Source organism: Marmota flaviventris, chromosome 10 (genome assembly GCF_047511675.1).
Source record: "Marmota flaviventris isolate mMarFla1 chromosome 10, mMarFla1.hap1, whole genome shotgun sequence".
NCBI lineage: Eukaryota > Metazoa > Chordata > Mammalia > Rodentia > Sciuridae > Marmota > Marmota flaviventris.
The window spans coordinates 31,319,067-31,461,784 of NC_092507.1; the positions used below are offsets into that span (position 1 = coordinate 31,319,067).

The 142,718-nt window shown below is 50.9% G+C and overlaps 1 protein-coding gene and 1 long non-coding RNA gene across 3 annotated transcripts; both read left to right on the forward strand.

Moving 5' to 3' along the window:
- Positions 1–7,389: 7,389 nt before the first annotated feature.
- Positions 7,390–66,539, forward strand: LOC139707246 (uncharacterized). 2 transcript variants are annotated; one of them, XR_011708819.1, is made up of 4 exons: positions 7,390–7,525; positions 16,498–16,620; positions 42,500–42,669; positions 66,292–66,539. It is a non-coding gene; the product is annotated as an uncharacterized lncRNA (long non-coding RNA). The 2 variants fall into 2 exon arrangements; XR_011708820.1 differs by lacking the exon at positions 16,498–16,620.
- A 4,846-nt stretch (positions 66,540–71,385) lies between these two features.
- Foxo6 (forkhead box O6) lies at positions 71,386–92,359 on the forward strand. The gene is made up of 2 exons (XM_027936938.2): positions 71,386–72,067; positions 90,278–92,359. Exons 1-2 carry the CDS (start codon positions 71,654–71,656, stop codon positions 91,547–91,549), a joined length of 1,686 nt encoding a protein of 561 aa, XP_027792739.2. The 5' UTR covers positions 71,386–71,653; the 3' UTR covers positions 91,550–92,359.
- The last annotated feature ends 50,359 nt before the right edge of the window (positions 92,360–142,718 follow it).

Below are 142,718 nucleotides of genomic sequence, written 5' to 3' on the forward strand. Positions count from 1 at the left end.
TGGCATAGGAGTTCAGCACATGCAAACCTGGCTGTGCAAGGTCAGGGTCCCTTGGTTTAGAATCAATGGAAATGGGCAGACCTGAGTTGGAGGCCCAGCTTCATCACTTGGAATCTCCGAGAGTTCTTCAGTTTCCTTCTCTGTGAAATGGAGACAATATTCCCTAACTGGGAGGTGGATGCAAGGGATAAGTGTTACCATTGACAGCATAGCACCTAGTACTCCAGCCCTCAGCAAAGAGCTACTTAGCTGCCTATTATTATTAACCATAGTTATTTGGATATTCACAATCTCACGTACTGTGGCAAGCTTGTAGGAGGTTTTTGTTTGTTTTGTTTGGGGAGGGGGGTAGTTATTGCTGCTGTTAAATCCAGCACAGGATGAGGCAGGAGTATCATCTGGAAGGAGAGAGAGGTGGGTGGAGTATCAAACTCGACAATGCACCCCACAACCTCAGCCCTTCCTCCCCTTTCAAGGCTGAGCGCTGTCTGTGTCTGAGAATCTGCTCCCTTGTAAATGACAGCATCTCCTTCCAGGGCTGAGCCCAGAGGGCAGGGGTCCCGCCAAGGACAGGCTGAGGGGCTGAGGGGAGAGACGCAGAGTTGGGGAGTGAGTAGGAGGAGATAGGGGAAAGAAAAGCGCTTTCAGGGACTGACAGTCACTCACAAAGGCAGAGAAAGGTGTGCGTGCGTGTGTGTCCACATGGGAGGGTGACTGTGTAGCCACATGCCTGCAGTGTGCATGTGTGGGTGTGACAGTGTATGAATAAGTGTGCAAACCTGTCAGTGCACGACTCTGCACGTGAGTGGCTGGTGTGTATGTAGGAAGTCCATATGCACATGTGCCTTGGGTAAGCCTGGGCGTGCTGGGCTCCAGTGTGGGGCTGACTGTGTGACTCGCTGAGTGACAGTGGAAGGAGGTCTGTCTTGTGAGTGGTCAGTGCTTGGGGCCTATGTGTACCTTGATGCATGGGATATCTAACAGGAGGGACCTTCTGAAGCTTCCTTGGGGAACCTGACTTCCTACCCACCCCCACTGGTTATGTCTCCCTTCCCAGTTCATTCCAGCCCCACCAGCTCCATGACCAACACCTACTGGCTGCTGGGCCTTGTCAGGGGGGAAGAAAGGGGAGACAGAAGGAGAGGGAGAAGTGACCGGCCTCCTAGCCCCAACCCTTGGTGCTGCCAGGGAAACGTCCTCCTCCCACCCCCCACCCCCAATCACCGTGATTCCTGCTGTGAGGGAGAGAGGAGCCCTCGTTTCCATGGCAACATAGCAGCCCTGCTTCTCAGCCTGAGCCCAGGCTCCTCTGAGCCATGGAAGGAGTGGGAAGAAAGCCCCCCCCCCAAGTACCCTCACCTCCAGATTCCCCACTCCAGAGACCCCCAGGCTCCTCTGTTGCTCAGGACCCCATTAGGATGCCCCAGCACACACACACACCACTGTTGATGGGGGGGGGGGCAGGGACCTGTCTTGTTCACATAGGAATGGCCAGATCTGAGCATGACCCTTGGAGAGAGGCAGGATGGGGTTGAATTCCAGTCTTCACCTGTAAAAAGTACCCGTGCTACTACTTCTCAGGGATCTTATGAGGAGTGCTTATAGAAGTGCTTTGTAAGTTCAGGCAGGATCAGTGTGTCATACTGCCACCAGCAGTATGTAAATTGGCTCAGCTTCTTTGAAGGGGACAGTCTTCCTCCTGTGACTCCACTATTTTTTCATTTTCTTTCTTTCTTTCTATTTTTTCCATTTGCAGGGCTGGGAATTGAACCCAGGACTTTGCACATGCTAGGCAAACACTCTACTAGTGAGCTACGGCCCCAGCCCTGAGTCTCCACTTTTAATTTTCTCTCTGGGAGACACACATGTGCTCACAGACGTACACTTGAGATTGTTAGCTGCAGGGTTCTCTCTGATAGTGGAAAACTGGAAACCACCCCAATGTCCACCAATAGAGAAGTGATTGAATGAATCGCAGCACATCCGTAGTCTTACAGCTCTTAAAAGCGAGTCTATGTGTGCTGGCAGGGCACATCTCAAAAACATATTGCTAAGTGAAAAAAAAAAGGGGGGGTCAAGTTGAAGCATTAGTACAGCATGATCCCATCCATGAACCGGTGTAGGTACGTCAACGGGTAGAAGGGCCTACAAGAAGCCAGGCCAGGCTGTGGGCACTGGTTATCTGAGGGGGAGTGGGACAGGAGCAGGGAGGTGGGGAAGAGAAACTTGGACTTTTTTTCCATACATCTTGGAGGTGCCTGCGTATATAGCAAATGCAATTTAAGAATTATGTGTCACTATTGTTAGATGAGCAAAAACGCACAGGAGACAATCAGCAAGCAGGGCGAGAGAGTCCAGAGTCAAGGAGCAGAGCTGTTCAGAGAGAGAAGTCAGGAGGGCTTTCAGGAGGAGGAGGCGGCGGCACTGGAGATGAGTGTGCAAGTAGGACTCGGAGACTGAGCCGGGGAGGGCAATCCAGCACAGGTGAGAGCTGGGAAGGAGGAAGTGCTGCAGGGGGCCGGGTCCTGAGGTTGGGGGGAAGAACAGAGAGGACCGCGTCAGAGGATGAGGGACTGATTGCCATCTTGGCCCCACCCTGGGCACGCCACTCACTGCCATCATTCTCCACTGTCCACGGTGAGATGTGCAGACCTCGCTGGGTGGCTGAGAACTTTGGTGTCAGTTGAGAGGAAGCTGCAGAGTATCATACAGATGTGAGTGTATTGTGGTCGTGCTTTTTCCCTGGGGACAATGACAAGACAGATCTGACCACAGTCAGGCTATTTGCTAACCCTTGGCAGACCCTGGTCAACCCCAGACCAGCTCACGGCTCACATGCAGGGTGGTGGCAGATGGACAGGGCACGGCTTCTGAAGCAAGGGAAGGGAGGGAGGCAAGAGCACAAAGTGACAAAAACCTTCATTTGTTCTCCACAATAATGCCAGTCGCACGCTATGTATTTTAACATGTTTACTTGCCAGGTACGTTAGGAGAGAGCATGCCTATTTTTACAGGTGAGGAAAGAGAAGTTCAAAGAAATTCATCCATCTATCCATTTCTTCATTCATTCATTCCATTGACTGGATTAGAAAATATAGACAACACCATGCTAGTTGCTGAGTGATTGAAAAGTTCCTGCCCCACAGTGGAGTTTACTGTCTGGAAGGGGAGATAGACAAGATCTGATAAACCTATGGTGCAATGGCAGGTGATAATGAATGCTATGCAGAAAACAAACTGAGTAAAGAGCATCACGAGATGGTAGGACAGGTAGCTCTGACTTTTAGGCAAAGAACTGAATTCTGCCATTGTGTGACTCCTCCCAGCAGAGACAATAGCCTGTGCAAAGGCCCTGGGGTGGGAGTGCACTTTATGATCAAGGGGTGCCAAGAAGGCAGGTGTGATTCGAATGTGGATGAGGTGGGAGAGAAGTAAAGGATGCGGGGGTGCAGGTTATGTGGGGGTTTACAGGTCAAAGAAAGGGCTATGGTTTTAATTCTATGTGTGTTGGGAAGCCACTAGAGGGGTTTGAATCCTCTCAGTTGTAGGTTTTCAAAGGATGGCTTTGGAGATAGAATGTGGGGAGCAGGAGTGGGAGCCGAGGGGTTAAGTAGAAAGCTACTGTACAAGTCCAGGTGAGAAGAGACAGTTTGGAGAGCAGTGGCAGCGTGGAGGTGGTAAACAGCAGTCAGCTCTGAAATATATTTCAAAAATAGCAGCAGCAGGGGTTCCTGTTGGTTGAACGTGGGCTATGAGATAAAGAGAGGAGTAAAGATGACTCCAGGACTTTGGGCCCAAGCAACCGGGTAAACGCTGATGCTGCTTACTGAGATGGGGGGGGGGTGGTGGTGGCAGGTTTGGGGACAGTGTGGGTTCACTTTAATTTTGAGATGGCTTTAGACATCTAAGTGGAGATGTCAACTAGGTAGCGGGATGTATGAGATGGGAGTTCAGGGGAGATGTCAGGGCTGGAGATATAAATTGGGAAGCTGTCAGCAGAGAAATGTTGTTGAAAGCCATGGGATGAGATGATCTCACCAGAGGGAGGGTGTAGACAGAGAAGAGAAGAGGTCCCCAGGAGCTTTGGCATTTGCAGGTCTGAAGAGCAGCTGGACTCAGAGGACTTGTCCTGCTTTCCCTGGAAGGCCTCCCGCTGCCCGGGGAGAGGAGCCCCCCCATGTTGGGCAGTGGGTCTCAATCAACCAGGCTTGTTAAGCCAGATGGCAGGGCCCACCCTGTGGCCTGGGTGGCACCCAAGAAAGGCATTTCTAACAAGTTGCCAGTTGCCGCTGGTCTGGAGGCCACACTCTGAAGGAGGAGTTGCAGTTGGGGGCCTAGATTTTGGAGCTGGCCAAAACTTTTCAGATCCAGGCTCTACTTCCTGCATGATCTTGGGCAAGACAGCGTCTGTTCCTGAGCCTCAGTGTCCTTATCTGTAAAGTGGGAACGAAGTCACTGATCACCCAGGTTATTATGAGGGACAAACTAGTTAGCCTGTCTTCATGAAGAGCCTGGTCGGGCTTGGGGCGAGGAGACGACTCTGGAGGAGCGTGGAGGCAGGCAGCTCTGGCTGGTCGGCGGGGCGGCAGGCAGCTCCAGCGATGCCTGCCCCAGGAAGCCCTGAGACCGGGCCTGCAAGAGGGGCAGAGCATGCAAGGGAGCCTTGACCCGGCCCCTGCTGTCCTCTGAGCACTTCTGCGGGCCCACTCTTTCTCCAAGTCCATCTTACCACCAAAGCGTTCTCTGGGTCCTGGTTCTTGGAGAGCTCCTCTTGTCCCTTCATCTCCAGTGACCAGTGGCTGCTTTCCCTCATGGCCTCCCCTTGCACCCTCCCCTCCCTGGACCTTGTCACTCAGCTTGCCCTAGAAGGGAGTATGGCCTGACAGAAAGAACCTGGCCTGGCATCAGACAGAGGGGACAGCAGCCAGGGACAGGGGTAACCCAGTGTGATGGGGGTAATGATGCTGCCCACCTAAGCTATACAGGCATGCGACAAAGCCCTGGCTCTCCTCCTGTGCTCCTGCTCTCCTGCCTCTGGCCAGGAGCCTCCCTCTCCTGCGGCTGCCCAGCCTGGGTGCACTGAGAGAGGGCCGCCTCCCCCACCTCCCCCCGTTGCTATTTAATGCTGTTAACAATGGATTCATTAACTGGGATTAATCTCATATACCAGCTCTCTATCCCCCTGGCTATTAATCACTCACTTCATTAACAGGACAGCATTAGTCAACCTGGGAGCCAGGACATGGTGCCCATACCAAGTACCTGTGTCTGCCGGCCTTCCCTCCTGGCCGGTCCATCTTCTGCGTGCCTTTCTGCCTCTGCGTCTCTCTATGGCCCTCAGGCAGATGTGTGTATCTTTCCCCGTGTTTCCCACGGTGGCCTGGTCTCTGCCCCAGTGCCTCCTGGTGTCCTTTTCTCTCCGTGTCCTCCCCACTCCTGGGCCTCACACATAGTAGGCAGGCATCTGCACTGCTTGAACAAAGCACTGAGAGATATGAGCAAGGAGACGCCAATTCAAGGAGGCTCATTTTTAAAAATTGCCTTTTCTGTTTACAAAGATAATATATGCTCACTGTACAAAATTTGAACAACACAAGAAAGGAAGAAAGCAGAAAATAAAAATTCCCTGAAATCCCCGCCATCTCCAGATAATAACCTTTAGCGTGTTGGTGAGCATCCTCTCAGATCTTGAGTGATATATATATAATTTTACCTAAATGGGATCATACTATGCATGCTGTTTTGCAACCTGCTTTTCCACTCAACAATATGTTGTCGAAATCTTTCCATATCATTGAATATAAATATACATCATACTTTTTTAATGGTTGCATAGCATTCTGTCTTATGGAAGTAACACGATTTAGTCAATGGATCTCCTATTGATGAACATTTATATTGTCTCCCATTTTTTTCACTGCCAAATTTGACACAGAAAGCAACGTTCTAATGTATATATCTCTGTGCACTTGCCTAATTAACTCCTTAAGATTAATTCCCCGGCAGTGAAATTTCTAGGACAAAGGGTTTGCACAATTAACATTTGGGAACAGAATGGCATAGTGGAGCCAGGTGCCCAGGATTCAACACTACTTTTGCCATTTCTTAGCAAAGGTGCCTCCGATGAACTACATAAGCTCTCTGGGCTTCAGTTTTCCCATCTGTGAAATGGGAATAATAGTAGGATTTGCTTCATGAGGTTACTATCTAGATTAAATAAACCATTACCTGCAAAGCACTTAGGCTGAGGCCTGGGTGTGCAGTAAGGGCTATTTATTAGCTACTGCCATGGCCACAGTGGCCCACTGGCCTCCAGGAACACTGAACCTGTTCACATCTCTCCCACTAGCAGCATGGGAGAGAGAGAGACCCTTTCTTTACACCATTATCAACAGCAAATACCCTTGTCCATTTAAACAAACTTTAGCCCTCCTGAGAGGTGACAGTTGACACCTCTTCCCAATTCGCATTTCTTTGGTGAGTATTGGGCCAGCACTTATACTTCCTTCTTAATGGACATTCACATTGCATCCCTGAGTTGTCTGATCAAGTTCTTGGCCTGCTTCTTGTCTGTGGGAGCGATTTGTAGTATATTAGCTATTTTGTATATTAGTAACCCCAATATTTTTTTCTACTTCATCTTACTTTCAACAATATTTATTTTTGTCTTTCATTGGTAGTTGATTTTTATGTGGTTAAGTCTACTGGGCTTGTTCCTTTACAGCTTTTATATTTCCCATCATGCTTAGAAAGGCCTTTTTTTCCCTTTAAACAATACAAACATTTATACTTTTAGTACTTGCCCACACTTTTTACATTTTATGTTCTTATCCCTTTGATTTATTCTATGTAAAGAATGAAGCATGACACTAGTTTTATTGTTTTCCAAAAGACTGATCAGTTATCCCAACAGCATCTGAGTATTCCAATGAGGACCAGAGAGGGGGACAAGGGTAAAACAAAAAAATTACTGTTCCGAAACAGAAAGGAGGGCATTAGGTCAAAAGAGTGGTTCGGGATGGGATTCCCCAGGGTCTGCTTGTGGCTAGTTGTGAGTAATCAATCCCTGGGGATTCCCTCCTCACTGTGGTCCTCAAAGGGCAGAGGCGGACTATTAGGGGGACTGAGTCAGACCTGGTATTTTATTGAAGCCCCTTCCAGCAAGCTCTGCAGGCTCTTGACACCCTTGTTCCTGGCTGTCAGCAATTAAGAAGAAAGTCTGTCCTTCTTGTTTAGGAGTCCAGAGCAAGTGGCCTTGTGAGTTTGGATCTCTGTCCTAAGCTCACTCATCGTCACTCCAGGCTCCCCACTCACTGGGACTCCGCATCCTGCCACAGCAGCGTAGGAGCAACCCATCCTGTCTTCCTCAAGACGCTGCTGCACCTTCACAATGAGCCCAGGAGGGCTTGGGAACCTTCCTTCCTCAGGAAGGAGCCCGGGAGCCACCGCGGCCTGTGTGCCTGGTGGCGATGGGGAGGGAACAAAGCCTCTGTGGTGGTGCAGGAGGAAGCCTGAGTTCTCACCGGTAAGGTCTATCCCCAGGCTCAGGCCGCAGGGTCCTCTTGGCTGCTGTGTTTAAGGCAGTTTGGGTTAACTGTGGTCCAGACACAGGGGGGGTTCCGCCTGGTGTTCCCTGGCCAAGTGTCAGTACGGGGGTCCTGGAAGATTGTGGGGTGGTGGGGCATCTCAGGTTCTCTCTACAGTCTTGCATGTGGACGGTCCTTATGCAAGGACTCCAGGGCCACTGCCATCCTCAGCTCCCGGACACAGCTTGGTTCTGGGACCAGAAGGACAGGCCTGGAGTCTGAGGCAGGCAAAATGCCAGGCTGGGCATTCAGACCACGGGCACTGAGGGTGAATTATGGCACGAGGGCCCACGGAGCAGCCACAAATCATGGGGCTGTCAAGGACAGGGGAAAGGCAACACCCACCGCCTCCCCGGGCAGGATTGATGGACTGGGGTCCTGGGTCTGGGTTCAGGATGATTGGACTTTATGCTGTTTTATTTCCCCAGAGCGCTGCTGGTGCAAAGCGTGGCGCCCAGGACCGCGTGTGTGTGTGCTCGTGTATCTATCTTCCCGCACGACTCCACGGGAGGGTGGGCTCCGGCTTGCCTTTCCGTGTGGCTCTGATTTCATTTCTATGTGACCAGCCAGGCCTCTGAATTGATCATGGGCTGCGAGCTGTGTGTTTTGTGGCTGGTGTGGCTGTACATGGGTGACGATCTGTGGAGCTGTGGAGTCTATGGGTTTTGTGTGTGGCTGGACAGCAGTTTACATGTGTCTGTTGGGGACAATTTGGGGGCCTTGAGGCCATATGTCTGGGTGGCTGATGTGGTTATAATCCAGAATGGGGACTGAGGAGGAAGAGAAGGTTGGAATGAAGGTTTGGGGCATGATGAATCTGAGGTCTGGGAAGAACATCAAGGGGACATATCTAGAAAAGAGGGACAGGGACTCAGCAGGGAGCCTGGGGCAGGAGGGCCTGGACTCAGCTGCCTTCTACGTTTGTCCAGATGACAATGCACTGGGGAAAGTGGTGTTTGGCAGGAATGAGGCAAACACACACACACACACACACACACACACACACACACACCCCTCTGAAGCCGGAAAGGACACATGCTGTGCTAATCCTAGCTGGACAGAATTCAGTAGGAAATTTCCAAGGGTTGCTGAAATGGCATAAAGTGCACCAATTGGTGAAAGGCAGCAAAAATTCCCTGGCAGAGGTAAAGATTCAGGGAAATCACAAGAAAGGAGACTGTCGAAGGGAGAGAAGAATGCTCTGGTTGTAGCAGTGAGGAATGGGGATAGGGACAGAGTCGGAAGGACTCGGGGCAGGGACAGCAAACTATTTTGATGGCATAATCTTAGAAGCCAAGGCCAGGCGATTCTTCAAGGCATTTCTAGTACCTTGCCCAGGAGTAGGTGTTGAATTGAGCTGATTTGGAGTCAAAATCTAAAGCACTATAACAGGGAGAGTCCAAGGACTTTACTGAAAGAACTTTGAAAACTACAGGAGACCTTGGGCGGGGCTGATGGGAGGGGAAGCGGAGTTGGGAGTCCCCAGCATGTCCCCTCTGCACTGCTCCTCTTCTGCACGCTGGCTTCCTCCCTGGTCGGCCTCCAGGTCTGGGCTCTCAACCAGTCTCTGCTTTCCCTTCTTCATTGCTCTTGATCCCCCCCAGCGCTGACCTGGACTCTGTTTTCTGGTCACAGCCCCCCCCCCTAGTCTCAACAGGGGGGACAGCATCTGTCTGATCTTTTGCTGAATAAGCCAGGTGGCCAGAAAAAGGGTGGTCCAGCTGGAGAGCACCCAGGACTTGGGCAGAGCCTGTTTATCCCCAGTTCCAAGGACCTGAATGCAATGCAAGTCACATTGAGGGATCTGAGGTCCCAGATGTGGTAGAAGACCTAACACTAGAGTGCTAAGGGATGAGGGACAGGGGACTTTGGTGCCACGGCAGAGCACTAACAAGGTTCTGGCAGGTCAGAGGAGTGCTGTCTCAGAAATCTCAGACTGTGGTCTACACAGGTGTACAAGGATGGGGACAGCCTCAGGGGCACAGGTGGTGAGCAGGGAGCACCTGAGGGACATATGTCATGTTTTAGATACTAGTAGCAGAAGAGCTCCAATTCAGTGGCCTTAGTGATAAGAAAAGGCATTATCTCACATGACAGGAACTCCCTCAAGAGGAAGGAAGAGCCTCTATACAGTGGCTCAATGCTGTCATCAAAGAGCAATGTTCTTGCTGTCTTTTGCTGCTAAACTGAGTGAGTTGACTTTGTCATTAGGCTGGCCTCCTTCCTAGTCACAAAAGGGCTGCCCAGATCCAGATATCCCACTCAGATACCACAATGTCCAGTAGAAGAAAAGATATTCTCCTTCTAGCTGTCTCTGAGTGAGGTGTCTTTCTCAGAAGTCCCTCTCCCATCAGGCTCCTCCCCACATGCCTGTACCTAAACCAATCACTGGCAAGGGGAATGGGATGACAATACTGCCTCATGCATTTAGGATCCGTCCATGGAGCTGGGGTTTTGGGTGGGCCTGTGGCCAGCTGCCCTGAAGCACAGGTCCCGTATAGGAGCGGATCCTGGGTCGACAGTGAATTATCTCCACTCCGTCAGACCTCCCCCAGTGCCAGAGGGGAGCAGAGGTAGCATGGAGCTGCTGTAGGACAGAATGCTGGCAAGCATTGTGCTCTGGGAGACCAAATCTAGGATCTAGTCATCCAAGGTGAAGCCTGGTATCCACATGGAGTCAGCAGACAGGTCAAATTACCAATAAAAAGTTCTCATTGCTGTTCCTGTCCCAACACCTCCCATGCCCACTTCAGGACCAAAATCCCTCATTAGACCTGAAAAGCCCCACATGATCTAGTCTCTGCTTCTCAAGCTTCATCTGGAGCTCCTCCGTCTGCTGCACGTGCACTTGTCCTTTCTGCCTCAGGGCCCTTGCTCATGCTGCCTTCCCCCTCCCTCAGTGTTCCCCCATCATTCCCTACCTCCTTTCATTCATTCTGCATTATATTCCCATAGCTCTCCACAAATCTCTTTAGTCGTCTGTAGGGAACTTATAATTACTTGTTGTCTATATACCCTGCTGGACTCCAGGCTGTTAGACAGCTTTATATCACTGTGGCCAAAATACCGAACAAAAACAACTCAGGGAGGAAAAGTTTATCTGGGTTCATGGTTCATAGGCCTCAGTCCATGGTCAGCTAGCTCTGTCCCTTTGGTTCTGAGGTGAGGCAGAGCATCCCGGTGAAGGGTGTGGCAGAGAGAGCTGTACTCATGAAAGCTGCCAGGAGCAGAGAGAACAAAAGGACCCACAGGGCCTGCAGGAGAAGGCCATGCCTCCAGGGGTGCCCCAGTGGCCTGCTTCCTGCCGCTTCCTGCCGCTAGGCCCCACCTCCCAGCAGTCCCTCCGGCCAGAACCCTGATCATCCATCCCTTCCCCAAGCCCCACCTCTGGTCATTGCTGCACTGGGGACACGTGAGACTGGGGGACACTCCAGACCCACAGCAGGCTCCTTGAGGTCAAGAAGAATGTCTATCATCTGGACACTGTGCTGACACCCCAAACAGTGCTTGGCACACAATCGGCATTTAATGAATATCCACTGAATGTGTGAATGAATGAATCCCCACAACGAGGGTCAGCTGGGTCCTAAGCTTTGGGCAGGGACTGTGGCTGGGGGACTGATGAAGAGTGTGGCCTGTCAGAGGCCCCTGGGGATTTCTGAGCACAGAAACAGCATGACTATTACGGGCTCAAGGGCAGCAAGGGTAGCTGTGTGCCCAGGAAGGGTAAGGAGGCCAGCCAGGACCCTGCGCTCTCCTGCAGGCACTAGGTTCCAGCCATGGGAGCCGTGTCCAGGAGATCAGTAATGACACCCTGAAGACAGGTGGGCTGGTGTGGTTCAGCACTGGGGCCAGAGATCTGGAGCAAAATAAGGGTGCTAAGAGCATCCGCCTTACGGGGTCACAGGAAGAGTCAAGGGGACGAGGCGTGTAAGAAGCAGTCTTTTGTCTGTAGATCCGCAGTACAAAGCCTGGGCTTTGCCTTTGCTCCAGTCCCCATCCCAGGCCAGGTCCGAATCTGTCCTATTCCTCTCTTTCCTCCCAACCTGAGGCACACCAGGACTATGCTCTCCACAAAACCAAACTTCCCTCAGCCGGTTTCTTTTTCCAGTTAAGTGGGTGCAGCAATGTCCCCCTCACCTGGCTGATACGAGGTGACATTAGAGAACACATTTTGGGGTGCTTTAGAAACTGTAAAGCACTGTGAACATGAAGGAATTACTGTTCCTATTTTGCTAGAGTTGGGCTCATTCCTGGGCCTGGCATCTGCTTTGACTTTCCCAGTTCCTGTTTCTTGCCAGTCTCCGTTTTCTTGTAGCCACCCACGATTCTGGCACTGACAGCATAAGGATGGGGAGTTTGAATGTAGAAGGAAAAAAGGAGGAACGTGACAACAACCAGCAGCCCCCTGCCTCGTTTCCAGTCTCAAGGATGATCCTCCACCTCTCCAAGGCAGCATCCCCCAAGCCTGGGCATCCTCCATGTTCCAGTGACCTATCGCCGCATAACAAACCCCTCCCAAACCTAGTGACTTGGAACAACACTGTATTATTAACTCCTAGGAGGTCAACTCCGACGGGCAGTTTCCCACCTCATGGACTCTGGTTGGGTTGCAGTCAGAAGTGGCTGGGACCATCTGAAGGCTGGACTGGACAGACATTCCCCATTCACATGCCTGCTGCCTGGGTGGAATGGTTGGCACATCTGGGCCTGGATCTCCATGCAGCCTCTGTCCAGGGCCACCTACAGGGCTTAGTTGAACTTACACAAGACAGCTGACTTCTCCGGAGCAAGCCTGCTAAAGAACCAACAGAGAATTTCTTTGGCTTCTTCTGACTTAGCCTCAGAAGTCATGGGTTTCACTTCTAATGCATTTTCTTGGTTACATAGGGTCAGCCCAGATGCAGTAGGGGAGAGGATTCCCAAGGGCCTGGATACTGGAAGGCATGGCTTGTCGGGGAGCCATCTTTGGAGACTGTCCAGCCAGATCTTGGTCTGGTGATTGGAACACTGCCCTGTGGAGTGCTCTTGCCATGTTTGGGTATGTGGAATGTGTCTCCCAAAGATTCATGTGTTGGAGGCTTTGTCCCCGAGAGGCAGTCCTGGGAGATGGGGTGGAACCTTTGAGAGGTAAGGCCTAATGAGAGCTCTTAAGGTTAATTGGGGGCGTGTTCGCAGACAGGGGTGGTTATCAAAAGAGGGTTGTTATCGAGCCTGAGCCTGGCTCCACCCAGCCTCTCTTGCTTCCTGTTTTGAGTTGTGGATTTTTCTCTTGCTCACATTCCTGCAGTTGAGATACAATATTCCATGAAGCCCTCACCAGAGCCAAGTTGATACTGGTGTGATGCCTTCGAACTTCCAGGATTGTGAGTTAAATAGACCCCTTTTCTTTATAAAGTTAGTCTGCCTCAGATATTTTGTTATAGCAACAAAAAAAGGACTAATATGCCTCTCAAAGTTCAGGACTTGGGAAGGAGACAAAGGAGACAGCATAAAGGGCACTGAGCAGCTAGGACTCCTGGGCCCCAACTTTAAACAACATTCACTTAATATTTTGGAGTTTTACAAATAACTTAATGTGAAATTAAAAGTTCTGAAGTTCACTTTGCTAGAGTGATTTAGAGAGTAAATAAACTTAAAGAAATATTCTTAACATTAATCATTTGGGGAATGCAAAATAAAGTTTCAATGAGATATTACTACACACATCCTAATAAGAATGATTAAAGTGATAATTTTTAAAACTATCAAGCACTGGTGAGAATGGGAACAACTAGAATTCACACACATTAATGGTAGAAATGCAATACTGAACAGCCACCTTGGAAAACAGTTTCTTATGAAGTTATACATACACTTCACATAGGATTCAACCATTCCAACTCTCAGGTATTGACTCTGGAGAAATGCAATGATATGTACACACAGAGACCTGTAAATGTCCCTAGCAGCTTTCCTAATAGTCCCAAACCAGAGAAACCAGTCAACCAAAGAAAGAAATCCAAATGCCCATTGGATAAAGTAATTCTGGTGCATCCAGACAGTGATAGACTTCTTAGCAATAAGATCCGAATAGGTAGCGTTTGCATGGATGAATCTCAAAAGCATTATTCTGAGTAAAAGAAACCAGTCAACAAAGCTCTAGACTTTATGACGATCCATTATGATGATCTCTTCAAGAGGCAAAACTGGTCATGGAAAGCAGATCCATGGTTGCAACTGTACCCCTGTCCTACAGCCAGCCTCGGGCCTTGGCTGGCTCTGCTCCCTCTTTGTGGACTCTTTCCTGCTCATCATTTGGATAACTCTCTTTATCCTTCAGTCTTCAGCCCTCACTTTTCCAAAGAGGCCTCTGCCCCTCCGATCTAAATTAGGTAGCTCTTTTCACTTGCAGGTGACACACTTGCTTTTTCTTCTCTAATAGAGAGCAAGATCTCCACACATCTTTGGCACACAATTAGCACTTAGCTTGTTTCATGAATTAATAAATGTGGGAAAGATGTACAGTCTTCCTTTGTATAGTTATGTATTGCATGAATTTGTTTATTCACAAACATGCGCTACTTTTTTTCATTTTCATGTATTATTAAACCACTTGTTGGAGAATTGAAATAATTTAAAAAATATGTAAAGTCAAAAGTGAACATTTTTCATACCCACAGATTTTTGAAAAGTAAGGTTCTACCTTTGCCTATTAGTGTCCAGAAATCTCACTTATTCTTTATAATAGATATTTACATATCCCACAGTATGTTTATACCATTTTAAACATTAATTAGTCACTGCTGAGAATTTTGGGATACCCCACCACTAAAGTTTCAATGTTTTCTTATTTAGAATGCTGCAGTATATATTAGCACATATTGTGCAAGTATTATAAAAGGAGAGATTCCTAGAAAATTGAACTGTTAGAAAATAGGGAATTTGTATTTTAGATGTAGAGTGTATCTATCTACGCTATTCCAAAAATAGGTGTGCAAACACCTATTGCCACTTCTGTTTAGGAGACAGCCCATCTCATATGTCCATACCCTAACCAACTTGGGATAGCACCAATCCTTGCCAAGTTTCCTCACTCAGGTTAAAATACAATCTCATCATTTTAACTTCCATCCCCAGCATTTTTACTGAGGTTGTGTGTATTTTCATAAGATTTTTAGTTATTTGTATGTCTTGAACTGTGAATTCCTGCTTATATCCTTTGCCCATTTTTATGTTTTTTGCCTTATTGATTTGTAGGAACTCCTTATGTATGTATGATATGGAAATAGTTTGCAGGTTATAAATAACTTTTAGGGGGTGATGGATATGTTCATTCTTGATTGTGGTGATGGGTGCACAGGTGTATACTTATGTCAAAACTCATCAAATTTTACACTTTAAATGTGTGCAGTATATTGTATGTCAATCATACCTTAATAAAGCTGTTTAAAAAAGAAAGTTATATAATTTATAATATAAATAGTTCTCTCAGTTGTCCTTTCTCTTTAAACTTTATTTATTTATTTATTTATTGGGTCATGTGGAAGTTACATATTTATGGGCCCGTTGTTTAGATTCTGTTCCGGAGTTAGCTTTGTTCCTGAGAAAAATCACCTAACCTCCCTATGCCCCAGTTTTCCTATGTAGAATGAGGATAAGAGTACTTACTGCATAGGGTTAAATGAATGAATACACATTAAAAGCTCCTAGAGTGGTAACCACATAGCACACCATGCAGTAAGAATTAACTGTTACCGTTGTTTGTGATCTCATATCTTACTTAGAAAAGTTTCCCATCCCAGTATTATAAGAATATCCTTTTTACTTTTCTTTTAGTAATTATACGGTTTTTAATGGTGTGTGCTTTTAGTCCATTTGAGAATTTATCTTGTAGCATGGAACTGTAGACAGAAAAAGGAAAAAAAGAATAAAATTAATCTTGTAGATGGTATAAAGCATGGGTACAATTTTATCATTTCCCTTCTGGAGATGCAGTTGTTCCAACACTATTTATGGCATAATCCATCCTTTCTGCCCTATTTAGAAATATCAACTTATTTAAACAGTGAATTCCCAGGTATAAATGGTGTGTTTCTCAACTCTGTTGGATCCTTCGCTCTATATGTTTGTTTCTCTGCTAATACTTTTTACCGGTAAATGATAATACCTTCTCTCCAACCCTAAGCCAGTCATAATTCTTGGTGATTTCAGTATTCAAATAGAACATCTTCCTGATTCCTTGACACTGTGATTTGAAAGTTGGTGTCCTCTTCAAAATTCGTAGGTTGAAACCTTTAATCCCCAGTGTGATCGTGTTGGTAGGTAACCTTTTTAAGAGGCATTTATTGATTAATGCCATTATAAAAAAGGCTTGTAGAAGTGGGTTTATTTTCTTTTGCCCTCTTATCTTCTGCCATGTGATGACAAAGCAAGAAGGCCCTTACCAGATTCCAGCCCCTTGATCTTGGACTTCATAGGCTCCAAAGCAGTAACCAATAAATTTCTATTCTTCATAAATTACCCAGGCTCAGTTATTGTGTTATAGAAGCACAATATTGGCTAATAGATTTGCTCTCTTGGTCCTTGACTTCCTCTTCTGCTATAATCTAGGTCTCCACCCACCTTATTCACTCAGAGCTGTCACCACACCATAGACTTGATCACCATCAACTGCTCTGACATCTCTACAATCTCAATTTAAGCAATTCACCTCTTAGATCACCACATCCAATCTTTTTAGCTCCTTCCTCTTTTTCTTCTACTCTGACAATTCTTCAACCCACCAGGACCTATGATTAAATGACACTGCGCTTATTTTTCACCCTATCCAGTTTAAATTCTATGGTTCGTCATCAAACTTCCTTGTCCCCTGTTCCCCTCACCTACTTCATCTACTTATTTGGGTAACTCTCAGCCTTGTCAATTCCAGTTGTCCGTAGATCCCCGTTTCTTCCCTGCAACTGAATGAGTCTGGAGGAAAACACACGATGGGCTGAGCAGTCTCATCTTAAATCCATGTCCACTAAGCTCAAGAGGCCCCGTGGCATTCCAGGTAAGGGGAATGTCCCTAATTCATTTCCTGCTCTCCCATTAAGCACCTCCTCAGCCTTCCTCAAGAAGCTTAGACCACTTCATACAAGAGAGTATTCAAATGGCCATTAAATGTATGAAAAGGTGTTCAACGTCAATAGTCATCAAGGAATGAAACTAAAACCACAGTGGGGCACCATGACACACCCATCAGAAGAATTAAAATTAAAAAGGTCTATGGCAGTATCAAGGAGGTGTGGAACAACAGGATGGCTCTGCAGGTGGGTGTGTAAATTGGGACAGCAATTTGGAAAACTGTTTGTCAAAATCTACTAAATTCAAACATTCACCTACCCTGTAATCTGGCAATTCCATGACTAGGTCTATACCAAACAGAAATGTATGCATTTGTATACAAAAAGACACGTTTAAGCGTATTCATGGCAACATTGAATATAAGAGCATAAATAATAAAAAAATCCAAATGTCAATCCATTAAAATAGAATGGATATGTAAATTGTGGAATAGTCATATCAAGGCACACTCGATGGCAATGAATGGACTGTTGGTATTGTCATCTCACAAACAATGTTGAGAATGAGAAGTCATGTCGTATAATTCCACTGTATAAGTTTTAAAAATAGATAAAACTAACATATGGTTTGAATGTTGGCTACCTTTGGCCGGGGAAGGAGTGAATAATGATTAGGAGTGGGCATGAGGGGCCCTGGGGTTCTGGCAATGTTCTTTCCCAATCTAGGTATTGGTAACATTGATATGTGAACTTGTAAAAATTTACTGACTTGCACACTTACAATTTGTGCATCTCTTTGATAGTATGTTACACCTTACCAAAAAGCTATTATACATGTGTGCATGCATATGTGTGTATTTATGTATAGATGCATTTTTATAATCCTTTCTTGACCCTACTGTCATTTCCAGCTATTATATCATTTTGCTCCTTCATTTTATAACCAAATTCCAAAATATTGTTTATATTCAGTCTTCTGGATTTTAAACCCTAAACATTCTCCTGAGATTGCCCTTGTCAGGGTCACCGATGACCAACATATTACAAAAACCAGTGGCCAATCTGAGATTTTATTGTTCTTGATCTGTCACCAGAACTTGACACATGACCTCTGTGGATACCTACCAGGCTCCTCTGCCAGCTCTCCTCATCCTCCTGACCTCTCAACATCTGTTTACTCCAGGGTTCCACTTGTAGATGTCTTCCCTCCCTGTGTTCAGCCCATTGGTATCCACCAATGTTCAGAGGATTTCTACCCATACCCTGATAACTCCAAAATTTATATCTGCATCTCGAACCTCCTCCCCAAGAGGTGTCATATGCCCAACTGCCAACTTGATATCTTCCCTCAGATGTATAATAGGCATCTCAAATACATATGTCCCCAAACCCGTTCCTGGTCTCCTCCCATCCCCTAGAAGGTGCACCTCCTCACTACATGGTGACTGTGTTCCTCAGGAACTCAGGTCAAATGCCCTGTGGTAATCTCGGGGTCTTCTCTTTCTTACTCCTCACATTCAATCAATCAGCAAATCATTTGTCTCCATCACTTCTCATCATCTTCAAAGCTATTACCTTGGAGCATGCCACCTTCATTTTTAACCTGGATGATCATGTTATCTCTTAACAAAGTCTCTCTGTTTCTGCCCTTACTTCTTCATTTCAGTCAGAATCCACCCCAGGGAAACAGACACCATTTGGTGAAGGAATGTAAGACTGTGTGATCCTGATCTTTACACAGGGGATGGAAGAGGGAGCAGCCAAACGGGATGGAAGGGCAGCCTCATGGCCTCCCACTGTAGAAAGCTGCCACCACTGTTGGGCTGTAGATGTGACAGGAAAAGATGGCATCACCCACATTTCCAGTCAGGGTTCCTCTGAAGGAAGCTGGGACCAATGCCATCTGCCTGGCCATTGGCAGGAGGTGGAGGCAGAAAGCAGAGGCCAGTGATGCCTCCCACGAGGCCGAGGGGAGGAGCAGCTGGCTACTCCTTTCAACTGACCTGCTAGTCTCCCACCGGGTCTCACTAGCCAGGTCCTGGGAGAAGACTGCTGCAATACGGTCCCTGGAACAGGCTGCAGGGTCACTTCTCTATTGGAGAGAATAGAACAGGGCAAGAGTCATCAAGGGATCTGAAAAAAGGTGCCCAGGGCTAGCACAGGACCCCTGCCCATTCTCTACTCTTTCCCAGGACAGTTATGTCTTGTGGGGTCCAGAGCATATGCAATTTTGAAGACCCTCATTAAGAAAAAATAAAAAGACAAAAAACTCTGATAAAAGCACATATTTATATAGGATGAAAAAAATAGGAAGTGACAAAAATTGAAAAGCAGATAAAACCACAAACATCTGACATAATCCAGGAAAAAATTATTATTTTTTTATTATTGGTCTGGTCTATTGCTTTTATTAGTTTTCCCCCTATGTATTTGGGGCTTCATTTTCTTTGATCATTGGTTCATATGTTCGGATTTGTACTGTTTTTTAAGTAGAAGGAATGTAAAATCTTCCCAACTATGGTTGATTAAAGCTTTTTTATTATCAATTGTTTAGAAAAGTTTCTACCACATTTACAACTTATTGGTTAATTTATTGGTAAAGGTGGGTAAAATTTTTAGAGTTGTTGAATTCAGGAAAGCTTTATCAAGTTTCTTTTATACACGAGCTGTGAGATGTCTGGGCTTTTCAAGTTTTCTTGTGTGGTGACTAATTTTAAAAATTTCTGTGAGCTGACAACACTCAATTAAATCTCTCACATCAAGATCTCGGGTTTGGCAGCGGAGTGGGCGGGAGGAGGATTCCTGGAAGCCATTCTTGCTCCAGGACAGCTGGCAATAACTTCCAATAATGTGGATAGCACTGTAAACTGCTCAAATATATCCCACTAAACTCAAACTAAAGGTATCCCCAACTCAGTTCTTCTTAATAGGATCCTCAAAGTGCTTGGGATCACTCCAGCACTGAGAGAAGACGCAGAAAAATCAAGAAAGAGACCAAGGGGTCTTTACTAATTATGGTTAAAATGCCTTACTTTGGCAAATTTTACAAAAAAATTCAACTTATGTGAATGTGTGGCTGGGGTCTTCCAAGGAGCCTGTGCCAGGGTAGAATTTAAGGTTAGAGCTTTGGGAATTTTATGATAAATTTGTCCCTGGTCACCTATAGCAGACAGAAAGTTCCTTTTAAAAGAAAAGGTGAGGTAGGTACCTCTCTGCTCTAGGCTCTCAAAAGGCTTTATTTATATCTCCTTCAAAGGAAAAGCAAAGGCCTGACAATCAAGGGCCTCTGGGTTGGCTTCACCCCATCACTCCTCCAGGACCCCTCCCCTGGGACCTGCTGCTCAGTACCTCCCGATCTTTTGTATTCCTCTAGAATTCCCACCAAGGGTCTTTGCTCTTACTTTCCCCTCTGTCTGATGCTCTATTCTCCCTGATAACTGATTGTTTTGCACCTTCTCTTCCCTCAAGTCTTTCTTCAAATATTACCCTCTGTGTTCATTTCCTATTATGACTGTAACCAATTACGTGGCTTAAAACAACACAAATTTATTATCTTGTCAATCTGGAGATCAGAAGTCTGACACGGGTTGGCACGGCTGCTTTCCTTCTGGAGGCTTTAGGGGAACATCTAGTTCCTTGCCTTTTCCAGTTTCCAGAGGCTGTCCACGTTCTGTGGCTTGTGGTCACATCACTTCTTTGACTCTACTCCTTCTTTTCCCTTATGAGGACCCTTGTGATTGCATTGGGACCACCTGGTTGTTCCAAGATCCTCTCTCCCATCTAGATTCTTAATTCAATCTCACCAGCAATCTCTTTTGCCATCTGAGGAAAATACTCATAGGTCTTGGGACAAGAACATGGACATCTAGGGGGAGAGGCATTATTCATCCTACTGCAACTTTGCTATAAAACCCTCTCTGACCATCCCTTTAAAATGTTGGTCATAGTGTCCATTTTATCTTGTCCCTGGATAAAAAGGAATATTTCTGAGAGGCCACAGATATGCACAATGCACATATGCACAATGTTTGCTGCAGTTAGAGACTTGTATCAGCCACAGTTCTATAAGAACTACCAGGAGATAGATAGTAAGAGATCAATTGCAAGGAATTGGTATGTGACTCTGGGTGCTGGCTAGGCATGTTGAGAACCTGTAGGGCAGGTTGCTAGGGAGGGCTAGAGCGGAAGCTGTAGTCCAGGGGTGGGATTTCTTCTTCTGGACAGCCTCTTTTTCTGCTTATAAAGCCTTTGAACTGATTGAATCAGGCCCACCTACAATATTGAAAATAAGCTCCCTTAATCAAAGTCACCTGATTATGAACTTTTTTTTTTGGCGGGGACCCTGGGGATTGAGCTCAGGGACACTCAACCACTGAGCCACATCCCCAACCCTGTTTTGTGTTTTATTTAGAGACAGGGTCTCACTGAGTTGCTTAGTGCCTTGCTGTTGCTGAGGCTGGCTTTGAACTCCTGTCTCAGCCTCCTGAGTCCCTGGGATTACAGGGATGGGCTACAATGCCCGGCCTGATTAGGGAAATAATCACAGCTACCAAAACCCCACCCCCAGCAATATATACATTATTAGTATTTGACTGAATAACTGAGATTGTTGTTTAGCCAAGTTAGACCTGTGAAATTGACAATTCCAGGACCCTTTCCTGGTAAAGACAGAATTTTATAAAATTTTTATCACCTCTAAAATTGACAACTTTGTTTTCTCTCTTTAATGCATCTCTATAGTGAATTAAAAAGTAAAGTTGAGTTTTTGACATTAAAAATCAATGCTTGAGGAGCTGGGGTTGTGGCTCAGTGGTAGAGCGCTTGCCTGGCATGTGTGAGGCACTGGGTTCAATTCTCAGCACTGCAAATAAATAAATGAACAAAATAAAGGCCCATTTTAAAAAATAAAGGAATCTCTTTTAAAAAACAATCAATGCTTGACTCTTAGGATAAAACCCATTTGGTCATGATTTATCAGTTTTATACTGTATAGGTGGGTTGAGTTGGCTACTATTTTATTTGTGGGTCATTGAGCTGTGCCATGCGATTGGGCTATATGTCCTTGTGTGTATCTTTGTCCAGCTTTGGTACATCAGGGTTAGTGGCTTCAGTCAAAAATGACAACCTTAGTTGTCATTGGTGAACTGAAGGGCATGGGGAAGAGCATACTTCAGGAAAATGTTATAGCCAGTGCTCATCTTCTCTTCATGTTGGGGTTCTGCATTTCCCCTGTGTCAGCTTTGGCCTCAGACTCCTCAGACATGGCCACTCCTGGATCTGTAACCTTAGTTTCACAAGCAACTTCTTTCTAGACGTCTCTGAAAAAAAAAAAATTGCTTGCATTTCATTGTCATATGCCCATGGCTGAATCATTTGCAGCCAGTGGGGTAAAGCAAAGCTTGCTGAGGCTTTTGAGCCCAACCTTGGAACTGGGGATGGTGTCAACTTTCCTGGAAATACGTGGCCACAGAGTGGGATGGAGAGGGCTCCCTCTGAGGAAAGTTGGGGTGTGGTTACTAGAGGAATGAATGAGCACTGAAGAGCAAAAACAACAGATGCCTACTATAGCTGAGCTAGCCCAACAGAATGCATTGGGAAGTTTTCCATCTTTGTTGTACACTCTATAACAATTTAAATAACAGAAGTTATTTGTTCCTTGAAAGTTTGATATAACTCACCCCTAAATCCTTTCTGGGCCTGGTGCCATTTTTAGAAGCAGATCTTTGATGATCTGATTTCTTCTGTGTATATTAGCATTTTTACCTCTGCTTGAGCCATTAAGGGAATGAATAAATGAAAAAAAAAACCAGCATTTGGTTTTATTTACCAAGTCTACATTTGTTTCCCATTTTATTAATTTCTGCTTTTATCTCTATTAATTCCTTATTTCCATAAAGGATTTTTTTCTGCTAGTTTTCTCTTTCCCAGCTGCTTATATTCAGTTCCCTTTCCTCTTTATAATAAATGTGTTCAAGGTTATCCATTTTTCTCTAAGTACAGCATTGGCTTTGACAATTGATTTCATTATATGATGCTCTCCATGTCATTTATAAAACAATCTATCATTTCAATTTTGAGTTTCTCTTTAACTTGAGTGTTATATAGAATAGTGTTTTAAAATTTCCAACTTGTTGAGTTTTTGTCATGTCATTTTGCTACATTTTTGTCATTGATTCTAGTTCTTTTTACATTGTAGTCAGAAAATGTGGTCTAAATGTTTTCCATTTCCTGGAATACTACAGACTGGGTAATTTATACTAAAAAAAATTTTATTTGGCTCGTAATTCTGAGGCTGGGAAATTCAAAATTGAGGGTTTTATCTGGTGAAGGCCTTCTGGTGGGAGGTATCACATGGTGGGGAGGAAGGCAGTTGAACTCACGCTTTCATCAGGAAACTACTCCTGAAATAACTAACTAAATCCTAAGATAAAGGCATTAATCCATGAATGGCTCTGCCCTTATCACTTCTTAAAGGTCCTACCACTCAAACTTTTGCATTGGGGATTCAACTCCCCACATATGAACTTTGGGGACATATACAAACCATAACAATATGTATCATTATTTCAGTAAATTTTCCTATACACATCTCAAATAAAACTTAAACTATTATTCAAATTCTCCTATAGCTTTGCTTATTTTTCTTTACTCCATTTATCAATTTCTGGATAGGTATATAAAAAATCAAATATCTTTGTAAGTTTGACACTCTGTAATTCTAAAACCAATTCTTTCTGTATTTTAATACTCTGTTGTTTGATACAAAATTCACTTCATTATTGTATCTGCTTGGTAGATTGTGCCTTTTACAAAGTATCTGTTTTTGTTCCCTGGAGTACTATTATGTTGAATTCTTTTTTAACCTGATATTAATACTCCTATACCTTCATTTGTTTTGTTAGCATACATTCATTTTCCATTTTTTTATTTTTAGCCTTTTTGTGTTTTATTGTTTCAATGTGACTCTTTAAAATAATTACATTGGGTATGGACATGAATATACACACATATACTTGTGTAGGTTGTTGAGAGTTCTTTCATCTACTCTACAGAGAGTCTCTGTAGTTTAATAGATGGGTTTAGCCCATTCACATTTATTATGATTTCTGATATGTTTATATTCCCCCCCCTGCTTTTTATTTGATTGATTGATTTTTTCTTTATTCCCTTTTTCTCTATTGGCAAGTTATATGTTTCTTCCAGCAGTGTCTTAAACTTCCTCCTACTTCTCATATTTTGTTGAAACCTAAGTCCCAAATGTTATTATTTTGCATTATTTCTATACTTTTAAAGAAATCATTTCTTAAAAACTGTATGAAGTCTTATAAATTCATTTTTACTTATTATTTAGAATTTTAGATATGTGCTAGTTTCTTTTTAAAAATTTGTAATCCTATGACATTCTTTTTATTGAGTTCCTTTTTTGTCTTGCTGAAGTACATAATTATTTTTTCAGAAGGAATGAATGGATAGTAAATTTTCTTTGTCCTTTATTATCTGAAAATATCTTGGACTTGTTTTCATGCTTGATAGTTTGGCTGATATAGAGTTTCAGGTTAAAAAAAATTCAGAAGCATTGAAAATTTTGTTTTTATTTTGTAACTTAGAAATGTCACAGGATGTGTGTCTTTTTAGTATTTTGTGCTTAGCATTTGGTGAGTCTTTTTATAATTTGAGAGCTCAGATCTTTCTCTAGCTTTGGAAAATATTTTAAAATTAAATTTTAAATTGTTTCATCACCTCTAGTCTCTGTTATTTCAGGCTAGAACTTCTGTAAGGTAAATATTAGGTCTTGTATTTTTCTCATATTCTGTATCTTTGTATTTTCCCTGTACCTTTTAGGGGATTTCCTCAACTTTTGTCTTCTGGCTCTTAATTTTCAAGGATGATTTCTTCTTTGTCTCTTCTCCATAGCAATCTATTCTTGTTTAAAAAGCAAATATCTTTTGGATCTCTTTGAGTATACAACCTAGAATTCTTTTAAAGTTCCCCTCTGCTACATTATTGCCATTTGCTTTAGGATGAATCATATTGGATTTTTCATCTTGTTCTTTCTCATACTATAGATTTGCTTCAAATATCTAGCTCTATGATGGTTGTCAGTCTTATAAGTTAATAACTAGGTTGATTTGTCTATATAGGAGACTGATGTGAGTTTCTTTCACAGGTGTGTACTCATTTCCAAGATGGGCCTTTTCCTCAAATGAAAGCTGTCACCTCTGTGTGAGTGAGTGGGTAGGAGGCTTTCCTTTAGGACCAGTGAGAAGACTCCACACAGGGTGACTGGGGGCCCCTCACAATTGCCAAGGTAGCGGAGACTGTTTTCTGTGTGTGAAGTCCTGAGCAGAAAGAACTGCCTCACTGTCTTTGCCTTTTCCCTCCTTCCCAAGCCTATTGTGGAAATTTAGCCCTGTTCTACTTCTCTGGCTTCAAAGCATACACTAGTCATCCTTCCTGTGTCGGTTATCTAGTGCCACATAACAAAATACAACTTAGTGCCTTACAACAACAAAGCTTTATTATCTCTCACGGCTCTGTGGACTTCCTGGAGTTATTATTCTGCTCGGCATGGCGCTGGGCTAGATTCACTGTTGCTTTGTCAGTTGGAAGGACCAAGGGAGAAGGCTTCAGTTACACCTGTGGGGCTTTGATGCTGCCAGTTGGCTGAGGCACCTCGTTTCTCCACCAGGTGGCCTCTCCTTCATGTCACTTTTTATCTTCCAGAGGCTCTTCCTTTGGGAGACATTGTGGACTTCTTCCAGAATGAGATTGAGTTCCACGGGGACAAGCCTCAGTGTGTTAAGTGCTTATCTGGCCTCTGCTTCCATCATGCTAGCTGATGTCCCTTTGGCCAAAGTGAGTTATATTGCTGAGTGGCATGTCAATATGTGAGGGGCTTCACAAGGATGTGAATACTGAAGAGATGTGGCTCAATGCCACATCTAAGGTGATTTTTCAACTTGTTTAGAAAGCAGGCACCAAGTTTCAACATCAGGGACAAAAGCCACAGCCGCCACCCCGCAGATGCTGAGAGGAAGAGGCTGCTGGACCATTTGTTTATGCAGCAGTTCTTTACCTGATCGTTGGGCTATCACCTGCTCCCTCCCCCTGGTTCTTGGAGTTTCTCCAAGGTTCTTTTGGAAAAGACAGTTTACATCTCTTTTGCCAATTTCCTCTGTGCTGATGTCACCACTCCAGTTTTATCCATAAATCTATCTGCTCTTTATCTTCCAGAGGGTCCTCAGATTTGTTTGATCTACTCATGCCATGATTTCTAGATTTCTTGGGCTCAAGTGAATGCATTCTTTTTTTGGTCTCTTTCTATTCTTCCAATGAAATTTATTTTTCAAAAAGGAAAAGAAAGCAGGGAGACAGGAAGGCCAAAGAGATATGGTGGTTACACTAGATGACATTTTTGCTTTGTGCCACTTCTGAGATGTTAAGGTGCAGGGGCTCCAGCCACTACTTGATCAGGAGTCCAGGCTGATGGGGTTGAATCTGGTCTGGTGTGGAATAGAACTGGAATGTTTGGAGCTGACTCCCTACATATGCAGACTCCTCATTTTGCCATTAATAGACGAGGCTTAGAGATGGGAACAAGGTCACCTACTAAATCAGCTGCAGACCTGGGGTTCAGACATGAGCCCCCTGCCTTTTAATCCTATGATATTTCCACCCCATACTTCCTTGCATTTTACCCCAATTTACACCTTGGGGCACCCCTCAGATGAGCCTAGATTCTACTCTCCTCTGTGGGGCTAGGCAAGACCTCCATCCCAGGACACAAGGCTTGAGAATTGAGGCTAGAGTTGCCCCAAATGAGACAGATGTCTGTCTGGCCCCTCCTCTTGAAAGGCGATTATTTGAGCTGGAGATGACAGCCGTGTTTGGATCACAGATTCTCTTTCTCCCTCCAGCGCCCTCTTTCTCCTACTCGGTTATCTATTTACCTATCTATTTACGTGAGCTCCCCCCCACACCCAATGAATTACGTCTGCAAGGCAGTAAAATGTTATGTATTTGCAAGGCCCATAATCTTTAAAAGCCCAGTGATGCCAGCTCCAGACAGCAGTGAGCTCCCTCCAGTATGTTAATAGATAGTATTAGGGCAATAATGAAAACACTTGAGACAAGTAAGCTCCTATCAAAAGCTGAGTAATAGGGCTTCGCAGAGTGAATCACAATGCAGAAGAGATTAAGACGTCTGCCGTTGTGCAGTGTCTATTCAGACTAACAGCTGCTCCGTTTCTGATTAAAATGGGGTTGGGGAGACCTTTCTGAGCGAGTCCCCTTTTTATCCTGCACCGTCCTCACCCTTCCCACCTCCACCTCCACACGTAGGCACCTTCGTTTGCACTCAGCCACAGCCACTCATGCATGCACACATGCACACACACACATACACACACACAGTGGTCACAAACATGCGTTGCATCATCACAGACATTCAGAACCACCATTGCACACACAGCCACTGGCACCCATGATACCCAGCTACACCAGCACACCCAAGCACACACACACACACCCCACTGCATCGGCACGCACAGGTGCACAGTCACACATGAATCAGTCTCTCACACACTCACGGCCTCAGCCAGTCTCACACACACATTAAATTACAATCTGTCATGAACACAGTCTCACATATGCATTAAACTGCAATCTGTCACACATACATGCTCTTCACACACAGTCACAACCAGACACACAGAGTCAACCTAACCACAGTCACGAGCCTGCACGTATCTGGCTGGTAGTGTTCATGTACAGCACTAGCAAATTTGTGTGCAGAATCACACTTGCACACTCACACTTGTGATTGTAGATTGTCATATACACACATCCCTTCATTCGCAGGCTGTCACAAGTTCTCCTACCCACATCCAGCCATGGTAGTAAATACTTACACTTGGCCATGTGCTCACCAGAGACAACAGCCCAGTCACATAGGAAGCCATGCTCTTCCATACCAACAGAGACAGAGCTAGTCTGTACACCTGCAAACCCCAATCACAAGTGCACACGTGACATAAACCACAGATAGATCTGTGCACACATACAGGCACAGACACTGCTCTGTACACCTCCTCAATTGATGACTCAAGATATAAGACTTCCAAGTCAGAAGGATGGCCCCAAAGCTATTTTAGTGGGTTCAAAATTCTCAGGGCAGGTATATTGAGATTACCATTCTCTACTCCCTGCAAGGCTGTAGCTTGTGGAGAGAAACAGAATCATACTGTAGAGGATAAAAGCATAGAATCTGGGCTTGAATGGACTGCAGATGTAGACTTAGGAGAACTCCTAGCTGTTCAAGGATAAAATGGTCTACCTCAGGAGGCAGGGAGCACCCAGTTGGTGGAGGTGTGCACTCAGAGGCTGGGCAGCTAATTGGTGAGAATAAGGACGGGGAAGAACTGCACAGGGTTGACCAGATGCTCTGAAGATCTATCCCAGTACTGAACCTTTGTATGCAGAATCACACTTGCACATTCACACTTGAACCTGTGCTCTGAGGTTCTGCGTGTCCTCTCCCAGCCCAGGTCTCCAGAGAGAAGTCAAGCACCCTGACCTTCTGCTTCTCTCCCTTTATATGATTTCTATTCCAAGATCATCTTTATGTTGATGATTGCAGCTAGACTTTCAAGGCCCTGGCTCTAGGCTCAGGGGTAGGGGTGGTACAGGCCACAGTAAGCTGTGGATTGTTCAGACACCCTCCATCTTAATCCAAGGGAACTTCCCTTCAGAAGCCAATTTAGTTGTCCAGAATGGAAGGCACTGGATCATGAATCCAGAAACACCAGACCTGGGCATCTGGAAGAATCATTACTAGGCAGCTGGTTAGCTCACATCAGGCTGTGGAAGTGGGAGTAGATGGGGACTTCCTGCTCTCAGCCACACTTGGCCACTTCCAGGCTTTAGCTGGTGGCTGTTGCCCACGCCCCTTCCAGCCTCCACTTCCTGGGCCCCATCTTCACCCTGAGGGGCATATCACTATTCCTTTACCAAGCAGAGGACTCCCTCACACCTGAGGCTTTGTCCAAGCTCACCCCTTCTCTGGGGTGTCCTCTCAACCCACGCAATGAAATCTGCACTTGTCCAACCCCCTCCCAGCCTGAACCACCGTGTCCAGGAAGCAGCATCAGACCCCCTGGGCTAGAATCAATCCTTCCCCCTTCTGTACTCCTACAGCCATTGTTTTTCCCCTGCTAGAGCACAGACCATCTGTCTTCCACCGGAGGGGCTAGGTCAGGCAGGGTGGGTGTGCTGCTGGTGGGTGGGGGCTGCCCAGAGCTGAGCAGAGGCCAAGTGGCCAGGATAGAGAACCAGCTTCTTGTACAGCAGCCCCAAGGGCATACTTGGAAAAATTAGTCTCACATTCAATTGTGGTGCAAATTCAGGGACTGAGGATTGAGCCTGAAGGGGCTGGCCTGAGTGGGGCCCATTGACTGGCGTTGCCTAGAATGGGGGAGCTTGTTCTGTGGCCCTGAAAGTCAGGACTCAGAGAAAAAGATACAGGACTGGGGCAGGACTGGTGTGGGAGCAGATTCAGTCCTTAAAGGGTCAGGGCAAAGGGCACCCCAAGAGATGTATTCAGTGGGTCAGACCCAAAACAGGAGAAAATTAAAACATGAGATCAGAAACCAGAGACTCAACCCTAAATGGGCCAAAGAACCCTTCAGAATCAAGATGTTCTTTCCATGGGGCCTAGTGGGATCTAGGTTCTGGGAGCTGGTCTGGGCACTTGAGGGAGCTGGCACTTACCATTACCTATCAGGCACTAGGGGTCTCCATCACTTGGTTTTCTCCCTCATTAGACAGTGTTGTCTCTAGGAAAGACTTTATGTTGTGCCTTTGGGTTCTGCACAGTGCATGGCCCATATCACAGCTCAATAGGCTTTTTAAAAAATATATTTCATTTTTTTTAGTTGTAGTCGGACACAATACCTTTATTTATTTATTTATTTATATGTGGTGCTGAGGATCAAACCCAAGGCCTTGCATGTGCTAAGCAAGCACTCTACCTCTGAGCCAGAACCCAGCCCCTCAATAGGCTTTTATGGCATTTAAATTCTGCCTCTGACCTTGAATCTATGTTCTACCCTCTGAAACCCACCGCCCCCACAGCTGCCATCACTGGACCACTGCAGTAAGTCTCCTCCCCAGTTCCTAGGACCCATCCTGCCTGACCTGCAGCTGGAGGACTTTAGGGGCTCCAAGGCTGCATGGCTGTTGCTAATCTGGATCACCTAGTTATTAATCCATGAGGCTGGGTCCTGTCCCAATTCCCATCTGATGGAATTTCAATATGTTTCCTGTTTATTTAACAGATATTTACGCCACAATGTCACAAGCCAGTTCTCAATCTTCACGTTACTTCCACTGTTATGACCCTTCACTCAGACAATCACCTCTCTTACCACACCGGTCTGGCTTTTCCCTTCCTCCCGGCCCTTCCCCTTTCAGCCTCTGTTATTGGTTCTGCCTCATCTCCTGACCGTCTTAAATGTTGTAGTCAGCACAATGGGGTCAGTCCCTGCCTCTCTTCTTTTTGCCCACCTCACTTCCAGAGAGATCTCCTCCAAGTTCATGGCTTTAGACTACCTGATATTGACTCTGGAGCCTCAACTGCATTTCCCCAGCACAGACTCCATCCTGAATTCATGTGTGGATCCCCTCAGAGATTTACATTTTCACCCTGTGTCACTTAGGATCACAAACGTTAACTCCTAATTACCATCGCCAGGCTTCTTCTACCGCAGAATATTCTAACTTGATCAATGGTAGCGCCATACATGGTAACTCTTCCAGTTGACCTTGGAGTCATCCCTCAGCTCCTCCTCAGACTCATCCAAACTACTACCATCCTTGCTCAGGTCACTGCAATGGCCTCAGCCTGGTTTCTCTGCCTTTGCTTCTACATCCCACAGCCTCCTATTGGAGGCTCTGGCCACCTTCCTAATTTTTACTTATCCCTCTCTGGGCATGTCAATCAAACACTGATGGTCTTGACCTGTTGGTGCTTCTCTTTCTGTCCTGTGTTATCCCTGACTCTTTTTTCCCTTTAGCCTGGTTCCTGTACCCACTGTATTGGACCTCCTTGGTGACATCATCCGAGAAGTAGCACAGGCAACCCTTCTGTCTCTGCCTGCTCCATCTCTTCTGTCAGCCTTCTGTCTCTGCAGACCCAACATTTTGTGTCCACACTTAGCAGTCCTAGGTAAAGAAGAACAGGCCTAAATCCAAGCCCTGACAACGTCTGAGGAGAAGGAGGCCGCCAGGAACCCAGGGCACAGGGATGGATGGGGTCCTGAGAGGTTGGGAAATTTTCTTTATGTAAGGCTGGTACACTCCCATCTTTAACTCTCACAGGAGGCATACGTCATCCTCTTCCTGCAGGAGCAGGGAGGGGAAGGAGACCTCACATGACCACAGCTGCACAGTTGGTTAATACTGGAACCCAAGTCATCTGGCACCATACTCATGTGCCTTCTACCTCTGTGGTCCTTAAAGATCAAGTCACCTTCCTCCCCACCTACAGAGGAGGGCACCAAACCCCAGTAGGGGGAAGGGTCTTTACCAAGGTCACAGAATGACTTGTGACTGAGTCTGAAGGAATCCCCAGGTCTACAGGCTCTGCCGATCCCCAGTGGACGCAGAGCAAAAGGGGTACGGACCCCAAGGCCAGCCCTCCCCCTACATGGCTCAGCTCCTGGCACCCAGGCTAGGGCCTGGAGCCCCAAACTGAATGAGCAATGCCATCTCCCTTCTCGAGGAGGAAAAGGCAGCTGTGATGGTTGTGGCGGGCGGAGCGAAATTTCCCCTTTCTGTAGATTGGATCAGTCACTCTCAGAATTGATGGCAACGGCTTCATCACGAAGATCTAATGCTTTAATTATGTTGTGACATGACCTGACATGGGGGTGGCATTTGATGGATTCTCTGGTGTCATCAGCGTGGCCCTGACATAGGAAAGTGGCAGAAGGCAGGGGGAGGGGGAAGAGAAAGGGCTTTTGGTGGGAGATGTGTCCTCCCAGGACCCCCTCCACCTTTCTCTGCTTCTTGTGTTCCAGGGCAGTTCAAGCATCCACGAGGACCCAGGAGAGGAGGGGAGAAGCTCATGCACAGGAGAGGGTGAAGTTGCCCTCCCAGGATGAGTGCATGTACCTATGCAAATGTATGCACGTGCCTAGACACACTGGGGCATGCCCAAGCAGGTGAGAGAATGCAGACCCATTGACAGAAGCTACAGTTTCTCTGCTGTCTAACCTGCAGAGGAGGCCCAGGAGGTGAAGGGTAGGGACAGTGCACCCAGTCGGTCTGCATATCCTGAGGCTGTCATGGGCAGAAGGAGCAGATACATTTAGGCAGCCTAGAGGGCAGAACTGGGACAAACACAGACTATCGGGGGAGGTAGGCTTAGCTCAGCAGAGTGAGGGCTGCCCAGCCACAGGACAGGCAGCCTGGAAGGCAAGGAGCAGCCTGTCTTTGGAAAGGGCTTCCCTGGCTGATACAGAGGGGCTGTCTCTCCTCAGCGGACACGGTCAGACTGATGACTTATGGCGCTAGGATCCATGTATCCATTGGTGAGTGCAGGAGAGTATTTATCCTCCATTTGGATCCCCATGGAAGTCCGAGCTGCTTGCCAGGAGGCTGTGTGTGCAGCCCCTCCTCTGTCAACTCACTTCATCCTGTACCTGGGGCCAGTTTTTCCTCTCCAAGCTCACAGACTCTAGGGAGCCCCACTAGGGGACCAGCAGAGAGAGAGTCCCACCTTCCCTTGCAGTCTTGAAGGAGCCTCATGAGGACCTGTAGCCAGGGGTGAGCTGATATCTCCATCTTGCAGTGGAGACAGTGAGGCTCAGAGACAACCAGTTGCCTGCCCAAGGCTACATGGCTGAGAGGGAGTGAATTGGATTCAACTTAGCTAACGTCTGTGAGGAGACTCCTGTACTCAGGCCCTGCCGAAGAAGCTGGGGATCCAGACCGTGAGATCCAGAACTTCTAGATGCCAATATGTGCACATGGCTCCCTCTGACTTAGATGTTGCTGCTCTTTGCACTGCTGCACTCTACCTTTGCTGGGTTGGCAGTCCAGAGCAGGGGAAGGACAGCAGAGCAGATGTCTGGAGTTGAGGGTCTGGTTTTGGATGCCACTGTCCTTGGGGAAAGCACAACCTAAAAAAATATGGGGCTGAAGGATCTTGCAAGCTATATTCAACACTATCCTCTTCATTCCATTCCACCCCTCCCCATGATGCAGGAGAGACTGAGGTCCAGAGAGAATAATGGATGGACCCAGGCTCACTTAGCAAGTTAGAACAGGAACCAGGCTTGACCGTGTCTGTACCCAGGATGCAGTGCTGCTAGCCATGGTCATGAAAGAATTCTGGAGAGACTTGAGCTTCTTCTATAAAAATGAGTTAAAGGAAAACCAGCCAGAGAGGAAACTCCCAATTCCCAGAAGGATTTTCATAGCCTGGAGAAAGCCCCGAAAGTCCCTTCCTAGCTCTAACCACCCCAATCCCAGCCTCAGTGAAGGATGTGGAAGGCTGACTGGCCAGGAGTGAGATTGCTTGTGGCCTTGGCTATGTCTTAGAGAGGTCAGGGTGAGGATAAGGTAGAGGATGTGCCTGGGCTTTTCTCTCCAATCCCCTGCATGACTGGATGCTCCAAAGTGATGCTTGAGCAGGAGAGCAAGAGGGCTTTGCGGGTACAGGTGCAGAGCTCCATGGGTCTGGCCACGTGTGGAAGCAGTTGCTTGCTTTGGGCAGCTACTGTCCTGGTGGTGTAGCCCATCAGTGTGGATTCAAGGGTCTGTACAGCTGAAGCTTTGTGAACAAGAGCTGGGTTGGTGAGGTCTGTGTCTGGGTGTAACCAAGTATTCCCATGTGTCTGTGGTGTATCCCCACTGGGTGGCCACCAGTCCCAAGGTGTTACCAGATAATCATATCTGGACAGACCAGTATGAATACTAGTTTCTGTCTACACATTCCATGGGTGTAGCTGTGTGTGCCAACCAGAGGGTATGTCTGGATGTGGATGCATTTCTGGTGGCTGTAGCCACCAGTATTAGCCATGTCCCCAAAGTAGCACTATATCCCAGTGTGGCAACTTTGTGTGGAATTATATGACCTGTTTGGGACTGCCTCTGGAGTATCCTGGGCTCTGGGCTGCTGGGGCTCTGTAGCAGGTGGACCCATCACAAGGGGGCACTTTCAACCTTCCTAAGCCATCCCCATCAGCTGGTTTCTAGTATGTGGTTGGAGTAGGCTGGGAACCAGCCTCCTCTGCCTTTAGGCTCCTGGGCAGTTTCAGATCTCTTCTCAGAGTTTTTGTCCTGGAGGAAGGAAAAGGATATCATGCAATCCTACCTTGTAAGTCTCATGGTAAGGTTCCATAGAGCTCTCTCCCCCAACTGCCTCACTTGAATGAATGGGAGAAACTGAGGTTCAGATGGGAAGTAACTTGTTCCAGATCCCAGCCCAGGATCACATCTCAACCCTGAGATAAATCTGACCATATCAAATGTACAAAAAATGCACTTTCTAATTTCCAGTCCAGGCCTTAACATGACCTATCTGATGATGGGTACTGATGGCATGTGCTGGAGCAGCCCTGATGTAGGACTCTGCTCCTGGCTCCTTCACTTACCAGTTGTGTGACCCTAAGTCACTGACGCCTTTCTCTGGGGTCCTTTTCCCCTTCTAAACTGAGAGGACTGATATTTTTGCTTTTCAGGTGCCCCTTCCAGCATGGGCCTCCTTGCTCCCAGAGATTAGAGGTCAGTGCATCATGGAGAAATGTGGTCATGTGCACCGGCTGGTGACTGTTACCCAGGACTTACTAGTGATGGGTATTAACCAGAGCCCAGAGGGTATTAACCAGAGCCCAGAGTTACAGTGAATTGTTGGCATAGCCAGGATGAGAAGGAAACGACGCCTCCTGCCTGCTCACCATTGCCCCCTGCCGACCCCAGCAGCTGCCCCACCTTCTCTCGGAGCCTGTAGACATTAATGCTTCCTTCATATAATCTGCAGTCCTCCTCAGGGCCATCTTGCTATTTTCTGAAGTCATTTGCCCCCAATGTCCATGCCAGGCAGATACCATACCGGAGATTGTCCTCTCTCTTCCCTTATTTAGTCCTAGTAGGAGCCCTACTTTACAGATGAGGAAACTGAGGCTCAATGGAGTTAAGACATTATAATGGCTACTATTTTGAGCCTTCTCTGACTGAATGCAAGACCCTGTGCTGGACACTCACAGAGGTGAATGGAGAGTGACTAGTCCAGCCTCCAAAAAAAATCCCCCCAACTAGTGCCGAGATCTGCACAGGATCTGCCAGCCTGATTTAGACAGCAATTTGCATACAATTTACCCAGAAAGCTGCACTGTGAAAAATATAATTACTTTTTTAATATTCTCGCTCTGATGTGAATGCTTACCGCCCGTAATGAATTACTTGCTTAATGAAGATAAACCTGAATTGGAGATGCACTTGGAGGGCTGCTGGGGAGCAGGTTTGATGCCATCATCTACAGCTGTTAATCTCTGAAATTGATGCCCTCGTTGGTGGGATCATAAATCCAGGGGAAAATCTATGAACTCCAGCACTTTCAGCTATTTTAGTCTGTGGCATGGGTAGAACTACTTAGCCTAGCTGTGCCTCTGTTTCCTCACCTATAACAGGGGTATTTGGGCTAAGTTAGAACCATAGAAATGTGGGGATGATTGAGTGTATACAATGTACCAGGTGAGAGCCAGAGAGGGGAAGGGCTGAGGGGCTTCTCAAGTAAAACTCGTAGCCACAGTTTTGCTCCCAGGTACTACACTGGTCCCTTCTCCTCAGTAGCCTTGGAGTTGCCTATTGCCTCTTAGTTGCTAATGATAAGAGGGAGCCAGGCTGGAGTCTGACCCTAGTAGGAGAAAACCTATGGGCAGGTGTAGCCACTGGAATTGCCCCTTCTTTTTTATCTGATGCTGGCCATTTCTGGGGGAACCAATCAAAGCAATTAGGTAACGGCTGGGGGCCCAGGGCAACAAGTCAACAATTTAGTGAATAATTATTCTATGACTTTTTTTTGTGGGGGAGGGTACTAGGGATTGAACCCAAGGCGGGGCTTTACCACTGAGCTACATTCCAAGTCCTTTTTATTTTGAGACAGGTTCTCGCTAAGTTGCTTAGGACCTCACCAAGTGCTGAGGCTGGCCTCAAACTTGTGATCCTCCTGCCTTAGACTCCCTACTTGCTGAGAGTACAGGTGTGCCATATTCTATGGGCTTTGATGACAGTTTATTTTAGGCTACAGGGATATATACATGAATGCCTACAGAAACCTGAAATTCTAAAAAGTTACTGTGATTATGTAAAAGATAAGTGAGTTAACTAAGAAAGGAGATGATGTCAGAGAGTGATAGATGATGTATAATTTTTAAAGTTGGTAATATGATATAGAGTGATTGACAAGGGGGGAGTTTTGACTTGTTGATCTTCCCTAAGGAGGTAACACCTGAGCTGAAACCTAAGCACTATAAAGTAGTCAGCCCTGTAAATCAGGATTGCAGCTCCAGGTGAGATGAGAAAGGCAGGTAGCAGCTAGATCATAAAGGGCTTTCTAGGTTGTGGAGGGACTTTTATTATATTCTTAGTGCAAGGGGAAGCCATTGAGGGTTTTCATAAGGGAAGTGATATAATTTATGGACATTTAAAAGATCATTCTAGAAAAAGTAAAACGTCTTGATAACTATCTATTAAAAACTTAAATTTATAACAAAAATTTTCCACCCAGTTGGTTTCACTGGTACATTCTATCAAACATTTAAGGAATATATAATATCCATCTTACACAAGCTCGCAGACAGAGGAGAAGGAACATACTCCAACTCTTTTTATGAACCTAGCATAATCCTTCTGCTGGTCATTTCTGTACAACTAATCATCCTAAAGGTAGCAGTTTAAAACACAATTTATTCTTATGCCATCTCATGATTCTGGGGTCAGGAATTTGGACATACCACAGTAGAGGTGGCTCATCTATCCTCCACAACGGGGCCTCAACTGGTATGGCTCAAATGGCTGGGGTATGTAAAAATTGAAGGCTGGCTGGGCATCTTTCTCTCCTCTCCACATGGCTTCTTGGTTAGCTTAAGTTCTCCTGTGGCATCAGGGAGTTGGGTCTTTAAATGTAAGTGTTGCAGGAAGACTGGGAAGAAACTGCAAAACTGCCTGTGACCTGGTTTTGAAAGTACAATTCCATGGTCAAGCAAGTCATTAAGCCAGCCCAGATATAAAAGGAAGGAAATTAGACTCTCCTTCTTGATAGGGAAGCAGCATAAACAAACAAACAAACAAACAAATTGCAGCAATCTTTAATCTGACATAGCTCTGATGCAAAAACCTGTCAAAGATATTACAAGGAAGGAAAGCTATAAGTCAATATCACTCATGAACAAAGAGGCAAAAATCTTTAACAAGATATTATCAAATCAGGTCTATCAATAAATGAAAAGGATGATACATTATTACTAAGTATGGTTTACTCTAGGAATGCAAAGTTTAACATTTTAAAAACTATCAATATAATTTACCACATTAACAGAATAAAAGAAAAGAATAAAATCGTCTTAATCAATGCAGAAAAAGAGCACTTGACAAAATTTAATACCCATTCATAATGTGAAAAAACAAAAACCCTGCTGGGTGTGGTGGTGCATGCCTGTAATCTCAGCAACTCAGGAGGCTAGAGCAGGAGGATCACAAGTTTGAGGCCTGCTTCAACAACTCAGCAAGACCCTGCCTCAAAATAAAAAATAAAATGGGCTGGGGAGTGACTCAGTGGTAAAGCACCCCTGGGTTCAATCCCCACTGCTAAAACAAACAAACAAAAAACCTCTCAGTAAACTAGGAGTAGAAGGGAACTCCAACCTTTTAAATAGTATCTTTGAAAAATAAACTGGTAATGCCAAACCTTCTGGTGAAGGAATTAATGCTTTTCTCCTCTTTAGAAATAAAGTTAAAATGCTTGCTTTCATTACTTCCAGTCAGTATTATCCTGGAAGCCCTAGATAATGTAATAAGACAAGAAAATAAAATAAAATAAAAGGTATAAAGCCTGGAAGGGGAGAAACAAAACTGCTTTTATTTGTAGACAACATAATTATTTATGTAGAAAATCCTAAGGAGTCTTCAAAAGCTCCCAGAATTAATAATGGAATTTAACATTTTTATAAGGTAAAAAGTCAATATATAAAAATCAATTGTATTTATATATATGTTAGCAATAGACAATTAGAAAAGTAAAATGTAAAAATTATTAAAATAACATAAAAACATTAAGTATGTAGAAATAGATTTAGCAAAACACATATAATACTGAACATATTTACATTAAAAATTATAAACCACTGTTGAAACAAAGACTCAATAAATAAACCAATATATATGTTCTTGGGTTGGAAGACTCAATATTGTTAAGATATCTGGTATGCCTACACTGATTGATAGATTTGGAGCGATCTCAATCAATACCCCTGTAAGTTTTTTTGTTGTTAAAAATCACAAGTTCATTTTAAAATTTAAACAAAACATACAAAAAGCCATTAAAATATCCAACACAATTTTGTAAAAAGAACAAAACTGAAGGTCTTGCACTGCCTGATTTGAAAATGGTCTTTAAAAGTAGTATTTTTAAGGAGTAAAAGTACGTGCAGACACCAGTTAGGATGTTGTTGGTGTGAACCAGATGAGAGAAGTTGGAAGCTCAGACTCAGGTAACATTGGTGAGATGAAAAGAAATGAAGGGTTTTCGTTAATTTTTTGGAGATGAACTGGTGAAATTTGCTGATTGCAGATGATGGGTGGGAGAAAGAGAAGAGTGGAATGTGATTTTGACTTGAGTAACTGGGCAAGATGTTGTGACTTACTGAGATGGGAAAACTGGTAGAAGAATGGATTGGAGTGAGAAGAATCAAGTGTCAGTTTGATAGTATTTTTAAAAATTTATATGGAGACTCCTGAGGCCATATGGAGAGGTGTCCAGTAGGAAGTTCATTATATGGGTTTGGATTCTGGGAAGAGATCAGGACTGGAGAGTTATATTTTGGAGTCAGTGTATAGATGATGTTGAGAGTCATGAGACGGGATGCGCTCAGCTGGTGAGGGAGCCTAGATAGAATAGGACCAAGGATTTTCTCCTGATTCACCCCACTTTTGAAGAGGAGGAAAGCAATAGGGTTTAACACAGAAGCCATGGAAAGACAGCTAGAAAGACAATCAGTAGAATGTAGTATACGAAAGCCACAGGGGTTGGGAAATGTGGGAGACGAAGTAACTCACGCTGTCCAGTCTCTTCTGTGTGCCAGGCACCGTCTCAGGAGATTGACATGTACTTCCTCAGAACATAGTGAGGTAGGCGTTATAGTTTTTAGTTCATGGAGACTCAGACTAGTGAAGTGACTTGCCCAAATCCTACAGCTAGGAAGGGGCAAACCTACGTTGGCAGCTGGTCCTGTCTTTGTAATTCTTTCCACTACTCCCTCCAGCAAGGGGTTTCAGGATCGGGGAAGCCACTTAACAGTGTCCCATCTGTAAATGTTCACCTTTCAGGGTTATGAGGATAAAATGGGATAATCCGTGTTAAGCACCTGGCAGTGCTTAACTGGGTGGGCCCTTGAGAAACAATAACGATCATGGGTGTATGTGCAGAGTACACACGAGACCAGTGCTAGGGGAGCGCGGATGAGGGCCTGAGTGGGTGAGATGGGCTTCCAGGAGGAGATGCAGTGTGAGCCAAGGACACGGTGGTCCCCAATACTGATTTGTGACGAAGTTTTCATTGGCTCAGGGGGTGAAATGAGAAAAAGGACAACACAGTGGGTTTTACATAAAGCTAAATGTGTTCAACATAAAGGATTACTCTTTATCCTGAGATTATGCCTTTCCTACTTTGTTGGTATTAAATTGTCCTTTTTATCAAATGGTCATGGATAGAGAATGGTTGCTCGATTTTAAATATCCTTACTAACAAAATGAAAACTTGGTAACCTCCTGTCATTCCCCAAACTTTCTCTTGAGTTTTCACTGGCCCATGAAATTCTCTGATTCCTGAAAACTCTGAGAGTCCCTGACAGCTAGAGAAGAGGGGCCTTCTAGGCAGAGGGAGCTAGAATTTGGGGGACAGCACAGTATGCTCTGAAACTGCAAATAAGCAACAGATGCACGTGGGGGTGGGGCTGAACAAGGAACCTGGAATCCACATCCTGTGGTGGGCGATTATGCTGCGGAGTCCCTACCTTCTGCCTTCTGGCTGACTCATGGAGCAGGGAAATGCCCTATGGGCTAAGATTGCTTCCCAGGGCTTCCCCATGACCTTGAGCAGTGTGTATACTTGTGTGAGCATGTGTTGCGAGTATGATGTCAATGGACATGAATCCCTGGTGAAGGAGAAGATCAGGAGTGGGGAAGTACTAAGGACTGACAGATTCTGGCCTGATAAGTCTTGAAAAGTCACGTGGGATAGACACAGACACCAGGAAAGGCAATGGGGAGAAAAGCAAAGAAAACCCAGGACTATCTGAGGAGGGGGAGCAGTATCTGCATGCCGGGACACATATGTGCATGTGTGCACACGTGGGTCCCTGAAAGCACTGTGCCTGTTTCTGGGCTTATCTGCGTGGATGAGGAGAAGCTCTGCTGGCTGTGTTGGGCTTTGGCTGGGCATGCATTCAGTGTGTGCTGTGCTTTGTGTGCTGCTGTTGGGAGTGTGGCACTGCCGTGCGTACTATGCATGTGCGGACACGAGAGGTGAGACGTGTCCATGCCATGTAGCTTGGTGTGTGTCTGCTGAGTCTATCAAGCTGGGTTATGTCTCTGTGCTCAGTGTGTCTATGGGCTGCATGGGGCATCTGTGTTGGGTGTGTGCTCATGGCATTGAGCCTGTGTGGGAGCTCAGCCTTAGCCCCTCTCCTCCTCTGCTCTTCTGAGGACCAGACCACAGTTCCTGTTCATTTTCATATGATGTCTTTTTGTTCTCTGCCTGTCTACTATGACTCTGACCAAGAGTCAGGGCTTTTATGCATGACCCTTGGGTGGAATTTGGAAGGAGGCAAAGTCCTTGATCCCTTCCCTCGATCCCTCCCATTCTTTAGTCAGTTTTAAACCACTCAGGATTAGGGTCCTGGTTTTGACCTGAGGCGGGAAGGCTTTGTGGGTCAGGATAACCCTTGCAGAGCCCTGCTCCTAGCTTGGTTCAGTTCTGTAGAGTCTCAGGACACCTCACCCCACCCTCTCTGTTGGAGGCTTGTCCCAGGCTGGTGCCTTCTCATCGGCCCTATGAGTGGGCTGGGGGCATCACTGTGGCTCCCTTTCATGGGCTTCGCCAGATTCAGGCCTCTGTGGCAGGGCTGACTCGTGGATAGCAAGCTTTTCTCACTGCCCTGTCCCTGTCGCCTGGCCTTTTGTCCCGGAGGATTTGCCATGGGTGTTTGCAGATGGAAAATAATGGGGCATGGTATGAGTGAGGTGCCCTGTGAGTGTGTGCTTGAGAGTCCCTGCAAACTGGAGTGCGGACAGGTATGTCAGGGAGTGGTATTCCGGTGTCAGAGTGACCGCCAGGGCTGACATATGCAGTGGGTACAGACAGACTGTGTGGAAGTGGGAGGGGTGGCTGCAAGCTCACATTTATCAAGTGCTCGCTGTAGCCAAGCAGGATGCTAAGTGCTTTACTTAGATTATCTCATTTAATGAGTGTGACAGTGTGTGAAAGGGTGAGAGATGGGGCCCAGAAGAACAGGTAGTAGGGGGTCGCAGCTGGAAGACTCTGGCAGAGTATTCCCTCACCCCCATCCTGATAGTGCTGCCCTGGGGGTTCTGAGCCAGGCTTCAGACTGGGGAGCAGCCTCAAAGCCCTTCCCATGTGGACTCTGGTGGAGGAAGGAGGGCTATGCCCTGGTTTCTGGGCCACCTCACTGCCCTTAGCCTTGGGGATGGGCTGTCCCCTTCCTGGGAACCAGGGCTGCCCATTTCTTCCTTTCTCCCGGGTATTCTCAGAACAGGTCCTGGCACACAGGAGGTGCTCAACCAATCCTTGTTCCTTGGCAAAGGTGGGACAGACTCTAGGAAATGTCTGCATTGTTTGGCCTGGTCCTCACTCTGCAAACCACACGTGGAGAGACTAAGAACTTTGACGACTCCGAGGCCAGCCTCAGAGATGAAGGTGGCGAGGGCCCATTGGGTCTGAGCTGGACTCTAAATCCTCTCTGGCTTGCGGGTTGCCACCTCCTCATTGTGTCCTCACCTGGTCTCCCCCCTGCACACAGTGCTGGTGTCTCTTGTGAGTCTGCATTTCTTTTCATAAGGATATGAGTCAGATTGGATGAGGGCCTGTTCTTTGGGGTCACATTGTAACTTAATTATCTCTTTATGTACAATCACATTCTGAGGTCCTGGGGGTTAGGGCTTCGACATATAAATTTGGGGGGACATAATGTAGCCCATATGCTTCCTTCCTTGTTGGGTCATTGCTCACGCCACTGTTCTCACCGCCTGCAGCCAGGCACAGCTCTTCCCCTTCCATAGAAGACCACCTACTCATCTCCTAAAACTCCTCTCCAGAGCCTCACCGCCTCCAAGAAGCCTTCCTGACCGGACCACTGCCTCCTCTGGGCTCCTACAGACAGCACACTGTGCTGATCCACATCGTGGCATATGCCACACTCTAAGAATTGTCACCTGCCTTCCCCACTGGGATGGATTTTTGACCTGTACTCTGTTACTACTCCCCTTTCGTAGTGGTATTTTCCTCCTTTTGAAACCTCCACCCCTGTGGTTCTGATGGTAAATTGCCGTTGCTGCATCTTAACACAGGGACGAGCACGTGACTCGAGAAGAGCTAATCAGAGTCCTCCCATAAGATTTTTCATCTGTGAATGCTGGTGAGAAGAAGATGCTTCTCTTTCCTCTGGAGTCCAGAATGATGCAAGCCTGGAACTTGGTGTGGCCATGACATCTATCTTCAGGGAACAGAAAGATCTTGGGTAAGTCACTGAACCTCTCTGCTGTACCAAGGGGATAATAACAGGACAAGTCAATGCATGGAAAGGTGCACCAAGAGGAAACATCCACAAAGGGCCAGTCGTCTCACCTAGAATTCAAGCTTTTTTCATATTTAAATGTTTTGTGTTTGGGCAACCATATTTAAGTGGTTCAAAAATCAAAATAATGCACAGAGTGATGCAATGAAAAGTCCCAGTTTTATCCTGTTCCTGTCAACCCACTCCCACCACTTGGGTAATCAGTTTAAAAATTTTCTTGTGAATTCTTCCATTGGTTCTTAAGGAAAACATAGCAAATAATATATATATTCTTTTTTCTCTCTCTTCTGAAAAAAAAAAGTAAGACTATCTACTGTTCTAGACCTTGCTTATTTTTATTTAGCAATATATTCTCAGGTACTTTCTAGAAAGTACTTTGTGACCTTGTACTTTCTTTCTTACTAGTGCATAGTATTCCATTGTATGGATGCATTTTTATAAACAAGGCTACAATGAATGAGCTTTGCATATATCATTTCATAGGAGTACAAAAGTATACATAAGCTTAATTTTTTTAAAAAAAAGTTTACCCAATTAATAAGCTGGACAAATATTTGAACAGACATTTCTCTGAAGAAGATAAACAAATGGCTGATAAGCAAATGAAAAGATTCTCACTATCACTAGTTGTTATGGAAATGCAAATCAACCACAATGAGATACCACTTCAAACCCACTTGGAGAAATATGATCAAAAAGACAGTGTCAATGTCTTCGTCTCCCCAGGCTGCTATAACGAAATACCACAGACTGGGTTGCTTAAACAATAGACATTTATTGCTCACAGTTCTCTAGGCTATGAGTCCCAGTTCAAGGTGCTGACTGATATGCTTTCTGGTGAGGGCTCTCTTCCTGGCTTGTAGACATGTGCATTTCGTGAAGAACTCAGATGACCTTTTCCTTATTTGCACGTGGAGAGAGAGAGAACTTATGTTTATTTCTTTCTCCTTTTCTTCTTCTTTTTAAAATCATTCTAATTTAATTTTATGAAATATTTTAGGAATATGGAAAAGTAAAGACAAATATAATTGACCTCCATATAACCCATTCATTTGATTTAACAAAGGTGTAAATTTTGCCAACTTTATTTCATTGTAGGAAATAAAATGCTAAAAGCACAGCTGAAGCCTGGTACCCTCATCCCTTCCCACTTCCTCTCCTTGGTTTAACCACTAACCTGAAATTGCATGTTTTTATAATTTTATTACATATATGAATGTGAGTATAAAAATTGTTTTCCAATTTTTTTATTATTTTTTCCAAATATTTTATTGTGGTAAATACAACATAAAATTTACCATCAAAACCACTTTAAGCATATAGTTCAGTGGAGTTAAATACAGTCATAATGTTGTGTAACCATCATTGATATCCATCTCCATAATTCTTTCATCTTGTAAAACGGAAACTCTGTACCTATTAAACAATAACTCCTCATTCCCTTCTTTTCCCAAGCCCTGACAACCACCATCTATGTTTTGTCTTTATAATTTTGACTACTCTAAGAACTTCACATGAGTAGAGTCATACATTGTCTTTCGTGACTATCTTATTTCACTTAGCACAATGTCCTCAAGATTCATGCATATTACATGTGACAAGGTTTCCTTCCTTTTTAAGGCTGAATAATGTCCTATCATAAGTATATATACCACAGTTTTATCTATTCATCTGTCAATTGACACTTGGAATGCATGTTTTAGCTATCATGAATAAGGACCTTTATCACTTCTTCTCAAGCCCAGTCTCTAAACATAGTTGCATAGAGCTTCAATGTATGAATTTTGAAGGGACACAAACATTTAGCAAATAACAATTTAGTGAGAATGTGGAGAGATTAGAACTCTAATATATTGCTAGTGGGAATGTAAAATGGTGGTGGCAGCCAATTTGGAAAATATTTGGAAATTCTTCAAAATGTTAAATGTGAATTATCATGTGGTCCAGAAATTCTGCTCATAGGTGTATATGTAAGAGAAACAAAAATAGATCCACATAAAGATGTATATCTGAATGTTCAGAGCAACATTATTCATAATAGCCAAGAAATAGAAATAATCCAAATGTTATCAACTGATTAATGGGTAAGTATGTAGCACTGTCATACAATGGACTGTTACTCAGCCCTCCAAAGTGATGAAGTACTGACACATGCTACAATATAGATGAACTTAGAAAGCATCTTGCTAGATAAAAGGCATATGGTGCAATTCCATTTATATGAAATGTCCAGAATAAGCAAATCTATACAGAGAGTAGACCAGTGCTTGTCTAGTGCTGAGAAAATTGGTAGAAAATGATAGTGATTCTAATGAATATGGAATCTGGGGGTGGGAGATGAAAATATTTTAAAATAGATTGTGATAAAAGTTGCACAACTCTGAGAATAAATGAAAAGTTGTTAAGTTGTACACTTTGGTGAATTGTGTGGCATGAGAACAACTATGCCTCCAAATAGTTGTTAAAGAACAAAGGGCATGTTGTAGATAGGAAAAAATTTCAGAAGTGGAACTATTGGATCAAAGGGGAAATGCATTTAAAATTTTGACAAAATGGACAAATTGGAGGTCCATAGAGTTTTTAGCATTTTTTTCTCCTATCAGGAATGTATGAAAATACAAGGCAGATTTTTTTTTAATCTCTATTTTATGTGTAAGGAAACTGAGGCATGGAAAATACAAGATCACATAGTTGATAACATCCAAGCTGTAAGTGAAACAGGACCAGTGGTTTTGTAAAACCTGTACTCCAAGTTAGACAAATGAAAGGAATTAAAGGGATATGGATAGGAAAAGAAGAACTCAAATTAGCACTATTTGCCCATGATATGATTTTATACATAGAAGACTCAAAGAATTCCACCAGAAAACTTCTAGAACTAGTGAATGAATTTGGCAAGGGAGCAGGATATAAAATCAACACCCATAAATCAAAGGCATTTCTATGTATCAGTGACAAATCCTCTGAAAGGGAAACAAGGAAAACTACCCCATTTACAATAGCCTCAAAAAAATAAATAAATAAATAAAATACTTAACGAAAGAAGTGAAATATCTGTACAGTGAAAACTACAGAATGCTAAAGAAAGAAATTAAAGAAGACCTTAGAAGATGGAGAGATCTCCCTTGTTCTTGGATAGGCAAAATTAATGTTGTCAAAATGATCATACTACCAAAAGCACTATACAGATTTAATGCAATTCCAATCAAAATCCCAATGACATTCCTTATAGAAATAGAAAAAGCAGTCATGAAGTTTATCTGGAAAAATAAGAGACCCAGAATAGCTAAAGCAATCCTTAGCAAGAAGAGTGAAGCAGGTGGCATCACTATACCAGACCTTAAACTATACTACAGAGCTGGTATTGGCACCAAAATAGACTCGTAGACCAGAATAGAGGATACAGAGACAAACCCACATAAGTACAGTTAACTTATATTAGACAAAGGTGCCAAAAACATATATTGGCGAAAAGATATCCTCTTAGGTGCTAGGGAAACTGGAAATCCATATGCAACAAAATGAAATTAAACCCCTATCTCTCACCATGTACAAAACTTAACTCAAAGTGGATCAAGGACCTAGGAATTAAACCAGAGACACTGCACCTAATAGAAGAAAAAGTAGGCCCTCATCTCCATCATGTTGGATTAGGCCCTTACTTCTTAATAAGACTCCTATAGCACAAGAATTAAAATCAAGAACCAATAAATGGGATGGATTCAAACTCAATAGCTTCTTCTCAGCAAAAGAAATAACAGTGAGGTTAATAGAGAGCCTACAGAATGGGAGTAAATTTTTACCACACACAATCAGATAGAGCATTAATCTCTATGATATATAAAGAACTCAAAAATCTTAACACACACACACACACACACACAAATAATCCAGTCAATAAATGGGCCAAGGAATTGAGCAGACACTTCTCAGAAGAGGATATATAATCAATCAACAAATATATGAAAAAATGTTCAATATCTCTAGCAATTAGAGAAATGCAAATCAAAAGAACTCTAAGATTTCATCTCACTCCAGTCAGAATGGCAGCTATTAAGAAAACAAACAACAATAAATGTTGACGAGGATGTGTTGAAAAAGGCACACTCTTACGTAGCTGGTGAGACTGCAAATTGGTACAACATATTTGGAAAGCAGTATGGAGATTCCTTGGAAAACTGGGAATGGAACCACCATTTGACCCAGCTATCCTGCTCCTCCTTATAACCCAAAGGACTTAAAAATGGTATGCTATGGAGACACAACCACATCGATATTTATAGCAGCACAATTCACAATAGCTAAATTGTGGATCCAACCTAGATGCCCTTCAGTAGACGAATGGATAAAGAAAATGTGGTATATATACACCATGAAATATTACTCAGCATCAAAAGAGAATAAAATCATGGCATTTGCAGGTAAATGGATAGAGTTGGAGAATATCATGCTAAGTGAAGTAAGCCAATCCCAAAAACCAAATGCCAAATGTCTTCTCTGATATAAGGATATTGATTCATAATGGGGATGGGGGATAGTCATGGAAGAAATAGATGAACTTTAGATAGGGCAAAGGGGGAATGGGGAGGGAAGGGGGAATGGGGGTAGGAAAGATGATGGAATGGAGACAGACACCATTACCTTAAGTACATGTATGAAAACAAGAATGATGTGACTATTTTGTGTTCAACCAGAGACATGAAAAATCGTGCTCTATTTGAGTAATATGAATTGAATTTCATTCTGCTGTCATATATAACTAATTAGAATAAGCAAAATTTTAAAAAAATCTAAAAACCTATTCTCCATTGACTTAGTGTTTTTCTTACGGTCACTTTGATCTTTAAAAAAGCATTGGTTTGGTTGCATTGACTTATTTTCCTGTTTCTCTTTAATGTGTTCCTGCCCTGATCTTTATTGTTTCTTTTTTTCTGCTCATTTGGGTTTTATTTACTCTCCTTTTTCTCTTTCTTAGGGTAGAAGCTGAGAACACTATCTGAAACCTTTCTTCTTTTCTAAGAAAAGTGTTTAGTCCTATAAATTCCCCCTAAGCTCTGCTTTAGGGGCCTCCAACAAATTTCGATGTATGGCACTTTCACTTCATGTCAGTTGAAAATAATTTCTCATGTCCCTTTTCTTTTCTTTTTTGACCCTTGAGTATTTCAAAGTGTCTTATTAGTTCCCACATATTTGGGGATTTTCCAGATATCTTTTCGTTACTGATTTATAATTTAATTCCATGTGGTCAGAGCACATACTTTGACTAATTTTAAATATATTAAAATTTGTTTTATACTTGGACTATAACCTTAGTAAATTCTTATGCACATATAAAATATGTCTATTCTACTGTTATTTGGTTGAGTGTTTTATAAATGTCAATTAAGACAAGTAGTTGATAGTGGTGTTCAAGATTGTTATGTACCCTTGCTGATTTTGTGCCTTCTTGTTCTATTGATTATGAAGAGGAATATTGAAATATCTCCAATTGTATTTGAGAATTTGTCCTATTATCCTTTCAGTTCTATCAGTTTTCCATATATATATATATATGTAATATGAATTGAATTGCATTCTGCTGTCATATATAACTAATTAGAATAAGCAAAATTTTTAAAAAATTTGAGTATTTCAAAGTGTCTTATTAGTTTCCACAGTGTGTGTGTGTGTGTGTGTGTGTGTGTGTGTGTATATATTGTTTTTTCACAGATTGAACCCAAGGGTACTTTGCGACTGAGCTACATTCCCTGCCCTTTTTATTTTTTATTTTGAGACAGGGTCTTGCAAAGTTGCTAAGGCTGGCCTTGAACTTTCAATTCTCTTGCCCCAGACTTCCCAATCTCAAGGATTGCAGGTTATATGCCACTAACTATGGTTGTTTACTGTATTTTAAAGAACTACTATTAAGTATATAAATGTTTGGAATTATTATGACTTTTTGATAAATTGACCCCTTTATCATGAAATTGTACTTTTTATCACTGGTAATATTCTTTACTTGAAATATGTTTTATCTTATGCAAACAAGGTCCTCTCAGCTTTCTGTTGATTGCTGTTAGTATGATATACTTTTATTCATCATTTTAATTTTAACCTATTTATTTTGTTATGTTTAAAGTGAGTTTATTACAGGCAATATGGTTGGATCTTGCTCTGTATAAACAATCCAACTATCTTGATCTTTTAGCTGTGGTATTTAGACCATTTACATTTAATGTGCTTATGACTGGGTTTAAATCTATCTTTGTGCTATGTATTTTCTATTTGTTCCATGTATTATTTGCTCCTTTTTCCTTCTTTTTCTGCCTTTTAAAAATTGGGTATTTTTATGACTTTATTTTATTTCTTTTCTGGACTTAAATAGGTATAAAAAAATTTTTAGTGATCATTTTTGGATTAATAGTGTATCTTTTTAATTCATCCAATTCTATCTTCAAATAATTTTATACTAATTCACATATAGAATAAAAAAATTTTCAACAGAGTGCTTCCATTTCCTCCTTCCCAACCTTTGATGTTGTTGATGCTTTACTTCTGTATGAATGAATACTCATCATTATACTTTAACCAATAAATTGTATTTTAGACATATTTTTAAAGATAATAAAAAATTTTGATAGTTATGTGGATCCACGTTTCCATCTGATGTCATTTTTCCTTATTTCTCACAGATTTCCTTTAATCTTTCTTTTAGAGCAGGTCTGCCAGTGATCGATTCTTTCAGCTTTTTTATTTTGCAAAAAGTCTTTTTTTACCTCTGATTTGAAATGTATTTATATTGGGAACAGTAGTCTAGCTTGGTGGATATTTTGTTTTTTGTTTTGTTTTTTCATTTTATACTTTAAAGATATAATTTCAACTGTCTTCTGCCTTGAAATATTTCCAACAAGAAGTCTGCTATCATTCTTTTATTTCTTGGTATATTATGTATGCCTTTTTCTCTACAGCTTTTTTGATTTTTTGTCTTTATTACTTGTTTTAAGCAGTTTTATTATTATGTGCCTTAGTGAAATCTTATTCATACTTATTGTGCTTGATTTTCACTGAGTTTTTTAAATATCTATTTATTTTTTAATAGATATTAAATATTTTTTAATAGATATTGTTGTGGTTGCATACAATACCTCTATTTATATGTGGTGCTGAGGATCGAACCCAGGGCCTTGCACATGCTAGGCAAGCACTCTACCACTGAGCCACAACCCCAGCCCCCCCCCCCCTTTTTTAAAAAAAATTCATGCTTTCTAGTTTTTCCAAACTTGGGAGATTTTTGGTTATTTCTTTGAATATTTATATGTTCTCCTTCTCTGTTAGGGATGGTAATTGCACATATGTTAAGCTTCTTAAAAGTTTACCATAGCTTTTTAATGACCTGTTTATTTTTAAAAAATATTTTCCCTATACTTCATTTTGGATAGTTTCTATCGCCATGTCTTCAAATCTACTAACCTTTTCTTCTGTGTTGTCAAACCCATCTAGCATATCTGTGTCCATACAAGACATTATATTTTTTCATATCTAAAAGTTTGATTTGGGTCTTTTATTTTTCCTTTCTCTATGCTTAGCATAATCAATCATTACTCTGTCTTTCTGAACATATAGAATATAGTCATTATAATTGTTTTAATGACTTGTATACTAATTCTACCTTCTGTGCTATTTTTGGGTCAATTTATTTTGAATAGTTGATCTTCTCATATGGGTTATATTTTCCTATTTCTTTGCATGCCTGATAGTTTCTGGTTGAATGTGAGACATGGTGAATTTTACCTTGGTGTGTGCTGATCATTTTAGTATCCTTATAAATCTTCTTGAGCTTTGATCTGGGTTGCAGCTAAGGTTACTTTAAAAGAGGTTTCTTCCTTTAGGTTTGTTTTGCAGTTTTGTTAGGCAGAACCACTACTCCTCACCCCCCACTATCAAAGAAATAGCCTTCTAAGGAATCTACTTAATGTACCATGATCTGTGAGGTTTCCCACTCTGACATATACACAAAGTTTTCCGGGTCTGTGTAAACTTTGGAAATTGTTTTTTTGCTCAATTTTGGGAAAATCTTTCTTTAGACTTGGGTGGTTTCCTCACACCCTAGTCCTGCTTGACATTCAACTTAAATCCTGAGGGGACTCCTGAAGATCTTTGAAGCTCCTTCTCTCTCTAGGAAGCTTTCTTCTCTCAGTTCTCTAATCATGAACTCTAGTTACATTAGGCTCTCAGACTCCCTGCTCTATCTCCTCGAGTTAGGGAGGTAGCTGGGATCTGCTCCTTGAGCTGCAACCTAGAAACTGTCCCCAGGTGGAAGCTGGCATCTGTAGGGCTCACCTCATTAGTTACTCCTCTCTCAGGGATTACTGTTTTGTGCAGCCTGGGGTTCAGGGTCTGAAAACTGTTGCTTCATGTATTTTATTCAAGGTTTTTAGTTGCTTTAGGGCAGAGGGTAAATTGACTCCATATTTCATCTTTCCAAAAACCTTATAACTCCAATTGTACACTTACTTATACAATAATCTTGAATATTAAGTATGATCATCCCCATTTTACAGATAAACAAAATTGTGAGATTAAGTTGTAGTAGAGTAGGTAAAAAGGTGGGTTGTGCAGCCAAAAAATCTGGGTTTGATTCTCTGATCCCCCATTTATTAACTTTGTGACCCTGGGAACATTTCTTGACCTCTGTGCCTCAGTTTGCCCTCTTATAAGAATTGGAATGATAACAATAGAAATGAACTTATAGGATTGTTGGGAGGAATTGAATAAGGAATTAACATATAACTGGCATGCAGTTACCACCTAACTATTAGTTATTATCAGAGTAGAGTAGTTGAAAATCTAGAGTTGGGTGACAGGCATCCCCATGTTGAATTCCAGCTCTGTCACTAACTCACTGTGCAAACTTTGCCATGTCTATTAATCAAGGTTCAATTAGAGAAGCAGAACCACTAGGAGATTCTAACGTGAGACATACAGGAAAGGGGATCCTGAGAGCTATAGTTCAGCTGAGACTGGTTGACACATTACAGCGCCACCACCCCACACTACTCAACTGCTCTGAGAGTCTATTTCCTCATCTCTGAGATGGGATAATGATGCCCCTCATTGGATTAAGTGGCATCATGCACATGAAGCTTTGCACGTTGTCTGGCACGGGGTAAAGTTCCATAAAACTATGGTTTTTACCATAGTTTCCCAGGATCCCACAGATAATAGCTGCCGGAGGAGTGACCTGAACCCACGGCTGCTGTCCCCAAATCCTGTTGCTCTTTCCATTGCACCATGCTGCCCCCCTGTGCTGGGCCTGGGAGTCTGGAAATGAGTAAAATAGTCCCTGCCCACAGGATCCCACTGTTCCCTAGTGGGTTAGCCAGGGACACAAATAAATATAATATAGGTTAGGAAAAGGAAGGCAGTCTCCATTACCCCGAGCCTTCTGGAGACTGGCTCTTGCTGCATACATACTCTGTGCCTGGCACAGTGGTGGGCAGCTTTTGTGGTGACCACAGTTAGTCCTCCCGATTAAAGAATGAGCTACGTATTAATCCCATCCCTGCAATCCAGATAAGGGGACTGAGACCCAGAGAGATTAAGTCACTTGACCTAGGTCACAGAGTGCGCAAATGACAGACCACCCAGGTCCCAGGCCATGGCTAAAATGGCAGTGGACACTGCACTTGGGAATCTGTCCAAGGGTCACTTCTATACGGGGGACACCCTGAGCATGGAAGCCAGGGCCGACTCAGGAGCTCCTCCCAGGTCTGCCCCTGCACCTGAGTCTGCCCGGGGGCAGCGGGCGCATCGGTGGCTGCAGTGCCTTGGTGGTGGTGGCAGCAGCGGCAGCAGGGAGACAGTCACACCTCGCTGTTTTGTAAACTGTTTCTCACAGCTTGTTTGTTCCGGGTTAGGGCTGGAGCGGCACCGTATGGAAGTGTGACTCATTGTTTAATGTGGCAGCTCATTAGCAGAGCTTGTTGCTGCCTCTCATTTCTCTGCTCTTGCTAATTGGAGAGCCCAGTGGGGCCCTGGCTTCCCGGGAAGAACCAGCCCAGCCCCCACAGGGCTCCAGCTGGCCCTTGCCCCTCCTGGCTCCCTAGGGAGACCACTCCAAGCCTGTGGACACTGGTGTCTGTCAGACTGTGTTCAAATCCCAGCTCATCCTGGCTGTGTAACCTCAGACAAGGCATCCCTCCCCTCTGAGCCTCAGTTTCTTTATCCACTTAATGGGGAAATGGTATCCACCTTAACAAGGTAGGTGAAAGGCACAGTATTAATGTGTGACGTCCCCTGGTATGTAGTAGATACTCAATAAGTAGTGTTTTGTAGTGTTGCTATCATTAGGCTAAAGCCGCAGAGAGCCCCCTCAGTCCTGACCTACCTGTGCTAGTCACCCAGCCCCGAGGTGCTCCAGAAGGTCAAGGGACAAGGACAGTTTCCATTTTGTTAACCTAACAACCTTTCTTCCTTTCATGCTTAATCCCTCCTAAGGCAGATACACTCAGAAGAGGCTCCATTTGCTCTCTGTGTCCCCAGGAGAAGCAGCACAGCCCAGCTTTGGACCTCCCTGCCCCCCTAGAGGGAAGGTCCTTTCCCTGCCTCTCCCCCTCGAATCCCTGTTCCCTCTGAGGCCACACAGAAGTGCCTGCTCGGTTGCCCCATGACTGGCCTTTTCTATTTGAAGGCAGTGATCACATCCTCTCTCCAAGTTTTCTGTCCAGGTGGGTCTTGTCCAATTCCATCAACTGTCCCTTATGTGACCTTCTTCCCGGGGTCACTGAATACAGCTCACTGGACGGCGACACGTTAGTGCTGTGGCTTCATTCTGCATGCCTGACCCCATGTGGGATCTAGAATTCCATGCAGTCTCCTGCAGAGTGGCAGAAAGTGGGGGGTAGGCAGCCCCAGCTCCTCCTACCAGAGACCTGCACTTTCCAACTGTATGTGAACCACATGTGCAATTTTAAAATATTATTAGTCACCTTAATAAAATTAAACAGAAATGGATAGCATTAACTTAAAAATATTTCTATTTAAACTAAGATATCACTTCAGCATGTAGAAATCATTAACGAGTTGAACACGGTGGCCATGCCTGTAATCTCAGCTCCTCAAGAGGCTGAGGCAGGAGGATTATAAGATTGAGGCTAGCCTTGGCAATTGAGTAAGAACCCAAAAGGGGCTGGGATGTAGCTCAGGGGCAGAGTGCTTGCCATGTATGCATACGACCCTGGGTTCAGTCCCCAGTACTGATACAAACAAAAAAATGTTAATTAGATCCTGTACAGTTTTTGTCCATACAAAATTTTTCAGTTGCATGCTTTCTTCTTCTAGAACACCCCATTACGGACCAGCCATGTTTCAAGTACTTATAACCACTCAAGACTAGAAGCTGTGGTGTGGGATAGTGAAGCTCTAGATGGTGACTCTGGCCTTGACTTTGGGGCTGACACATCACTCTGACTCAGGAGGGAAGGGTGGTCACAAGCTTGAGGGTTGTTGGGGCCTGTTTGGAGGTCTGGGTCTCAATGTTGGTTCTGTCACTAGTTCATGACATATATGGCAGGCTTAGTTTCCAGGCTTAGTTTCCTCATCTGACAAATACCAGGTGACAGGAAAAGAGTAGCCCCTGCTCCGTGCCGTGGACTCTGGTGCTTATTGTGCTGGTGTGAGTCCCGGGAAAGCCCGTGTTGTAGGCTGAACCCCAAGAGTCACTCCAGGGCTTGGGACTTCACATAGCTGGTGGATGGGTGGCTTCTGTCTTCCTGGCCACCACAGGTACCAGTAGGGTTTGGTTTCAAGCACTTAGTCCCACCCCTGTCCTCTTCCTGTTGTGAATCCTCCCTAGTATCAGACAAAGCACAGGTGTTAGCAGCCTTTGAGGTGTTGGCAGGTGGTGATCTGCTAGGTGGAGACACCTCCCTCTGCCCAGGCATCCATCTGTCACTCTACAGCTGTCTGGCCATGGTGGCAGAGGCCAGGTCTTGGTCCCTCCTTGTGCCATTCCTGCTGTGCTAGAGCCCAATAGAGAAAACCTGAGACATCCACTGCCCAAGGCTCCCTCCCCTCATGTGCGCCCTCCCCAACTCCTCTGGGGATGTCTCCTCCCTGACCACAGTCTTCCTTCCTTTCCAAGAGCCACCTGCGTAGCTTTGAGCAAAACATGTCACTTGACAGAATCTTAGTTTCCATGTCTGAGATAGGGAAGAATTCCACCTGCTCCCAAGGCTGGTGGGAGTGGGCGTGGTGATATGTGAAGGCCCTGGCTCAGTATTTTGAGTCAAAATTAATTGTGATTGAATCTTTATAAATCATTTAAGAACAACTCAGCCTTGTTCTCCCACACCAGGTCCTTGCTGGGCTCCTCTGCATGCTCCACACGGCTCACTTCCTAGTTCCCTACCATCCGGGTCCTCTTAACCTGGGTGGGTCTGCCCCCCTCAGACTCCTGTTTGGGGAATTCATCCACAGATAACCATTTTTCTCTAGGAAGAGCCACAGAATGGTGGGGCCAGAGGGGAGCTTGGTGATCCCACCTGGGGTACCCCATCACCAAGACCAGCCATGTTTGAAACAAGACAGAGTGACTAGTATCATGAATCTAAAGTATATTTACTTTAAATATACTTAAAAGTATACACCCTTCCCTGTGTTTCCAAAGAGAGGCTAAGTCACCTGATTTTAACTTTTCACGGAAGATTCGGGACCATTGTTCAGGACAGACATTTCCATGTGACAGTGGAGTGGAAAGAGCTGACCTTTGAATGCCCACTCAGTGCCGGGTGTCCAGTGGGGTCGTCCCAGCCTTACCCAACCCCGACATAAAGTTTGAGTAGCATCCTCTTCACAGAGGAGGAAACTGAGGCTCGGAACTATTTAGACTTGCAGGGCTCTCATGCAGAAGAGCTCGGCCCTCCCCACCTCCACATTGCCCCCTCCAGGGCCTCCGGCTCCTACTTGAGTGTCCCTGGCCAACAAGATTTCTTAAGTGACCTCCATGGGCTGGCCTCATCCTTGCCGGGGCTGGGAGGTCACACTGTGGGCAGCTGCTGCCTCACTCTGGCCTGCTCGGCTCTGAGGAAGCAGTTACTGCAACACATGCTTTTACTTTCTGTAACCACTCTGTCCTCTTGGCTTTCTTGGTGGCCCCTTTCCTAGCTTACCACCGCTCCTCCCAGATAGCCTTTCTGGTCTACCCTTGCTCTGCTCCCCCGAACATTCTGGTGCCCTTCCACAGCCCCCTCTGGCTTTCTCTGCTTTTCCCATCTTGCTCCAATGTCAGTCTCAGGGTCTTCACTGCCCCCCCGCCCCCACTGTGATTTCACCATCTCTGCACCAAGGACTCCCCAACCTCATCTCCTGGGTAGGTTTCTTCCAGAGCCTCAGACTGTCTGCCCACGGCCTGCTGCATGGACCTCACCTCTGGCTGTCACACCAGCATCACAAATTCAGCTCCCCCGACAGACTCCATCCTCTTCCTCTGAACCATCTGCCCCTTCTCCTGCTCTGCCCCAGGGGACATCTCTCCCGCCACACCCACAGCTGATGAAGTAAAGCCTCCGGGCCAAGCGAGTCCAGGGCTCACTGGATTCTCAGTCAACAGAGAGCGCTCGGGGTGACTTGTCATTCTCATTTCACAGATGAAGATAGGGGGACACTGTGCACAAGTTCCTGGTGCATGGCGAGCACTTGGCAAGGGCTGCTTCTCTCTCTGGCTTTTGGTTTTTCAACAGTCTAAATTCATAAATTCAATCAGCTATGTTCAAGCTGAGCCAGAGCGGACAGCAGCTGTTCCCACCTGAGAACACCTACAGGTGTCCGGCCCACTCCGAGCCTCCAGCTTGGCAAACAGATCACCCTGGCTGGTTTCTAGTTCCGAGATATCTCACTCTCAGCTCTCCCCCTCCCGAATTCCAGACTGCCTCAGCAGCCTGTCTAGGAGGAGGCTGTGCAGAGAGTTTTACCGGAGCTCAAAGTGAGACCTGCAGCCCCCACACCTGCCTGTTTCCTGGAGTAACAGCCTAAGGACAGGCCATGGCAATGTTTTGTGGTATATGAGCAGGTGGCAGTGTGCTGGGCCTCCACCTGCCCAGATATGTGGCCTGTCACTCCAGAACTATCCCAACCTGGTTGCTAATTGTGAGGCCAGATCTTCGCCCCTCCTCTGTTCTGTTTACCATCATTGTCATCACCCTTGTGACAATCATGAAAAGTAGGTGTTATCAATGCTGCCTTGCAGCTAAGAAAATTGGGGCTCAGAGAGGCAAAGCAACCTGCCCAAGGTCACAGAGCTCAAGCCAGTTTCTTTCCATGTCAAATTTCAGGGTGACCAGTTGGTTTGAAAGAGTAAAATTAAGTCATTCTTCAAATGACTTGTAAAGTGTAGGCATCAAAAAATAAATAAATAAATAAAAGACTTGCAGAACGAGTTCCAGCAAACACCACCCAAAGACTTGCCTTCTGCCGACTCCGGACCAGGCGCCTTCAGTCCACTGTCTCCATTGTCTTCCCACTGCTGTTTTAGTCAGCTATGTCACTGCTGTGACTAAAAGATCTGAAAAGAACCACTGTAAATGGGGAAAGGTTTATTTGAGGGCTCATGGTTTCAGAAGTCTTCGTCCATAGAAGGTCGACTCCATTCCCCCGGGCTCAGGATCAGGCTGAACATTATGGAGTGGGGAGTGGCAAAGGGAAGCAGCTCACATCATGGTGATCAGGACGGAGAGGGAGAGGGAGAGAGAGGGAGAGGGAGGGAGAGAGGGAGGGAGAGAGAGGGAGAGTGAGAGAGATCTAGTCTTCAGATACAAATATACCCCAAAGCTATGCCCCAATTCCCACCTCCTCCAGCTGCACCCTATCACTCTAGTCACCACTCCGTTAATCCCTACCAGGGGGTTAAATCCCTGATTGGGTGGAATACTCTCACAACCCAATCTCTCTCCTTCTTGCTCTGTCTCACACATGAGTTTTGCGGGGCGGGGGGGGGGGGACGGGACATCTCATATCCAAACAATAATACCGGCCAACCTTGTGTGTGAAGGGGATTTCCCCCTATCCCAGAGGTGACAATGGGGATTCTGTCAAGCACAGTCATTGCTTAAAGTCCCACAGGTGACAGGTGATGCCTTCGAATTGGAAGATGACTTTTGAGACTTCAAACCCAGTGCTCAGTCCTCCTGTGAGACTGTGGTCAAGAATGAGGCCCTGGGTAGGATTTGGGGAGAGAAGCTTGGGCAATGTGACGTCTGGAGTTTCACTCTACTGTGTTCTGGAAGAGCAGAGACAGGCACAAAATCCATTTTGTGGTGGGTGGAGCGGATAAGGACACCGAAGCTTTGAGAAGTATAGTACCATGTCTGAACTTCCACAGTTGGAAAGTGGTGATATGGTATTCCACTAGCATCTGTCTGATTCAGGCCTTTGTCCTCTGCACCAGTCCACACTGTGGTTGCCAAAGCCACACTCCCCCTCCTTCTGACAGTTTCTTCTCCAAGCCAGAGCCTGAGGTCCATTGAGAAATCTGGATCCTTTTCTCTCAGATGGAAAGTACTTGACCCCTCTGCTTTATACCCCCACACAGTGTCAGGTACTGTCACTGTGATTTGCGTGCAGTACTTGCTTAATCCTCATAACAACCCTGGGAGGAAGGAGCAACTATTATCCCCATTTTTATGGCAAAAAATCTGAAGCCTCAAGAGGTCGCACAATTAGAACTGAGGGAACTGGGAACTGAAATTTGCATCAGAGACAGACTCCAGATGTAGATTCTTTTAAGTTGGTTTTTCTTTTTTTTTTTTTGGCCGTACTAGGAATGGAACCCAGGGCCTCGCACATGCTAGGCCTGTGCGCTTCCACTGAGCTAAGTGTGCAGCTTTGCCTGTGGATACTTTTTTTTTTTGGTACTGGGGATTGAACCTAGGGGCACTTAACCACTGAGCCACGTCCCCAGCCCTTTTTATATTTCTTATTTAGAGACAGGTTGCATTGAGTTCTTAGCTCACTAAGTTGCTGAGGCTGGCTTTGAATTCATGATCCTCCTGCCTCAGCCTCCGGAGCCACTGGGCATGCGCCACTGCACCCGGCAGGCTGTGGGTTCTTAACTGCTGCCTCTTCCACTTTTTCTTGTCTGGATATGGTGTAGGTTTCTCCTCTGAGGTATATCATGCCATGAGCCCTAAAGATCAGCGTCCAAATCTCTAGCTACTCTGTCCCTGTCCCTAAGTTCCCTCTCTTTTTAAAGATACCACTTACATTCATCTAACACTATGGATTATGTCTTTCTGTCAGTTGGGGACCTCTTTGACCATTCTTGCACCTAACCTCCAATTGTCACAATTACCTTCATGGTAGGCATTATAAAGTCTCTATTTTCCTGAGGTGTCCGTTGAGTCTCTAGGGTCTCAAAGGATGAGTATCAAGCTCCAAAACCAGCTCTGACTATCTCCAAGACCCATGACCTCTCTCCCCACTGCACTCCTACTGGAAGGCCCTGATCCTGGAAAAGCTGCCATTTGAAAAATGATGTCTGTTCTCTGGCCAGCCTTGCCCACCTTGCCCAGGTGCTCACACCAGCTGAGACTCAGCTCTTGCTCACACAAGGGACAGAAAGGGAAGGTCTCAGTGATGCCTGAGGCTCTCTGGTGATCTGAGAACACGAACTGGGGGTGTGATCCTCATGACTCTATCACAAGGGCCACCCAGAGGGCAGGGCCCAGCTCCAGCAGAGGACCAGACACCTGAGCTTGGGGCTGATATGCATGCATCTCTAGCCACTGGTCACATGCTCCTCAGTGGAGACCTTACTGGCTACCTTCCCTAAGACCCTCCTGAGCACTTCCCAACCCCTGGGAACTCAGCAGACTGAGCAGGGAGCATATATAACACCAAGCCACTGAGCTCTTCAGCTGGACTCCATCGGCACGCTTTCACTGATTCACTAAAGAACTTTCTCGAGGACAGGCGTTCTAGCAGCTCTCTTTATTTGTCTTTCATTATTTTTAATTTGTTGTAAAAATATTCAACCATACAAAATTTATAAAGTAAAAGGGGAGCTTCCCATGACCCCTAATATCATTCTTGATTAGAACTAATTACTCTTCACAATTTGGGGGAATTCTGGAAATTCTTATTCATGTGTGTATAAATATTCTGCATGTGAATTTACGGAACCATACGACGCACAGTGCCTGGCAGGTAGCAGCACTACTATTTTTCTGTCACCTCTTTTTTACTTGGTGTCATCTGACTTCTTTAGGTTAGCACCTAGAAGTCTACCTGGTTCCCTTTAAGAGTTGCTTGGTTTTCCTGTGTGTAATTATGCCATAACATGATCTCCTTCAATGAACTTCCCTCACTTCTTGAGGGCCTGTCATGTGCCTGTCACTGGAGCAGACACTTTGCATACATATTTTTATGCATATGTCATTCTTATACTCACCTACCTCATGCTTGGCATGCTATAGGTGCTCAGAGAATTATTGGAAGATCCAACACAAAGTCTCATATGGGTTCCAATCCCTACCTTTTCCCATTCTCCATTCAGGTCCTGAGCTGGGCTCAAGGAAGAAATGAGTAAGACAAAGATCCTGTGCTTCAACAGGTAGGGAAACAAAATTGCAGCAGAGAATATGGAAAAGAAAAAACACACAAGGACCAGAGGAGGAATGACTGACAGGTCCTGATAGTTAATTTTTTAAATATTTATTTTTCAGTTGTAGTTGGACACAATACCTTTATTTACTTATTTATTTTTTATGTGGTGCTGAGGACCAAACCCAGGGTCCCGCACGTACAAGGTAAACGCTCTACCGCTGAGCCACAACCCCAGCCCCATGACAGTTAATTTAATGGGTCGACTTGACTGGGCCAGTGGGTGCCCAGATTAAATGTTATTTCTGTGTGTTTTTGTGAAGATGTGTCCAGATGAAGTCAGCATTTGAATCAGTGGATTCAGGGAAGGAGATTGTACTCCCAATATGGACAGGCACCATTCAAGTTGCTGAAGGTCTGAATGGAACAAAAAGTGGAGGAAGGGAGGATTTATCCTTTTCCTGCCTGCCCACTTGGGATGGGACCTCCCTGTCTCTGGACAAGGATTTATACACCATGGGTTCCCCTGGTTCCTAGGTCACTGGGCTTGGACTGGAAGTACACCACTGGATCTCCTGGGTTTCCAGCTTATAGCTGTGATGTGGAACTTGTCAATCTCCATAATTGCAGGAGCCAATTCCCCATTATCTATCTATCTATCTATCTATCTATCTATCTATCTATCTATCATCTATCTATCCATCTTCTATTGCTTCTCCTTCTCTGGAGAATTCTGACTAGTACAATACCCAGAGGGGTCCAGACGGCTCAGCTGAGTTTCAAAGGGTACGAAGAGTTCATCAGGCATACGGGGGAACTGCACTGGAGCTGTCTTCACCCTACATGTGACATACTTTCTGCATCTGGGATTTTCTCCCTCATTCATCATTCCCACCACATGTACTCCCTTAAAAGAGGATTTGGGTTAGATTCTAATTTTTATAAAATGACACATACAATAACAATAAGAGCATTAAGCGAGGAAAAGGAGTAAGAGTTTTGTAATAAAACAGAAAAAGAGAATGAGCCAATAAACCTAAACTGAGGATAGTTACTGCAGTTGAATACACGATTTAGCTCTATGCTTCCCAGTAGGCAGAAAGCGCCGTGGTTGTACCTACTGCAATTTATGGACGAAGGGGCCACCAGTAGAGCCCGGGCCCACTTACCCCTCTCTATTGGCCCTTGGTTTATTCACTTGTTCATGGCCCCTTTGTGTATTTAGCTGGTTGTATAGTTTAGATTTTGAATGTCCCACAAAATCCCATGTGTTGAAAGCTTGGTCCCCAACCCACAGCACTGTTGGAGGTTGTGCCCTTTTAAGAGGTGGAGCCTAGTAAAAGGAAGTTAGATCATTTGGGGTGTGTACTGAAAAGAGACAGTAGGACCCTGGCCCCTCTTCTTCCTCTCTTTCACTGCCCAGACAGCATGAGGTAAGAAGCCTTCTCTGACACACGCCCCCTGCCCTTCTGTGCTGCCTTTCCACAGGCCAAAGCCATGTAGGCCAAAAGACCACTGATTGAAACCATGATACAAAATTAACCTTTCCTTCTTATAAGTTGACTATCTCAGGTACTTTGTCACAGTAACAAAAAGCCTCCCAACACAACTAACTGGTCAGCGTTTTGGATTGATCTTGGATTGTTACTAAATTGGATGGTGAGGTCATGGAGACCACAGTTTGGAGCACCTACAACTGCCCCACTCTGTGATATGAACAGAGGATAAAATGAGCCTCAGAAGAGTGAAGCAAAACACTAGCCAGGTTGGCCTAGGGGCCCACATCTTCTGATCCCAGCACAGTCTCTTCTCCAGTTTGGTGGGCTGATATAATAAAACCTCATAGACTGTGACTTTCAAAATCAAGGTGTTGGCAAATCAGAGCTTAGGGTCAGATATCTCAGATCCAGGAACCAGCCTGTGTGATCAGTTTACCAAGCTGGAGCGAGCAGGACCCCTGCAGGTATCTCAGGTGAGAACAGCTGTTACCCTGGCTCAGCTTGAATGTAGCGGATTCATTTATTAATTCAGACTGTTGAAAAATCAAGTCATAGAGAAGCAGCCATTGTAAGTGCCCACTGGGTGCCAGGAACTTATATCATGTCTTCATCTGAAATGGGAATGACAATGAAGTTGTCCCCAGCTCTCCAGGTTGACTAGGTATCCAACAAGCCATGGACTCACTTGGCATGGAGAGTATACTCTATCAGCCCTTGAGAAATGTCACTATTATTACCTTTATCGTTATTATTTTCATCTTCCTCACAACTGTCTCATGAGGTACGAATGGCCAGTGCTTCTCCATTGCTCAGGAGGGTGGCTCAGGGAGATGACACACCCCAGGGCCTGAGTTACAGCCAGGTTTCTCACCAGGCTGGCTCAGCTCAATCCCTGTGCTCACTCCACTCTCAGTGGCAGAGGTCAGGACATAAAATGAAGGTTGAGGACAAGCAGGCAGAAGACAGTCAGGCTTGGGGTGAAGTGTATATGGTGTGAGGGTCCTTTACTGGGTGAAGGGCCTTTGAATGGCAATTGTAGAGGGAACTTGGACACACACGGTGGGCTGCAGCTGAGAGTGTGGTCCTTGTGCTGGGGCCAGGCTCAGGCCACGCCCAGCACCTAGAGGAACAGAAGTGGCCACAGAGCAGGAAGGCTGAACCCAGTGCTCAGGACTCCAGGCAGGGTCGGCCCTCTGAGGGACCGTCTCTCTGCACTTGGGTGTTGGGAACCTAGAAAGGGTAAAGCAGCATTGATGGACCACATTCATGACTCGTCTTCATTCCATTTAACTCCAGTGTTAAATTGCAATGAATCAAGGGTAGAAGTTGAGGGCTGGGGATGTGGCTCAAGCGGTGGCGTGCTTGCCTGGCATGCGTGCAGCCCGGGTTCAATCCTCAGCACCACAAACAAAGATGTTGCATCTGCCGAAAACTAAAAAAAAAAAAAAAAAAAAATATTAAAAAACAAATTCTCTCACTCTCTCTTTTTTTTTTAAAAAAAAAAAAAAGATAGAAGTTGAGGGTGCCATCTGAGCCCGTTTCTTAAAGTGCTCAGAGGAGAAGACAGAGTGTCCCATCCCTGCTACCCTTTCAGCCACCCTTGGCCTGGGCTGTCTATGCCACCCTTCCCTGACATCACCATGTGTGTAGGCAGCAACCAGATGAGAGAGGCAGTTGCAATGGTGGAAGCTCAGGTCCTGCGGTTGGAGCACCCTGGCTTAGAGCCTGGCTCCGTGACCTGAAGAAAGTGTGTTTACATCTCTGAGCCCCTGCTGCCCCTTCTAAAACAATGCCAAGCTCTCAAGGTTAATTAAGGTTCAAGTGAGAACGGTGGAACCACTTAGTGTACAGGCTGCACTTAGTAAGCACTTGATGAATATTATTGTCTATGTCATTGTCTTACTTCATTTGGGCTGATATAATAAAACCTCATAGACTGTGACTTTCAAAATCAAGGTGTTGGCAGATCTGGTGTCTGGTGAGGACCTACTTTCTGGTTCATAGACTTTGACTTCTCACTGCAACATCGCATGGCAAAAAGAAAAAAGAAGTCTCTGAGTCCTCTTTTTTAAATTTAACTTCTCTTTATGTTAGAGTATTATAGTTACACATAGTAGTTGGGTTCATCTCGATAAAATCGTACCTGCATGGAATTCAAACATTTCAATTCACATGCCCCCACTTTTCCTTTCCCTCCTTCCTCCCTTCATTCCCCTACTCTGCTAATCTTACTCAGCCATAAAGAAGAATGGATTATGGCATTTTCTGGTAAATGAATGGAAATGGAGAATATCATGCTAAGCCATTCTCAGAAAATCAAGGATTGAATATTTTCTCTCCTTTATGGAAGTTAGAGCAAAATAGGGGAAAGAAGGAGGGGAGAATTGTATATCATAAAGGTCTAGGAAAAAAACAGTAGAGTAGAAGAAAAAGATCAAAAGAGAAGGAGAGGAGATGGGAAAGGGGATGAAATGTGGAACCAATTTTTAAAATCATGCTATGTGCATATATAGATATACCACAGGGAATTTCACCTTTATGTATAAGTAGAACCAGTCAAAAATAAATAATACTTGAGTGAAAGGGAAGCTCCATTGTGTATATATATCACAATTTACTAAACAATCCATCTATTGACAGGCATCTGGGTTGCTTCCATAATTCGACTGTTGTGAATTGTGCTACTATAAATGTTGAGGTGACTGTATCGCTGTAACATGGTAATTTTAGTTGTTTTGGATAAATACTGAGGAATGGGATAGCTGGGTCATAAGGTGGTTCCATTCCTAGTTTTTTGAGGAGTTTCTATACTGCTTTCCAGAGTGGTTGTACCAGTCTGCAATCCCAACAATGTCCGAGTGAGTGTACCTTTTCCCCCCACAACCTTGCTGGTATTTATTATCATTCATCTTCTTGGTGACCGCCATTCTGTCAGTTCTCTTTTGTAAGGGCACTAATCCTATTCATGAGGGCTTCATTCCAGTGACTTAATCATCTCCCACAGGCCTCATCTTTTAATATCAATCATTGCGGGGGTGAGCGTTTCAACCTAGGGATTCTAGGGAGACTTAAACATTCAGGCCATAGCTGTCATCATCATCATCATCATCCTTACAACAGCAGTGTGAGGTTTCCTCTTAAGATGTCCTTAGTTTCCACATCTGCAAAATGGGAATGGTGCCAACTACTGCAGAGTGTGGCTTTCAGGATTCAGTGAGAGGACCCAGTAGTGTCGTGCTTGGCACAGAACAGGCTTTCCCCCCTCCTCCTCCTGTCAGCCACCTGCATGGGGCTGGTTGTTCCAATGACCTAATTCACTGGAGCCCACAGCCTTTCTGGAGGATTCCCCAGACAATAAGGTCCTAAGACCCAGAGTCAGGCTGAGGAGGCGTTGATACTTTCCATGCACCTCGGGAACGAGGGTAAGGTCAAGTTGTCAGCCAGAGAGAGAAATAACAGGTCACACAGCTCTCTGTGCCACAGGATCTCCCTCTCACTCTTGTACCCACTCTAAAGGCACAGATGGTTTGATTTCCACTTTGCAGATGGGGAAAGTGATGTAAGTGACCAGTCTAGGTCACACAGCACCTCTCCATGGGCTTGGTACTTCCTGCCTCCTTCCATAGCTGCCTATCATCCAGTGCTGGATGGTGATGAGGCAGTGGGGGGAGGGGGAACAATCAGTCCACCTGGGTACCACGGATGGACATCTGGAGGCTCCCCACACACAGAGGCTCACTGGTTTGAGGAAGTCTGCTATGACCATGGTCTGGTGGGCCTGGGGGCCTGGAGAGAAGCAGGCAGTGAGAAGAGCCAACCTTCTTGAAACCTCAGGTTGTTTCCAATGCCTCCTTCTGCTCACAGTCAGGATTGGCTCTTGAGAGTTCCAAACTACTTTAGTATTTTGCAAGTCAGTCTCAGGGCTCTGTGAACATAGGCTTAGATGGGAGCTTTGAGAGGATCTGTTTCAGGCCACCCACCCATTCGATGGAGCCCCAGAAAGAAGTGACTTAGCTAAGGAGGTTGCAGCCAGTGTTCTGATAGCTGCATTAGATCATGGAGATGAGAAGTCTGGGGTCAGGATCACCCAGAGCAGAGGTCACATGAACAGGACGGGCAGGAAATGACAGGGCAGTGAGGCTATGGGGACACGCTAATTCTTATTCTGCTGGCACTGTCAGCAAGCTTTCACGTTGTATTTTCCCTGCAACCACCCTAAGAAGTTGAAGAGACATAAGTCTCAGAGAGGCCCAAAGTCAAGCAGCTTCTTAGTGAAAGAGGCAGAATTCAAATTTGGACCTGAATTCAAACTTGGATCTCTGGTACTGGTACTGGATTCAGCAGCATCCCCTCAAAATTTGCGCTCTTCCTAGAACCTCACCATGTGACCCTTATTTAGAAATGGTCTTTGCAGATGTAATTAGCTAAGTTAATATGAGGACATACTGGGGTAGGGTGAGCTCCTGATCTAATATGGCTGGTGTCATTATAGGAAGAGGAGAACCACCAGGAGACAGGTGTATGAAGACACGGGCAAGGAAGAGCGCCGCGTCACTGAAGATGAAGGCAGAGGCTGGAGTGAGGATCTCAAGGCAAGGCTAGCAACCGGCAGGAGCTGGGAGGGGTGAGGAAGCGCTCTCCTCCAGAGCTTTCAGAGGCAGCATGGCCCTGTCGACACCTTGATTTCAGAGTTCCAGCCTCCAGAGCTGTGAGACAATAAATTCCTGTTGTTTTAAGCCACCTACTTTGTGGCACTTTGTTACCGTAGCCTTAGCAAATGAATACTTCTCCTTTCCTAGGTATAGGAGGAGGAAGGATTTATGGGCATCATGGATCCCAGGTGAGGTCCTGCCAAAATCTAGACTTTGAGGGCAAACTGAAGGCAGAGGTGAAGGCTGAAGGGAACACCCACTTCCTTTTCGTGGGCTCTGCGGGACACCTTACCTGCGGGATCTTGATTACCTGCTGGTTAAGTGTAGCTACTCCCATTTCAGATATGAGGGCATTGAGGTTCAGAGAATGGAAGTCATTTCCCCCAAGTTTGTTTTCCCCTGCCCCTGGGTACTGTACAAGGAGCAAATCCACACCCCAGCTGTAGTCTCAGGGACATAGTTTACTCACTTCCCTTCTCCGAGCCTCACTCCCTTCATCCAGAAAATGGGAATAACAGTATCTGCTTTGCGGTGGTTGTGAGGATGAAATGAGTTCATTCCTTCATTCAACGCCTATTCACGGAAGGCCTCCTCTGTGCCAGACCCTCCTAAACACACAGCAGCAAACAGCATGGACCAAGGTCTTGCTTCCAAGGAGTCAGAGTCTCCATCAGGTGCTCGGCAGTGCCAATATTTGGTAAGTGCTCAGTGGAGCCAAGTAGGATAAGAACCTAGGAATGAGCAGGATGATGCATGGAACAGGTTTGTCCTTTAAGAAGGACACAACATCTCTATCCCTGTCAGTGGTGGGGCAGCCCCTGGCCAAGGAAGGCAAAAAGTCCTTTGGGCCTGGGCCCTATGGTCTTGGGCACCCAGCAGTAGCTGCTCCCAGCTGTCTCCACAAAGCCAGCCAAACTCTATTCCCTAGGCACATCTGTGGAAGCAGCTGGAGGGGCCTTGGATCTTCTCCTGGGGCCCTCCTTGCTACACTGTCCCTTCAGCTCTGCCTCCCCAGCTCAGCCCCACCCGCTTCCTGACACTGTCCCTGCCTGGGCCAGGCCTGGGCCAGGCCTGAGCCACCCTGGAGACACTCCCAGCTGTCCTGATATCCCCTCTGGCTTCTGCAGACACTTTGGGTCCCAGAGGCTTCCTCTGGGGCACTAGCCCCTCCCTGCCTTCCAGAGGTGTCCCCAGACATCACCCCTGTGCTATTCTTTTTTACCCTGACAACTGTGGCATCAAATGTCAACCAAAGTCTGCTCAGCACAGGCAGGACGGGGTCCTTGATAACTGTGTGGTTTGGGGGTGTCTTCCGGAGCCCCCCAAGAGGGCCCGGGAGTGACTGGGTTGGAAAGGTCTGGCTCTGCCCCAGCAAAGCTCTTCTTCCCGAACCTTGGCTTCTCTGAGCCGATGGAAGGGAGGCAACTCTCTGCTTTCACTGGGTGGGGGGTGAGGATCAGGAACACCTCCAAATCTTTTGCAAGTGGTAGCAGCCAACCCTGAGCGTTAACTGTCTTCCAGGTGGGTTACGGAAGTGGGTGGTAGGGTCCACAGCAGCTCCACCCTCAGGCCTCAGAGAAACCTGTCTTCCTGTCCTCACTTGCCCTGGATGAGCTGGGAGAGCTGGCACTGAGCACTGGGGACACGGGCTCTGGCGGGCCCTGACAGCTCAGCAGTGGCAACAACAGTGGTGGCAGGGTCTATTCTGGGAGATGGGAGGGGCCAGGAGCTGAAATGGGAGGAGGAAAAAGAGCTTGGAGGAAACAGTCCTTGAGGGCAAGGGGAGAGGCCCTGTGGCCAGGGTGGGGGTGTCTGCCAAGGCCTGCTTTAGGAGGAGTCCGTAGTCTGGGCTTCTCATGGGTGGGGGTGGACCTGAGGCTAGGATTGCGCTAGGCTAGTTTGGGGGGAGGTGTAAAGCTTTGCAATGTGAGTGAGTCAAGTGGGTCAGGCACACAAAACAAGTGTGCTGAGCGAGTGTGCTGGCACTGGAATGCATGTTTAAGTACTCCAGAAGGTGTGGAAGCAAGCGTGCCTGCGTGTGGAAGGAGGAGGGATGAAAGGGTAAGCAAGTGGGGACTTGTTGGTGACCAGGAATGAATGTGGTAGTGAGTGACAGGGAGGCTACACGGGAGCTGGAGAGCACCCGTGGGGGAAGGGAGTGGGGGCAGGGGGTCCAGAAAAACTTGGGAAGGTGTGGGGTGAGGCTATGGAACTGCACCTGAGTGCAGGACGCGTGATAAGTGTGGAAGTGAGTGTGAGTGGATAAGAGTGTGCATGGTAAGAGCAGGTGGGCATGTGAGTTGAGAAGCAGGAGGGGAGATACAAACAAGGACAGTAAGAAAAACAACTAGCACTTATTGAGAGTTTGGGACTGATAATAGACATCTTATTTCATTTTTCAAATACCCTGGAAGGTAGCTCTATTGTGACACCCACCGATAGAGTAGAAAACGGTGGCTTGGAGCAGTTAGGCAACTTGCCCATACTTCTAATCACTATTAGACTCGTTCAAGATGATTTGTGAGCAGGGGCCAAATTGTGATTGCACACCAGTGGGTGTATTGAGTGTGTGTGTGAGAGAGAGAGGGACAGAGAGAGATGAGTGTGTCAGACATGGCCCCAGAGGAGAGGCCAGGCAACAGCTGTGGACACTGGGCAAGGCAGGGCCCAACAAAGCCTGAGTCAGCCACCAGGACATCTCTGCCAACCTGGCTTCCTAGCACCGCAGTGGCAGCCTATGCCAGGGCCCCCAGCTAAGATTCCTCTCAACCCTGGTATGGCCCCAAGCAAGCTCCCATCTCATGCTTAAAGCTGGGCCAGGGCTGAAGGCTGGCAGGAGGCTTGCCTGGCCTCCAGGTTACCGAAGGGAAAGCCCCTATTGTGGCCCCCCCTAGGCAGGGAGGGTACATAAGAGCTGTGGAAGGGGGTCCAGCAGTGATTTCAGTCCCTTGTGGCCTTAAACAGAACCACCTGGAGGGTGTGTGTGTATATAGGGGGGCAGCCAACAGTTCCCATGCCCACCCTTGCCTTTGGGATGTGACTCAGGCAGATGCCATGCCAGGCATCTGCAAGCTGGGCCTGCTCCCACCCTGGGAGGTGAGGAGGAGCCCCTTCAGCCCCACCCACATCCTCATCCTTAGCCCTACTCTCTGGGCCCTAAACTGCAAGAAAGGAATTCTCCAGAGGACTGTCTGCTATGTTTGAGGCACAGCCCTTCTACCACCCAGAGAACTCTGCACATTCTGCCCCTTCAGGAATCAGGTATTGGCTAGAGAGATTAAGAGCTTGGGATTCTAGACCTGGTCATTCTCTCTGGGAAAGTCATCTTCCCGTTTGGCCTTAGTTTCCTGATTGGCAAAACAGGAATATTGTGCTGAAGGGATCCAGGCATTGCTAACAGAGCAGCAAGCCATCTGGGCAAGCAGGCAACAGAGACATATGAGAGCTGGGGTTAGAGAAGTGTCAGGGTTAAGTTGATGTTTGAACTGAGTTTCGAAGAATGGGAGGGAGGCTTTCTGATGAGGGTCTTGAGAAGGGGAAAGCATTTTCTAAGCAGAGGGCATACCCCAAGAGAAGGATGGTAGGTGGAGTGGTGGCTAGAAACCTAGCCTATCACCCTATGGGATGAGGTCATGGACTGCCCAGCCTCTCAGCTAGCCTCTCCCTTCTGAGGTCATAGTGATGATCTGATTAACATCTGACTCCTCCACTCGTCTGTGTAGTATGGACCTCATTTGTGTCAGTGATTTCTTTTGCTATAGTGCCCTGAACATAACCAGGGGCATCAAAAGTGCTCAATAAGTATAGGTTAAACAAATGAGAAGCTTTTCCCCAAATACTCTGAACTTTGGGGTTAGCTTGTTTCAACAGGCCTTGTGAGAACTTCCCACAGATTCTAAGACAATGGTTTCCAAAGTGTGATCCCTGGTGCATCATCTGAAAGCTTATTAGAAATGCAGTCTCTGCTCAACCCAGATCTGCAGAAACAGAAACTCAGGGGCTGGGGTCTAGCCATCTGTTTTAACAAGCTTTCCAGGATGATTCTGCTTCACGTTGAACTTTGAGAACCAGAGTTCTAAAGCTACCCACAGGCACCATAAGCATCCATGAGAACCCATTTGCAGATGGAGAAGCTAGCATGTGGCAAAAGCTGGCCTAGAACCCAGGTATTCTTGAACGATTCCTTTTCCCCAGTCCAGTTCAAGGCACAAAGAAAAGGACAGGGGCCAAGGTTCTTGGAACCAAGACTTGGAAACATCAAGGGTCTAGATACAGAGGGCGGGGCATTCCTTGTGGGGGGGGGGAGAAGGCGGGGCCAGGGCTCTGAGTCCCGCCCCATCCCGTTGCCCTGGGAAACCCCGGGTTGTAACAATAACCCGCTGACGCGCTTCTGGGAGGGATCCTGTCGAGTCAGTGGGCGGGGCAGTCCTTCCGCGGACCAATGGGCTCAGTCAGGTCCCGCCCCCGCACCACCTCCCGGAGCTCCGAGCAGGGGGCGGGGTCGGACTTGCCTCTTCTCCCCTGCTCCGTAGGCGGCGCTGTGGCGTGCAGGGGCTACGACGGGGTCGCCCTGAGCGGGGAGCTCCGCGCGCCAGCCCCAGCCCGCAGGCGGGGCACACGGGCAGGCCGAGGATTCCGCGGCCGCGGGTGAATACGCCCCGCCCCCTCCCTCGCCGGGCCCGCCCCAACCCCGTCCCCCGCCCGTCCCGAGGTGCAGCCGGCGCTGAGCGCGGCAGGCGCGGGAGCTGGCGCTGGAGCCGGAGCGGCGGCGGCGGCATTCACGGGGCGGCGGCGGCGCGGGCTCCGGCACGGGCTCGGGCTCCGGCATGGTGCAATCTAGACTCGTCCCGGGAGAGCGGGGCCCGTGCGCGGGGCCGGCGCCCGGGGAGTGGCGGCAGCGGCGGTGGCGGTGGTGGCTGCAGGCGCAGGCAGGCGGCAGGTGCTAAAAGCGGGGCTGGGCGAGGTGTGTACCCGCTGGGCTCCCGGGCCGCCGCCCCCTCACTGTCCGGGTTTGTCCTTCTTTTCGTGCTCCCCAGTGTGTCCAGCCCCCTGCCTCCGCGTCCCGGCCCATGGCGCCCCGCGGTTGAGCCGGCGCCGCCAGGGACCCCTCCCGTGGGCCTCCCCGGGGCGCGCAGATCCCGGAGCCGCCCGCCTACCCTCCGCGGAGCCTCCCTCCCCTCTTCGCCCGAGTCGGGCGGGACCATGGCCGCGAAGCTGCGAGCGCATCAGGTGGACGTGGACCCGGACTTCGCGCCGCAGAGCCGGCCGCGCTCCTGTACCTGGCCCCTGCCGCAGCCCGACTTGGCCGGCGACGAGGACAGAGCTCTGGGCGCAGGGGTGGCCGAGGGCGCTGAGGACTGCGGGCCGGAGCGCCGGGCTACGGCCCCGGCAATGGCCCCAGCGCCGCCGCTGGGCGCGGAGGTCGGACCGCTGCGGAAAGCAAAGAGCTCCCGGCGGAACGCGTGGGGGAACCTGTCCTATGCCGACCTCATCACCAAAGCCATCGAGAGCGCCCCGGACAAGCGGCTCACGCTCTCGCAGATCTACGACTGGATGGTCCGCTACGTGCCCTACTTCAAGGATAAAGGCGACAGCAACAGCTCGGCAGGCTGGAAGGTGGGGGCGTCCGGCTGGGGAGGGGGCTGGGGATGCCGATTGGGGCTTCCGTAGGCTGCTAGGTGGGTCTGGTCTCCGGGCGGGCCGTCAGGAGGGGGCTCTGGGGCACCCCCAGGGGTCACGGAGTGTGTGCCCAGGGCGTGGGGCTGGCTAGCGGACAGGCAGGGGCGTGCTGGGAGCAGCTGTGTGTATGCTCCCTCTCAGGGAGGGATGCTGGGTGGGAGGTCTGGTAGGGTGACAAGGGACTGTAGCTTTGAGGCATCCCTGAGGAACATCCCCACCCCATCCTTGGGGCATAGCAGAAGAGCGGATTCCCAGGCCACGGACATTGGGGACTTCCCTTTGCTTCCCTGAGTTTGCTTTGTACTCTTGTTTTACCCTCTCCACTAGGGCACCCTTTTAAAGAGCTAAAATAATGACTTGGGGCCAGTGGCTGCTTTCCCTCCCAAATCTCTCCACTGCCCTTCCTGGAGCCAGTCCTGGGGTGAAGAGTGCAGACCATGGGCCCACAGTTCTGTCTGGCGCCAGGAGTTCACCCTGGGGCACAAACCAGCCTGGGATGAGGAGCTTGGCAGGTGACCTGAGGTGTGAGTTCTCCATAGGGTAAATGCTGCGTGCCCTTTACCTGGGTCAGCATGGGGGACTGGTGATGACCCCTGCTGGTGCCAGGGTAGGGTGTTGAGGGCCAGGGATCTGCCCCTGTCCACCCCCAGGCAGCCTGACTTCCACCTCCCTGGCTCTCTGATTCCAGATGCATTTAGGGGCTGGGGAAGGGTCTAGGGTACCCCAGGGAGGCCCTCTGTGCCAGAGTGGAAAGGGGGGAGCCATCTTGGGAGAGGACAGGGTCGGGGCTTGATTGAATTGTGACTGTAGACCCAGTTCTCCTCTGGCCATCTTGTCTGTGCCTTTGGGTTAAAGGGGTTGGAGGGGGGTTGTGCCTAAGAGGTGAGCTGTCAGACTCTCAGTGGGAGAGGGGCCTTTGTGAGAAGGCATGCCCACATCCAGGAAGGGGGCTGTACTCTGTAGTGGCTGCCAGCAGAGTCCAAGGAAGGAGATATGTTAGTGGACCTGGGCAGTTTTAGGTGCCCATAGCAGTATTGTAGTGATCAGGGTGTCCTGACCTGGGAACTCATGGCTCTCGAGCTTTGTACTGGCAGCTTCTCTGCATCTTGCTAGCCACTATGGGGCAGGAACATGGGCCAGAGGAATAGACCTGAATCTCCTTCCCCATCCCCTCTCTGAAACCCTTAAATTCAATCCCCACCAGAATACATCCTCCCAAGTGCGCCCTGCCCTTCAGCTTTGCTCTTACTTCCCTCCCTGCTCCCCAAGCCTTTGCCCACCTTCCACTTATCCCTGTACCCGATTGATATTCACTATCCTTAAGGCAGAGTTCGGATGCCTCCTCCAGGAAGCCCTCCCTAACTCTTTTTAGCTAACTTGGGACTCCCTCTCCATGCTTGCATTGGGCATCAGTCATTTGTGTTCTGTCTCATTTCCCTTTCCTATCTCACCTTTGGAAGTCAGTGGCAATATCAGCCATTCTGTGCCGACAGCACCCAGCATAGAGCCTGGCACCAAGAAGCCATTAATGAGTGCAATGAAAGAGTGAAGAGAGAAGTGGATGGTGCAGAGGATGTGTATTTGGAGTCAGTGGAAAGTAAGGTGGGCCAGAGTAGGCCAGGAGGGCTTCCTGCAGGAGGTGGAGCTCCAGCTGGGCTTGATGGATGAGGGAGGATGGGGAAAGATGGGCAGAAGGGGACCTGAGGGTGGAAGCCAGGAGAGAGCTGCAGTTCATTGAATGTCTTGGGGCCAAGCTCTGTGCAGCCACTGCATACATCTTTAATGTTCTCAGCAGTCCCTGAGGTGGGTTTTACTCTGACCATTATCAGAGGAGCACTCTTAGACCCAGAGTGGAGGAGTTAACTGCATAAGGTCACACGCTTAGAAGATGGAAAAGCTGGACTGCAACCCAGGTGTATCTCCTTCCAGGGCCCCAACAGAGCCTCTGGAACATTGTCTGCTGGCAGCCTGGGGTGAGGATGGGGGAGGTGCTGAAGGCTTTTGAGCAGGGACTAGTATAAATCCTAAAATGTGGTGGCAGTGTGCTTGAAGATAGTTTAGTCCTGTAAGTTCATTTCTCAGATGGTGAGACTGAGGCCTTGAAAGGGGATAGGACTCTCCTGAGGAGTTCAGTGAGTGGCAGACCGTGGACCGGAGTCCAGGTCTCCCTCCTGCCCATTGGATGTGGTTTCCACCGCACCACACTGCTGGGGGCACACTGGCTTTCCCTGTGCCTGGCTCCTGGGTTGGAGTCCTGGCAGGTCCTGGGTCCTGGGCTGGAAATTAGAGAAGGAGCCTCAGGCTTGGACTCCTGTTTTAGGCCCTGGCAGAGACCACCTAAGTACTGAAGGGGACCTGCCTCAATACTCTTTCTTCAGTGGCTGTCCCCTTCTGCCCCCGCTGCTCCTCAGGAGGCCTCCTTTCCCTCCCATTCTTGGAGCTTTTTGCCCCTGTGCCTCTTCTCCCATTCCCAGTAAATTCCTCCAGAGGACTGATGGAGGAGCTATCCCCAAGTTTCAGCTACTCCCACATTAACAGAGGCTGCAGTACACTTCAGGTGCCCAGATTGGGGCCTAGGCCCATTATTCCTTCCTCCCTTCCCCATCCCAACAAAAGCATTGAACTTGAATCCCTAGGGTGTACCAAACCCTGCATTCCATAGAGTGAGGAAATCTTCAGGGTGCATTAGGCTCAGCCAGTTCCACACCCAGGCCCTGAGTTTTACAGACAGGAAAGGCTGGGGGTGGGGCAGGGGCTCCTGGAAGGTGGGTTAGATATCCTAGGGAGCCAGGCAGGTCCTCACAGAGGAGGTAGCACTTGATCTGAGCTTCCTTCACTGGGGAGGGAAGAATTTGGGTGATAGTCTTTGGCAGGGTGGGGGGTGTTGAGTATACTCAAAGGCAGGGAAGTAGGATCGTACATGTTGGATTTAGGGAACATTTTAGGTGTTCCAGGCTGGAACCTAGAGTCCCCCAGGCATGGCAGGGAGGTAGCATGGTAAAGGTGTGTGTGGGGGGTGGTGGGAGTCAGCTCAGGAAAGGCCGATGTGCTAAGCCTTCACCCTATATGATGTGGAGAGGTAGTCAAGTGTGCTGAGGACAGCAACTGGAGGAGGCAAGACCAGTAGCAGGTTCAGAACACCCAGATTAGGCTGAAGCCTAGAGAAAGGCTGTGCTCAGTGCTGGGAATCTTACCCAAGGGGCTGGTTAAGTTTCCCTTGGGTTGAAGGGTCTCAGGCCTAGGATCTGGGATTGAACAGGATGTCCCCCTCTTTCCAAGGTGCCCCAAGAGTGTGACTATCCAGATAGAGCTTGGCTGTCCCTCCCTCTTGGCTCCTCCAGTCGCACTTTTCCTTAGCTCTTGACTCCTCCGGGAAGCCTTCCAGGCTGTTCTGAGTTCTGGAGCTCCTTTTACTTAGAGCTCCTGAGTTGTTCTGTCTCCTTTTGTGTTTCCTGGCTGCCAGCTCCTTTGGGAGCTCCCAGGCCAGGCCTGGGCACCTCCCATTCCTGTCCCCAGGCCCAGTGGGGAGGAGCACAGTGGATGGGGACTTCCCCTCTCCTTCAGGGAATAGAGCTGCCTGTCTGCTGAGGGGTGGGTTCAGAAGAGCTGGTGCTACCCCAGTCTGGCCCAGCCCTGCCCAGTAAGTTCCAGGTGGGGAAGGGAGGGACTGATCTGAGGGTCCAGGAACAGGGTCCTGCTACAGGCTCTGAGCAGTGGTTGTGAATGTAGGGCGCCCCCTTCCCTCTCCCCTCAAGCCTGCTCCAGCGGGGCTCCCTCCTCCTTTGTCCTCGGGGATCCCCATCCCCAAGGGCTGGTGGGGGTGCAGGAGGAGGCGGTGTGAGCCCCGATTGGGGGGTGTCCTCACCCCCCTCGCTGCACGAGCGAGGGGCTGGCAGCTGCCCGCCTCCTGGGCACGGGCCCGTGCCAGCCGCTCCTGGCACAGTTGTTGGCACGCCCGGCAGACTCCCACGGCCACCTGCTCACACCCACCCACGAGCGCTGGCGCGCTGCGGGCCCTTCCGGCTTCCCGGGCCTCCCGGAGCCCCTCCCCCGCCGCCGGGCCGAGCCGCCACCCCAGTCCCCAGCTCCCCACGGACCCCTCGCTCGCCGCCCGCCGGGTGGCCCCCGCCTTCGCCCCCACCGCGCAACTTGGGGAGCTCGGGAGGCGGGGCTGCTGGGGCCTCCGGGGTAGCCGCGCCGCGGGGGAAGGGGACCGGGAGGCAGGCAGACAGACCGACAGACAGGGTGAGGGCCCCGCCTGCCACCTGGCGCCGCTCCAGCGGGACGATGGCGGGCAGCGCCGTGCCAGGCGGTAATTGCAGACAGACTAATTTAAAGAGATGAGACGGTTATTTTTAACTCGCGTTAAGGTAATGAACAGCGCGGGGGGTTTGCGGGTTCGAAAGTTCAGCGCCCCCAACCCCCACTTTGTGCGGATCGAGGGGCCCCTTCTCTGCACGCCCTGAGGTCTCCAGGCTCGGAACTGACTCGGGATAGGTGGGGAGGGAGGCTGAGAGCAGGAGAAGCCCTCCTGCCAGAGGGCCAGAGGGCCGCGACGTGGCATCCACTAGCCAGGCGCTGCACTATCAGATCCTCCACACCTTGCTTCCAGGTGGGGAAATGACTTACCCTGAGGTCACACACCCAGGAAGTGGCAGACCTAGGAACTGAACCCCATTCTAACAACCCTCAAACTAGAGCTTTTTCTATGCCCATGGGTAGGATTGGGGATGGGTGGGGGCTGGAGAGAAGGCCTTGGGTTTGGACTTTGAAAGGATTGAGGACTTTTTCCATGTAGCCTACCTTGCCCTGTCATTGAGTGGCAGCCAGTGATGGCTACCACCTGGGGTCCTGGGGTCTGTGTCCTGTGAGGGCTGAGTGGGTGGTCATGGACTGTGGCTGCGAGCCTCTGGGATGGGGTGCTTCAGTTGTAGGGGAGCCCCTCCTAGCCTTTCTGCTTCCGTGACCTCCCAGCAGATCCTGGGGTCCTCAACACTCCAGCTGTGGGCTGCCTCTCACTTCTAGGCAGGGTACCTGGGGATCAGGGAGGGTGGAGCATGCTAACCCTCCACCTCCAGATGGGGCTTTGCGTATCTGAAGAGGTGTGTGTGGGGGGGTGACATGGAACCCACAGTGCCTTCTTCTCCAGCTCAGCCCCTTCCAGTGTGCTCCACTGCTTTGCCCCACTGCTGCCCATTCTGTTACTCAAGAGTGTCTTAAAGCTAAAAGAACAAGCTTCTTCTGCACAGCAATGGCCCATCTCCTAGAGCATCACTCATGGTGTCCTGGTGCAACACTTTGGGGTCTCTTGGAGTCATCTGTGGGACCAGGGCTACGTAAGAGTAGACAGAGGCCCTGTGGGGCAACCCAGGCCAGTGTTGGGCTGAAGTGAAGCTCTCTTTCCCGTTCAGGTCCTCAGTGTTGTCCTCATCTGTGTCCAGAGAGCCTTAATTGAGCCTCTGGGTCTTTCAGTGCTGTGACTTATAAACCCTCTGGTTCTAGGAGCCATGAGAGTTCACTGAGCAGAGGGGACATAGTACTGAAAGAACTTCTCATGGTAGACATATGTGAGTATAGGCATGGACGATCTTGAACTTGGGACTTCTGCTTAGAGATGCCTGCCCTGTCCATGACACGTACCGTGGTGGTAAGCATTCTCCCCCAATGAAGGGAGTGTTCATGGCAGTCCCAACTGGCCCCCAAATCGGGCAGATGGGGGGGTTCAGAGTGTTGGGTGAGTATTCGCTCAGGCTCTGGGGCCTGGGTAGGGTGCTTAGGGGGACAGCTGGATCTGGAGTGCCCCCCTTCTCCTGGCACCCTGGTTACCATGGAGACCAACTCCTGTTTAGGAGGGTTTGGCTGTTTGCTGCCTCTCCCCACCCCCCAACCCATATGTGGAGGTGGGAGGGGGTCCAGGTGGCGTGTGGGGGAGGGGCCTCCTACACCCTCCCCCTAGGGCCTCCCTTTTTGCAGAGAGAAACCTTTCTGGTCTCTAAGGGGGGTGCCTCTTGTGGGAAGGGGAATGAAATTAAGAGATTAATGTCTAAGTGCTAGGCAGTCAGTTGAACACTTTGCATACATACATTCTCCTGCCACCACCAAACTGCCAGGTATCCTTAATAGCCCCATTTCACAGTTGAGGAAATTGAGGCAGGAAGAGCCTGGATTTAGATGCAGGCAGATCTTTCTGTTTCTGCCACATTTCTCCACCTCCTAGTGCCAGAGCTATCTCAGTCCCACACACCAGCCAGCCTCCTGCCTCAGGGTCTTTTCCTCCTCTAGCACCCTCCAGGGCTCCTCAGTGACCCTAGGAGCCAACCAAGCCCAAACTTCTCAGTTTGGACCCCTGGGCCCTCTCCTGGCCTGTCCAGCCCTGGCCTCCTTTCCACTTTCCCTCTGCCTCTGATGCAGGTACCCTGCATTGGAGTTCTCATTCCATACCCACTGCCATATGCTCACTGCAGCAGCTCTCCTTGGCTGATCCCTTGGGATACCCCTCAGAAAATAAGTGGGGTGCTTGGGTGGTTTGATTGAAGACCCACCCTCCTGATGATTCTGGAGCCCAACATGTCTCCTTGAAAGTTTCTGCTTTAAATCCTTACTAGTTCACCAACCTGGCTGATGATCAGAGTTGCCTAAAAGCTTTTTAACAACACAGGCTTCCCGTCCCCATCTCAAACCCTCTATGTCAGACTCTTAGTGGCTGGGCTCTAGAATCTATATTTTAATAAGCATGTCTGGTGACAGTTCATTCAGGAATGGTGCCTTAGATGGTGGCTTCCCAGCCTCCTGCTTGTCCCCCCTTTTCCTTATTTCCTTGTGCATGAGCTTCTTCTCTAAGTAGCCTACCCAGGTTGAGCCTGCTCCTCTCCTCACTCCTTTTGGATCCTCTAAAGATTTGAACACCGTGCAGTCAGTTTCAAGGGACTGAGTTACCATCCCAGCATCTGAGCCCACCCCCATGTCCTAGAAGTCATGTTGTATACGACAGGGATGGAAAGAATGGAGGCTTTGCCACAGCCAGGAGGGGAAAAGTGCTAGTAAATACTCAGCAAGCTGCTCTGGGTCTGGAGTGGCAAAGAAACTGATAGTCACAACCCCTATCCTGCTGTCACTAAGTTGTTGAAGAAGAGAAGAGGAGCTTACACGCAGCCCCAGAGCTGCCCCAGACCTCAGGTCTTGTGTGATTCCTCAGGCCTAGCCCCTAGCCCCATCAAGCCTTCCAGTTACCTTCCTGTCTTCTGATCCTTGCTTTAACCACACTGGACTGTCCCAGCTCGGGATTCAGCCTGCCATGTGCTGACACAGACATTCTTTCATTTCATTTTCACAGCTAAACTGGGCATAATGCACATTCCTGTAACGCCAGGAACTCAGGAGGCTGAGGCAGGAGGATCACAAGTTCGAAGCAGGCCAGCGCAGTGAGATCCTGTCTCAAGTAAAAAGTAAAGACATGGGATGTAGCTCAGTGATGGAGAACTCCTGAGTTCAATCCCCAATACCAATAAAATAAAATAAAATCCCAGTCACTCTTTGATGCTGGTATTGTTACTGTCCTCACTTTGTAGATGAGGAATTCATCAGAAAGAGGCTTTAACTGCATCCTACCATGTAGCAGCCGTGGAACTCCCCACGGCTAGTTCTACCCTAGCCCAGTGCCCTGGCCAGCCCATTCTAAGCTCACTTTCCTCTCCTCTGCCTCCTTCCCCACCCCATCATTTTCTCTTTTGTCTTGGGGAATGGTCCTGGGTCCCCAGCTTCCTTTCCCAGAGAGTTTTCTAGGGGGAGGGACAGTCCAACCTGATGTTCATGGGATCTGCCTGCCCAGGGCTGACAGCAGTTCCTCCATTTACTGGGATCTAAGGCTCCACCCAGTGGGCACCTGTTGTGTGGTGCTGCCTGGAGGGAACTAAACCCTGATCTTGCAGGGCCTGCAGGTCAAGCTGGGGAGATAAGATGAGGACATTGACTCTGATTCAGAATAAAACTTTCTCAGGGTCAGAATACAAGGTCAGAAAGTTAGCTGTGGGTGCTTGGAGGTGAGGGGGAGGGGAGCCAGACAAAGGAAGTCAAACCCTAAGAACTCCTGGGGGAGCCCAGCAGGAGTCAGAAGAAGCAACTGGGTTGCCTTTGATGGCTAGCCAAGGAGCCCACTCCAGGCTATGAGGATAGGGATGACAGGGGCAGAACACTCAACTCAAGGGCCATGTGCAGAGAGGACAAGTGGAAGGGAGTCTGGTCACCTGGTGTGAGCCTGGTACTGGGATGCAATGGAGAAGATGAGCCTGAGACAAGGTGGAGGCCAGAAGAGGCCAAGATGCCAACCTGAGACCTCTGCAGCACCTTTTTGGTACTTGAGACTCTCAGGTGAGACAGAACTGGATGGTTAGGAACCTGGGAGGCAAATGGCAAAAGCAGAGCCTAGTTCTACTTACCCTCTGTGGAGCCTGGGGCAGCTGAGCCTCAACTTCCTCCTCTACAGATTGGATAATAATAGGACCCTGTTCAAGCTTTGTTGTGGGGATTACAGGAAAAATACATGTCAAGTCCCTAAGAAGTCTAACCAGATGTCATTACTACTTGCTTCAGGAAAGAAAAGGAACCACCTCCCCATGTGCTATGTAGGATAGCCCTCTCTGGGCTCTGACCCTGAGACACACTGCAAGTCTATGTGTGTGTGCATGCATGTGTGGGAGGAATCCCCTCTCTAACACCCCACTTTCTGGTCCCTGAGCCAGGGATTGGGGATGGCCAAGCTCCCTTCTGCTCTTTGATTCACTGCTTTGGAGCCTCCAGAGCCTCCCCTGCGGCTCAGGAAGGCAAGCAGAGCAGGTTTTAGGTTCCCCATTTTTACAGATGAAAAAATGATTCGTTCAAGGTCACCCTTGAGCCTATGGCTGCCTGTCCCTGGAATTTTGGCTTGTCTTTGCCCCACTGGCAGGCTGTGTGACCTTGGGCACAGCCCTTCCCTCTCTGGCTCCCAGTTCCCCTCCCCCAACACTCTAGGAAGCTGTGAGGCCTCCTCCTACTCCCTCTGTGCCCTCCCCTGTCCTCAGCTGGCCTTGCCACCTCCTCCTTTTGTAACCTGAGCTGAGCTGTGGGGGAAGGGGCTTGCCCTTAGCCAGAGGCACCTGCCAGCTGAGCAGATGTGAGGGGATGGAGGCCCCTAGAGGTGCCTAGTCTGCAAGGCCAAGGCCAGGCTGGGCAGGCTACATGCAGCACACCCAGCGCTGGCCTCTGCCCCTGAACTTGCCCTGAGTACTTGTCCATTTTCAGCAGACCATCATGGCACGCCAACATGTCCTGAAGGACCTCCGAGTCTCCAGAAGAAGACAGATGGCAGATGAGGCTGGTGCTGTGGTCTGGGTGGGCTGCCCTGGGTTCCAGGAGCCCCCCTGGAATGGGGAGAGAGGGCCATGGGCCGCTCCTGGGGGCAAGGCCAATGTCTGTGCGGGTGGCCGTGCCCCTGGGAGAGCAGATGGTTCTTTTGGCACTGTGCCTACTCCTCCTCTTTCCCCTAGGAGCCAGCCTGCAGGGCTGGGACACAGCTGCTGGGCCCTCCCCAGAGCCAGGCCTAAGGCAGGGATGGGTGAGGTCAGCGCAGCTGCTCCCAGGGCCTGGGGCAGGGGAGGGAGGTTCTGCCTGCCCAGGAAGGGTGGGGCTGTGCTTGAGAGGAGCACCCGGGAGAGGTCTAAAGTTTTGGCTTTGCCTTTAGGGGTTCTGGTTTAACCCTGGGTGAGGGATGGTGAAAGGTCTGTAGAGCAGTGCTGAGCCAGTGTGGGCAGTCCCTGCCCCTGGAGTTCCACAGGTCTGCTCACTAGAGGTGTCTCAACATGGGAAGATGAGCAAGGGTCCTGGGTACGATTTCGCAAATTCTTGCACCACCACTCACACTATGTGACGTCGGTTTCTCACCTGTAAAGTGGGGATAATAAACCAATTCAGAGGGTTATTACTCAGTAAGATGGTGGTTGTTGGGTGCCAGTGCAAGATCCATGATAAAGCTTCAATAAATGCTAGTCCTTTCTCCCTTCACCTTGCTGCGGAAAGATAGCGAGGCCCAGGGGAAACTAGGAGACAGAAGGTTCAGGTAGGACCCTGGCAGGGGGGAGGTGGGGGCGGGCAGGGCCTGGAACACTGGCCTGAAATTTCCTGAACAGAACCTGCACAGAAATGCCAGGCCTGAGTGGTTCACGGCTGCTGAGGGCTCCATCCTGTTGACTGCCTGTGAGCCAAGGGTTGCCCCATGAAGTTCAAGCAGGCAGGCCAACTCGTACATAGACTCTGGCTACCAGTTAGATCTGCAGTAGCACTGCAGCGGGGCTTGCAAAGGGATGCAGAACAGAGAGAGAAGGGCAAGAACACTGGGAACAGGGTGTGCAGAAGCACAGAGAGATGGACATCTAGGGTGGCTAGGGCCCAGATGGACCTGAAGGTTTAGGGGTGACAGGGCTGGAGGGCACCAGTGAGCTCTGGAGTGTCTATCTGGAGTTGGAACCAAGGCCAGGAATAACAAGGGACCATGGGCTTTGAGAAGGGGCAAGCTTGGACTCCTGTTGCTGGCTTGCTTGCTGCCCAGGCTAGGTGTTAGGTTTCTGCCCTCGCTGGGGAAGGGGGATTCGCCACAGCATTACCCTTGACCTAATGCCTGCCTTCAACATTGAGTTCCTTATGGACCTGGCTGCCCCCCTGTGTTCTGCTGCTGAACCTCAGCCCACTCACTTGTAGGCACCATGGCGGAATGTCTCCATCTGCCCTTTACCCCTCTTCCACTGCAGACCCTTGTGCCAAGGATTTGCACATGGCCTCAGGACCCTGAGGTCATCCATGTTACCCTTTCTGCTGGAAGTCTGTCTGGACTGAGCAGCTTCACCCGGGCAGCAGGACAAGGGACATTCAGGGAGTTGTGACATTGTCTGACACAGATGTATGTTCCTGGACCAGGCTGGGTTCCCAGAGTGGGATGAAGGGCAAGGAGTGGGATGGATAAGATTCTTGACATGTGAGATTCCCCTGTGGCTACTGGGGTTGTTGTCCCCTATACAGGGGAGGCCCAAGGTCACATAGGTGAATTTAGGATTTCTGCCCCCCACCTTTGACCTCTTTTTTTTTAAATATTTTTTTTCATTGTAGTTGGACACAATACCTTTATTTATTTATTTATCTATCTATCTATTTTTATGTGGTGCTGAGGATCGAACCCAGCTCCTCGCACATGCTAGGTGAGCACTCTACTGCTGAAACACAACCCCAGCCCCTCACCTCTCTTCATGCAGGGAGGGAGGGAAGGAGAGAGAAAGAAGATGGGCATCCTGGAGGGGGGCAGACTTCTCTCACTAGCCCCACGGTGTTTATATTCTGGGGAAGCACTAAAGAGAGGAGCTGAGTCACGGTCCCTATCGGGCAGGCAGGGTTAGCATCCTGAGGGAGGGGCTGGGCAGAGACTTTGTGATTGAACATGGAGAGGCATCTGTACCTGACCTCTCAGACTTGGGCGGTTGGATACAAGACTTAGGTTTGAACTTGGGAGGACCCTAGAAGCCCCCGGGTCCCAGGGAGGCAAGGAGGTAGCACAGGCATGGTGGTGAGTAGGGACATAATGCTTGTATCTGATAAAAGCCAAGACAGCTTGGGCTCCAGAGCCAAGGCAGAGATGGCCACTGGGGTGGGCAGCAGAGCAGAGTGCCCCCTGCCACATTGGGAGATGGGGTGGGAAGAGCCCTGGCTTTGGCACTCAGCAGCCCAGAGATCCAAAGTTGGCTCTGTCACTTTCCAGCTTGAAAGCCTCAGGAGTCATCTAACCCACCCAAGCCTCAGTTTCCCCCTTGTAAAATATCAGTCCCTGCTCGCAGGATGGTTACCAGGATAAAAGAAGCTGGCCTATGTCAGGCATGTGGCAGGTGGTGCCTTTCTACAGCCTCAGTATTGGAAGCACATGCCAGTGGTGTGCCGGAGCTGGCTCACACTGCCTCATGGAGCTGATCGGGCACAGTTCTTCCTGGTTCCACACTTGGCGACATCATGCTGGCAGCTTCCAGTGGGCAAAGATAGTAATATCTACACCACAGAAATCAGCAAAAAGCTACAAATCACATCAGGTGGGTTTCCCCCCTGCCCATGGAGAGCTGTTGTTATATATTTGCCAGCACATTGATAAATGTGCACCCAGGAATGGTAACCTTTCCTGCACCCCGGCCCAGGATCACAGAATCAAAAGATAGCACAGAGAGCATAGGAGTGCATGGGAGTCCATGTCCCAGAATTCTTCCTGTGGGCCCTCTTTAGCTCAACTGGGGACAAAACAGGAGGTAAGACAGTAGTGGGTGCTCTGGCTAGGCCAAGCAACCTAGAACACACTCTATGGTCCCTTCTGGGCCCGGAAAAGTTGGATACAGTTATAGCACCAGACAGCTCCCTACAGGCAGGCAGGGGACAGAGAATGGGGACCTCTTTTCTCTCCACAGCTCCTCCCACCCCCAGAGATCTGGCAAGCCCTGGCTGGAGAAGTGAGATTGGATGAGGTTGAGCTGTCAGAGAATGAAGCTGTGCTGGGAGGAGAAATGAGGCTGTACTGGAAGATAAACGAGGTTGTACTGTGAGGGGCTGAGGTGGTACTTGGAGGCAAGGTGAGGCTGCATTATGAGATAAATGAGGCTGTACTGTCAGGGGATGAAGTGTACTTGTTGGAGAGATGATGTCCTGCTGGATCAGTCGGGTTGCACCATCAGAGAACACAGCCACACCACAGGAGGAAGGCGCGCGTGTGACTTCCAGGATAAATGAGGGTGTCCTGCTGGATAAATGAGGGGGCCCGTCAGGTGAATGGAGTGCTGTTAGCAAATGAGGTTGTACTTGCTGGATAAATGGGACTGGTGTGCTGGATAAATGGGGCTGTGCTGTCAGATGAATGCATTACCGCTCGTGGGCGAAGGGTGTCCTGGGAATAGATGAGGGTGTCCTGCCGGATAGATGAGCTGCCGCCATCAAATGGATCAGACCCTGTCCGTGAGAGAAGTACTGTGGGCAAGGTCGAGGTGGTTCTGTCTTTGCTGGGGCTCCTGGGGTGCCTTCTGGCGCATGTAGAGACCTTGGTGTGAGCACACCTGGGTCAGCATGGGGAGCAGGGTGGGAGCTGGGGAGGGCAGCTGCCTGCGCACCTGCTAGCCCCTCTGGAGCTCTTCTGCCCGAGGCTCCTTCAGTACTATAGTTCATGACCTGCTCCACCTCCCTGCTTGTTCCTCATTTTGTCCTATATTCTCTTCTCAGCCCAGTTTGAAAAAGCCCTACTATGCGCCTGCCAAGGCAGTCTCATTTAATTCCCCTTACAACACAGTATTCCCTCTCTCTCTCTCTCTCTCTCTCTCTCTCTCTCTCTATCCATGCATGCATTCATTCCACAAACATTTAAGTGCTTAAAGTATGTGCCAAACATATGGGGTACAGTTTTTTTTTTTAAAAAAAGGACAAAAACAGTACCCTCATGAAAGTTATATTCCAATATAAGGACAACCAGACAGCTGTCCTTGATTGAAAGAAGATAAATAAATTATGTATAGGTTGAGTATCCCTTATCTGAAATGCTTGGGACCAAAAGTGTTTCAGACTTCAGAGTTTTTCAGCTTTGGGAATATTTACATAGACTTTACCAGTTTGAGTATCCTTAATCCAAAAATCTGAAAGCCAAAAGGCTCCGAAATCTGAAACTTTTTGAGTACCGTGACACTTGAAAAGTTTCAGAATTTGGAGCACTTCAGATTTAGGATGTTTGGATTAGGAATGTTCAACCAAATATTTAGATAGTGATAATTACTTTAGAAAAATTTAGAGTAGGGTAAGGACGCCAAGAAATGGCAGGGGAGAGGAGCAGTATTTGAGTGGTCAAGAGAGACCTCATTTCGGAAGGGCCATCTGAACTTGAAGGAAATGAGAGATCTCTGCAGACATCTGTGGAAAGGTGGGATCCTGTCTGGCCAGCTCAAGGGACAGGAGGAGTGATGGAGCAAGACACTTGAGAGGTCATGGAGGATCTGTGGGTCTGAATAAGATGGAGACAGTGGGGGGGATCTGGGGAGGACTGGACATGATCTCAGTTATGGAAAAGACCATTCCAGCTGCTGCAGGGCAGTGAATGCAGAAGCAGGTGGCTGCTGGAGAGATTAGAGCTTCAGAGCATCTTGCCCCTGGGTTGCACTGTTCATGGGTGTTGGAGCTGAAACTGGCACCCAGATCTGACACCAGATCTCATGCACTTTGCCCTGTACCGGCTTTACCAGCCACCACTGGTGGGTGAGGCTCCTGGGGGCTGTTCTTCCTGGCCCAGGTTCTGAAGGAGAATGGGGTGTGCATGGGATATCATCCTCTGTCCCTTTCCCTCTGCCCCCAGCTGGCCTCCCTGGGTCCTTGAGTGAGGGAGGTCCTATCTCCCATCAGAGCATGGACCAGATCTGGACGTAGGTGTGGGAGATATGAGGCCCCAGAAGCTGGGCCCAGCTCTGGGCACCAGGGGAGCCCGGGCATGCCAGGGCTGTGGCTGTGGTGGTAGGTTGCTAGGCAACTCCAAGAGGGAGCCCTGGTTACTGCTGCCTGGCAGAGGCATCTTCCTCCTCTACCTCCCTCACCTCCTCCATGGCCTCTGGCCTCCCAGGAGGCCTTGTGTGAGAGCCAGAGTTGTGATCAGTGCTTACCACTGGATCTTGGCTGGGAGCTCTGATTGGTACCAGGTAGCTGGGCCCTGAGGAGCCACACTGGGATGCAGGGCCCTGGCTTCTCTCGTGGGGCACAACCCTAGGGCAAAGCCCAGCTCAGCAGTCAGAGGTCTAGATCCTTAACTCACCTCTGAAGCACCTCCCTGCATGACCCCAGTCAGTACAAGGCACCCCTCTAGGCTTCAGCTGCTCCATCCATCTGGGCTGCAGGATCCCTCCCCAAGGGCCTCATTTTCTGAGAGAGAGGGTGCAGAGTGGGCAAGGCTCCAGGCTAACCCTCCCACCCGCATTGGCTTGAGTATGTGACACTTAAGTTTTGCATTAAATTTCACTTACCAAAGAATTCCATTGCTTTAAGAAAAATGTTTGAAAACTTCTGGACTGGATGATACCAAGGATTTTTGGTGTCAAACTGAAATCCCCAGAAAGGTTCCCAGAGTACCACTGGCCTGTGTCATCATTGTGTAGGTAGGAAAACTGAACCCTGGATGGGAGGAGAAATTTGCCCTAAGTCAAGCTTGAAGGAGGGGGAGGAGCACCGAGGTGGGGGTCAGGCTCACGTCCTTATTCTGACAACAGGTCCTGGGCCACTTTGGGCAAGTCCTTTCTTTTCCCTGGGTTGGACCAGCCATGGTGTCAGGCTTGGGCTTGACCTATCAGGTACTTGGCTGGGTAGGGGACCAAGGGGAGAAGGATGCAAATCTTTGTAGGCTTGGAGCATATTTTGAATAATCTGAAATATTTTGATTCTACAGAAAATGGAGGTCTGGGAAATAGCTCAGGGGTAGAGCGCTTGTCTAGCTAGCATTTGTGAGACTCTAGGTTTGAACCCCAGCACTGAGAGAGACAGAGGAACAATAACATGTAGATCTACTGTCCCATACCCCCTGCACTGTTAGGCCCACAGACATGTAGGGATAGTTTACATGGAAAGTTTGAGGAGCACTGGGATACTAGCTTCCTAAGATTCTTTAGGAATTCCCTGACACCACTTCCCTGTCCCGTGCACAAAGTTATATCCTTTAGACTCAGTAATACCAACATGAAATCAAAATCTGGCCTGTGCTTACCAAGCTGTGTGACTTTGGCGGTCACTCAGAGTCTCTGAGCCTACTCTTCTCATGTTGGGCTAGGGATCCCAATCCATGATTCTGGAGTCTTACGTAATAAAGTGAGATAAGTACTCAGAGTGCCTGGGCTGAACAGGCTGGTGCTGCCCATGTGCTGGTACCTGATGGTGTCCTTCCTCTCCCCACCCCCCAGTGTTCTGAGCTGGGCTGGCAAATAATGACATTGATAAAGAGGTGTTACCTGATGGACCTCCAGCTGGAGAAGTGGAGAGGTGGGAGGTGGAGCCTCCAGCAAGCCGACAGTTCTTTGGGGGAAAAGAACTGAGGCCTCCTGAGGACCCTGAACACAGGTGTGGGGGAGGGGCCTGGGAGCCAGGTGTGGGGGCGGGATGGGAAGGGGGTATCTACTTGAGGGAACAGGGATCCCTGGGGTCCAGTTCCCCTCCTCTCCAAGCCCCAGGAGAAGCCAAGCAGGGCAAGCCTGGCAAGCCCCAGCTGTTGTCTCCCAACCCAAAAGTGCTAGAGACAGGGAGCCTGGGGCCCTGAAGAATCAGTCAGGACCTGGAGCTGGGGGAGCAGTGGGTGGAAGGTGCCCTGGCAGCAGGAAGGACCTCCTGGAGACCCCTGGAGAGGAGGCAGGAGGGAGTACCCTCATAGAGCAGTGGCTGTGAGTGTAACTGGGCAGATTAAAGGATTACAAGCAAGTCTGCGACCTGGGCAGAGTCGGGGTACCCAGCATCACTGCCGAGCTGTGTGTGGTATTATGGGCAAGTTAATCATGCCTCTGGGCCTCTGTTGCCTGACAGATGAAATGGGGGAATGTCAGCTTTCTAAGAGTGGTTGGTGCCTAGAACAGCTTCACTCAGGACAGGATGTGAAGGAGATGGAAACAGAGCAGGTCTGTTGAGTGGTCTAAGAGGTCAGATCTTCTGGCCAGAGTGAAAGATTTAATCAACATCTATGAGTACCTGGAGTGTTCACCCGACACTGAACCCCAGATTAGTTCATGTAATGATCTAACAGCCTTATGAGGTTGTTATGACGGTGGCCCTTTTTTTTTTTTTTTTTTTTTTTTTTTTTAGAGTGGCTCAGAGATTGATACATAGCTAAGGTCACACAGCTAGGTGGTCAAAAACCTGGCTTCCCACCCTGCCCTCTGGTAGCCAAGGTCATGCTGTTTCCAAAGCAGTGGCCAAACCCAGGTGGGAGGCCCATGCTACTCCAGATTCCTGTGGGAGCCAGGCCAGTGGAGCTCTGGACTCCACCATCCCAGGACAGGTCTGGCCAAAGCAGGCAGACACCTGGGGAGCACTGTAGACTGGCACAGCAGAAATGAAGAAGAGGATAAGGGCAAGGGCAACAAAGGTGAAGCCACAGAGGTACCCAGGGATGGCAGAAAGGGCTTTGAAGCCTTTAAGTCACTTCACTTCTCTGAGCCCAGGTCTTCTTGACTATAAATGGGGAGTATGTAGGCATCGTGCACAGACCCCACTAGAAAGCGGCTCTGAGGGCAGAGCTGAGGCAGGTGGATCAAGAGGGGTGGGCAGGCAAGTGAACTGGGGTGACCTGAAGAAAGGCACTGAGCAGGAGTAGGGCCTGAGGCTTCCATGGCCAAACGTTGTCCTTTGTAGAACCCAGTCTCTTTGGAGTTCAGAGGAGCTGGGGGAAATCTCTGAAAAGTCTTAGGCCTACATCCTGGTTGGGGACCCCCAGCTATTCTGCTTTGGCTGGCCAGGCCGTCCCAGCAGTCCCAGCAAAGGGTTAACAGTCTTCTCTACCTGCAGTTGCATTTTAAAGACACGAAATTAAAGCAGGTAATTTATTCTCCCCACACACGAAAGAGCAATTAGTTCTAAACAGGGCTTAATCAGTCACCGCGAGATTGATTTCTGGAGCCCTGGGTTTTCGGGCTCCTGGCACCATGCCAGACTTGGAGGGAGGGGGGCGGACAAATGAGCCGCGGCGGCATGAGCCCTTACATAATCTGCTGGAGGTTGGGGTGGGGGGACTGACAGCTTGACTAGCCCCGCGAGGGGCTTGGCTGTGTTGGGGAAGAGGGGGATTCCGCAAGCACCCAGTAACCCTCAGCTCCCGGGAAAAGGCTAGGCCCAGAGCTCCAGCCCCACCCTCTGGGCAGTGTCTGGGGGTGCACGGGTGCGATTAAGGGTAGAGGCTGGGTATTCTGGGTTTGTCCGACCTGGTACTTACACCTGCCCCCTTCTTCTCCCAACCCCTGCACCCCATTATTTCCCCTCCTCTCCCTACTTCTCCATTCTCTCACTTTTCTCTACGCCCCATTCCATCATTCCCTCCTTTTCCCACGGCCTCCTCGCTTCCCATTCCCCTACCCATGCCCTTGTCTCTGGCCACAGAACTCCATCCGGCACAACCTGTCGCTGCACACCCGTTTCATCCGCGTGCAGAACGAGGGCACTGGCAAAAGTTCCTGGTGGATGCTGAATCCTGAGGGTGGAAAGACGGGAAAGACCCCGCGGCGCAGGGCTGTGTCCATGGACAACGGGGCCAAGCTCCTTCGCATCAAGGGCAAGGCAAGCAAGAAGAAGCAGCTGCAGGCGCCCGAGCGAAGCCCCGACGACAGCCCTCCGGGCGCGCCTGTCCCTGGGCCTGTGCCTGTCGCGGCCAAGTGGGCCGCCAGCCCGGCCTCGCACACCAGCGACGACTACGAGGCGTGGGCCGACTTCCGCGGCAGCGGGAGACCCCTGCTTGGGGAGGCTGCCGAGCTGGAGGACGACGAGGCCCTGGAGGCCCTGGCGCCGTCATCGCCGCTCATGTACCCGAGCCCAGCGAGCGCGCTCTCGCCGGCGTTGGGTGCGCGCTGCCCGGGGGAGCTGCCACGCCTGGCAGAGCTGGGAGGCCCGTTAGGCCTGCACGGCGGCGGCGGCGGCGGCGCGGGGCTGCCGGAGGCCCTGCTGGACGGCGCGCAGGACGCGTTCGGGCAGCGAGCCCGCGCCGGGACGCCTGCCTACTTCGGCGGCTGCAAAGGCGGTGCCTATGGCGGGGGAGGGGGCTACGGGCCGCCAGCGCTGGGCGCGCTGCGGCGCCTGCCTATGCAGACCATCCAGGAGAACAAGCAGGCCAGCTTCGCGCCGGCCGCCGCGCCCTTCCGTCCCGGAGCGCTGCCCACCCTGCTGCCGCCGCCGCCGCCCGCACCGAGGCCCAGCCCGGTGCTGGGCGCGCCCGGGGAGATGGCGCTGACAGGTGCGGCAGCCGCCTACCCCGGCAAGGGGGCGGCCCCGTACGCGCCGCCGGCGCCCTCGCGCAGTGCCTTAGCCCACCCCATCAGCCTTATGACGCTGCCCGGAGACGCGGGCGCCACAGGCCTGGCACCACCTGGCCATGCCGCCGCCTTTGGGGGCCCGCCCGGTGGCCTCCTACTGGACGCGCTGCCCGGGCCATATGCGGCCGCAGCCGCCGGGCCGTTGGGTGCTGCGCCGGACCGATTCCCGGCGGACCTGGACCTCGACATGTTCAGCGGGAGTCTTGAGTGTGACGTCGAGTCCATCATCCTCAACGACTTCATGGACAGCGACGAAATGGACTTCAATTTTGATTCAGCCCTGCCTCCACCGCCGCCCGGCCTGGCCGGGGCCCCGCCTCCTAACCAGAGCTGGGTTCCGGGCTGAGGACCGCCTCCTGCGTCCTGGGTGCCCGGGTCCCTTCCCCAGGGGGCCTCTGTCTTCCCATCCTGATCCCCGGGTCCCCAGCCCCAATCCAGCTCCACGGGGAGGATCCAGGAGGCAGCCCCAGCCCTGCTAAGACATCCCTCAGAAGCTGACCACAGAGAGAAGAGAGAGGGAGGGGCTGGGGCACCCCACCTTTCCTGCCCCACCTCCTGAGACCCGCTCCCCCTCCTCCCGGGGCAAAAAGCCTGGGAAAGGAGGCTGAAATCTGGGCCACGTGGGAGTGGGAAGGAACATGGTGGGCCACCTGGTTTGGATGCTGGCGGGAGAGGCCAACTAGGAGATGGGGCAGGGAGCGATTCCGTATCTTCAGTTTCATTTGTGGAGCCCTTGAGGTGACGTGATGCATAGCCCACCCCACACTCTAGTTTGATTCTCAATTGACACTTTTCCCTACTGGTCTTAGCCTCACCACTGGAAGCCAGCAACCCTCTCTTGAAAACTCACTCACACCCACCTATTGCCCCCACCCCAGCAGTCCGAGGTTGCCCTCCGTAGACCCCCATCCCCATGGTTCAGCCGCTCCCTCACATTCTAGCCGCCCCCATTCCCACCCTAACCCAATGGCAGTCTGTCCCTCTCTTCAACCCCCACATCCGCAGTACTGGTCTCAGTCTCTTCAGCAGGCCTCAGCTCTGGATCCACCACCCCACCCCATCTACCACCCCTTTCTCCGTGCCAGTCCTGGCCCCTCTCCCATATTTATAAGTGTCCCGTCGGGGCGGGCGGTGGGGGCGGCGTCCCCGGCGCGTATCGTAGGCAGTGTACTGTGGCCGTGCCGTCAGCGTGTGCGTGTGCGTGTGTGCCGTGTCCAGGCCGTGTAGAGTGCATTGTACAGCATATTTTCATGAATAAAATTGTTTTAAATATTTCCCGCGCCTTGGCTAGCAGAAGGGGCGGTGGTGGTGAAGGATAATTGTAAAGGTTGTGGGGGTAGGGGCAATGAGGGTCCCTGTGCCTGCCCCTACTGTGGCTTTGGTCTGGGTGCACATCAGCATTCTCAGGTGCTGGTCTGCTCAGCACACGTTGATTAAGCGCCTACTGAGTTCCTGATGCCTGTGATATGCCTTGTGAAACTCTGCACCTGTTTCTGAGAACAGGTAGGGGAAGTTTCAGACCTGGGGAGATTACCCTGAATTAAGCCTTTGAGGTTGGGACAGAGGGCACAGGTATTTATTGAGAACCTGTTCTGCCAGGCCCTGTGTTGGGTGCAATTTTTTGTTCTCATAGATGAGAAAACAAGGTCAGAGAGGGCAAATAACTTGGGGAGGTGGGAAGAGAATCCTTTGAAGGTGCAGACTTCTGTTGAAGTCCTCTGATATACCAGCTGTGACACCTTGGGCACAGTTTCAACCTCTGAAGCCTTGTTTTTGTCATTTAAATCATAGCATTCATAGTAGCCCCCATCTCAAGTAAATAAGAAAGGTATATAAAGTACTCAGCACAGGTCTTGCACTCAAAAATTCCTTCAGTGATAATTAGTGAGCTCCTATTAAGTGCCATTTCTTATTTCAGGCATAGGGACTGCCATAGACAGCAGCATTGGCACAGCTCTGCCTTGAGGAACTTAGAGGCTTGTGGAGGACATGGGTAGGTAGACAACTATGGATGCAAGAGCAGGGTCTGCTGTAGGGGGCAGTGATGAGCTGACCCTGGAGCAGGAGCTGTCTCAGCTGAGCCTTGAAAGAAGAGTTGGTTTAGGGAAGGGAAGGGATTCAGATAGAGGGGAAAAGCCAGAGTGGAGAAAGCACGTGGCTTCCATAGGCAAAAACAGTTGAGCGTGGCTAAGGCTCAGAGGTGGAAAAATTGCTGGTGCAGGGAGGCAAATGGGCTAGAATGGGCAGCAGTGAGAGAGGCAAGGGGTGCCAATGGTGGATCGAACCAGGAGATGGGCAAGAGAAGTGGGGATGGGTGGGAAATGATGAGTTCACATGTATTTTGAATGTAGACTCATGGGAATTGGTGGTGATTGGTCCATGGGAGGTCAAGGAGAGGAGGCCATGGTGGTAGAGTACTTGGGCAGACAAGGCCATTCCCTGACATGGGGAACATCAAGGAAGAGAGCCCCCCTGGGATATGGCCTGCTCATCAGCCACAGACATCCTCAATTTAAGTTACATGCTATGGGATTCCTCAGGATTTGGGAGGGAGGATGGGGGCTCAGGGACATTTCTACTGTGCAAATGGAATTATCTGACATTGGGCAACATGTTGGCCTAGAGATGTCCACCTGGTTAGCAGGGACAGAGCCCAGGAAGGCATCTGGACTAGAGAGGGAAGTCATAGAATCGGGAGTATAGAGGTTGTTGTGGGGGTGTTGGGAGTGGAGCATCGCAGAGTGGGGTGAGCAAGGAACCAGCTCTGCTCTGATGAATGCCTTAGGACCCCTTGGTACAGGAAGGAGAACCCATCAGCTGAGAAAGAGGACCCAGGGGAGACGAGAAGGAAAACAGGATACAGTGGGTCCTAGAATTTGTGAAAAGAAAATGGCCCTAGATAGGGTGTCCAGTACTTTTGCCTCCAAGAGCCTCACTTTCTTGGTCTGCAAGATGAGGCAGCAGCACTTGTCTTGAAGATTTGTTCAAGGAGCAAAAATGAATTGGAATCATTGTCTGAGGTCACACTACTAGCAAGGGGCAGACCAGGGCCCTGGCTCTGACTGTATACCTCCAATGCCCAGGTTCTCCTGGGGCGCCTGTGCCCCAGGCAGTGGCTGTAGGCAGGGAGCTAGACCTGCACAGGTTGAAGATCAGATCTGGGGCCTGAGACCTCAATGGTGTGCTATGTGGGTGTCCTTGCAGGGTGGGGAGCACACAGAGACCGACAGGCCCTCGCCTGGGACAGATGCCCCAGCTCCACCCCATAACCAGACTCTGAGATGGCCCAGTTGGGTCTGGACTCCATATGGGCTGTAAAGCTGCCCCCGCCCTAGGCTGATGGAGGGTGGGCTGCTGTGTGCGTGTGCAAGTCTGTGTGTGTCCGTGTGGCCCCATATGCAGCTGTCTGTGTGGGCTCGTGTGTGTGTGTGTGTGTGTGTGTGTGTGTGTGAGAATGATGGTGTGTCCATCTCTGAGTGTGCCCACACGTGTGTCTGGGGCTATGCAGGCCAGGCCTGTGCTAGTGCTCTCCTGATTTCCACATGTGTACCGTGTGGCTTCCTCTGTGGGTGTGCCTGCCTGTCTTGGCACACAGCTCTCTCTCAGGAGCTGGTGTTCTCCTGCTAGGAGTGTCCTCTATGTTGTTTGTTGGAGGGGAGGGGAGGAAAGCAGAGGGACTGTCCAGGCCCTGGGATCCAGCCCAGCTCATGTGTAGGAAGCAAGAGACCCCCTCAGAGTCATGACTGAGCTCTGCCTGACTCAGGTCAGTGATAATTCCAGAGACAGTTTCTGTCCTGCTGGGCCCCAACGGGAGAAAGGGGGCAACACCCCTACAGCTGGGGGTCTGCCACTGGCCCTTTGCCGCCAGCCTTGGAGCCCAGCAGACGCGCCCCCCTCTATGCCCACTCCCTGGGAGGCGTCTGACACATGATTTATTCATAAAAAGCTATTATTTGTGCCAAAGAAGAACTGAGCTGCTCGCTTTTTAAGTGCTGATAATGCTCTCAGCCTCCCTGCTCCCCCTCCCCTCCTCTCTCACCTCCTTCAGACTTCCTATCCTTTCTCCTCCTCCCATCTCTTCCCCATCCCCCCCCTTTCCCCTCTCTTTCTTTATTGTTCTCTCCACATCTCTTCTTTCCCTTCATCCTCCTTCCTTCTCTTCCTGCTCAACTACTCCCAAATCCCCTCTACAATCAGGGCAAGCGAGGGAGTGAGGCAGGGTCTAGGGAGGCTCAGAACCAATTGTCCCTGATTGCAAGAAGGCCTGCACCAGGTCAGGAGCCCCACGGACACCATCCCTCAGCCTTCCTCTCTGTAGTATCATGGGAAGGCTGGGAGGAGGGAGGACAGACCGAGAAGGCAGGATGGTCTTGGAGGCTGTCCTAACCAGCTCCCCCTATGCTAAGAGGTGTGACTTCAGCTTCTCATTCAGTCTTTCAGGATCCCAAATGAACATTCAATCTAAGTAAAAAGAGGACACTTGCATAGCAGATTCAAAGCAAGCTCTCTAGGACCACGTTCCTGGCCAAGAATGCCTCCAAGCTCCCCCAGTGGGCATTCTAGAGCCACCATTATTCAAGTGGTGCTAAGAGAGGCTGGCATCAAGGGAGGCACCTGGGTTCCGTCACAGAGACAGGAGGCAGCAGAAAATGCTCACAGATGGCAGTTCGGACATAGACACACGCCAGGTTCTTAGAAGCAGACATCACAGATCCACGTGTGTGTGCTCTCATGCTCACATGTCTGCATATGTGCACACATGCACGTGCGCACACACACACACACACACACACACACACAGAGGCATGTGCCCAGCCACCACCTACTCAGGCAGATGGAGAACCCTTCCTCACCCCTTTCTGGAATGCCCCTCCCCTGAGCACCTGCAGTGGGGGCTGCAGCTCTTTCCCCATTCAGACACCTGTTCATTCATTCCTGCATTCATTCATTCACTCCATAAACTTAACTTTTGCACCTCATCCACACCAGCCCTTGCTGGATGCTGGGGTGGCAAAGATGGATGTGATTGGCCCCAGAGAGCAGAGCTGGAGCAGAGCGGGTACTGCCGACCCTCCCTTGCAGCCGTGGGCTGGGGGTTGGGGGCCCAGCAGGCGAGGGGTTAAGTCATTTGGCATCCAGAGCTGGAGCCATTAGGCCTCCTAATTATGAAATTATCGAGGTCCTCAGGTGACTGCTAATTTCACACACACTGTTCCTCTCACGGCTAATGAACGCCCGCAGAACCCACGCCTTGTCTTTCCTGCTGAACAGTGACCTGCAGTTAATGAGCTCAGGAAGGCAGACAGGCCGCCGGCTGGGTGGGTGGGGCACCAGGCCTGAGGAGGGGGCTGCTCATCCCTCCTGCCCCTCCCGGCTGCCCTTGCTGGCTGCCAGTCCCAGTGAAGATTTCTGGACCAAAGCCCAGCCCAGAGTTTCTGCAGGACAGGCTAGGCCCAGGGATCTTTGGAGCAAGGGAAGGGTACAGATTTGGGGGCGGCTTTAGGATCCTGGAATAACATGGAGCAGGGTGAGACTGGGGGACAGAAATGAAATGTCGATGGTGGAAAACCATTTCTACTTGATTCTGGGGCCATGTGAGAGACATGTATGGAGGGCGGGGAGAGGGGAACACATTAGCTTGAGGGTTGGGAGTTGGGTGGGGGTTGGAGTACAGTCATACCCTGATGCTGGGGAGGGGGATGACTTTGGGGTCGGTGGTGCTAATGAGTAATGGGAATGTCAGCTGTGAGGTGGTAATGCTATTGCTGCTGATTGTAATTTTTAAAGTCTTATTTTTTAAAATTGTTTTTTAGTTGTAGATGGACACAATATCTTTATTTATTTATTTATTTTTAGATGGTGCTGAGGATCAAACCCAGTGCCGCACATGTGCGAGGCAAGTGCTCTACCACTGAGCTATAGCCCCAGAAATTAACAAGTAACAAAAAAAATTTGCCCTCCAAATTTTATTTTTTTTAAATATTTATTTTTAAGTTTTCGGTGGACACAACATCTTTATTTTATTTGTATGTGGTGTTGAGGATCGAACCCAGCGCCCCGCGCTTGCCAGGCGAGCGCTCTACCGCTTGAGCCACATCCCCAGCCCTCCCTCCAAATTTTAAAGAAAAAAATAAAAAAGACACACTGGTTTCAATCTTGAGTGGGGCAATGCAATCTAGGTCTAAAGGCCACATGTTCCCAAATGGGCACACAGCAGACTCTCTGAGTAGACCACCAGGAGGGCTTGAAGGCCCTGCGACCTGCCCTAGCCATGACTCACTCACCACCCAGGCCGATATCGACTGAGGGCCAGTGGGGTGAATGAGGTGGGCAAGAGGGTGGGAACCATGTTCTGGGGCACAAGAGACCTCTGCTGTTGCTTTTTCCTGACCTGTGAACTTGAGTAACCCATTTCCTTTTCTGGGCCCGTTTCTGGGTGTGTATGTGATAGGGTTAAACCAGAGCTGTGTCTTCACCCTGTGTGGGCAGAGGGGCAGGACAGAGGAGTGGCCCACACCACCTGAGGCCAGGGCCTGGAGAAGGAGCCCTCTGCTCCAAGCCTGGGTATTTATTTGTGGAGTACTTGCAGGTACACATGGCTTGGCCCTCTTGAAGCCACCTTCTCCCTCAGGAATCAGAGGGGTGGCTTGGTTCCCCACCAGCTCAGTTACAGGCTATGTCCTCTGACAGCGAATTCCTGCTCTCTCACCAGCTGGCACCTCCTTCTACACCTCAGTTTCCCACCTGTCAAGGGCAGGAGATAAAAATGGGAGCTCACTTTGGATATGACTCAGAGGTTACAACTGTCACCTTGTGACCCCAGTCCAACCAGACCTTTCCCAGGATTTCTCTGGTTCTCTCCCCAGGTGCCCACAAGGTCTCTTTCAGGCAGCCAGCTATGTGGTGAGGCTGGGGAAAGGCGTCTGGGTGTTCCCGGGGGCGGGGGGGGGGGGGAGCGAGTTGGCCCGGTCTGTGTCCTGCTAGCCCTTCTTGTGTGTTTTCCCTCCTCCCCACATGACAACATGGGGCACGTGCCCTTGTTACTTCCACTTTACAGATGAGAAAACAGAAGATTAGACAGGTTAGGTGATGAGCCCAAAGTCACAGAGCAATGGCAAAGCCAGGCCTCAAACCCACAGCCTGAGGGCCCTTGTTATGTCTGTCCCCTGCATGTCATGCATAAGCCCATGTGCACACACGCCTCTGCGCGCGCACACACACACACACCTAGGTACACACACAGACGGAGACTCACTTGTCTCCACACTGATGCACACCCATGGACTCCTGGTGCCGAGACACACAAACCCGCACACCCACGGGTGCAGCTGGACGTGAACATGAGCCTAAGCACGCCTGTGAACGTTCTCACGCAGGGGCCCCCCGGCAGACATGCGGAACACAGATGCATGTCTAAACACACAAGTACTGTTACCTGCACACACAAATCTATCTACCCAGGAAAGTGTGTGCGCACACAGGTTCACATCCCTGTGTGCTCGGCTGCTAGCATTCACCGCGCACATGCACTGACATACGAACACAGAGGTACACAGGGGATTCCTTCAGAGGAGCAGCTATGCACACGCGTGTGCATAGTCGTGCACACGCTTGTGCACGTGCACAGGGGCACCCGGGCCTGGGAACCCTGGTGCAGCAAGGTGAGCAGCTTCCCTGTACTCTGGGTCTGATAGATGGCCACGTCCTAAATGACTATCAAAGTGTCGTGGCGTGTGAGGCGCAAACACCAATTAGTGGGGCCTTTGAAAGCATCGGCTCGTTAGAGGGGAAGCAGAAGAGGCTGAAATTGGCATAAAACACGGCGCTATTTAACTCTCCCGGGGCGGGGGTGTGCACCGTGGAAAGGCCTCTGGGCAGAACTCCCCCTCCACTCTACACTTGTTACTGGAGAAGGACCCTCACGAGGGGCCTTGGCAAGCGGCTTTGATGCTCCTTGAAAGTTGGGGGTGGGGGACAGCCTCCTGCCAGCGCTAGGCTGGCACCGAGCGAGCGGGGGCCGCGCCAACTGGCGATCAATTTCATGCACATCGTAAACCTAAGTGCTTTCTGGAGAGTCAGGCAGATTGCACATAAAGTCCCCCTTCTGTCCCTAGCACACGGGTGGGCGGGTGAGGCAGAGGCTCACCCTGGCAGACAGACCTCCACCAGGCTGCAGGAGACCTGGGTAACCTGGTCCCCGGTAGGAGGTATCCTTGGGGACCTGGGAAGTTCTTTCAGGAGGGCTGGCACTTCTGGGGGTGGCTGGAGAGGTGAACAGTGCATGAACCTGGGGTCCTCCAGACTCTGCTACTTACTGGCAGAATGACCTTGGGCAATTAGCTTCTCTGACCCCTGGTTTCTTCATCTGTAAAGTAGGTTGCTATGAGAATTAATTGAGCTCTCTTACCTTTGCTGTGAGGTGCATGGAGCTGAGGTCCCTATGTGCACAAGTGAGGTCACATTTACATTTATTGTTATGTGCTGATGATCCAGGGTCAGCTCCCATGCGCTCCCTGCAGAGCCTTGGACTCCGCGGCACAGCATGGTCCCTTCCGGCCAGGCTCTGGGCACTAGGCAGGGTATCTCACAGGGGCTCACAAGCCTGTCTCTCATTACAGGAGCCCACCCAGTCTTCTGTCCTGTTCCACCCAAGCTCCTGTTTTTACAGATCTGCTCTCCTTGAGCCTGTTTGGAGAAGCCTCCACACCCATCTCTCCCACCATGATGCACCCATGCCAGACTAAAGCGGTCGCCTCTGGGTGTTCTCCAAGTCCCCTGTTTGGATGTCAGAGCAATTCTGGAGTCTGAATCAAGGCCAAGGGGAAGGAGTTGGGAGGGTAGAGGGTAGAAGGATCTGTGTTGATGCTTGACTCTGTGCCTCTGTCACCCGGGGCCCTTCCACAGGGCTAAGCTTGTGATCATCTCTCAAACACTCTTATAAAATGAGTTTCTTTATCTTCTGCCCTCACCCTAAGCCTGGGGGCTCAGGTGCTGAAGAAACCCTGAGCTGCCCTTGCTCTAGGAACCCAGATGGTGGACAGTTTCAGAGCAGCTCTGAAGTCGGACTGCCTGAATCCAAATCCTGGCTTTGCTATTTACAAATCACATGATGTTGGGTAACTTACCTTATCTCTGCCTCGACTTCCTCATCTGTAAGATGGGGACGGTTGTGTCTACCATGAGGTTATCATTGTAAGAAATAAATGAGTAAATCTAGGTAATGTGCTTGGAGCAGTATTTGGCAGACAGTAGCCCTATGTGAATGTAATGATTATGACACTAATATTAGGCTATTATGACCATTGTTCCTGCTTCTCCAATGCCCTTTTCAGAGGCTCAATTCTTCTTCATGTAGGGATGCAACCTGAATCTCTACATAGGGCTACTAAAATTCATAGCTCTAGGGAAATGACTGCCACACTTTGCCAGTGCCTAGAATTGTTCAGTGTCCAACTTGAACAGCTGGAACTCCTTTTCTCCTTTTGGAACCCTGCCTAGTTAGAACATCTCATAGTCAGGTATCTTACAATGGGTCTGGCATGTAGCAGGTACTCAGGAACTGAGTGTTGGATCTTTACATAATGAAGCTTCACAACCAACCTGTGAAGTGATAATGATTATTCTTAGACCACAGATGGGAAAAGTAGTGCTCAGAGAGGATTGCATTAGTTAGAATAAGAGAGGCTCTGCTGTGGTAACAAACAACCCCCAAATCTCAATAAATGCACACAACAAAAATTTGTTATTTGTTTATGCCAAGTTTATGCTGTAGTTTATGCTGGTGTCCTTTATGGGGTGACTCAGCTTTCTATGCTGCTTTGATCTTGAGGATCCGTCATCTCAAAAGAAGCTTTCATGGTTGCTGCAGCAGCCAGAAAACCATGTACCAGTTCTTCTGTGGTTTGACCAAGAAGGAACCAAGCCACTTCTGTTTACAGCTCATTGGTCAGGAACAGTCACATGGACCAAAAGGAGTCTAGGACATGGAGGAGACCATGTTAACGGGAGGAAGGTGGAGGTGACTCTGCCAAGTACCCAGGCATGGACCAGAAAAGAAGGACCTAGGAGCTTAGGGTGAGAGGAGGGCAGGGAAGGGAGGTTGGCTTTGAAAAGGGGGAGGGCAAAATGGATTTGGACAGACAAGAGGAGGAAGAGGGCATTCCATGTGGGGACAAAGGGTAAATAAATTCCTGAAGGTAGACAGTATACTTTTCTCCAGGGCACGGCTACCTGGCCTGAGCAGGTCTGTCTAGGACGAATGATGAGCAGGGAGCTCAAGGTCTTTAGAGAAAGAGAAACATCTCAGAGGCAGACTAATTGCAGCCCCTAGACACCCCCATGTGGAGGTGGTGGGAGAAAGGGGCTCTGAGGTGACATCCAGGCTCTGGCTCCAGAGACTGAGAGGTGGCAAGTTCAACCACCATGCTGAGGAACCCAGGAGGAGAGGTTGAGTGTGGGGTCAGAGGGAAGGCCTAGGGGTTTGACGTTGTCATGGAACTTGCAGGGCCACTTAGGAGTCAGAGGACAGGCATGTCCCAAGCTCAGGAGGAAGTGCTGGGCTGGAACTGAAGATAGGAGGCCTTGGGCACAGAAGGCTTGGGCAGGGAGGAAGTCACTCAAGGGGAAGCAGAGAAGAGGGCCTGGGACAGAGCTCTAGAGCAGCCCTACGAGGCAAGGGCAGGGGAGGAGTCCAGAAAGGTACCAACCAGAGGAGCGGAGACAGAGCCAAGAGGCGTCATGGAAGCAGTGGGGAGCCAAGAGGAAAGGCCAGGTCAGCTGCCCAAAGCTGTCCTGTCATCCAGATGAGGCATGGCCAAGGACAGAGTGACAAGAGGGCTGCTGGTGACCTTGGCGAAGATGGTTTCTAGGGAATGGTGGGTGTAGAAGCCAGACGTGAGTGGGCCAAGGAGCAGTGTCCAGCCAGAATACATAGCTCTCCAGAAGCTTCTCTAGAGGGCAAGGAAGGTGCGGGGGTGGGTGGAAGAGGTTGGGCTGTCAAGAGAGCATTTTAAAAAATTATTTTATTTTTATTGTTTTTAAGAAGGGAGAGCCTTGGAGGTGCTGACAGCTGATTGGAAGGAGACAGGAGGAGGGAGACAGAGGAAAGCTGTGGCTGATTCAGGCGGGGGATGTGGGCAGTAGGGGGCAGCAGGGAGGAGACGAGGAGGGTGGGTCCAGCAGAGCAGGGCTGGCCACCACATGAACAGTGGCAGTCATGGAGGAGGATATGGGGGTCTTGGGGAAGCAGCTGAGGCCACGGGGCCCCTGGAGACAGCGCAGGGGTGGGAGGTGCAGGTGCAGGACAGGAAGAGGGCGGCTGGGCAGCAGGCATGATAGGGAGAGGGAAGACGTGCACCTAGGTCATCAGAGACACCAGAGAGAGGCAGAGACAGGAGAAGGGTTAAAAGGCCAAGATGAGGCTCAGGAGTTGGGCTCCCAGGGAGCCGCCATGGGCAGGGCCAGGGAGGGACTGTAAAGAATGTGATTTTCTCAGGGGACCCTGGCTGGGTCCAGAATTGGAATCCTCCCCAAACTCAGCTAGTGCCCAGCCCACGCAGTTTTCTGGTCTCTGCTTTCTGTGGCTTGGCTGGAGGCAGGAGGGGTCTGTGAAGTCCCTCCTCTATGGTGGGGGGCTCCAGACTCCTCCTTCAAAGCAGGGTCCTGGGCAGAGGGGAGCCTGGTTTTCACTGGGCAGTTCGGACCTCGGGTTACCCCTAGGCAGGGGACCACTGAGAGTGGACAGGTCCAGAGAGAGGCCAGGATTGCAGCAAGGCCCCTGATTCCCACCCTTCACAACCCCAGAGTCAGGCCTGGTCGCCCCTGTGGGGCCCAGGCCACCCTGACATTCACCTAATTGTCTTCCCGCTTTGATGAGTGGCTCCGCAGAGGCGCCGCTGCGGATCAAATTAAATGTGAGCCAGGCAGGCGGCCGATGATGAGAAGGAAATACCACATTTACATAGCCCAGGGCGGGGTGGGGAGGGAGACCCGGGCCCAGAGAGGAGAGACCCGGGACCCAAGGAGAGACCTGGGAGAAAGACAGAGAGATGAGGTGGGGGAGAAAGAAAGAGACAGCATCCAGGGTTGGGGGCGGGGGAGCTGCAGGGACGTCACCCACAGCGTCCCTATCACTTGATGAAGGGCAACTGGCAGAGGAATCACTACAGGCAAAGGCACTTATCACCTCCAGGTAGGTGACCTTCTTCCTGCCAAGACCAGCCAGGTGACCTCAGAGGCAGGAGGGTGGTCTAAAGCACAAGATGCAGCGGAGCCCAGCGCCTGCCCGACTCCCAGCTGGGAGTCCAAGCAGAGCCCCTCACCCCACCCCAGTCCTACAGCTGGGCTGCAGCTGCCTCCCTCAGCACAGCCCAGTGGGTGTGGCCATGAGCTTCCCTAGGTTCACTTGGGGACACCCTGGCTGCCCCTTCTGGGGTGTGGGAGGGGGCTGGCCCAGGAGTATGTGTGAGTGTGAGTGTGAGCGTGTGTGAACAGATGTGACAGTGAGTCATCACGGGTGGTACCTGTATGACACCTGTGTGCAGGTGGGTGGGCTGTGACCAGGCTGGGCCCTTGGGAGGACATCTGAGAGCTAGGGTCTGGTGCAGTGCTGGTGTCCCAATCAGAGTGACTATGCCAATAGCCCTGCGTCCTAACACCACACTGCCCCGTGAAGAGCATCGTCACAGCTGTAAACTACTTCAGGAGGTGGCCACTCTTATTCTCCCCGTGGCCAGAGTGGAGAAGTGAAAGTGGCCTGGTTGGCTAGAAATGGCACAGCCCAGTCAGGAACCTAGGCTTGTCCTGCGCAAGCCCTGTGGGTCTTTTTCATGTTGTCTTCTGAGTGTTTGGGCCCCTGATGAAGGTTGAGCCCTTGTGCTTAGCAGGGATTGATAAACACATTCTCATCGCTTCCTTCAGCTTCTTTAACGTATACCCTCCAGAAAGCCCCTGCCTTCCATCTTTAGCCTTGAAGGCCAATGGCTGAACATCTTCGACAGTATTTTCCTGGGTTTTACTGAACATATGCTGTGGGCTGGGTCCAAACCATGCCCTTTACACAGGTGCCATTGTACCCCTGCTTTAGGCACCATGACAGCCTCCTTTGAAGGGTCTGGGTCTGGAAACTGAGGCTCACATGCAGGAGGGAGAGGCCTCTCGGTAAGAGTTAGGCTCTGTACCCAGACCATTTGGGCTCCATCTGCCTGTCACAGACCTAGGCATCCAGGGAGGAAGATGGGTGAAGAAGGAGAGGGGTGTGTATGTGTATGTGGTGTGTGTGTGTGTGTGTGTGTGTGTGTGAGACAGAGAGAGAGGAGAGTAAGCTCACACATCCATGCAGGCATGTGTTGAGTGTGTGCTCTGTGGCCTGAGCTTGGGACCAGGGACCCAGGTGGGAGCCCAGCAGGACACCTGGCCTATGCCAGTCTCTGTGACCGCTTTGCCTCATTGATTCCTCACAACTCTACCCGCTGGGAATTATTGGCTCCCATTTTCAGAATAAGCAAACTGAGGGTTAAAAATGGAAGGTGACAGCAAGTCATGTCAAGGCTGGTCCTGGAACCCAGACCTCCAGAAAGATGGCTCTTTCCGGAACCCAGGCTCAGCAAGGTGGGCCCTTTCCTTGCCCCTCCTGGTGGTGCTGAGGTCTGGGCTGGGGCTTGCTTTCCACCAACAAATACTTGCCCCCCACCCCCCACCCCAGCTGCAGGGAACTAGGCCCACAAAGCACCTGCTGGCTCCACTGAGAAGCCCTTCCCCCCTCACCCACAGGGTCCAGGGTGGCTTTTACTGGGAAAATAATTAGAAATCTAATTCTTATTTCTCCCACTCCGCTAATTGTCTGTGGACAATTTGATTGTAACAGTCGTCACTGAAGCAGAAAACCCACCTTATTTCTGCCAGATAGCTTCCCTGCAATTAACACCAGCAGCGGCCTCTCCTCACCTGCAGACCCAGGGCCCCGGTGCCCTCACCTTGCTGCCTCCCAGCTCTGGCAAGGGCACATCTGGACACCAGGCCTGGCCACAAGGGATAGGGCAGAGACAGGGGTGGGAGCCCAGAGCCCCAAAGGCCAAGGCAGGAAGAGAGAGAATGAATGCTATGAATAGTTGAGCCTTTGGATAAAAGAAAGAGGGGGAGATGGAGACCCAGGTTTAGAGACCAGGCCAAGGGCGTTGGCCAGACCCTGGAAAGAGACAATCAGGGAGAGGCAGTGAGGGAGGGTAGAAAGTGCTCCATGGGGTCAGGCTGAGGATAGAGGATCCAGGGTCTCCAACCTAATTGTCCCCTGCCAAGGCAGAGGACATACCTCTCAGACGAAACCAGACGGTGTGTTTAAGAGCCTGCTGCTGAGAGGTCCCCTGAGAGCCCAGCCTCCACTGGGATGTGGCTGGTTAAGAAAGGAAGGAGCAGGAGGAAGGGATGGAGTCTGAGGGGCGTGGAGGGATGGGTAGGGTGACAGATCCAGGAACTGGCCAGCAGTGCTATGGCCAGGAGCCCCACAGGCCCCACAGGACTGACCTGTTGCTCAGAGCTGTGAGGCTCTACTCTTCCTTCCCTGTGGGCACAGACCTGGGGTGGGGGCACCCTGCCCTGTTGCCCTAGTAACCCCACTTGTATATCTTCAGAGGCCCCACCCCAGGCCCCTCGCTGCTCTAGGCAGGGCTCTGGTGGTGGGTGGAAGTGGGAGCTCCGATCCACCCAAGGCCCAGCCCTGCCCGTGGGGGTGCAGGCTGCAGAGCACACAGCAGGCGCCTCAGGCAGGACTGAAGTCTAGTGCCCGGGCAGAGGCCCCCTGCCTTGGGCGCACTGCTCTCCCACACGGTCTCAGGGTGAGGGGTGGCTTGCTGGTGTTCCATGTAGGGGCAGGGCAGACATCCCAGCCTTGTGAGGACCCCTGAGTAGCCTCCTGGGCCTTTACCCCTGGCTTGGCCAGGGCTCTGGTCTGGCCTGTCTGCTTCTCCCTCAGCACAGAGCCTAGGCTGCAGAGTGGTGGGGCCAGTGAAGGGGCGTGAGGGTGAGGAAGGGGAGCTTCCTCCCAGAGCCTCCTCTTGGCTTCCCTGTGCTGCTTCTCAGCCCCCCCCTTCCCCCTCCTAGGCTGTCAGGGGAGGATGGGAGACGGGGGCTCCTGTCAGTCTCAAGCTGGAGAGCTCCCAGGGCTTCATTAACATGCAAATTAGCAAGTTCTGACTGGCTGTGGCAGCTACGGGCAGCCACCCCTCCCTGCCCCAAGTGTGTGTGTGTGTGTGTGTGTGTGTCTGCAGCAGGACTGGAAGAGGGGGGAGCAGTTCTCATTGCCCTGTCTCTCTCTCACACACACACACACTCAGACACTCATGCCTACAGAAAGACACACTCACAGGGAGTGCACAGCCATGGACAACCACCTAGCATACAGTCCTAGGGGACACACACACGCACAAATTTCACTCAGTGGTCATATCACACCCTGAATTCTCTCAAACAGGCGTACCCAGCCCCAATCCCTTCCAAATTCACACCGTTTCACACCCTTGCACACAATCCTGCCCAGGAACAAACCCACAAACAGCTGCACACGAACACACCCACAACCCCAGCCAATCCCACATCGCACACAGGCACCTAGTCCAGGGAGAGGCGGGTGCTGAGGCTTCACACTCAGCCTGAGTAAGGCTGCCACCACCTGGATGCCCTCCATGCCCATCCCTCCCAAGTCCCCACCACCAGAACTGACCGAGGACAGCCCTTATGCCCGCCCACAGCCCTGCCACTGGCTCTCCAGGACAAGTTTCCCGTATTGTCTGGTCCCCCTGCTGGGACCTCCACACTTCACCCAGCCCAGGCATGACTCCGCTGGGGACCTGCCTGGCTCTGTCTCTGGTGGGGGCCACTCTTCTGGCTGCACAAACCCAGACTTCCTGGGTGGAGCTGCGTTGCAATTGCCTGCTGATGTGTCTGCTCCACCAGGATGGGAGCTCAAGGAGGACAGGGACAGGGACGGCGTCATTCAGTCGTGTTTACTGCTCCGTCCCAGCACTCAGCTCACTCTGGCCTCGCCATGCCATTTCCGCAACAGGATGGAGCCGGAGCCAGCGGCGTTAATAACATGAATGGCTAATAATCTCAGGGCGTTTGCTATGTGCCACACCACATACGAGGCCCTGTGAGGAGTTTCTGTCATTGTCGATCCCATTGTTTCAGACGAGGAAACCAAGGCACAGAGGGGTGAAGATGCCTGGGCAAGATCACCCAGCCAGAACTGCGACCCGAACTCCTGCTGCCTGCTCTGAACAGCCATGCACGTGCCCTTCCTGGGATGTGGGGATGGGGCAGAGCAGCAGAAGGAAGAGAAGAGGGGGTGCCATCACTCTGACAGGAGGCGGTGTCCACGGGGTAATCCAGGTGAGATAAGACTTCAGCCTGGCTGCCCCGCTCCTGCTGGGCCACTGGTGAATGGCCGACTGCAATCACAGAGCAGTCCTCGTCCTCACACTGCCCAAGCCCTGGGCCTCTGTGCCCTGTTCACTGTACCCAGCATGGTGTCTGGCATAGAGTAGGCACTCATTGTCCACTTAGGAAATGAAGGAATGAACAGATGGCCACAGAGCTTGCTCACCTCTGTGGAGTGGCCTTGTCTTTGGGCACCATTCATTCCCGTGTGGCTCCACTGGAGTTTGTGGGTGGGGCTGGGCACGTGGGGCTCCCTGCTGTCCTGTCCTCTGTCTTCCCTCTTGCCATCCCTTGCCTTTGGGGTCTTTTGTCCAGTCTAGGGTGTGGAGTGTGGGGACGGGTGACTCTTTCAATGCAAGCTGCACCCAACCTTCCTTCCTTCCTTCCTTCCTTCCTTCCTTCCTTCCTTCCTTCCTTCCTTCCTTCCTTCCTTCCTTCCTTCCTTCCTTCCTTCATCTTAACTTAGAAGAGTATCTTTTGAACATACAATGCCAAACGTATATGCCTATTTTTCTCATCCGATGCAGGGGTGACCCCAGTGTCTCTGCCTATGGTGAAGCAGGCTATCAATGGTCCCCCCCGCCCCACTGAGGTGCAGAACGTAGTGGGCTCAAGAGTAAAGTCCAACGGCCAAGGCTGGGGAAAAACCTTGGACAAAGAGTAAAGCCGTTTGGTGAAAGTGAGTGGGACAGAGAGTGGCCTATTGGTTAATAATTCAAAATGTCATCAGGCTAGGTGTCAGCTGTTGAGCTGGGACTTGAACCCAGACCCCTCTGTTTGCCTTTTTTGGATTCTCTTGAGAGAATTCTTAGTGCTGACCATTTGTTTTCAAAGTGAGAGTTATCAGGGTTTTCTTTCTCAATGTGACTTGATGCATCCTGCTCTGTCCCCTGGGATCCTACCTTTCCCAGACCCAGAGTGGGTGTCAGGTGGGGCTTGGCTGTGACCCACCCTCCCAGGCTGAAGGCCACTATTAGGTCTGTGCCTCCTGTTAGGGGGATTTTGAGCCAGGAGGTGAGGGGATCTCAGGTCCCTGGGAGGAAAAAAAGGGCCAGATCTGCCTGGTGGGCCAGAGTCCCTGAATATCCACTGATCCCCAAATTCTGTTGAGGTGGAACGAAGGTGCTCATGTGTGGCTCTGGCTTCTCAGCTTGGCAGCTGCTCCTGGCATCTGGCACAGAAAAGGCAGGAGTGTGGCGTCCAGCTGGGGTGGGTGCTCCAGGGGCCTGCACGCTAGGCCAGCCGGGCAGCCCTTCCCAGCCCCGGAAGCAAAGGGTTAACCTGTGGGGGAGGAGGGAGCAGCAGTCCTTTGGCTAAGGAGCCTTGTTAATTGATTCCCTCATTCCCATTTGTTCCTGCTAAAGAGAGACAGATGAGAGGGAGCCCGCCAGGCCCGTCTTGGCACCCGACAGCTTGGCTGGGCACAGCTGTGCTCATGGCTCTGGTGTCTCTGTGGGGGAGGGGCAGTGGCAGCAGAGGTGAGGAGGTGGGGCAGTCCTCTGGCAGGCCCAGTGCCCTCTGCTCACCCTAGGTACAGATGATCTGACAGCCCTTTCCAGAGGACAGATCTTTTATTTCACCTTGTGACACCTCTTTGATCTTTTGGCCTGCCCTGTCACCAGCCGTGGTCTGGAAGCTTAGTAGCAGACACCAGAGGCAGCTCTCTCAGTCCTGGCTCTGATGGGACGCTGCCAGCCTGAGGCCCAGACAAGGTTTCTGCCTGGAGGAAGGTCAGCTCTGGCCCTTCCGTTAGAGTTCCATGCCTTCGCGAGGCAGGCTGAAGTCCACGTCTCCAAAACGGGCATGTTTCATGGCTGTAGGCTCTGCCCCTGGTCCTCACCTGCCACAGACTCAACTTTTGATTATTTCCCTGCCTTGTCTTCATCTCAGCCAAGCTCACTGGCAGCTGTTTTGGATTGTGCCAGACAGGGCCCTGCTGGTTTCCCCTGAGAGAATGGCATTGACTGTCACCGTGCAGTCAAGCATAAGACCTCCGAGTTCAAATCCTGACTCTGCCACTTACTAGCTGCATAATTTGGGCAAGACACGATTCCCTCTCTCAGGTTTTGATTTTCGCATATGTAAACCACCAGGGATACCAGTACCTATGTGTGGTGGATGGAAAACATGACCACGATCCTCCACCTCTCCCTGATGTAGCTTTGTAGTTTCTCTCATCACCTGGAGTGTGGGATCACCTTGTGACTTACTTTGACCGACAGAATGTGGTGGAAGTGACAGGGCCAGCTCTGACCCCAAGCCTCTAGAGGCCTTGCATGCTTTCACTGATTCTCTTGGAACTCTGCCCAGTCACAGTGTGAACAAGCCAGGGCTGTCCTGCTGGATGAAGAGAGACACATGGCTCGGTCACTCCCATCACTCTGATGACAGCCAGCCGACCCTCAGAAGCAGAGCCACTTAACTGACGGGCGGCTGACGGCTGATGTCTGAGTGAATTCAGCCGAGAACAGAACAGCCCAGCTGAATTTCCAAGCCACAGAATCATGCACTTAACAAGTAAGTGGTGGTTGGCTTGAGCCATAAACGTTGGGGTAACTTATTATGCAGCAAGAGCTAACTGATACACTGTCTTGAATGAATCTTTGCTGTGCGGATTAAATGAGATAATGTAAGTTAAGTACCTAGCAGAGTGCCTAACACAGAGCCAGGGTGGAATCAGTGATCACAAATCAAAGCCTCTTGTATTCCAGACTCTTCTCTCACCAGTGCTCAAAAGTTAAGAGAACCCTCCTTGATCCACCCCCTCCACACACCTCCTTCTGCAGCAGTAATGAAATCATCATTGTTGAGTGCTTCCTATGGGCTGGCTCTGTAGCAGGTATTCTACATGCTTTATCTCATCTGATCTTTACTGGACCTTATGAGAGAGGCCCTCTCGTGTCTACTTTATTTCAGTTGACACTCTCATCATTTAAATCTGAGCAAGCCGAGGCTTGAGATTTGAAATCTAACTTGCCCAACTTCACACAGATAGTGTCAAGAGACTCACCAACTCTTCAGAAAGCGAGTGTGACTACCCTCCACGTATATCTGCTTTTCCAAATCAGCCCCAGTCTGCAGGCCCCGCTGCCCATCTCCAGGGATACAGAGTCTTCCTCAAACTTTGGCTGGATGCTACTGTTGGACTCAATTAGATCCCCACCCAAGCTCCCGATAGCCTGGGCACTTCTCTCCTGGCCTCTTACATGAACCCTGAAGCCTTCTTCTTCCCTCTGTCAGGATGCAGGTTTTCATCCTCATCTCTCACTTGATACCTTTTGGGGCCACAGACTTTTCCCTGGCTGCCCCTCTTGGACCTATGAATCTCATTCTTTTGCAAACTTTTTCTTGACTTCCTGGCCCCCTCCTATCTCTGGGATCAAGAATTTAGTCGACATACATGGTGTGGACGGGGCATTATCTGTTTAGCACCTTCTTTTGTCCCCAGCTCCCTCTGGTCCTGTGGCCATAGCTGAGCTGCCCTGTTCTTTCCAGACCGCCACTCCTGCCCACAGCGGATTGGCCCAAGGGTGGTGTGTGATTGAAGCCCAGCCAGTCACCGGCTTCTCCGAGGTTTTGGACTGGGAATGCAGGAAAGTCCATCTTTCTTAGAAGTTAAAGGATGTAAAAACTGAGAGGGTGCTATTATGAATTTTTTTCCTATTTCCTTTTTCCTGTTTCAAATTACTTTGATTGCTTTTGTATGTGAATAGTTTTCAGAATAGTAAATCTTTTTTTCTTTTTTAAATATGTGTGCTTCTAGGGTAGTCTTTTTCCTCTTTACAAACTACATTATCATGTGTCTTCTTCATATTTTTAGACCCAAAGTGACCAAGTTAGCCTTATTGAAGAGGAAAAAAAAATCAAAACCAAAATTCGGTCCTGCAGAAGGCTCAGTGGCGGGAAAGAGCCAGGTCTGCAGGTGGGACAGATGGGCTGGCGGGGGAAGGACTCTGGGTGGAGCCCCTCTCAGGGCCATTCCTGTGGGTGAGCACCTTGAATTCTTGAGCCAATAAATGCCTCTCCAGGCCTCTAGATGCCCCAGTCGTGCCTCTGCCACTTACAACCCAGGGTTCTGACAGAGGTCCCCTTTTACATGACCTCACCGAACCCTTCTTCCAGTGATGCCTGGGAAGCCCTTTGGGGACTGGGAAGGGAAGCTAAGGATAACTTAAGTCCCATAGATCCAAGCCTCATCTTTACAGATGATTCACAGATCAGATTTCCTGATCTTAGAAACAGGCACCACCTGCCATGCTGTACTCAAGTTGAGCCTGGGGTGCCCCTCTCCCCATCTCTCCCCTTTCCCTCACCACCCATGTCTACACCATGAATAAGTCCTAGTAGTTCTGTCTCCCCCAATTGTCTCAAATCTGACTGCTTCTCCCCATCTCTTTGGTGAGCCCCTGGGCTCACACCACCCTCGTGACTGCTTGGGACACCTGTAACTGCCTTCTACCTGGACTGGACCCAGAGGTACACACACCCACACACACACTCAGACACACACACATGCACACGCGTCCTGCTTCTTTTCTTAAAGTGGCAAGACTCTCCACTTCCTGTGCATGGGATCTAGGCCGCCAGCTCACACACGCCTGTTCGCCCACCGCGAGCCACAGTCGTCCTTCCTCCTGCGTGTTAAAGGCTCCATCTCCTTCCCAGGGTCACCTGCCAAAGAGCCCACCCACTTCTCCTTTCTGAGGTCGCCACCGAGATGCCACCGTCTCATCGTCTGATCATCTTTCCTAAAACCAGCCCTCGCCCCAGGTACTCTGCGTCCCACTCCCTCCTTTGTGTTCCTCACAGTGTCTTCAAGAGTTCTTCGGGTCCTCTGTGTCCTTGTGATGAGCACCCCCTCCCACTCCAACATCAACTCAGCAGAAACAGGGAACGGGTCGGCCTCACTCACTTTGTCTGTAGCACCTGACTCGGCGCTTGGTACACGGACGGGTCTGGGCATTTTTTGTCATGTGACTGGGTGGGACGTTGAATCCAGGGAAGGAGGCCCAAGTAGCCCCACTCTACAGGATAGACCGTCGGGGCTGGCGCTGAGCCAGCAAGTAGCAGAAACGGGACTGAAGCCCAGTCTGGGCGAGGACAGGGCCTCTGGACCCTCCACAGCGGCCCTCTTCTTGTCATGCTTTAATTCACAAAGCGACTCCATGCCTGTTATTTTATTCCATCGTCCTCACCCAGTCCATCTTCCCAATTTTATAAATGAGGAGATGGGAGCTTGGTGAGGCCTCCCGTGGCAGGTCTAAGGGGTGGGGCCTCTAGGGTCTCCCAGGGTTCTGGAGCGACTAAATCGGTCATGGCTGGGGGATTCAGTGTGAGCTCCCCATGCCCAGCCAGGATCCCTGCCCACAGGGGCACCACCTCCTTCCACCCCAGTGCAGGCTGCCCGCCTGTGTCTGTCACATCAAGTTCAAGTGATTCATGTGGCAGCGGCTCCTGGTCTGCCTGTCGGCACGTCAGCTAGTCCTGGTTACCATGACAACAGGATGCAAGGCACCAGGGCATCAGTGGGCTGTGGCTCTAGGAGGGGCAGTGCCATAGGCAAAAGTGGGGGGGGGGGCGAGGGGCTTGTTTCTTTTTCCTGTGGGAAGCTTGGCAAGGGCCAGCGCCGCTGGGGGTAGGGGGGCCCCTCCCTGCCTCGGTGCCTTGGCATTTCCTTCCTGCCATCTGTGCAGGGAGCTGGGGGAGGGGCTGGAGCGCCATCCCTGGTGGGAGGGCTTGGGAGCAGACGGGTAGGAAGAACAGCCCTCCCCAGCTGAGCTTGCCTCCCCACCCACCCCACCCCGGCTCTACGGACTCTTTCAGGGCCTTTGCCTCACCACAGTCTTCCTCTTCTGGGCACAAATGGGAAGTTTGAGACACAGTTCAGCCAGAAAGTTGGTCTCTGGAATTGGGGTATAGCCCAGTGAGGGAGGAGCGTTTCAAGGGAGGGGTCCTGAGGGAACAAACCTGCTCTTTTTCAACACCTATCTAGGCCCCCGTCTCAGTCGTTCTTTCCAGATCCCTGTAGCCTCAGCTTCATTACACCCATTTCACAGAGCGAGAAACTGTGGTCCAGAAACAATAGCTGGACAATGGTAGCTCCAGAAGTCACATTCAGGTCTGTCTGGCTCCCGTCCCGTTCCTGCTGTGCCTCCAGGGGGAGGGATTCTCCTGCACAGCCCCTCCCTGAAGTCAGCTCCCCCAGCCTCACAGAAGAGGTCTGGCGGCTGAGCTATGGAAGGCACATGCCTGTGAGTCAGGTGCCTGGCTTGGGTCCTGGCTGACCTGAGACCCTCAGGCCCCTGCCCTGCCCCAGGTCACCCACAGTCTCTGTCCAGGAACTTGAGCCTGGCTGGAGTGAAGATGCAGCTCTGCAGTGAACAGGAGGCTATTAGGTCCTATCCCAGGGATGGGATTGGGCCCAGGCTCAGGATAGGTGACAGCTGGGGGTGTGGCCAAGGGAGCCCTGGTTATCAGGAGAAGCAGGAATTCACTCATTTGGAACTGCTTCTTGCACCAAGAACGTACATTAAGGTGTAGAGCAGTTCTGGCCTTGCAAGATGGAAACCCCAAGCTGGTTCTGTGGCCCTTGTCACCCACTTCCATGTCACATTAAGGGAGGTGAGAGAGGTGAGGGTGGGTCAGGGGAAGTGGGCAGCAGGGATTCCCTTGATGCATGGTGGGAGGCAGGGGGTGCCTTTCCACTCCCCTTATGTGGGCCATGGTGCTTCAGGAGAAATACTTGTGAACACTGGCCTGTGTCCCTTAGCACCTGACCCTGGCTTGAGAAGAGTCTGGGGAGGGCGGGGTGACTGGGAGCTGTCTCTGAAGCAAGCTCAGGTTCTTCCGTGGGTCAGAGAAGCCATCCCAGGGTAGCTGCACAGAAGAGGCTCCCCACCAAGCAAGGAAAGCTCTAGAGTCTGAGCTGGGGGGCCTCCAGAAGCAGGAGATGAGAGATGGCAGCTGCAGGCACCATTGGCCCCATCGGGGAAAGACCGTTGGAAGAACGCAGCAAGGTGGGGTGGGGGGCTCCACAGGTCCCATGAGCAACCCTCCCCGTCCTCCTGGTGGACCAGGCCTCACCTCCCTGTCTCAGGCTTTTCAGGCTGAGTCTGGCCCAAACTGGAGAGGAAAGAACTGCTGAGATCAAATGAGAAACTGGAGTTTTGATGTTAGAGTAGATTGGAAATTTCAACACACACACACACACACACACGACTGATCATTCATGAGAGTGTCCAGAAAAATTATGGGATCTGCCCCAGATATGATCCGGGAACGGAGGACCACAGAAGCAAGCTGTGAACAAGAACCTCAGCAGAACTGATAAAGAGTCGGGGTCCTTTGCATTTGGTCCCGCCAGTGACAGCTGTTTCAGTAAACTGGGCCCCTGGGATGGTGGCCCCCGGGGGGTGGTAATTTAAACCCATTCCAGGCCCCTCTTCTTCCCAGGGAAGGTTGTCTCTTCCCCTTCACTGACCCCTGCAGGGTCCTTTCTGCTCCCTCCTGGTTCCTCCAGTCGCTCCCCAAAGCAGGAGTCTGGGCTCCGCTCATCCCTCTTCTCACCCCCCCTAGAGCTGATTTTGGCTTCTTGGGACTGAGTTCACTATTGCCGCAGGGCTCGGCTGTGTCTGGTATCCTCCAGTGGACCAACAGATCTGTCCTCTGTAGCAGAGAGGGAAATCAAGTCCCAGGAAGGTAGGGGGCACTTCTGCCATCTAGCAACTTCTGACAGAGCCAGATTAGGATCCAGGACTTTGGTTCTCTAACCCTGGGCCAAAAGTGTCTCCTGGAGGCCCCAAGGAGAGACATCTGGGCTAGGTCCACGACAGGGCTCACTTGTCACACTTCCCTGGCCCACAAAACACATCCAGGAGTATCATCGAGAACAGAGGGCTAGAAAGATCCCTTTTCAGAGGATTTATGGCCCAATTTGGATTGGCACCAGGCAACTACCCATCCCCCACACCCAGCCCAAGATTGAATGGCCACTGAGACCCTTGGGGAGCTGGCAGGCAGAGCAGCTCCTGCCAAGGGCATCTGCAATGCCCACTGCTATAGTTTTCAGCCAGGGAGGGGAGAAAAAGTCTGGGTTCTGGAGTCAGACCTGAGCTCAGTCCCATCTCGACTAGTGAGTAACTGTGCATCCTTGGGTAAGTCACTGCACCTCTCTGAGCCTCCTTCTCTCATATCTAAAAAGGGAATCCAGATTCAGTGAGAGGATAATGAGCTAATGCACCCAAGGCACGTATCCCAGTGTCTGGCCCTCCAGGCTGCTTCCGGCCCCCCACAGAGAGCTCTGTTATCTCAGTTTGCCTTTGGAACAGTGTAGTGGAGCTCTGGGGAGGCATCTCACCCACCCTTCCCCTGCTCAGCCAGCACGAGCCCCGGGGTCACTCCATCTATTTTTAAACTTCTTTTCCTCCCCTCATCCCACCATTTCCATCTTCTTTATCCCTCTCCCCCCTTTTCAGAAATGACATAATTAGAGGGGTTTAATGTTCTGCTGCCGAAATCTTCATTTTCTTGGGTAATTTCCACTATTTCATCAAAGAATAATTAATTGCATTGTCTTTAATCAATTGTTTTACAAATCCAGCAGCAGGAGGAATTCTCCCACCCTCTCCCCAGCTGCTCTCCCCTCCTGGGTGAGGCGCCAGCTCCTGCCAGCCATCGGCTTGGCTGCCAGAGCTGGGCTGGGGTGGGAGACTGCAGGGGCGGGGATGCAGTTTCCCAGCCCCCTGAGGGGGGGAGTGCGGGCGGCTGGGAATCCACCTGGTGCCACCTGCCACCCAGGCCCTGGGGATGGCTTGTGCTCCCTGTGAGCTTCGCCTTACAGCTTGGGTTGGTGGGGAGGGTTGGTCCCATTTAGCAGATGCAGAAGCGGAGGCTCGGAGGGGTAGAGAGGGGCTCTGATCTCTCCAGCTCTGGGACTCGGGAGAGAAGACCCAGAACTGACATCTTAGAGATGGGGGCTGGTGGTGACCTGGAGAGAAGAGGGGCATGGGGGGGACCTGCCCAAGAACTGATACCTTTCTAGAGCTCACAAAGCTCAGGAGCTCTCAGAGCACCTGCCACCACCATGACCCTGGAGGTAGTTCGCCCAAATTCACAGATGGGGAAACTGAGGCCCAGAGAGATAAAGTGGCTTGTCCAAGTCACACAGCTTGGGAGGCCTCAGACAATCTGGCACTGGGAAATGTGCATTTACCCAAGAGCAGTACTGCTTCCTATAGCCAGCTTGTGACAACAGGTCCCTTCCAGGGCCACAGCTGGGAGATTTTGGAACCTATGAGTAATTTCCCACATAATTTTTTTTTGTGGGAATTGGAGGTGGGTCCCCAGGTGAGGGCAACATGGAGCAGAGCCTAGAGGTCTCCCCCAAAGAACATGTAGCGTGTTCAGCTTTAGCCACTGGTGACCGCCAAGCTTTGCCCATCTGTCTTCTCCATCACTTGATCCGTTGTCACTCACTGTGTGACTCTGTCCCCGTCATAGCCCCATGGGAATAGGTTTTGTGTTTGCAGCCTTATCCCAGGTCCCAGGACCCTGCCTGGCATACAGGAAGTGATCAGGAAGATCCCGTCCCCTGTGCGGCCCTTTAGAACTTAGTAACTTTCCACATAGAGATGATTTCTGTCTTTCCTTCAGCACGATGATCTAGGGAATCCTTCCGTCTTATGGATTCTGAAACTCTCGCTCAGAGGGCTCAGTTGGCTGCTCCTTGACATAACAGCCAGCCAATAGTAGAGCCAGGACTAGAATCCATGCCCCTTCCTTCCTTCCCCCCACTCCTGTCCCCAGGATACCGCTGCTGGAGCTCCTTCAACGCCCCCCCCCCCCCCCCCCCCGCCCCATGGTCCTCTTTCCTGGAACCAGGCACTGAGCTCAAATAGGGGTGTGGGGGGATGGGACCCATGGTTCCAGTCTGCCCCTTACGGCTCCCCTGTGGAGTCACCAGTCCAGGACGGGTGGCTTCCTAGAGGACCTCCTCATTATGGGAACACATCTCACCCAGCTGGAGCACCCCAGCCCATTGTCCTGTGTCTGTGACTCTCCTCCCTGGAGCACAACCAATGGCAGGAGGCACTGAGGGAGCAGGGGCACTGCACACTCCATGCTACAGTGTCCACACCCGCCATTGGACCGGCCTTCCTGACCTCCGTCTGGAATCCCAACTCTTCCTTTCCCTGTGGCTCCCTGGAGCTTGGTCATCTGCTTTACCTGCCTTCAGTGGGTCAGAAGCAACACACTAGGAGGGCAGGGTGGGAAGGGAGCAGGTGCCCCAGTGCAGCAATCTGCTGAGAGAGGAAGATTATAAAAACACACAAAAACTCTGGGACACAGACTCTGAGGCCCCTTAGTGTCGGGGCAAGGCAAGGGCTCCAAGCCCTTCAGGAAGGCAGAGAATGTCCCTGAGCCCAGACGTTAATTAAAGTTTATTACACAAACTGACGTAGGCAAATTACTTGATTTCTCCAGACCTGAAGTCCTTCATCTACTGGATGATCTCCAAGAAAAACTCTGCATCTGGATTGACACAAGTCTTCTATCGAGCACGGCTAAATCGCGTCCCATCCACTGTTTGGACAAGTCAGGGTGTCCTACCTTTTAGCAACTTACTCATCCCCAGTGGGGTTTAAATGCATTGGCTTCAAAGGCCAACCTCAAGGGCTGTCTGGACGCTCTGCTGTCCACGAAGCTCAGTGCCAGGAATAGAGGAGAACGACCCAAGCTGTTTCTTCACGTCGGTCGAGTAGGGGACAAGACATGGAAACCGATCATTGCAACCCAGCAAGACACAATGGGGCTGAGAGAGACCAGTCTTCATGGCAGATTAGAATGGCGGAGTCTGGGCAGGTTAGTAGGAGTTTTCCAGGCAATGAAGGGGGAGAGGAATCCGGGTGGAGAGAGGAGTGTGAGTACAGCTGGGAGCCATGGAACTCCCGTGTTCAGAGACCCGCCGTGCAGAATTAGAGTTGAGACAGAGAAAAGGAAGTGAGAGAGCTAGCTGGAGGACAAGCTGGACCCTTATCCTGTCGGCCACAGGGAGCCATGAAAGGTTATGGAGCAGGGACACAATCAGATGTAGAAAGTCCTTCCCTCGGGCTAGGCATGGTGGCACAGCACTTTAATCCCAGCTGCTCAGGAGGCTGAGGCAGGAGGACCACAGGTGTGCTGAGAGAGCGTGGGGGAGGGGGCGAGTCCCTCCCTCTGTCAGGAACTTCTAAGATAAGATCACAGCCTTCACCTATTCCATGGTTCCTGAGACCTGGCCTCATCTCTTAAAGGACCCGACAGTCAACACTTCCTTTGGGGATTAGAAACTGAGGATGTGGCTCCCTGACAGAGCATTTGCCGAATGCACAAGGGCCCTGGGTGCCATCTCTGTCACTGCAAAAAAGAGATTTTAAAAAGTTTACAATCCATGAACTTCAGAGGGACACTTTCAAACTGTAGCTTGGGAGGGGGCTAAGTCTGACACTGGAGACATCAACCTGGGTGTCCCTTCTGAAAGGCCAGTGGGGCAGAGCGTTGGGACAGGGAGGAAGGGTGGTTGAGGAGTGGCATGTTTATTACTTATTGCTGTCACCCCAAAATACTGTGGCTTGAAGCGATCAACACGGATGGTCTTGCCCAGCAGCTTCTCTGCATCAGGAGGCTGGAATTGGCTCGGCTGGGTGGTTCTGGCTCAGGGTCCCTGGAACAGCCAAGGTGTTGGCCAGGGCTGCAGTCACGGCAGGCTCCCCGGGGCTGAGGTACCTGCCCACATCTGGCAGAAGCAGTCTGGTTTATTGCTCATACTTTGGTGCGTGTGTGTGTGTGTGTGTGGAGGGGAGTCTTTTCTCATTCTAGGCCTTCCAGGAGAGAAGGACCCTGTCCCCTGGGTCTATGTAGATTCCACTATGTTGCCCTGGCCCTGGCCCAAACTTGCTGTGTGGCCCTGTGCACATCCCTGCCCATCTGGGTCTCAGCTTCCTCCTTCAAAACCAAGGGAATTGAAGAGGGTGGCTCTGTCGGTGGCAGCCAGCTTCCAAGGGGCACCCACCCCCACCCCAGCTTTTCATTCTTGTATAAAAGGTACAGCTTGCTTACTCCTCCCTCCACCCCTTGATTATTCAACCAAGTTTTACCAGAAACCTACTGTGTGCCTGGCATCTCTATGGCCCTCATGGACGTGCATGCACATACATGCCCCTGCTGCATGCCTGAAACTTAGCATCTGCTGGGCAGACCACTATGAGGCCGAAGAAGACATGCAGAGACCCACGAGGGGTGAAGATGCCTTGGAGAGGACTAACAGGACATGTAGTCTGGTGGGTAATCAGAGAAATTCTCAGAAGCAATGAAATTGAGGTCTGGAACTGGAGGGGTCAGGCTGGTGGCCTTGGGCAATGGGGTGGGTGGGAAGGCAGGCATCCCCCCATCCCCCCACCTGGGGGTGTGGCCTATGGGAGAGGGACACTGGGGCCATGAGGTTTCAGCAGGACTGTTCAGATCCCAGCCATCCTCAGCCAGACCACTGCACGTGCAGCAAAGAGCCTGGCTGGCTCTGGAAAGGAAAGATGTCAGGAATGGCACCCAGGCCGGATGCCACCAAGGTGGTCTCAGCAGGCCCCTTAGCCCAGAGTATGGTCAGGCAGAGCCTGTGAAGGAAGAGGATCAGATAGGAGGCTGCCACCAGGAAAGCAGACAGCGTGAGAGGCTGGGCCTGGGAACCCAGCAGAGCCCTGGCCGAGGAACCCTGAGACGGCAGAGTGCTGGCACCCTGAGCCTCCCCCCAGGCAGCACCCGGGGCATCCAGTTCCCTGCAGCCCCAGGTGTGGGAGGGGCCTGAGCTAAGCCAGCTCTGCAGCCGATCTGCTGGGTGGCCTCAAGGAGGCCCCTGTCTCTCTCTGAGCCTCAGTGCCCCAAACTGTCAAATTAAAACCCCCACTTCACGGGGAACTGTGAGGATCAAAGGGATAATGAGTAGGAAAAGCCTTATTGATTGAGAATTGTCCCTTCCAATCCCCACGAGGATTTGGGGTTTACTGCTACTAATGAGCCTGGGTGGGTGCTGGCTGGGGATACCATTAGCCTTGGCCACGGTGCCTCCAGACCAGCTGAGAGCAGGCAGGGTTGTGTCCACCAGGGGCCTGGGGTTAAGTGGGCGCTAAGAGGATTAGAGGGTCCCGTAAGCTGCACAGTGTGATCAGCTCCCACTCACCCCTGCCTCCCGCCCCGCCCCGCTGTCTGGATACCCAGCTGCTGGGCCCAGGAGGAGGAAGCGGAGAGCCAGAGCCTGGGGAAGTGGGGGGGAGAAGGAGTGTAAGGGAGGAGGGGCTCAGAGGATCCAGGTCTGTTGTACGCCCACATTTGTGCCTATGTACTTAGGTGTGTGCACCCATACACTTGACTACACAGATGCACATACGTGTGTGTGTGCGCCCAACTACACATATGCACACACGCGAGCCCCTGCACATGAGTATGTGGCACACACAGGCACACGCCTGGCCTGGACATGCTGTTCCATGCTCTCCCAGGCTCTTGCACAGTCCAAGACCCAAGCCCACACGCATCCCTGGGGCCATGACTGTACCTGGGATGCACCTCCAGGCTTACATCAGTCACACACAGCCTGTGACTTGCTCAGTGTCACATGATGCTAGAGAGGGCCTGAGGCCAGATTTGAACTTATTCTGGAGGGTGTGATAGGGCCGGAGGGGTGGAAGGTGAATCCAGGAGACAAGGGGCTGCACCCCAGGGAGCGGGGCTGACGCTGGTAGACACACATCCCACAGCTGTCTGGGAACTACCCCGACACAGGCCACCAGACATGTGACACCCCCCCTGCCCTCTGGTTCTCTCTCCTTTCAGCTGCCTAGGTCAGACAGGAAGCTGACCTCGACCAGGGGGCCCAGGAAGTGGACCACGACCAGCCTGCCTGTACCCAGCATTCACGGGCAGGACGGGGAGGACGGATGGGAGCTGGCATCTGGGAGGGGCTGCTCTGAGCGCCTGGTGCCAGGCTGCTCACTTTCATCTCAGTAACTTTTAAGTGAAAGGCTTGTGGGGTTCTTGAGGCCTGGGTGGGAGAGGGCTGGCCTTGACCTCAGGTGTCTTTATACAGCCACGGGCCTGGCTTGGAAGGCCCTGAGATTGGAGTGTTCCTACCACAGCTATCAATAGCAGCCCCCACCCCTACCCTGCTTCTACTGTCCCTGCTGAGGGCCCCGGGGATGTGAAGATAGGCACAGGTACAGAGTGGCCTGGGTCAGGGGCATGGGGCTGGAACCCCTGTGCATGGCCATGGGTCCTTGGGCCCCCGAGGATGCTGGGGACACCTTAGCTGGGGCGGCAGTTCTTAGATCTCCTCCAAGAGGCAGCTCCAGGGCCAGGAGGGGGAAGGAAGAAGGCTCTGCCCCTGGTGGCATGCTCTGCAGCTTCCTGGCACTGCCCACTGCAGCCAGCCAGGGCTGTGGCTGGTGCTGCAGCCAGAGATTTACAGCCTGCCTGGAGCACCCAGCCCGCAGGCAGCCCAGACTGTAAATCAGGCTCCAGCCTGGCCTCGGCTCAGGTCCCCTGCTGCCCTCACGGCCTCTCACAGCTCTGGCAAGCCAGGCCAGGAGCTGGCAGGGCACCAGGGAGGGGCCCTGGCCTGGCCCTCCACTGAGGGGAATCTCCAGGTTTTTCCAGGTTTGGGGGCTGGTAGGTTAAGAGCAGGAAGCAGGAAAGGGGACTCTCACGCTGCCATCCTGGTCCTAGCCCCATCTCCCCGTTCCTGGTCGTGGGGGCCAGGGTGGAGACACAGCCCAACCATCCATGTCTTCACTGCACATTGGGGATAATGGTCATCTCTGCATAGTGAGCCCTTGAGAGGGGTCACAGGGTTTGCTGAGATGCTTAAAATATGGCCTGGTAGGTAACGTGCTCTTACCAGAAGCCCCAAGCAGCACGCAGGGGCATGGGGACATGGATGTGATTTTACCTTCTCCCAAGCTTTGCCTCTCATTGTCTCTACATGCCTAGGGGACGGGTCTGGCAGACCCTTTCCTAGAGTCTGCTGTGAATTGATGGCCTCAAAGTGGGGCCAGGACAGGGTTGACTTGGTGACTGAGAAAGGGCAGGGAGGTGCTCCCAACCGTAGCCCCTGCCTTGCTAGGGACAGGGACAGGCTTAAAACCAGCCTCCCCTGTCCCCACAGCACCCAGCAAGCGCGCCCTCCTCTGAACAACCCTATGAAACAGATTCTATCCTTGTTTAAAGATGAGGTTGCTGAGGCTCAGAGGGGGAAAACAACTTTCCCAAGGTCCCACAGCTGGTTAAAAAAACAGGCTGAAATTTCAACCAGGCCTCCCTGGTTCCATTTAACCCAAACCTGAGGGTTGGGTGCTTCTCAGGAAGGCAGCAGGCCCATGACCTGGGACAGGAAGGGGTCCCAGGAGCTGGTGAGGCCTGACAAACAGCTGGCACTTGCTAGACATGAATTCCCTCTGCCTTTACTGCCTCTTTGCTGCACAGGGGCCCACAGGATCCAGGGCAGGGGCCTGACATGGCTGAGGGGTGGGAGCTGGAACAGTCTGGGCCCCAGGTGAGCTGCAAGCCCCGCCCTGGGGGAGGCTCAGGAGACAGGCTGGGGCACTGTGGCTTCATCTCCTAGCAACATGGCCCTGGGGACCCTGCCCGTCTGCCTCAGGTGCCCCAGGGAGCTCAGCTCCACCGCCATCCCCTCGAGGGGGTGTCTGGCCCACAAGCCTGCTGAAGCCGGTGCAGCAGAGCTGAGAGGGCAGAGCTAGGGCTGTGCTCTGGGAAGGGGTACTGGTGACTCCCCTTCTCCAGTCCAGAGTGAAGCCCTGGGGTGGCCTGGGGCAGGGGGTGGCCTCTCCTCTATGCCGTCCCTGGCTCTTGCTATCGGATTGTATTTCCCAGCTCCCTGGCTTCCTGCTTGTCTACCTTTCTTCGAGGTGGTCCCTGCCTTTCTGTCTCCATTTCTAGCTCCCTGCCTCCATCTCTCGAGGTTGTCTCTCCCCTCAATTCTCCCCCAGGGTCCTGTCTCTCCCTTCCCGTCCACCTCCAGATCTCTCCCACCTCCCTCCCTCTCCCATAGTCCTCTCTGTTTTCCCCACATTTCTTTGTCTCTGCCCCTCTCTGTGCACCCCAGAACTCCTATCCTTGAGGCCTCCGCCATTAGAATTTGTTTTCTCTTCTCCTCCAGATAAGGAGCCCTGGGGGTCAGCAGAGGTGCTGGCTCCCCCGTCTTGCTCAGGGGTAACACTACTCATGTTAATTGGGGATGTACAAGGAAGTTAGTCTGAGCAGGGAGGCCAAATTTACCTCATGACTTAGAGACAACCTTTCCTTCTCTTGGGCCTCCGTTTCCCCATCTGTTAAATGGGCATACTTTGAACCTGGTGGGAAGGTCTCTGTGCCCCCTGGTCTGCTGTTGGTCACAGATTATGATAGAAATGAGTAGACTGCCAGGCTATTATTGGTCTCCTTTGTACAGGGAGCCAGGATCTGTCTTCACTCTGCAGAGGGACCATCCTCTGCTGGTGTTGTCCCTGCAGGAATGGTCTCTGGGCCGGCTGTCCAGGAAGCCCAGCTGCACCTGGGCAGCATCGGCTGCATCCTAGCGCCCTCTGGTGGCTGGAGACAGACACTGCTGCCCCACTTTGCTCCACCCTCTGATCCTGGGCATGGACTCCAGGGCTTTGCTGAGCCACCCTGGGCACTAGAGGGCCAATATGAGCGAAACTCTACATACTGAGCTGCCAGTACGTGCCAAGCACTCTGGCACCTGCTTTTGTGCACGCTGTCTTTGTCTCGCCAGCCGGCTATGCTGTCTTTCTTACAGAGGAGAGAGTCGAGACCCAGGTGTTGCCCAGGAAGTGCTCCGGGGGCCAGCACTCTGACGCCACGTGGACTCCTGCATCTGAACAGCTCCAGCAGATGCCTGCAGCTAGCCGACCGCCGATGACAACTCACTCTTTGGGGCCAGCTGTTGTTCCAACAAATACTTATTTACACCTGCAGGAGATGTCAGAGCCCAAGGAGTCTATAGAATCCACTGCCAAGTCTGACCGGACCATTCTATAGATGAGGAAACTGAGGCCCAGGGAGGGGAAGGGACGCCCCCAAGGTCACACATGTGAGTGTGTGGCTGTATGGCAGAGTGAATCTTCTGGCTCCTTGCTCAGCAGGATATGGGACTCCAGGTCACTGTGCCGACTTATCCAAGCCAGGGTCTGTGAAGCAGGGTCAAGAGAAGTCACGAGACAGAGCAGTCACAGCAGCTTCTGGGGGTGAGGGAAGCGGCAGTGGGCACTCTGTCCTCAGTATGTGTGAGCCCAGAACTCCAGGAGGCCATGAAACTGTGGGAGGCAGTGTGTGTGGTTGGGGGACAGGGCAGGAAGGGGGCATGAACTTGGGGCTGGGAGTGGCTGGGATACAGAGGTGCGTGGGTCCCCTGTGGTGGTCTCCGCAGGACAGGGCTGAAGGAGAGGTGGGAAAGGGGGTGGGGTAGACACCAGAAGAAACCCTGAATGCCAGGCCGAGAAGCCTGGGCCTCATCCTGGGGGCTCCTGGAGCAGGTGCTCACCCCTTAGCCTTGTCCGTCCCACAGTCTCTCCAGCACCTGCTCTGTGCCTGGCGGTGCCAGGGTACAAGAGGGCCATCGCTGCCATCCCCGTGGAGCTGCAGTCCAGGGGCCAGATGAGCACAAAAGATCACTCCAGAAACAGGCCTCTCACACCCAACCCTAGAGGACAAAGGTCACGATGGGGGGGGGGGCAGGCCTAGGAGTCCACAGGAACGCTCTGGGGTGGAGGAGACACAGAGGCTACAGGCAGCCGCACACCCAGGTTCACTTCAGAATACTGTGTGCCACTGTATGCAAATGGCACCTTTATCAAAAAGCGGAAAACAAAACCAGGCTTGGGGGAGGGAAGGCTGAGGTGGCAGGGCCGTGTCCGCCTCTGGCTAGAGGAGCAGCTGGTGGAGAGTTCCAGAAGGATATGCTGATGGGGCTGAGCACCAGAGCCCGGCTCCAGGCCAGGGGCTGAGGAGACCCACCAGATGGAGCCGCAGGGGTTTGGGGACGCTCAGCCATCCCTGGACATTTGTCTCTGGACCGCAGCAAGTGGCAGGAAGCCCCTTGAGGGCATGTGTCCAGTTGCAGATGCCCAGGACCCTGAGTTTCGCGAAGCAGGGAGCCCTGAGTCTACATTTTCACACTTCTCACAGGCGATTCTGACCTGTCTGCTACAGACCAGGGGAGGAAACCACAGCCCGAAGTTCCTGCCAACCCTTGGCTTCTGGGAATCGGATCCTGAGATCCTCTGGCTGGGAGAAGCTGAGTCCCACAGCGGGGAGCGATGTGCCCTGGGCATCCCGGCCGGCCAGCTCCTGGTGAGAGCTCTAGCCAGCCTGGGCTGCCAGGCCAGGTTCCCAGGCCCCTGCCTGCCGACTTTATCACGGCCAAGGAATTCCCAGCTGTTGGGATCGCAGAAGGAATGGTGGGGCCTGATGGCTGTGGGGGGCCCCAGGTCTCCAGGACTGGTTGGAGGTCACCTAGGGCTGTTGGCTGCTCAGGGATCATGCCCATCTCCTGCTCCTATGACCCCAAACTGAGCCCCTGGGGGCACAGCTGGCCACCAGCAGAGGGAGGCTGAACCCTAGCTCCAGCCTCTGTCACGTGAGAGTGTCACCCCAAACCTCTGCCCATAGTACCTCAGTAGGATGCCAGTGGCTTTGCAAGCAGAGGCAAGGTCACTGGGAACAGAGCGAGGGTAAGGGTACCACCACGGCCAGCACTACCCCCACTGACCTCTGGGCACTGGGCCTCTGCCCAAGGCAGCTGCCTGCACCTGCCTCACCTCTGCCCCGACACTCTCTCTGCCAGGGGCACCTCCCTCCCTCTACTCCCTCCATCTTGCTGTCCCTGCCCCTGGGGTTCCAGCTGACCTACTCCCCTTCCATCTCAGCCCTCTGGAGCCGCTGCAGACCTAGTCTGAGCCCCCGCTCTGCTCCCCCTGCTCTGTAGCTCTGTGACCTTGGGGGAGTTGCTGAATGCTCTGTCTCAATTTCCTGTGGCTAATGCATCCCATCTCATGAGTGGATCCTGAGGATTCAGATAATCCAGTTTTGATGGAGCCCTCCCTCCGGGCCGGGCACTGTGCCTGGGTTGCACGTGCATTATCTTAGTTAAGTGTGTTGAGGCCCCTGAGACAGCTACCATGCCACCCCATTTTATAGACAGGCAAACTGAGGCTCAGAGAAAGGCCACAGGTTTCCTCCTGCCGTCCACCTCTAAGTGTAGACTAGATTTGCTGGCTCCAAGATCGTCTGCTTGGAGGGCAGCAGGGCATGGAGGGAGCAGACAGGACCACGGGCAGGGATGTGACCTCACCAAGCAGGGAAGAACAGGCAAGGCTGGGCCCAGGTCATCGGCACAGATAGGAGTTAGGATCCTGGGCCTCGGAGTCAGGGCTCGGTCTCTTCATCTGGAGAGTGGGTGATGAGGACTAGTTATGGCAGCCATGGCACAGACTGAAGCCAGACTCCGCCTTGCCTCCTGTCCATGCAAGAAGGAAGGAGCTGCCTTGGGAGTCACTTCCACCCACTCTCCCTGAAACCACGGTCACAGAGCTCCAATCCTGGGGTCTGTGCCCAGGGGATGACAAGGGCGGCACTCCATCCTCAGCCCCCACCCAAGGGCCTGAGCTCACTTGCTGAGTAATAATACACAGAAACCTCAGCTCCGGGCTTGCCGGGTGCACACAGCCGGGTGGCCAGCGTCCTGTCCCTCCTCCCAACAGGCCCAGCAGGGGCAGGGGCTCCCCCAGCATGTGCCTTGGTGAGCTCCCACAGGGCTCCCACCTGAGTGCCAGCCTGGGGCCGGGCAGCGTCCCAGCAGTAGGTGCTATGTCACCCTAATCGACCCTGCAGGGATCTTAAAAACTCTTGGGTCTTTCGCTTCTTGAAGTTTTATTTCGGCTTTTGAAAAATGGTGCATTTGTACCAAACATGCAGGGTTATAAATCAATGCCGTTCTGACTGATACCCAACAAAAAGGCTGAGTGAGGGCCTGTCGGGGTGCTCCCAGGGCCCAGACATCCCAACAGCCCCCTCTAGAGATGAGGTTCAGAAAGGGTGGCAGGCTCCAGGAGAAGCTGGGCACTTCCGGTCCCTGAGCGCTTCCTGGGCCTTGGTAAGACTGCCAGATGTGGCCAGGCTGTCCTGAGTGGCTTGGTGAGAGCCATTTGAAGGGGACCAAGGAAGCAATGGCAGGTGACGGGAGATGGGGCCCTGGGTGGCACTTGGAGAAGTATCTGGAAAGAGAGAAGGATGGGCCTGGTGGGAGCTGGGTGGGATGAGGGAGGGGTTTTAAAGGTTGTCCCCAAGAAGGGGAAGCAGAGGTGAGGACCGGAGAGGGGAGGGAGGGGAGGGCGGAGTCCACGGTTGGGTTTTGGGAAAATAGGGTGCACATTTGGGGGGCCAGGGTGGGTGCGCGAGACTATGGCTGCAGAAAGGTCCCTTGAGATCCAGGCTGGAGAGAAGGAAGTGCCCCCAGGAGGAGGAGCGAGGCCCTGTCAAGGGCCAAATAGGAAAGATGGAGAGTTCAAGGTGGAGAGGGAGGAAACAGCGGGCAGGAGTTCAGAGCAAGGTCATGTCCAGGGTGTGGCGGGGTGGGGCGCCCGACAGAATGCAGAGGGGGCAGGGTTGCTAGAGGACCCCAGAACCTAGAAGCAGGGGGACACTGTGTGTCAGCGGGTACTGGGAACGCCTAAGGTGAAGGCAGGATTGGGTGCCCCAGGTCTCAGGGTGAGGAGAAAGGCGGGAGGGGAAGTGGGGGCGGGGGCGGGCTGGTGGGGGGCGGAGCTGAGGGTGAGGGGGCGTGTCCTGGCTGGAAGGCGGCTGGCTCCTCAGACTTGTGTTGTCTTGAGGTGGTGATGGGATTGCCTTGTTGATCGGGATCCTGTGTTCACAGGCCCTAATGCCACCCCGGGCCCTGAATGAATCCTCTGTGCCTTGCCTGTTTTCCCTCTGGGTGAGGTCTCTGGGAACCTGAGCTGGTGGGAAACCCTGCTGGGGGACACTGGGGGAGGAGGCCCTCATGGAAACAGTCCAGCTAGGGAATCGTGGATTCTGGGACCAAAGTGGTCTCACTGGATGCTGTGTGGTCTTGGGCAAATTCTTAACCTCTCTTATGCCTTCTTCTTTCTCCATAAGTCAGAGGGTAATGATGCTTATGGGCACATGTAAAGGCCCTTGTGGTTTGTGGTGACTTTAATTTTTTTTTTAAACTGGAGATTGAACCCAGGGGTACTTTACCACTGAGTTACATCACCGGCCCTTTTTATTTTGTATTTTGAGACAGGATCTCGCTAAGTTACTAGGCTGGCCTCGAACTTTCTATCCTCCTCCCACAGCCTCTGGAGTCACTGGGATTACAGGCACCCAGCTTTCCGTAACTTCCTATTAACTGCTATCACCACTCAGTGCTGCCCAGAGTGGGGGCCTGGGCTCTGTGGCAGATGGGTCCTGCAGGGACCAGCCTCTGCTCTGAGCACTCAAGTGCTGGTAACCTTCCTGGGTTTCTTCCAGCACCTTTTCCAAAGCTTGGTGGCAGCCAAAACTGGAGGAACAACCCTCTCCATGCCACTAGCTGTGTGACTTGGGCAAATCCCTGAACCTCTCTGAGGTAATTTCCTCACCTATAAAATCCCACAACCTCATGCAGTTCATTCATTCATGTTTATTCAGCAGACATTTACGGAAGCCAGTCAGTGTTGCCATCGGATGAAGAGAAACAAAGTGTGGTTAAGGATTTGGGCTGGGAAGAGGGACAGTTAGTCTGCACCACCCCAAAGATTCAGTCCCCTGCTCAGCACCCCCCTGGCAGGTCCTGAGCCTTAGCGGGAGTTGGCTCCCTGCGGGGTGAAGCTTGGGCGCCCTCTTGTGGCCACAGACCTCCTAGCACCACCCCTCTAGAGGCACAGGAATCCTCAACGATGGGTGGTCAGTGCCCAGGTAGCCCCCGGACCTCCTGCCTGCCTCTACCCCTTGATTGTGCACAGTCATCCCAGGTCATACTGCCCTGGTGGCCCTGGTCTCTGGCCTGGTGTCCTCCCCTGGGGGCGGGGAGGGGAGGTAGAGGCGGGCCCAGCTCCTTCCCTCCCCTCCCCCTTTCTCCCAGGCCACCCTCCCACAGGGTGTCCTGCCTCTTTCTGGCAGGACACCCAGGGGCTGCCTGGACCCAGCATGCCTGCTAGCTCGTGGGCAGAGCCTGGAAACTAGCGGCTGGTGAAGTGGGCGTTTGGCGGCACTGCCAGGCCCAGGCACACCCCAGCTGCCAGCTGGCAGCCAGCAACCCTGCCACCCCTGCAGGCTGCCCTGCTGACCAGCCTCAGGGCCTTGAGGCTGCCCACTGGAAGCCTGGGTGGCTCAGAGATACTGTGTGCTCCAGGCAGGGCCCACGCCCTTCTGGAGCCTCCGAGACGGGATCCTCGCTTGCTTCTTAGGCTCAGGCTGAGTTGGGCTGTGCCAAACGGATGTGGAGGGGACTCCTCCGTGAAGAGGGACCTGCCCCAGGCTCCTCTGACCTTGGGGGCCACAAACAGCAAAGAGGGCACACTGGGTTTGTGTGCAATGTGCCTGTGTGTGTGGTGTGTCTGGTGAACTTCCCCCTGCAACCATGTCCCCCCTGTCCATCTGCAGGGATTCCTGCTTCCTTCATTCATCAGACTTACTTAGCACCTGTCCCCGTGGGTGAGATGCTCACAGGTGGACAGAGCAGAACAGAGACAAGTGTAGAACTAGGTGCTGAGGGAAGCTTAGAGCCCAAAGGAAGGGCCAGCTGGGGGCCAGGGGAGGCTGGAGTGCCCAGGTGAGCGTTGGGAGGCAGGTGGGAGTGTCCCGGCTGAGCAGGAGCATGGTGCAGGCACCCGGCCCACCCCGCCTCAGCACCAAAGCTGTTGGCAACCTTGCCTCCCAGATGAGGAAAGAGCCCTGGAAGGTGCTGTGACTCATCCAAAGTCCCACAGTCACCCAGTGGCCCACCCAGGATTCAGACCCACACCTGGCTGACTCTCAAATCTGTTATAAATCACTCCGCTGCTGGGTTCTCCGTGAGACGAGCAGGGCAAGCCCAGCGGCCTCTCAGGTCAGGTTATGGAGGGCAAAAGGGGGTGCAACCTGGTCAGATTTGAGTTCTAGAAAGATCTCCTTGACAGCTGGTGTGTTTGTGTGTGTGTGTGTGCATGTGTGTATATGTGTGTGTGTATAAAGACAGATCTGTGAGTGTTTGTGTATGTCAGTGTGTGTGGGTATGTGGGGGTTGTGGCAGGGAGTACCTAGAATAGGGACACTGGTGTCAAGGACGAGGTGCAGTCCTGAGGGAGGCTGAGGTGCCTGGATCCGGGTGGGCTGGGTTGGGAGGTGGACAGATTCCGTGCATTGCGTGGAGCGTTTGGGAGGCCCTGGGAGGGTGGAGTGGGAGATGGGATGTGGGGCTGAGCGGGAGGGAATGTCTGGAGTGGGAAACCTGGGGTTTGCCTGGGTTCAGGACATTCTCCGGGCAGGAGGGGACAGCCAGGGAGGTGGTGAGTTCAGCCTTGGACCTGACAGCACGGGGCAGCGCTCCCATTTTGCTGGGTGTTCTCAGTCCCTCTGAGTGACGCACAAGCATGCACCCTCGTCCCCAGGGGGCCTGGCCGGCACCCAGCTCAGCAGCTGGTGGAAGAGAGTGAGAAAGGGTTTGGCGGGCAGTGGTTGCCTCCCGCCTGCCTGAGCCCCACTCTGGCCACCAAGTCCCAGGCCCTGGGCCACCTCTAAGCCTGGACTCGTGGTATCCCTGAGTGTGGTCAGGAACGGGGAGTCCTGGACCCCATCCTATCAGAAACCTGGCTGTGGGCAGGCTCCTGAGGGGCAAGGATACTGAGCACTGGATGTGGCGGCCCCAGCCTCCCTAAGTGGAAGGCTGCCCACACTAGAATGTGTCCTCGTGGCCCAGGCCCTCCTTCAGCCCCTGCTCACTGCCGGAAGTCCCTCCTGAAGTCCACTTGGGATCTTTCTGGCAGGGCTGTAAGTTGTTGGCACCTTGATTCCTTCCTCCTGGGGAGAAGGACGGTTGGACTCCTGCCAGAGTCCCTCCCACCTGACCACTGTGGAGTGATCCTGTCTTGATTTGCAGAGCCATCTGGGCCCCCCGAGCCTCGGTTTCCTCATCTGTTCAATGGGGCTAGACAGACAGCCCCACACGACAGACAGACCCGTGGTGGGGCAGGTCCCTAGGATGAGCGGGGGGCACATTCCTCAGAGAGGGAGGGTCTCTCGTCCTCCTATCAGGGTGCTTCTTGCAGCATGGGGGGCCATCTGTCAGGAGGCTCTGTGGGCCCTTCCTCTGGGGCCCCTCTCTGGCAGGCTGCCAGCAGCTCTTCCAGGCTAATTAAGTTATTTTGAAGCAGATGTGGAGGGTGGATTAGTGAGCAATTGGCTGTGGAGCTGTGTTCGGTGCCAGCCCCCAGCCCCCAGCCTGGCGCCCAGCAGCTCCGGAAATGCCAGTGAGGATGGGCCTCCCTCCTCCCCGGGGCTGGGCAGCAAGTGCCAGGCTGGGGGTGTCCTGGACTGGGCATCTGCTGCATGCTGGGGGCCTGCTGTCCTGTCACCGCTGTCCTGTCTTGGAGCCTAAGCCACAGCCCTCCTGGGGAGGAGGGAGGAGTGTGGCCCTACCTGCCAGGTCAAAGGTGAGGCGCCGGCCTGGAGAAGTCATCGCAGGACCGAGGCCCCTCCCAGCCACCCCAGCTCTCTGCTCGGGATGGCCCAGTTGGTTTCCCAACATTCCTGCACATTTTTAGCAGCAATAAAAACTCCGAGCCCTGCTTGCGGTGGCCAGCGGTGCTCTGGAGGCACATGCGCACATGCGGCTGGGCTTCTCCTTCCCATTTAGCAGACAGGAGTGGAGCAGCCAGAGTCACACAGGAAGGTCAGGGGGCGGGACATCCAGCACCTGTCTGTCTCTGCAGCCAGCCCCTGGCGGTAGTCATGGTTAGGCCTTCTGTGTGTCTCACTCCATGTCAGCAGACCGGAATGGGGACATGGAAGATGACGGTCTCAGTTTCTTTTGCTCTAAGGAGGGTGATGATGAGCCCCACCCTGGAGGGCTCCTGAGAGGGTGGACATAAAGCAGCTGCCAGAGGAGGTGCCCTAGGTAAGTGCAGGCAGCCGACTTGTCCCGGGAGTGTCGTGCCTTCTTGTTTGCCTACCTGCTTGGCCCTCACCTGGGGTCTCCCTGTGGCCCCTGGCATGCAGTGGGATCTTACCTGGGTTGGGTGAGCTGGTGCAGGGCAGGGCTCAGCCGCCAAGGTCATCCTGCAGTGGCTGAGCTGGGCTCTCAGGCAAGTCTGGCACCTTTGAGGGTGAAGTCATTGTAGTGTCTGTGGTGATGGCAGAGCTGTGCCTGCCAGGCTTCTAGCTTTTGGCAGGGGCTCAGCCAAGGAGATACCAGGGGCTGGGCAGCCATAGTCAAGGAGATGCCAGAGACTGGAAGCCAAGGGTGTGGGGCTCCAGGAAAACGCACCATTCCTGTTCCCCAGCCCACTGCCATATAAGAGTACCACCCACACCTCCTGGCCCGCCCCCCACACGCAGCATCCTGCACCGCAAGCCGCCCACCCTTCACTCCCTGACTCCCGGAGGTAACTGCCACACTTCTTACCCAGCTGGCTAACACCTGTGTGTTGCCAACTGCACGTGCGTTGCAATCGCACACGTGAACACGTGTGTGTGCACCACAGATGTCCATTCAAACACCCACTTTGCACAACCCTGCCCGTCCTGGACACATGCACCCCTCCACACACACCCGTCCACCACGAGGGCACTAGGGATGTCCTGAAAGGTGGTCACTTGCCCAGGGTCGCACAGCTGCTAAGTGCTGGCTCTGGAGGCTGCAGGGTCCCCTCCCCAAGCCACCACAGGAAGAGTAGGGGAGGTGATGTTCCTGAAATCATGGGCACACTGCAGGTGCCTGGTGTGACCAGGATGAGGGTCAGAGGCAGTGCTGGCTGCAGCTCCCAGGGAATGCACACAGCTGCCAACCTTTTCCCACCAGCCCTGCACAGGGTCAAGTGTCCCTGGGTGCCAATGTACTTGCCCCATGCTAGGGGACATGACCTCCAAGGCCTGTCACACACCTCTCATGTCTACCTCCAACATCCTTCCTCCTTGCCCTAAAAGGAACTCTGAACCCTAGCAAACCCCTCAGTGGCTCCCACAGCCTCCAGGAGCAAGTGTCAGGTGGCCTGGGCCAGTTCTCCACCTCCTTCCTCCTAGCCCACCCAACTCCCAGCCTCCGGACAGTGCCGCCCAGCATGGTTGCCATTTAAATCTAATTCAAGCCGGGTGCAGTGACACACGCCTGTAATCCTAGTGACTCAGGAGGCCGAGGCAGGAGGATCAGAAGTTCAAGGCCAACCTCAGCAACTTAGTGAGATCCTGTCTCAAACTAAAAAAGGCTGGGGATGCAGCACAGTGGTAGAGCATCCCTGGGTTTCATGCTCAGTTCTTCAAAAACCAACCAACCAACCCCCCTATCTGATTCAAATGAAGCAAGATGAAGAACCCCAATTCCCAGTTACACTGTCTTTTCAGGTGTGTGCTGCTACGTATTGGACAGCGTGGTACAGAATGTCCCATTGATGTTGGACATTGGGATCCTCTGACCCGATGAGGAGGGAAATGAAATTGAATCAGGTGATTGGCTGCTGCTGGGGCTTCTGTTCAGGGACACACAGCTTCAGGCCGGCTCCCCCCAGGAAAGAGGGGAGCTCATTTTCTTGGTTCTGCGCAGGGCTGGAGGGTTGATAGCTTTGGGTGCACTCAACTCAGAAGCGTGTCCCTGTCCTGCAGCTGTCCACGAGAACACAGGACACCCTGACTTTGACCACGCAGAGCTGACGCTGGCTGAGGGCCACACACACCAAGGCCCCGCTATGCTGTCAGGCCCTGTGCCAAGGCCCAGAAGTCCTGTCCCACCATGTCACAGGAAGTTCCCCTGACGCCTGCTCCAGCTCCCGGCTCCTGCCCCTGGTTCTGCCTGGGCGCCTTCTTCCATTGCCTAATGGCCAGACCCTTCCTGTCCTTCCAGCTCAGCCCCAGCCATGAGTGCTCCCCTCGTCCCCAGCCCAAAATGACCCTTCCCTCCCTTCCTCCCCTGTCCTCCCCTCCGGTTCTGCTGTCCTTACACTTCCTCGGTCCCTCTAGGTGCCTCAGAATCCTCTCCACCCTGCTCCCAGGGTTTCCTCCTTACAGGACCGTGACATCCACCAGAGCAGTGCAGTCCTATCTCAGCGACCCCGGCACCCAGCACAGGGCTGGTCACAGGGACACGGGTCACGGTCCCCTGTCTCACTGAACGAATGCGCACAGCCCCCTGCAACCCAGAAGTCCTGTTTGTTCTCCCTGCTTGCATGCCTCTGGCTCTGGGGGACTCACTCCCGTAGGGAGAATCTGTTTTGGTCTTCAGGTGGCTCTGTCTGTGCAGAGGTCTGGCCTTTTAGAGCCAGCCTGAAGATGCCTATAAGGAGCTGCCCTCGGGAGTCACTCAGAGTGGACGTGCCCCACTGGAACCTGCACGGTCCTGCGCTCTGGCTGAGTGACAGGTCTGGCTCCCGCCGTGTGCCTGTCCACCATGCACCAGCGCTCTGGCTTCTTGTGCACATCACCCTCCACTATCCACCCTGTGTCTGTTCCCATGGGCTCCCTATACCCTGTCCCCACTGGCTCCTTGGTGTCCACCATGGGACCTCTGCACCAAGTCTCTCCCAGGGAAGTCAGTGCCGTCTGCCAGGTCCTGCGACTTCCTGAGCTCAGCTTCTCAGTCCCTCCTCCTTCTGTTGCACTGTTTCTCTCTGCCACTAACGGGGGTCCATAGGAACAGGGGCCCCATTGCCCCAGGGACTTTAACAGGCCTAGGACCCGGGAGCTTGGTGACCACATGTGCCTTGGCAAGCTCTGTCCTCACCACTATCGCGATTCTCTGCATGCAGAGGCAGAGGAGCTAGGCAGGGCCAGAAGGCTGAGGCTCTGGGGTCACCCTCTCTGGCTCCCTGGGGAGTCTGTGAGAGGGAGGGGGCAGGGCCAAGAAAGATGATCCACCGCAGCTCAAGCCCGCTTCTTGGTCTCCCCCAAGATTTATGCTCCTTCTCTCAAATCTGTCTCATTCCCCATCCATAACCCCCTTCGCTATCTGCAGGAGAAAGATGTGCATATAATAGGCACCTTCTGTGTGTCTGATGAATTCATTTGCTCTTCTTAAGAGCCCCAGGGCTGGAGCCTCTCTTTAAGGATGGACACCAGGATCCTCAGAGAGGCTGACACACTTGTCCAAGGACACATTGGGAAAGGCAATTGGTGCTGGACCCCAGCACTCTGCATCCAGGATCCTGGGAACTGGAATTGTTGGCATTCTGTGGAAGTCGGAGCCAGAAATAGGCTTCAGCTTCCTGGAGGAAGAGCCTGCCCCGAGGCCTAATCCCAAGACTCCGAAGCTCAGCGGGGCTTCTCCACCTCTTGGCCTCACTTGCTTCCTGGAGACTGGAGGGCAGAGTCACCCTCAGCCTCATTCATCTCAAAGACTCAGATGCAGAGGAAGCTTTGGGCAGAGCGGGATATTCCAATAGTTCTAACACCTCCACGGTCTACACTTCACACACAGTGATGCCAGCCAACAAGTGCCCAAGGGTATGACATATATCCTTCTACTTAGTGTTTACAGTGACCAAGGAAAGTGAGGAAAGCGGACGCCATTGCTCTCTCCATTCCCTGTTGAGGAAATAGGCTCAGCAAGGTTAAGTTTGTTGTTCATGGCCACACAGCTAGTCAGTGGCAGAGAGAGCATGACAAGTGTTTGTGAATCCCATGAGAAAACTCCAGTTGATGGGGCTGCCTTTTTTTGGTGTGTGTGTGGGGGGCACTGGGAATTGAACCCAGGGGCTCTACCACAGAGCTATCCCCCAGGTCTTGTTTGTTTTTATTTAGACAGGGTCTCGCCTCCTGAATAGCTGGGGTTACAGGCCTGTGTCACTGTGCCTGGCTTGGGCTGCTGCTTCTTAAATGAAGCCAACACGAACCTCGGTCTCCTCCGGGGCCCTAGTCCTCACATGTCTCAACCACTTGGGAAGCAACAAAGCTCAGGAGTCTTCAGATTGCCAGAATTTCTGGTGAGGTAGGCTGTGTGGCTCTCCATTTTTATGTTTATTTTTTTTTTTAAAAATAAGGTTGTTTCCCAAATGTATTTAAACAAGAACTAGTTTCATGGGATGGTTGGGGGAAATATGGATAGAGAGAGAACTTCATCTTAGGCAAGTCACACCACTTCTGGATGCTCATGAGGATGGAGCATGGCGCCCTGGCATTTTACCAATGCACGATCTTGTAAGGGCAATCCAGTGATCCAACGGGCATGCCTGGGAGTTGGAGGATAATTGGGGATACCAGGCTGTGATTCTTCCAGGTGGGAACCCAGAAGTTTCAGAGACCAAAGAAGCAGCCCAGAGCAGGCTGCGGCTTCTGCTTCTGCTTTGCAGACCCCTGTTCCTGGGTCCTTGTGCCCCAGAAGCTCTTCTGGCCCCTCCAGGATCAGCTTGCTCCTGCGAGAAGCCTGGAGGGGAGCCCAGCTCACCAGGAGGACACTTCCTCTGGGCTCACCCAAGTGGAGGAGACTGGGCACCCAAGAAGTTGCAGGCTTCTGTAGCACAGCTGCCTCCTGTTCTGCTCGAGTTTTCCCCTAGCTGGGCACCTGCCCTGATCTGTGTGAGAAGCTAAGCCTCAGCAATTTAGCGAGGCACTAAGCAACTCAGTGAGACCCTGTCTCTAAATAAAATACAAAATAGGGCTGGGGATGTGGCTCAGTGGTTGAGTGCCCCTGAGTTCAATCCCTGGTAACCCTCCCCCCCCCCACCAAAACAAAGAAGCTAAGTGACCCCAGGTGAGTGACTTGGGGGTGTGGACATCAGTGAGCCGATCCCGCTATCTGGACTCCAGCTTTGTTCCTCCACCCACTTCTCAGGGATGCTCGCTACAGGCTGGGTGCTGGCCTCCCGACACCCCATGGGGCAATGCTGTGAGCATCTGTGTTCTACAGAGGTGGGAACTGAAGCCATTCCAGGCTATATGTTGAATGGTGTCCCCTGTGCCCACAAATTTGCATGTTGAGGCCCGTGTAACCCCCAGTAGGACTGTCTGCAGGGATGGGGGTCTACAGGAGACAGTGACATTTCAATGAGGTTGTGGGGTGGACCCTAATCCACCCTCCTGCAGGACTGTGGCCTTAGGAAAAGGAAGAGCCTGGGCCTCAGTCTCTCTACCATTGAGGATGCAACAAGGTGACTGTCCCAAGCTAGGAAGAGGACCCTCACCAGGGACTTCACCTTGCCAGACCACCCAGCTCACAGACGTGAGCGGATGGGTTTCTGTTGTTTAATCCCCAGCTTATGATATTTCTTTATGGCAGTCCCAGTGGTTGAAGACTGCCCGAGGCCACACGAAGGGAAGGCACCCTCCAGAGTTAACCTCCAACAGGGAGCACCCGGCCAGGACTCAAGCTCAAGTGTACCCATGCGGACTGCACAGCCTGTGCTGATTCATGACACCACACACAGTCTCTTGTGCCAGGCTCCTCCCCTGTTCCCGGGTCACAGACTTGGTAAACTCCATGCCCATCACACCCTGCCGGCTCCCTGCTGGCCCCAGGCTGAATTTCTGCAGCGCCACTGCCCCCTGCTGGCCTAGCCCACATCTACCGTGTCCTAACCCCTTCCCCAGGTTCCATCTCTCCAGATCTGGCCCCCAGGCTCCCAGGACACCAGCTGCTTCTGCCCCAGCTGACCTTCCCACCTTCCCCGCAGGCAGGGTCTATCTCCTCCCACCTTGGCCTCTCACATCCTTCCATGGACGGTCCCTTCCTCAGCCAGCATGGCCTCCACCTGCTTGTCCTCAGCCCTCTTTGCTCAGTTCTCTTTTGAACGAAGAGACCAGAGGGTCCAGCACTGGCCAGAGAGAGTCCCAAACAAACCTTGACAGGAGAATGGAGTACAACCGCTCAAGACAGTGGGAGCCCTCTGGGTGCAGGATGCTGCCTTGGTCCCTGGGTGGGCAGAAGGGTGTGGAACCCCTGCTGGCAGCGAGGTTCTCAGGAGCCTCCTCCAGGGCCACCTTCACCCCTGTCCTCTCTCCCTCTGCCTTCAGCCTGCACCCCCTGCAGCCCAGGGCCTCTTGCCACTTCTCCCTGAGCCTCTTCCAGCTCTTGGAGAGGGACGCTGGGATTCTGGAGCCAGAGACGTCTGCACGGTGCCACTAGCTTACCCTGTGCCTGTTTCTCTCTGGGCCTCAGTTTCCTTGACTGTAAAAATGGGGCAGCAGAGGGGCAGAGCACAGAGTTGGGCTTCAGTCTCTCTACCATTGAGGTGGCCTTGGCTGCTGGGGCGGGGCCCGGCTCACTGGGGCTGCCTGCCTTTGCCTCACAGGTTGCCGTGCGGGGCTGGTCCCACCAAGTGCCCATCCCAGTGCTAATGCCTGCTGAAGCCCCCTCTGCATCACGGGCTCCTGGCCCTGCTCGCCCTCTGGGCCAGGCGCCGGCATCCTGGGAACAGTGTCAGGGGGAGAAGCCTGGGGTGTGTGAGGGGCAAGTGGGCTCCAATCTTGGCTCCACCCTGTCCTTAGCCCAGAACTCCAGAAAACTCTTTTCCTGTCCTCTGAGCCTCTCTTTCCTCTGGATGATGGAGCAATGGCACCTGGTCTGTTGAAGGGCTCCTGGAGCAGGTGTGGCTCAGTGGGGGCTCACTGCGCAGGTCTGGGTTGCACCTCATTGCTCCTGTTACTCGAGGTCCCCAGCTCCTTGGAGTCACAATGTCTCAAAAGTGGCTCAAGCTCAGTCCCTCCTCCCCACCCCACCGAGCCTTCATCTCAGCAGCTGCTCACCCTCTGCTCACTGTGGACCAGAAACTGAGACCCTTCCCTCTCCCCGAACTTTCCTAACTGCCCTGCCCCCTGCCCCAGGAGACCCCGCCCTCACAGTCCTCTGGTGTCTCCCTCTCTGGCTGCCCGCTAGACTGGGGAGAGAGCCTCCTGGCGGTCCCCATGTCCCCCTGGTCCCCTTCCAACCCCTTCTCCAGGCTGCAGCCACACACCCTTGCCAGACACAGGTGCCCTTCCTGGGCTCAAAATCCTACTTTTAGGATAAAGAGCTCCTGCTTCTGCTAGATGCCCTGTGTCATCTGGGCCCTGTGACAGCCCTGACCATCCCTCACTCTGAGCTCCAGCCTTCCTGGAGCTCCCTGGCTGGCCTTTCCTCTGTCTGGAGTGCTCTCTGCTGCCCCACCTCATCACCTGGTTGCTGCCCACACACTCTCCAGACCTCTGTCCACACAGGACTCCCCACAGGACTCCGTGTTGAAGGCTTGGTCTCCAGCCGTGGTGCTGTTGGGAGGTGGTGGGACCTGTAAGAGATGGGACCTAGTAGAGGGAAGACCTAGTAGAGGGACTTGTAAGAGGTGAGACCTAGTAGAGGCATGTCCTTGAAAGAGATGTTGGGACCTGACCCCTCCTCTCTATCTTTGTTTCCTAGTTACCATGAGGTGAACAGGCCTCCTCTGTGTGTGCTTCTGCCATGTTGTATTGTGCTGTCACAGATCCAAAGACAGTAAGGCCAGACAACCTTGGACTGAAACCTCTGAAATTGTGAGCCAGAATAAACCTTTTCTCCTTTTAAGTTGATTATATCAGGAATTTTGTCACAGTAACAGAAAGCTACCTAATATACACTTATAACAGGGAGGCTGGTCCTGAGTCCCAGCCTGGGTTACATGCTTCTGCTATAAGCTCTCATAAGCCTGGTGCCTCTTCTTTGGGCCCTTTCTTGGTTTATTGTTGAACAAGGTCTCAGGTGATCCCAGGGAGTGCTCCACCCCATAGCCTACAGCAAATGCCCTGTAAACAGAATATATCCCTGACTGCTTGCCATCGTGTCCCGATCCCTAATCAGCATATAGAATTAAGCTGATGCTTCATGAACCCTTGTTGGTCTTTAGTCTGTGTCCTAGGTTTTGCAGAAGATGTTCAGGCTGGATGTAGTTTAAAGGTTCTTAGTATGGGGGAAGAACCGTAGTCTGAGCATGAGTCCTGGGTTCTAGTCCTGCTCCTGTTGTGTGACTCTGTGCACATTATTTTCCCTTTCTTCTCTGTGTCCTCGCTACAACATGAAGGGATTGTGCTGTGTAAAGACAAGGTGTCCTCCCCACAGGATTGGTCCAGGGAAGCTTCATGTGGAAGACAGGGCCCATCGGGGTCTTGAGGATTGAGTGGGATGGAGCAGAATGGGAGAGACATCCAGGTGGGGGGCACAGCACAAGCCCAGATGGGAATGAGTGTCACCGATGAGTTGCATATGTGACCAGACAGAGGTGGGAGACAGGGTGGGTACAGAAGAAAGGGTAGGGAGCAGGACTGAACTCCCCCCAAAGCTCCTCTGAGGCCTCAACTGACTAGCTCTTAGTCCCTTTCCCGAGGACAGCTGGCCTAACCTGAGGTGCCTTAATTGCAGGGCCCCTTAATTACCCAGCCCCTCCTGCCTCTGGCTGGTGGGTTAATTTCTGGCTCCGGGAGCTGCCCTGGTAACAGCCTTGTCTTCCTGTAACCGACAGCTCCCTCATCAGATAGCCGCAGCACGAGTCCTCTGGGGAAATGGAGGCTCCTGCCTGCTGCCCTCCACAGCTGGGAGATGGCCTCACCGCCCAGGAACGCCGCCCAGGCCCCCTTCCAGGCCCAGCCGCTGATCTAGTCTGGAATCTCGCGTCTGGCTCTGCCATCTCCCGTCCTGTGCCGCCCTCGACCACCTGCAGCCCCACACACTGTCCCCAGAGCTGGCTCCTTGGGTGGTTTGGGGCTAGAGGACCGTGGAGATGGGTGTCTGGAACCCCGTGGGCCTGGGCTTGAACGCTGCTCCTGGGCGTGAGGTTGGGCTGGGTGCCGGGATCCCAGCGTGGCCTGGGTCAGAGGCTGGGGAGCTGGCGCAGGAGGCTGAGGGCTGAATTTGCAGAGCTGAGACTGGGAAGGGCGGGACCTTGCTGCCAGAATCAGGTCCCCGGAACGGGGGAGAGTGGGGAGCTGGGAGCAGAGCCCTCACCTTGAACACTCAGCCTGCCCAGGAGCCCGGCATCCAAGCAGAGGGAGGGACTGGGGACGGTGAGGCCGTGGGGTACTGAGTGGGGGAGGGTGGTCCACACTTCAACCTTATCTCATCCTCCCCGCTTCCTCCTGGGCCTCAGCCACTCCGGCCTCTTCTGTTTCCCCCACGATTCTCAGCCTTTGCATTTTCTGTTCCCTCTTCTCTCTGCACAGCTGTCTTTGGTTTTTTTCCCCCGCCTCGGGGTGTGGCGTATGTGTCACTTCCTCGGGAGGTCCTTCCCTGGCCACCCCACTCCCTGTTACTCTCCATCAATCACCCGTTTTCTTTTCTTGGTAGCCCATGCCCCTGTGCCACGTGGCTGCGCTCACGTGTGTATCTCTTCCTCCTCTGTCGCCCCCATTAGTTCCATGAGAGCAGGGTGTCTGGGGCCCCGGCACACACTCTGTGCTCAACAAATATTGGGGTCCCTTGTCCTGGACTTAGAAGTCTAGACAATTTGTCTTTGTTTCAGATGTTGGGATGATTCCTGTCTTTGGGCCTTTGCACGTGCCATTGGATCTGCATGAATGCCCGTCCCTCAGCTCCTACCTGGGAAAAGGGCTTTGGACCCCAGCTCAAGCAGGCCCCAGGGAAGGTACACCTTGGAGTCCTGTGAGCACAGGTGCAAGAAGTTGGTAATTATGGCTGCCCAGTAATGCAGGAGGCTGGCCCCACAGGTGAGCTCCATGCCAGTGGAGGGGAGCTCCATCTTTTTGCAAGCTTAGCTCATCTCGTTCTTAAACAGACGAAGAAATAGATAGGTCCCTTCTGTATGTGGGATAGCTTCTGTTTTAAAAAGCTAATGTGCTTTCATTCATTCACTCATTTCTTAAGTGTGTGCTGATTACAGGTGCCATCCAGCCCTATAGTGAGC

What these genes read in the sequence shown, in the direction of transcription:
- Foxo6 (XM_027936938.2), top strand. Translation starts at nt 71,654, where the DNA reads ATGGCCGCGAAGCTGCGAGCGCATCAGGTGGACGTGGACCCGGACTTC. An exon ending in ACAGCTCGGCAGGCTGGAAG is followed by an intron (nt 72,068 to 90,277) that starts GTGGGGGCGTCC and finishes CTCTGGCCACAG; the next exon opens with AACTCCATCCGGCACAACCT.